Source organism: Emydura macquarii, unplaced genomic scaffold (assembly GCF_026122565.2).
Source record: "Emydura macquarii macquarii isolate MOO-44397 ecotype Brisbane River unplaced genomic scaffold, CSIRO-AGI_Emac_v2 contig_1692, whole genome shotgun sequence".
Lineage (NCBI taxonomy): Eukaryota > Metazoa > Chordata > Testudines > Chelidae > Emydura > Emydura macquarii.
In genome coordinates, this window is record NW_027131829.1 from 1,466,121 (window position 1) to 1,572,423 (window position 106,303).

General features: G+C 59.0%; 2 protein-coding genes and 1 long non-coding RNA gene across 5 annotated transcripts; 2 read left to right on the forward strand and 1 right to left on the reverse strand.

The window, feature by feature from the left end:
- Positions 1-5,094: 5,094 nt before the first annotated feature.
- Positions 5,095-55,855, reverse strand: PLCD3 (phospholipase C delta 3). Its single transcript, XM_067556248.1, has 16 exons — positions 55,750-55,855; positions 31,555-31,716; positions 28,651-28,879; positions 27,280-27,409; positions 21,964-22,189; positions 18,322-18,523; positions 16,747-16,891; positions 16,292-16,444; positions 15,951-16,079; positions 13,962-13,997; positions 13,038-13,197; positions 11,646-11,762; positions 10,642-10,817; positions 10,074-10,206; positions 8,682-8,831; positions 5,095-8,055 (listed from the first exon to the last, which is right to left on the reverse strand). Exons 1-16 carry the CDS (start codon positions 55,853-55,855, stop codon positions 7,967-7,969), a joined length of 2,343 nt encoding a protein of 780 aa, XP_067412349.1. The 3' UTR covers positions 5,095-7,966.
- LOC137158477 (uncharacterized) lies at positions 21,998-23,469 on the forward strand. The gene is made up of 2 exons (XR_010921430.1): positions 21,998-22,307; positions 23,419-23,469. It is a non-coding gene; the product is annotated as an uncharacterized lncRNA (long non-coding RNA).
- Positions 55,856-75,445: 19,590 nt separating the features above from the next.
- On the forward strand, positions 75,446-94,858 carry ACBD4 (acyl-CoA binding domain containing 4). Of its 3 annotated transcripts, XM_067556249.1 has the most exons (10): positions 75,446-75,676; positions 75,840-75,934; positions 77,524-77,644; positions 77,735-77,819; positions 78,267-78,387; positions 85,059-85,154; positions 87,321-87,421; positions 88,653-88,824; positions 91,629-91,816; positions 93,623-94,695. In XM_067556249.1, the coding sequence occupies exons 1-10, from the start codon at positions 75,669-75,671 to the stop codon at positions 93,731-93,733; spliced, it is 1,098 nt and encodes a 365-aa protein (XP_067412350.1). In that variant the 5' UTR covers positions 75,446-75,668; the 3' UTR covers positions 93,734-94,695. The 3 variants fall into 3 exon arrangements, with proteins under 3 accessions (XP_067412350.1, XP_067412351.1, XP_067412352.1); XM_067556250.1 differs by lacking the exon at positions 91,629-91,816 and having other exon boundaries at positions 93,623-94,858; XM_067556251.1 differs by lacking the exons at positions 88,653-88,824; positions 91,629-91,816 and having other exon boundaries at positions 93,623-94,858.
- The last annotated feature ends 11,445 nt before the right edge of the window (positions 94,859-106,303 follow it).

A 106,303-nucleotide genomic window follows, 5' to 3' on the forward strand; every position in this document is an offset into this window, starting at 1 on the left:
CTTGGGGGCTCTGGGGTTCCCCATGGTTGCACCTTTTGAGGGCTCTGAACTTTGACAGTCCCTTCAAGGCTCATTTTTCTTCATGCCTTTTGTTTTGGTTTCTAAAGTGGCTGGTGGAACGATCAGAGCATCCCCGATGACTGGTCCCCCACTGGCTGTCAGCCATCTGCTCTCGTAGGTTTTATCCCGGCCAGCCCTCGGCAGCCCCTCCTGCACCCAGCGTGCAGTGTCTTGTTTGACTGGAGCTCTCCAAACTAGAGTGTCACCTTACTGAGCAGGGTGGGGCATTGACCCCTGGAAGAAGTTACCCAGGGTGTTGCAGGGACCCTGTCTGTATGTCTGGGAGCCAGAACACCCGCTGCAGAAAGACACCAAGTTTGAGTTATCTCACCGAGTCTGTTACTGGGGGTTGGAGATCACCTGTAGCGCGGGGCCTGGGGCCAGTGCAGACCAGCCTGAAGGTTTCTGTGCAGCGATGAAGGGATTCCTGCTGTGCAAAGCTAAGGACAACATCGTCCTTACTCACTAGGACACCATGGGATGGATACGAGCATCCAGCACCACTCTGCCCCCGGGGGAAATGTTCTGCCTACAACGCTCCAACCCAGTGCTGCCCACGGGAGAAGCTTCGCGCCCGGTGTCAGCTGGCAGGAAGACCTGAGCCAGGACACGCCTGCTGGGATGGAACGGGAAATGCTCCTCCATTTGAAGGGGAGGAGGATTGCGTGAGGCTTGCTGGCTGGATTGCATTGGGGAATTGCGTCAGAGCGGCACCAGCCCGTGCCAAGCACTTCTCCGGTCTCAGCCGCTGTTCGCTCTGTCTGCGCCGCCTGCGTTCCATTTGAAACCCCCCTCCCGAGAACGGCGTATCAGCGCTGGCCCCTCAGGCGCACAGCAGCTAGATTGTCCCACGGCAGAGCCGTGAGACGTAGCAGTTGGCTCTTTCCATCACTCGACAAGTCCCATCTAGCCCAAGAGAGGAACCTGAGTGTTTGTGCTTGCTGCCCTGGGAGGGGCCTGGCTTCGTGAGCCAGGGAGCAGCCAAGGACCCAGTCACTGCGTCTCTCGTTGGGCCAGGGGGTTAGGGGAATAATTCCTTAGACTCTTGTTGTATTGACCCTCCAGGGCTGAACTGTTCTCCCTTGTATTGCTGCCGGGGCTCTAGGGTGCGGCTGACAATCGAAATGTGCAGGGCTTTATTTAGATCCGTTTTAGATAGGGCTGGTGCAGAATGTCCCCAGACGTGTTTAAAATATCTCTCTGGCCAGCTCCTCTTTAGCTGTCGAGTAATGTGGGGCCTGTGGACATCTGATCACTGCTCTCTGCCACCTGCTGATAACCGCTTTGTGCTGCTTTGGCCAGACGGAGATTTAAACTTCCCCAAGGGGTTTCCAAAGCCCCGGGTGTGACTGGCTGTCAGTGGCAGGGCGTCAGAAAGGCTGAACTCTGTGGCCAATGGACTCGGAGGGTTTTTTCCAGTTGCCGTGGAAGGAGGCTATAAAAATGCTTTTGGAAGCTGCATGTTCTCCTCCTCCCCTGGCTGAGGCCTCCAAGGCCAGCATGGGGACCTAGCTACACGGCTCCCGCTGGCCAAGGCCTGCAATCTGACTGATGGTGGTAGGGAACCCGGCTTGTGACACCTCAAAGAGGCCTGACAGTGAGGGGGAGCAGTCAGGCCCTGTGGGGGGCTCAGGTTAGCCCCCACAATCCCTGGTCAGGTGTGAAATCAGTAGGCGGTTGAAGGTCACTGTCCATCCCCTAGACTGATTTGAAAGCTCTGCCTACATGGACAGCTGCATGTCTCTGGACCTCACACTCCTGTCCCCTCCCTCACCTAAATTAGAGCTGGTCCAAACTTCTGTGCCTCTTTCTTGATCCCTTCAACCCTTCCCTGAGCACACGGACAAGTTACACGCTGAGCAGCTCAGCGGCATCCGTCGCAGGTCGCTGGATTCCCAGTAGGGTGCCCTGCGAACAAACTCCAGTCCCGGGGCCTTTCCCAGGCCAGGGAACAAGTAACAGGAGGGGTTGGAGATTCCCAGAGCCACCCAGAAGGGACTAAAGCTCTGGCTGCACTCCCAGCTTACAGCTGCACCAGTGTAGCGCTGCCAGTGCGGATGCTCTAAGCAGACAGGAGCGAGCTCTCCCCTCGACACCCGCCTTCCCGCGTGTGGGTGGAAGAAGCTCTCCCGCTGGCAGCCTGGTGCACAGAGGGGCTCAGCGCTCGGGTGGCTTATTCACAGCCCTGAGCAACATCACTCATCCCAACCCAAGCTGTCTTGTGTACAGGGCCTTAGTCACACCCTGGGCTTTAAGAATGGTCCCTGCCCCTCTCTGGTGACCTGCTTCTACGCTGGCGGGCTGAGAACAGCCAGGAGTGTGGGGCGGGTCCTAACTTCACGTGGAGTTGGCAGTGACCTTTGTGTGCTGGGCCTGGTCTTGCTTCCATCACAAGAAGCTCCCCGGGCCTGCAAGGGGAAGGAGGGGTGTGCGTGTGGGCTGAGCGTGGAGGAGGAGAGAAGAGAGTGGCTGGGGTTTGGTACTGTGCCTGGTTGTTGGCATATTGGGCTGCATTAGGAGGGGCATTGCTAGATTTGATAGGTCACGGGGATTATTCCGGTGGTGGCAGATGACTACCCAATACAAAAAGGATGTGGACAAGTTGGAGAGAGTCCAGCGGAGGGCAACCAAAATGATTAGGGGGCTGGAGCACAGGACTTATGCTGAGGGAACTGGGCTTGTTTATCTGCATATTGCAAAGAAAGTAGCAGCTGAACACAGGCCCCTGCTGCTGGGCTGGTGGGGGAGGGGAGAGTCCTGCTTTGAGGGGATCCTTTTCTACACTAGACTGAGTGTGGAGGAGAGAGAGCGAGCTGTTCTTGTGGAAGGGGCATCCCAGCCCTTCCCTTGACGTGCAGATTATAGGTCAGGTCTGTCCCCATCCAGGCTGCCGAGGGAGCTCCTGTGTCAGCCTCTCGCCAGCCGAGTGCAGGATTCTCACTCGTGCTCAGTGAAGGCCCGTGTGCTGTCCCTCCCCTCCTCGTACCACCTCCCCGGCCCCGCGGGGAGAGCTGGGCACCGTGCCAGACTCTTCACGGCCGGCCCTGCTCATGATTGAAAATGTCCTCCCCCCTCCCCCCCCCGGCGTCACTGCCTGGACTCGCTCTGCGGCAGGGCCCTGCCCCAAGCCTCCAACCCACAGCTGCTGAGGGGTGGGGGCAGGAGAATGGCCTGTGGCCCAGCGTGAGTCGGTCAGCAATCCTCGGGGGGTGCGAAGGAGTGGGGGACAGGAGTTCTGTCAGCAGCAGGGCGGGGAGCCCCTCTAATCTGGCTCTTGAGGGCTGTGCCCTGGTGGTGCTCCTGGCACAATGACAGCCTGACGGACAGCCCCCATTGCAAGAGACATCCCACCCCCCACCCAGCCGCAGCATGGCCCGGAGTCTCTGCTACCCCCCCGTGCGGGAGAAGCTGGGGGCCAGCCATCTGGGAAGGCAGGGCTGCCTGCGAGCTGGGGTGGGAGAAGGGGCTGCGGGCAGCCTGGCTGGGTGAAGCTGAGGCCTTGCTGGCTCGTGCCCAGTACTGTCCCCTGGTGCTTTTCACGTGAGCAGGGAGCTGAGCCCAGCTCGCTACGTCTCCTTCACTCGCCCGTCCCTTTTGCCTTGCGCCCGGGGCAGGCTGGGGGGAGGGGAGAGACGGGCGGCTGCCACGCTCCCTTTGAAGAACGCTGATGGCTCCCGCAGCTGCAGCGGTGCTGCGGGAACAGAGGTCACTTCATAGCTGCAGGCCAGGAACAAGCCCAGCTCCGCAGCAAAGGGAGCGCAAAGCCCCGGTCCGTCGGTCCCAGGTTGTGCGGGCGCCTGCACTGCATGGACACACCAGAATAGCAGGTGCCCACCCTCGTCCGCACCAGGCATGCTCTGGGTCTTGACACCTGCCTGGTGCACCTGGTCGTTAACCTGCAGCAGCTGCCGTGCCAGGGCGCACTGTCTGTCTGTCTGTCTGTCTGCCGAGGCCAGTCTTCTCCAAGCATAGGAGGCCGACAGCCTCGCCACAGCCCAGGACCGTGACTCACAGCGCAGGGGGAGGGGAGCCGGCAGGCACAGCTGCTTGTAAAACTGCACCCGCGGGCCGGGGCCCCAGCCAGAGCCGCCCGAGGTGCTACGCGGCCCGAGAGCTGGCTGGAGAATGGACGATTTTTCCACAGCGAGGTTTGGCTTCGGCAGAAAAGACTCAAACCCGGGAACGTTTAGCCTCGGAAATGCTGCTGCAGCAGCTCCTGGGCGCTATGGTTTGGTGCGTCCGGTTCCTGTTCTCCAGGGCCCAGGCTCCAGCCCTCCGGGCCCCACAGTCTTCGCTGGGGTGAGGCAGGGACTCAGGGCAGGCCTGTGGCTGTGCTGCTGTCTGGGAGGTGGGGGTGCAGCTGGGGCAGGACAAGGCCAGGCCCCCGCAGTGACAGCGCACGAGCGCTAGGGGCTGGACGGACAGAGACTGGACGGCATGTTTCATGGACAACCCCGCGGTCCAGCGAAAGCCCCGTCTCAGGGGGCCGTAGCTGCCCTCCGGCGCCAGGCACTGTCCCACAGGACGCATCCCACACGCCAGCGCCCAACACCCCCCCAGGCCAGCTGGCAACTGGCACCTATTGGCCGGAGGGGGCGACAGCTGCTCCAAGGGGAGCCGGGCCTGGCCGCGGAGCCCCCATAGGTCAGTGGCACTGGTCAGGCCTTGGCTATTACAGCCGGTGAAATATTCGCCCTGGTCCTGCTGTGATTTTAGCTCCTATCACGTGGACGCCTGCCTCGTGCTGCTAAGTACTTGCTGCTGTGACTCTGCTCCTATGAGTCTTAACCATTAACCTGAGCTGGAGCCATCCTTGTTAAACCTCTGTCAGTTCCCCTCCCGGCCCCGGCTCTCAAGCAGTGGTGGAGGCGCAGGTCCCCCACCCCCTTAGTAGCGGATGCATAGCCAGCAGGGTGAGGCGTGCTTGGCCCTGCTCCAGGTGGCTTAGCAGCGCCTGACCCTTTGCTGACGGAGGCCCTGGCCCGGCGGCAGTGACAGCAGGCGGGGTCTGGGAAAATAGACTTTAATGATTGCTTTACAATATATTACACAGGGCACCTGTCACCCCACCCACCCCAGGCTGCTGCGCCGGAGCTCCGGCCCTGCAGCCACGCGGCCAAAGGGCTTCTTCGAGCCCAGCCTCTTCGCTCACAGCATAGGGGCCACTAAAGGGTTAACAGGGAAGTGCCGGGGGGAGGGGAGAGGCTGGGGCACTGTCAGGGCAATGAGGGGCACTCTCTGCTCCGCACAGCACCTTGTCTTGGGGGCCGGGGCCCCCGGCAGCCTGGCCCCGGCCAGAGGCAACAGGGCGCGAGCGGCTCAGCCAAGGGGCCTTGGTGTTTGGCGGCCATCGAGGGGCCCCCGGCAGGTGGAAAACATGGAGCGCGAGGGAGTCGGGGCCCTGCGCTGAGCTGCGGGAACGGGTGCTGGGGGGCTCAGCCCTGGCTCGCAGTCAGGCCCCTTTGAGGCAGCCCACGCTGGGCCCACTACGCATGCCTGCCGACGAGTGGCCTGAGCGCGATGCCTCTGGCTGTAGAGAACCGGGCAGCGAGGCCCAGCCCAGGAAGCAGAGGCGTGACCCCCCCTGCGTCTAGTTGGGGTGTTAACTCTGAAGCCTATGGGGAATATTCACAGGGCAGCTTTGTGCCCCAGTTCACTCCTGAGCAAAGGCCGAGATGGCAGTGCCAGGTAGGCAGCTCTGCCAGTGGCATCGGCCCCCCACCGCCACCCACACACTGCATGGCTTTGTTTGGGCCCCACCTATACTCGTGTTACCCTTACACACACACACACTGCATGGCTTTGTTTGGGCCCCACATACACTGGTGTTACCCTTACACACACACACTGCATGGCTTTGTTTAGGCCCCACATGCGTGCAGCCCACAGCTCCGCATGGAGCCATCCATCCCACAGACACTCGTGTTTCAAAGGGATTTTTTCAAGCGCCAGCCAGCCAGGCGGCTTCCCGCTAATAACCCGGACTATGGCTCCTGCGGGCCAAGCCCCCGAGGCTGGGACTGGCCAAAGGGCCCAACTCCCATGGCAGTGGGCACTGAGTGCACTCCCAGGGCCCACGGGAAGCCCAGCCCCAGGGCCTGGCGGCACTGCAGGTTGCACTGCTATGCTATTGCTATAGCTGTGGGCCACATCCCACATTGGAGCCAGGGCGCGCCAGCGCTGTGGTTACATCGCCCCCCCCCTCGAGAGGCAGCGGCTGAGTCTCCGGAAGAATGCTTCCATCCACGGCGACTAGGGTGGCTTCACTCGCTCCCCGGTGTGTTTTTCCATCCCTGGGCGCTGGGGCTCTCCATTGCAAGTGTAGCCCAGGGCTTCGTGTTGAATGACCCACATGGCCGGCTCCTCGCTGCCCCCAACGGCTCTGCCCAAACATCCCTGAGCCGGCAGCTCCCCCAGCCCCCCACTTCTGAGCACCCCGCGCTGCTCTAGCAACTGCCATGCTGCAGCCAAGGGCCCCAGCTGCTCTGCTAGCCCCCACCATGCTGCATGCCAGAGGCTTCCAAGAATGGTATAAACCAAGGACTCCCGGCCTGGGCCAGACTCCTGCCTCCCCTCTGCTAGTCAGGCTCCCTTCTCCCATTTAGCAGTACAGGAAGGGCAGGGTAGCCACACACCCCTTAGTACAAACTACCTCACGCAACACTGCATCAAGATGCAATCGGAGGGCATGTTTCTTCCTGACCCCCAAGATGAGCTCAGGGTGTGCCCTGAAGCATGGGGATTGATGGGCCCGATCACATTACATGGGAGCTTGGCACTGGCTTCTCTTCCAGCCCAGCGTACAGTAACAGCCCTACCACATTAGCAGCTGGCCTGCCCCATGCACCTGAGCAGCCCTGCATGGGCAAAAGCGCCCCCCCCAGGGTCTTTCCCCCAGGGCTCCGGCTGGTGCATAGGGCCTGGTTATAGCAGCCTGGGTGGGGGGAGTGATTCTAGGGCAGTGGGCCCATGAGCCTCCGGACGAGGGTGACCAGACAGCACGTGTGAAAAATCGGGATGGGGTGGGGGGGCCATAGGCACCTCTATAAGTCAAAGGCCTGACTCTCGGGACTGTCCCTGTGAACTCTGGATGTCTAGTCACCCTCCCCTGCAGCTGCTCCCTTCCGAATTGACCCTGCCTGCTGCCAGCAGGACAACGGCTGGGTGACTCCAGCTCAGCGCTGGGCACAGACCCTCCGGGGCCCCGTGCTGGTGGCTGTCCGGACCCATCCGGGGGAGCCCCAGGCCTCGCGCTGCGCCCACCTATTGCCGGGCCTCCTGGCTGCTGGCTCCCCCTCGCTGTGTTTGAGTATCGGGTGTTGGGGCTGGCGAGTGTGTATCCCATCAATGCGTGTGTGTTTGGGGGGGGGGGGTGTAGCCCCAGAGCGAGTGTGTGTGCACGTGCGATGCACGAGGGCAGCCGGCAGTGTGTAGCCCACCACCGCTGAATAAATGGCATCACTAGCTGGCAAAACCACTCCACCCGGCCATTCGCCTGCTTCACCACTGCCCCTGCTGTCGGGCTGCGCTGCCAGGGGCCTGGCCAGTCCCAGCCCCTTCCTGAGGCCTGTTGTCTGCAGCGCTCGGGTGCCAGAGGCAGGGGCTGGAGTCCTGGAGGTGTTTAACCCCAGCCCAGTTACTCCAGTGGGATCCAGACCAAGCCAGTCTCTGCCGCAGTAGCAGCAGCTCGAAGGCCCTGCGCACGACAGAGCTGAAACGGCCCAGGGGAGCCCCCCCTCCCCGCCCAGCCCCCAGCGTAGGTCTGGCATGGCTGGGCGGAGACGCCATGCCCCCAGCTGAGGAGGTTAACGTTAGACCAGCTCCTTGCGGGTCCTGCCCCAGCCCCCCAGGTGCTGATCTCGCCCCCCCGGCTGCTGCTCGGCAGCTGCTCCTCATTCCCGGGCTCTCACATCTTCCTGGATTTAACGTGCACAAAGAGAGTGGCCGGCGAGAGGGACGCCCCGTCCTTGGAGAGCAGGTGGATATGGCGATACCCTGGCAAGAGAGGGAGGGAGCAGGTGAGGCGGGAAAGCAAACTGCTCCTGCCCCTTCGGCCCCATAACCGTCCTTCAGAGCGCAGCCTCGCCCGGCCCCTTTCCTCCAACCGCGCTGCATGCCGCTAAGGAACCTCGGTACCTGCTGCTGAAATGCAGCCAGCTCTGGGGTGGAGCGGGGCAGCTGTTTAGCAGCCCACAGCCACTCTGCACATTGAGCGTGGGAAGGAAAGCTGTCACCCTGGCTGGCCCTGGAGGGCAGGCAGCGTGCGCGAGCTCCCCTCCCAGGGAAGCCAAGTAGAGCTGAGTGCCAGCCAGCACTGGAGGGGGAAAGCCAGGTCGGGTCCCCTTGGCCCGAAGGAGGGTGGCTACCCCAAAGGAAGCCGGCCACCGTTCTCTGCTCTCCCTGGCAGCTTCCGGAGAGGGGACTGTGCGGTCCAGGGGACTGCAGGACAACCGTGGATACGTCGCTCGGGGACTGATGCCACAGGGGCAGCCCTGCTGAGCTGCGGGGTCCCCTCCATTTCCCCGCTGGAGCCTAAGGAGCCCCCGCCCCCTCTCACGGCCCCTCGCTGCAGCTCCCACATCTCCAGGGCAGAGGACTCTGCCACCCAGCCAGGCACCCACCTTCCCTCAGGCTGGGGAAGGGCAGGGTGAACTGCCCCACGAAGTCGTTGCTGGAGGTGGTGTCGTAATCTTCCACCACGAAGCGCACCAGGGCCAGCTCCGGCACCCGCAGCTGGAAGCTCAGCGTCTCCTCCCAGCACGGATTGAACCCTGCAGGGGCGGAGAACGGGCAGGGTCACGGACTGGGGCCACCTGCCCCGTGCCCCACCCAACACGCACCCCCCACCTGAGAGGGGCAGGCAGGCGTCTTTCCTGGGCGGCCCCGGGTGCCCGCGCTGGCTCGCAGCTGCTCTGGCCCCCTCCAGCAACAAGGTCACATGCAGCATCTGCTCCTGGCCCCGCACTACCAGACTGCTCCCTGCGTCCGCAGCAGGTCCCGCTTCGCACTCTGGGGGTCTCAGGCGCTTTTCAGGGGAGCTGCTCTGGCTGCCAGGCCAGGCTCTGATCTAAGCCCGCTGGAAGGGGAGCATGCTCAATCCCCGGGGGTGATTTTTTACACCCCAAAACAGGAGGATTTCCAGCCCTTCTCTCCTCCTCTCTGGCTGCTCCTCTCAGATAAACGTCCAGGCCTGTCTGGAACCATGCCAGGCTCCTGGCCTCCCTGGTGTCTTGTGGCAGGGAGTCTCACAGGCTAACCAGGCATGATTTTCATTTCTCAGAGGCGTGATCTCCGGATCATTAACCAGCCTGGGACGGGGAGGCTGTGAACTACCTGACACCGCCCCTTCAAAGGGACAGTCATCTTTTATTGGCCAGCGAGGCTCCTTCCTACCCTGGGGGGGGAGGGTCGCTTGCCCCCAGGCCTGAGGTTCCCGTGAGTGCTGGGCACCCAGTGACGGACCGCACCATGCAGGGTAACCCGGGAGTGCTGGGCTCAGGGAGGTGCGGCGGGCGTTGAGCCCTGCACTGTAGCCGTGGCCACGATGGAGCTTTTGGCTAATTTCTGCTCCCACCCCCGGCTGCAACCATTGACTCAGTGACGAGCGGCAGCCTGGGGACTGAAACCCACCCGCTGCCCCTGCCTTGGGCCTAGAGATCCCCCCGGGCAGTGGGGAGAGGGGACCGGCACTGACAAACAGCCACCTCTGGGGAGAAACACAGCAGCTGTCTAGCACACCCTGCCCCAGGGAGAGGTGCTCTGCCCATCTCAGACTGCAGGGGCGCTGTGGAGTCCAGCGCTAACAGGGCGGTTCTGATCCCAGCTGGAGAGGCCCAGCCCGAGTCCCTCCTGCCCAGGGGATGGATGCCACAGAGCTGCTGGGGGCGCGGACGAGCGGAGAGGCTCCCCCGCCGTCCCGGCAGGTCTCCCAGCCGCTGGAGGACGAGCCCTGTCCCCGCTTAGCTCAGCAGGTGCCCAGGATGCCACGCAGGGCGGGGGCCATGGCCACTCACCGTTGTTGAGCTTGTAGGCGGTCTGTTTCCTGCTGCAGTCGGCGGGGACGCCGTGGATCTCCACGCGCACGAAGGGGTCCACGATGGAGCTTTTCTTCTCGTTCAGTTTGGGCAGCTGCTGGGCCGTGATCACCTGGGGGGAGGCCGGGTTAGAGCGGGGGAGGGACGGGAGCCCAGGGGCCACCGGGGGGGTAGGGGGGGACAGTGGTCCCCTTGCTTGGCAGCAGCTTTGGTTCCAGATGCACCATCACCCTCCCACCCATGAGCCACTGGGGAAGCAGGAACGGGGCAGGATCAATGCTGAGCTGGGCGTGGGGAATGGGAACAGCACGGAGCCTGCCAGCCTCACAGCCCCTTCCCCAGAGCCGCTCCCCTCCCCCCACGCTCCTCGCACACCCACCCCCAGCCGTGCAGCACACCCATCTAGGAACCCCCGCTGCACACACCTGGCACCCCCCATTGAACTGGAGTGCCCCCCCATGCACAAGCACCCTCCCACCGGCAGACACCCCCTGCACGCGTGCACACCCCCGCCCCGCACGCCCACACAGGCCCCGTCCCGCTGCACCTTGATCTGCAGCTGGGTGGTTCTGGGGCCAGGCCCGCGGCCGCGCTCAGGGTCGAAGGAGCCGCGGCGGCTCCGCAGGAAGCTGGGTTTCAGCACGTAGCCGCAGCCCCCGTTCACCAGGAAGCGCCCGTGGTTCAGATCCATCTCCCAGCCGGGCGTCTGGAAGTTGAGAGCCACTTTGGAACCAAACAGAGAGAGCGGGCAGGTTTAGACGGGCAGGGCAGGGCAGCCGGCGTGTACGGGGGGGGCCTGGCGGTGCCAGGGCAGGGCAGGGCAGGGGGAGCCGGGTACTGGCCATGGAGACATGAGGCCATTCTCACCAGGATCCCCACGAGGGACGGGCACAGCCTGCCGCCACCTGGCCTCCGCGAGGGAGCGGCTGCTGCGGCTCGTGGCAGGGCCCCATGTCGGTGCCCACAGCCCAGGCTCCAGCCCCAGCAGCTCTCCCGTGCGTCCCCTCTTGCGGCCAGAGGGCTGGCCCCTGCGCCCGTGGCATGCCAGCACTGCGAGGTGGCATGGAGCGGGAGCCTGGTCCTGCCCCACTTGTCCACACTGCAGGCAGACTGGGCACCTCTGGCCAGTCACAGGGTCGCACCCAGCCTAGGCCCTCAGGGACAGTGGCCAGGAAGGGTCCCTAAGACCCAGCACGTGGTGCCCTTCCCTTAACATCCCTCCCCGACTCCTGCGGCGCGTCCCCCTGCCCCACACTAACGTGGGGCTGGGAATAGGGCAGAGACTCCCTAGAGCTTGGATCTCAATGTCCCGCCCAGGTGGAAGGCATCGCTCTGCAGTCCCGTTCGGGCCCACCTCTGGTAATGATCTCTATGGCCTTTCTGGAGCCTCCCCTATCTTTGTGTCCAGCAAACAGGAGGCCTGCACCATTATGCCCGTGCTACAGGTGGGGAAACTGAGGCAGGGTGGGGTGGGACTGGCCCAAGGCTGCACAGTGGCAAAGCCACGGTCACCTCCATGGCAGGCTTCAGTCCCCGCTGCCACCTTCTCACCTAGCTGGCAGCCGGCGTTCCACATCTCCTGGGGGTTGTAGTTGGAGGAGTTCATCTTCAGCCCCAGGGGGTAGATGCGGCTCAGCTGCCGGGCATTGTACCGGACCAGGCCGTTCCCTGCAGCAGGGGAAAGCAGTTGCCTGTTAGCGGTGCCGAAAGCGCAGGGCAGCTCCTCCCTGGGCCCCCGGAGCTGGGCGAAGTGAGTCCCCATCGCCCAGCTGGGGCTGCTGGACGGGTCAAGCAACTGGTGATCTTGGGAGGCCAACAAGACACCTACGAGTGTCTGAGATTGTGCAGCTTAGAGCAGCTGCTCCATGGGGCAGGGACCGTCTGGGTCCTGTGTTTGTACAGCACCTGGCACTTGTGTCCGGGGGCTCCGCAGCGCTACCACAACACAAAGGCTGATTCACAATCCGAGGGGTCTGGTGTCAGGAACTGCTGGGCCCTCGCTCGCCGGAAACCTTTCCCGTGTCTCCAGCGGGGCCCCAAACTCACAAACTTTTGGAGCCTCTTGGCTGCTGGCTACAGGGCTGGGCCAGCCCCGTGCCCCAGGAGGGGTCTCTGCAGGGTCCCCTCCCCCAGCACAACACACGGAGCCGAGGGAAGAGAAGAGCCCCCCAAGTCATGCCCAGCGGGGAGCAGAGTCCCACTGCAGCAGGTCGGCCCAGGCTCAGACACGGAGCAGGACGCTTGCCGGGTCCAGGGGGTCCCAGGCCAAGGCAGCCAGGGCCCATCTGAGCCAGGTCGTCCCGATCGAGTCCCTGATCTCCTGCTTCACCTCAGACGGACCTAGTGCCACCTGGACCTGCAGCCCAGCCCCAGAGCCCAGCCTGGCCCGGGCAGGGCACCAAGAGTGCTCAGTCCAGCCCCGTGTGACCCGCTGCTCTGCCACCAGCCCAGCCCAGCCATCCTGCAGAGCCCCAGCCCTCCTCCGGCCTGCGCCCTGCCCCTGCCCCCTTACTGCGGCCAAGCACCCACTGACCGGCCGGAGTCCGGCTGAGACCTGACGACCCCCGTCTGTGCGTCTGCCCCCTGCACACCTCACCCGCAGTGCTGTGCCGGCATCTCCGGCGCCTGGGGCCGAGCCTTCAGCTACGCGCCCTCCCCCAGGCTCATGCGCCCCCCCTCGCACAGGGCAGGAGGGGTCCCAGTGCTGCCCCCCAGCTGCCCCAGGGGGGTCTGTATCTGCGGGGGGGGGTTGTGAGGCTTGGGGGGGTGCAAATACAGGCTTGGCTCCGCCATCCCCCCCTCCCAGCACTTACCTCCCGCGCGGCGCCCGCCTGTCCTGCTCCAGCCCCAGCCTGGGGGTGGGGGGACCAGGCCGGCCCTTCACAGCACACAAGGGGGGGCACTGAGGGGCGCCCTCGCCCCCCTTGGTACGCCCCTGCTTACCCGACTCCTTGATGAGCTTCCTGGCCTTCCTCTCGCTGAAGGATGACATCTGGCAGGGCTGCTGGCTCTGCAGCGCCTGCTCCAGGCTCTGGAAGGGGACGGCCTGGCAGTACACCACCAGGTCAGAGAGCTCCTGGGCGATCTGCGCGGCGTCCTTCACCTGCCGGCAGCACACACACAGCCATGGGGTCCCTGCTGCCCTGCTCCCCCGGGCATGCAGCGCGGCCCCCCCCCCACTGCCTGGGGGCAGCGCTGAGCTGGGACCTTCCCCCCCCTCCCCACCAAGGTGCAGAATTTGCCTGGCTGAGCCCCCTCCTCTGTCCTGAACTTGCCCACGTGGCAAGGGGCTGGTGCTGTATCTGTCCCCCCCCCCACCCAACACCCCCACTGCTGTGACCAGCCCCTGCCCTGCAGATGCCGGGCACCCCAACTCCCACTGGTGTCCAGGCAAACGCAAGGTGCTGCGCACCTCCCAGGATCGGGCCCACCCAGAGAAACCCCGGTGAGCAGCCGGCATGGCCCTCGCCATCAGGCGATGGGCGCAGAGCAGTGCTGGCATTCACCAGGCCCTGTGACCCATGGCAACAGCACACGGAGGACTGAGGCCTGCTAGTTGTGGGTCTCTTGGGCAAGGGGGAGGCGGGGGGGGGACTCATCTAGGATTCAGTAGCCCTCAGTCCTGAGAGACGCCAGCTCGGCTGACCATGGGGTCCAGCCACCCGGCCAGGACGGCAACAGAGCATAGACACAACGCTCCCTCAGCCCTAAGACTCGCCAAGCCCCACCCCAAGCCGGCTCGGGGGCAGCCCCATGCAGACGTGAAGTGGGGTGCAAGAAGGGATGGGGTCGGTCCTACAGCCACCCCCACGGACAGCACGTCCCCGCCCCAGCTCCGCCCGGACTCCACCTGCCGGGAACGCTCACCTGCAGCGGCCTGATCTCCTGCAGTGAAAGGGACGACTGGAAGAGAACAGAAAGTGTCGTTTCAGGAGTGGGGGGAGCAGAAACCAGCGGTCTCAGCCCCTGTCCGGGGCCGTGCGATGACACCGGCCCTGGGACGCCCTCCGCCTGCGTCTGGAGGCAATTCCAGCTGCAGGCCCTGTTAGCCAAGTCCATGGGCCCTGAACCCGGCTCCATGAGCTCTCCACTCCCCAGCCAGCCCGCGCTGCAGCCACCCCCTTTACGGCCCATCTCCAGACAGCAGCCACCACCACCACCCCCCGCCGACCGTGCAAACCTGGCAGCCACGTACCACACTCAGCAACAGGAAGCAAAGGATGCTGCATCCAGAGGATACAGCAGGAGCGGCTCAGCTCAGGGGACTGCGAAGTATGGCCTGGCCAGGACATGAGCACGCCCAGCTGGAAACGCCAGGCCCCTCTAACGGCGCCAAGCAGCTGGCGCTGGGTTTTCTGGCTGATCCGTAAGGCGGCACCTCCAGCAGCACAGGGCCCCAGCACGTGCCCAAGGCATTGCGCTAGCAGGGGCCACCTACCACCACTGCCCGGGGGATGTGGGGCCAGCCCAAAGCCACAGGAACAAACGTGAGTCACCGGCATTGCTCCCTGCAGACAGCAAATCCAACCGCCAGCAGGGCAGAGCCGCCGGAGGGGGGGGGAGGTTCTTCCTTCGCTACTCGGAGGGTTTTACAAAGAGCAGGAAGTTGGATCCTGCACCAGCCCAGGAGCCGGACCCCCTGCGACAGGTGGAGACGTACAGCTGGGCGAGGCTGGCCCAGGAGGCTCTTCCAGACCAGCTGTTCATGCACAGAGCTGGCCGGGACGGAGCAGTTCACAGCCACCCGGGTCGTCAGGCCTGAGGTTTCCACCAGAGCGAATTTCCAACAGAAAATGCCCTTTCCACAAACCTGAAATTCTCTACAGGAAAAGTTTTCATTTTGCCAAAAAAAAAAACCCCAAAAGTGTTTCCATCAGCGAAAGGGAAACGTGGCTGCACTGCCTGCCAGATGGGACGTGGCAGCGTCACGTTCTCCAGCCGAACATGGAACTGACAAGAGCCATCCAGGCAAGCTGCCAGCGGCTGCGTGCCCAGCGCTCTGCCTCTCCGGCAGCCCGGCTGGGGGAAGGCCGGGAAGCTGAGGCCTGGCCTACGGTACAAGTCATGCTGGCAGAGCAGTGTCAGCTCGCAGTGTGCGAAAAGCACCCCCCACGGACACAGCTACGCCGGGAAAACCCGCAGCGCAGACGCCGCTCTGCTGAGAGAAGAGAGCTAACGTCAGGCACGGAGGTGGTGTTACTTCGCCGGCAGAGCCCCTCCGCCCAGCCCATGCCGGGTCTGCACCAGCGGAGCTGTGCCAGCACAGGCTCTGTAGTGTGGATGTGCTCTGAGAACCGGGGCAGCCCCTGGACAGCTCCTGGCAAATTCACGTTCTGCCAGCAGGGAAGCGTCTGATTGACAAGGGCTGGTTCTCCTGAAAGGGAATTTGTCTGGAAATCCCGCCTGTGGGGAAGGGGCAGCTAGCCCAGAGGAGGTGCGGAGCAGGGATAATCCCCCGTGGCCCCAGGGCTCAGGCCACAGGGCAGGGATCAGTTTTTTGGGAGCCTCTGACTTTCCCAGGTTAGAGTGAGGGGCGGGCGGCAGAACCCCGCCGAGCGCCGTCTCCTGTCGCAGTGCATGGCCGGGGCCAGGGAGCAGGCGGGCCTCTGCCGCCAGCTGCATGCAACCTGCTCTGCGCCCTTTCCACGGCGGCTTTGAGATCTCAGGGCTGCCGGCCCCTCCCCTCCCCTCCCATCCCCTCCCCGGGGTCCCGTCCCGCTGAGCTGGGCTCCGCTGTGGCTGCTGCTCCGATCTCCATGGCAACAGGATCTGCCACACTTGGGGGCCCGCCACGCGTTCTGGGACCCTGCTGTGCCCCCCAGTCCCATGAGGGGCTGGCCCATGTCCCCCCCTTACCCTCCTGCTGTCTCTCTGCAGCGCTCTCTCCTCCTCCTCCTCCTCCTCGGAGAGGAAGCTCATGTTCTCGGGGTCACACTCCAGGTCCAGCAGCTTCTTCCCTTTCACCAGAATCTTCCCCTTCAGTTGCTGCATGAGGGGAAAGCCCAGGTCAAAGCTCTACTGAGGAGAGCCCCAGCCTGCCCAGCCCCCTTCCCCCCCCCCCCCCCCAAGGTGCCCAGGGGATGCAGAGAGGCAGCCCCAGAGCCCAGGGATGTCCGAGTGCCGGGTCCCCACAGGAGTCCGTGGGAATGCTGCCGGGGATCCCTCCCCCTCCGGCGGGAATTACCAGAGTCCCTTACCTCTGGGGACGGGAGCTCCTGGGGGACCTGTCCATCCAGCGGCTGGGTCAGCAGCATGTCCCCCAAGATGGCCTTCATATGCCGAGCCATGGTTGCCTGCTGCTCCAGCCCGCAGTGATTCTCCAGGGACAGGATCACGGGGTACGAGGAGTGCTGGGGAGACGGGGTGGCGGGTCAGGGACAGCGCCACGTGGGACTGGGCCCCGCACCCTTCCCAGGCAGGCCAGCCTAGTCCACAGACCGACACCAGCGCACTGCTACGGGCTGAGCTCCTGATCCCACCAGCCCGGCTCTGGCCCTTCTGATGCCAGGCACAAAACTCACTGATTCAGCTCCGCGGCTGGTGGGGACCCGCTGGGGACGGGGGGATAAGAAGCACATGGGTGCAAACTCCAGCCCCCTTCCGCTACGGCAGAGCTGGGCCCATGGCCCTCTGCCAGGCCGGGGTGGCTCACCTTGAAGGCATAGTCCCGGATGCTCTCGATGACGTCCCTGAAGAGGATCTTGGAGGTCAGGGTGTGGCCGTGGTAGATGACGGGCTCACCGTTGGAGCCCTCCCAGCAGTCCAGCTCCACGCAGCGGCAGCCCTTCATGAACGCCCTGCGGGGAAGGCATGGGTCAGCCATGGGGCGGGCACAGCAAATTGCCACCTCCTGCCCTTAGTACGAGTCCCGAGGTGCCAGCACGGACGGCCCCTGGCCTGGCCCCCGCCCTGCAGTCAAGATGCTCAGCCAGAGAACGACGCACCGCAGGGGCAGTGCAGCGCTGGCGGAGGCGCCGGGGCCCGGACCTGCTGTACACTGCGGGGAGCCTGGGGCAGGACACAGCTTGGAACGGAGTCTGCACAGGGCCCAGGTCAATAGGTCCACAAATGGCTCCAACCCAGCAGCAGAAAGGCAATGACAGAGGCAAGGTGCGAGGGGACTGGCTTGGTTCAGGCTGGGTGGGGAGATGGGACCGGACCAGGAGCTTTAGGAGCCTATGGCAGGTGCAGGACTATTCTGCTGACTCACCCTGCCAGCCAGATCAGGTGGGTCTCATTTAGCTCCAGCCAAATAAGGGAGAGCTAGAGGGAGGGTCTGCCGGAGAAAGAGCTGGCTCAGGAAGGAGCGCAGGCCTGCGGTTGTGAGAGCACAGCCCTGCTTCGGGGTTTGTCTTGGGGTAAGAACAAAGGCAAACCCCGGCACGGGGAGGACAGATCTTGTAGCTCAGCGTAGAGCTCGGCCATTACCAGAAGATGAGAGTAGGGTCACATTGGAGCATGTCAGGGAGGGAAGCCCAGGTGGAGTGGGAGAATGAGACACCGTTATCCTGTGGAACTCATTGACGCAGGATGTTAATGGAGTAAATCACTTTGTGCCAAACCCTCGTCCCCCAATTCCTAGGCTGGGTGCAGGAGGGATACAGGGGGGGCGAGGGAGCCCTCCCCCTTGTGCCCAAAATCTTCTAGCAGCTGCTCCTGCAGCCTCAGGGTTGCAGCCCCTGTTGCACTGCTCCCCTCCATTGGAGGTTTGGCTGGGGTATCCACAACCCAAGATCCACCAGCCCCATCCCTGAGACACCTGCGGGTGGAGGCCCCACAGAGCTGTGCTCTATGACAAGCCTCTTATTATGCTGCATTCAGGACACGGGCCCCGTAGACCCCGAAACCAACAGAGAAAAATGTCTGCAGCAAGCGCCAATTGCTAAGATGAAAGTAACAAGGCTTCTTAGCCCTCATGCTTCAGGGCCCAGGCTGCTGGCTGGCTGTGGTCAGGCAGGGATCCCTGCCAATGAATAATATCATGGGGCAGTCAGAGATTTGTCCCTTCTGCAGACGCACACAGCGTGGTCGCTGGCCACCAACACCGCTCTGCTTCAGCAGGGCCCTGCCCGTGCTCTAGGCCACCTCTCTGCCGTGGCGAAGATGGTTTCTCCTGCCTCGCTCCCTCCCTTCCAGTATGGGGGAGAAATGAACCAAATTCACCCCCTCGCTGGCCCAAACCCCTCCAGGTGGGGCTCAGACCCCCTGCCCTTTCCAGCCCCCTCACCTGATGTAGGCCTCCGTGCTGCTGGCCCCTCCGATCTGATTGTCGGTGAGGTAGGTGTTGTGGGAGGAGGAGATGAAGTAATGGCTGAGGGGCTGGCTCATGTCCTGGTAGACCTGGGTGTGCTCCTGTTTCAGGATGTCCCCATCCGCAGACAGCAGGTACATCGTGAACCCGTCCAGCATCATGAAGTCGCGCTGTTTGGCTGCAGGGACCACATTTCCAGGGGCTCTTTGAAAGGCTCCTTCCCAGATTTTGTGCCTGGTGTCTGTGCCCAGGGCACCGTGCCCATCGGGGGAACGCCAGGCTGCAGCCTCCGCTCAATCTCCCCCCTCCCATGGAAGCCGCAGGGGTTAGCCAGCCTAGTGGTTAGAGTCTGGGATCCCCGATTCTCCCCCCGCCTGTGGCAGGGATTTTGGGTGTTAAAGCAGGGGGCAGGAACCCTGGGCCCCGTGCCCAGCCCCAGGAGGGGTGTGGTCTGTACTGGCTAAGACTTGGCACTAGGTCCTCTGGCTCTGCTGCTGTCTCACTGTGTGGCCTGGGACACCTCCCCTCCCTCTCCCCCACTTTGTGCCTCAGTTTCCCCTCTCACACACACTCTGGTGCCATGTCCCTCCCACGGGGAGTAGACCAAGAAGCAGTGAAAAGGTTGAGGAAGCAGGTGAATTTTACAGAGCTCCTGGGGTTGAGATCAGGCACCGGGTGTCAGCCGCAAATTCCCACAGGCAGGCCTGGGCTGAGAGCATGCTCTGCTCCGAGATGATCTGTCATGGAGCCCTCAATTTGTCCTGCCGTCTGTGAGTTTCTAGTGCCCCAATCAGCATCTAATCCAAGGAGAATCAGCCCCAGTGTCTTCTGCCCCAGCCTGCGCGGGTGTCTCCAGAGGAGATCTCGAGTTAGCAGCAGGGGGAGCCACTGGAGAATTTTACAAAGCTAGGCTGAGATTTTCTGAAGTGACAGTGAAAGGGAATCAGCCAGCCGCCCCCTCGGCAGCCCCCCCGGGGACTTCACCACCACCGGCTCAGTCCACTTTCTTTCTTTCGTTTTCCTTCTTGCTCATGCACTGTGCGGGATACAATTGTTACAAGGCAATCACCCGCTGCAGTGCCAGACGCGCAGCTCTGAGTTAGCCAAGCTGGCTGGGTCCCCGGGAGGGAGGTCCCAGGGCATTCAGGGGTCAGAGCTGAGCCTCAGTTAGGACAGGAAGTGCGGCAGGCACAGGAGCAGGGAAGGAAGTAGAGAGGCTCGGTCAGGGAATGCTGGAGTGGGGCTAATCCTGAGATTACCACAGCCAAGCACTGCCAAACCACATGCAAATCTCAGCTGATCTCCCGCACCCAGGTGGTGACACTGATGTGGCTCCGCTGACCACAAAGGGGAGTTACTCCTGATTTACCCCCCTTGTAAACTACAGCACAGCTGGGCCTCCTGAAACCTCCCTGGGTTCTAGCCCTGTAATGGTCTGAACCTGGGGCTGGCCCCAGCTGTCTAATGGGCTGCAGCAAAACCCTGGGGCTAAACTCGCCTGGGCTCTGGGGAGGGTTAGATCAGGATCTACAATCTGCCTCAGCCCCAGTGCAACAGTGCTCCTAACGTGGAGAGAAAACCCCTCCAGCACGTCAGGCCCCCAGCACCCGGCCAGGCCAGCCGCCTCACCGCAAACCAACAGCGGAGAAGGCAAAACTAGGATGAGCTGCAGCCTGCATCGGTGCAGTGGGACTGGAATCTCAGGGCCCCTGAGATGCTAGGACTTGTCCCAGAACAAAGCTTTTCTCCAGTTCTCTGCTTTTATGAGCGCTGCTGCACTGGAACCGGGGCTGGGATGCAAAGTCTGGATCTGGATCTGGATCCGAACCTCCTCGGAGTCCAGGGATGCTCAGACCCAGGGTTTTGCTGCAGCCTGTTTACACAGTTGCAAAAATCAGCTAGTCATAGGGTAGAGCTGGTGGCTGACATGGTGCAGACAAGGCCCGAGAAGGCGGTGTCAGCCCAAGCATTCCCAGACTCTGCCCAGCCGGTACCCCATCCCCTCTGGGAGAACTGCTCCCAGCCTGGAAAAGTCCAGCTGCCTCTGGGCCCAGCTTCCAGCCCCGCTCTCAGCCCCAGCCAGTCTGGATCATCCGGAGAAGCAGCCAAAAGTGGGTGCTCCTGTCCCCCCAGCCCACGAGCATCACGCCCTGCGAGCGCCTCAGTCACAGGCTAAGGCCAGAGGGGCCGCCAGATCCTCTGCTCTGAGCTGTAGGGCACAGGCCAGCGGCCCCCCACAATCCCCCCCCCACTGAAATAAGACAGTCAAGTGAACTGGCAGGTGGGACAGGCAGAGACCAGGAGGGACCGAGGGGCACCAGGGCCTGAGGGGAGATGACGAAGTGAAACACACCCGGAGAATCCTGGCCAGTGACCCGCACCCCCGCTGCAGGGGGAGGAGAAACCCCCCAGCTCCTCTCTGCAGTCGCACATCACGCTCCTCAAGGCTCCCCGAGCTGGCTTTGACCCAGATGGGACTCACGGCTTGGCCGGTGCAGCCAGAGTTCAGGGGGTTCGCGCGGGGCCAGCCTAGCTGGACCAGCTGGATTCACTGCGGACAGAGGGACCCAGCCCGGAGGCTCAGGCTGTTCTGTGTGTTGGGCCGATCGGTGCCGAAGAGAAAGCAGGGGCGAGGGGCGTCGTGATGCTGCTGGGTGGTCCTGGTACCGGTGCTGCAGCCTACGACCCGCCCCGCCTGGGAGGGAGCTCCCCTGTGGCCCCACACCCTTCAAGCCAGGCCTGATTTCTGCAGCCAGAGAGCCAGGCAAGCCTCTTGCCCCAGCTGGGGTCAGCCCCATTGCACCCACGGTGCAGGCCAGCCAGGGTGCAGAGCACCTTCCATGGGAACTTCTCCAGGCACTTTGTATAATTCATTAACCCTCCCCACGCCCCCACAGAGCAGCTGGTGTTATTCCTGTTGACAGACGGGGAAACTGAGGCACAGAGCGAGGACCTGACTTGTCCAAGGTCTTGCAGTGAGTCAGTGGCAGAGCCAGGGACAGAACCCAGGTGTCCTGACTCCCAGCGCGCTAGACACTGTCCCGGTCTGTCTGGGGCTGGAGAAAGGTGGTAAGCAGCTGCACTAGGAGGCAGAAGAACCTGCTGACACTGAAGCTTATACGTGCACGGAAGGAAGCGCCGCTGGTTTAAAACTGGCCTTCGTTAAACGGGCAGCAACAGGGTTTGGTCCCGCCCTGAGAGCCAGGAGCGGCTCCACTCTGCACCTCCAGGAGCCCCGGCATCGCACTGCTGGGAATCCTCGCGGAGACCTGCCATGCCAAGAGCACTTTCCTGTGTGAGCTGAGTTTGTCAAGTCTCAGCCCAGTTTCTACTGGGAGATGCAGCCAGGTCACAAGACCCAACCACCGTAATGGTCCCAGGACCAAGGATTGAAGGGGCCACAGAGACTGTATCGCCCCCATCCCCGCCCAGCTTCCTCTTTGCGGGGCAGGGGCAGGAGTGAGGAGAATGGCCAGCTAGCTAGACAGGCGCTGGAGGGAGCCAGGCATTGCTGCTGCTGGAGGGACCCTGCGTTGCGGTCCAGGGGCTGGCGCCCAGGCTGTTCTCTGACCGCGGGTGGGGCTGGGGTGCCCTGCGTGGCTCTCAGGGGGCCCCTACCTTTCTCGCTGAGCTCATAGGTCTGGATGATCCTGTGAGCGTGCGCCAGGCCGGCCTCCTCGCCCTGGTCCTGCAGGAACTCCACCAGCTCCTCGGCCGACAGCACGCAGTCCTCCCCCGAGTAGCGGTGGAACAGCTCCTCCAGCTCCGGCCGCTTCATCAGCAGGGTGCAGAACGCCTCGATCTCGTGCTCCTCCAGCCGGTCGTTGCTGGACTTATCGCACTCCTGGGGGCGAGAGAGTCCAGGCTGAGACCCAGCCAGCCCCGGCCCCATCCTGAGGGCACCGAGTCTGGGGCGTTCCCGTGGGGAGGAGGAATGGGCCGTGACTTCGTCCACCATTAGGGTCAGGCAATGGGGATCGAAGCAGGGCCTGCCCGAGGGAAGGGCTGGGGCTGTACCAGACTCGGCCTCCGTGGAGTGGGGGCAGGTAACCCACACTGACGGGTGCGTGGCAGAGGAGCCGGGTGGGTCTCGGCTGTCCATGGCCCCCTCCCGTAGCACCTGAGCACTCAGTCACACAGCCTGGGGACCCACAGCGCCGATGGGAAACCGAGGCACAGTGAGGCTACCCGACTGCGCACGGTCATGCAGAGCAGGGCCTCGAACCCATGGGTCCCAGGCTAGCGCCCTAACCACTGGGCCCTCCTTCCTCAGCCTGGCTGCCGGCAACGCTGGAGTTGCAGCTGGCGCCTTGTCAGCAGCCGGGCCTTGAATGGCCACAGAGCCTGCCCTGCCCTCCTCCCCGGGGACACCTCGCGGGCTGCTGGGGGGGGGGTCTGTCCTCCTGCTGCCAGGGCATCCCTGCCCTGCTGCTACACGGGCCCCCGGGCTGCCACTCGGGTCCCTCTCACCCGCACCGTGGGCCTGACCCAGCGCCTGGCATGTTCTTCTACTGACGTCAGCGGGCACGGGCCCTACATTCACTCACTCCAGGGGGCAGGGGACAGCCCCGGTGCCTGCAGTAGGGAGGGGTCGCAGACCCACAGCACTGGGCCCTGCTGCTGTTCCCCAGTAGCGAGGGAAGCCGGCCCAGCGTCATACTGACAGTGACGTGCCCAGAGCCGCCGGGACCCCGGCTGGAATAACATGGGGGCTGCAGGGCAGAACTGGAGGGGCAGAGGGGGCTGTGGGTCGGGCAGGGCTGAGGGGCACTGGGAGGGGGGAGGGGGCTGTGGGTCGGGCAGGGCTGAGGGGCACTGGCAGGGCTTGGGAGGGGGCTACAGTGAGGTACATCGGCACAGCTGTCTGAGGACGCTGCCCACGCCCGCCTAACCCGCGCTAGCACCGCGCAACGACGAGCCAAGGCTGCACCCAGCAGCTGCCAGCCACTCCCTGGTTAACTCCTGGGCCTGACATTTCCACAGTGGCCAGGAATGCGCCGGGGTGGGGGGGGGGGGAAGGTGCTTTGCTTCCTTGCTGTTCAGTTTCTGCAGCGAGTTGTCTTGTCTTTGCAGCCAAAGGGAAGGTCCTGGCTGGACAAGCAGGGCCGGGAGGGGCAGAAATAACCTCACACGTTGTGGTGGGCAAGGCACCTCGCCAGGAACTGCAGCCACCCCAGGGATGCGGGCGACCCCGTCTTACCGACCTGCCAGCTGCCAGAGCAGGCATGGCACTGAGAATGCCAGGACAGGCCCTGTAACCAGTCTCAGGCGTTCGCTAGGAAAGCGCCTCATCTGCTGCTCAGTGCTGGGAGCCAGGACGCCTGGGTTCTCTTCCTGACCCCAGGAGGAGACGGGCTGAGTGCTCAAAGCAGCGGTATTAGGATGCCCTACAGATGCGGGAACTTGGAGGAAGTGACTGTCCCCAGGCTATGCAGTGAGTCAGTGGCAGAGGACCAGGTCGGGACTGTCCATGCTGGCGTTGGCACCAAGCAGGTGGGTTTCCAGCCTGGCACTTGGCCCCTCTGTGACCTTTGGCAAAGTGCTCAGCCCCTCGCAGCTCGCCTGCCCCCGCTGCTACATTGGGAGCCAGGCTCGGATTTCGGGGCACCACAGTGCCTGGGGCGAGGCTCCTCTCGGCTCTAGGGCCTGACCCGCCGTGCTGCACCCCCGGGCCAGCCGGGCGTGAACCCTGATGTGCCTGAGCCCAATGCTGCAGGGGCCAGGAAGGTGCCGCAGCGCTGGCGCCTGGAGCTGCACAAGTCCCCCCGGGGAACCTGCCCGGCTAGTCCGTGCAGAGAGGCCCAGAGCCAGCTGTCCCGACAGCCCGGGCCACGGAGCGGAGAGCAAACCCGCGGGGTGGGAGGCGCTAACTTTAGCCGGCCTGACAGACGGGCTTTGGGAGCCCCAGGGATGGCAGGGCCCACACACAGTGCAGGGGTGCAGCAAGGGGACCTGGCAGAGCCCCGCTGCGAAATGGGGACGTGATACTGGCCCTTCCCCCTGGCTAAATCGGGGGCTGAGGGGCATGAGAAGGGATGCACCAGCAGTGTTGTTGATCTCCAGCACTGCCAGGTTTGTTCCCCGGCTGGCGATTGTATTCCTAACTGAGATTAGGATGAGTGAAAGCAGCTGACTCTGCGTGTTGCTGTTGTGGGTGGGTGCCAGAGAAGAGCTGCGGGGAGACTCTGGATTCAGACCCCTGCCGTCCCTGAGCTCCTGCAAGCTGACACAAGCTGACGTTTTGCTCGTTTGACCAGCTCCCGCAGAGCACGCTGTGCGATCCATTTCCAAACCAGCATCTCCCTGGCTGTGCCTGGCCCCCAGCCAGCCCAGGGCGCGCAAATTAAATGGCCTAGGAGAGAAGTCAACTGAGGCCACAGCATCTGGTGCTGCGAGACTCACACACGGCACATCTACACGGCAATTAAATACCCGCGGCTCGCCCGCGACAGCCGAGTCAGGCTTGGCTACGGGGCTGTTTAATTACCGTGTAGACATTCAGGCTGGGGCTGAAGCCCCAGCTCTGGGACCCCACAGAGGAGAGGGTCCCAGAACCCAGGATCCGGCCCAAGCCCAAACATCTGCGCTGCAGTTAAACAGCCCGGCAGCCCGCGAGCTGACTCAGCCGACCTGGCCCAGCCGCGGATGTTTATTGCCATGTAGACAGAGTCCCAGTGTCCCAAGCAAACTGAGGCCGGGCTGGTCACTGAAGAAAATGCAGATACTGCAGCAAGCAGGGCAGGCGCCTGACGCCCAGCCCAGCTCCTCGGAGGTATTCGGGCACCAGACGCCCACGGGTTTGAACTGAAATTTGGCGCCTCGCTGAGAGTCCGGGTCAAGCGCAGCGTGCTCTCAGCAGAGCCGCCAGGTCTCGGCTGGGGCTCGGGGCCCTGTGCTGCACCTTGCCAATCAAATCCAGGTCCTGACCCTCTGATCACCTCGCAGCTCCGGTGCCCGGGCCAGACGCCACATTCCCCCAGCACTGCCGGTGCACTCGTGTGTGTTGCTGTACGCGGCTAGACTGTTGCCATGTTCCACCTCAGAGGTGGCTGCACCAGTGCACTGTGGTGCTTGGACTCAGGTCTCTCCCACTTGTATTGCAGGACCCAACCTGGCCCTGGTGCCATCCGTCTCCATCGCTTGTGACAGGCCTTGGGGTGTTGTGGTTGAAAGGAGCATCCGCAGCCCCGTTGGTCAGTGGGACAGTTGTGCTGCTCTGGGTGAGGCAATGTGGCCTAATGGCCACAGCACAGGACTTTTACGGGGAGATTTCGATAGACCAGGAAAAGGGCCAGAGACGGCTTGACAGTGTGTTACTATCAGCAGGCACAACCTGGCAGCCTTCTGCAGGCCTGTGCCACCCTGGCATGACTGACCCAGAGGGGAGGGGAGCCTCTCGCTCAACCTTTGCCTGCCCCCGTCCCGTGCTGGGATCTGTGTCTCAGGAAAAGCCCAATACACTTATTAACGCAGGCCTCTGGGAGATGTTTGCCCAGGCCTCGAGATACGCAGATTCTGTCGGACCCACATCTAGTTAATGAAGTGCTCTGGTGACCTGCGGTCTAGCTTTGAAACGTTTGCCCTCTTTCCCGACGGGTCATTGTCTACCAACAAGGACAAATGGGGGCAGAGGCTTGGACGCTTTGGGGTCTCTTCTTGGACACAGCTTCTGGATCCTCTAATGACAGCTGGGAGATCAGGCCAAGCGAAAAGCCGTTCCCACTTGACAGCCGCCCCAGACGTCGGGAATTATTGAGGGTTGGGGTGTTTTGCTAACCTGGTGTGGACGTGTGTGTGTGCTTGAGCCTAAGTAAAGCACAGCGTTGTAGTAAGCGCACTTTCGTGTTACACTGTCTCTACCAGTCCAGCTAGCGGCTGGAGGCCGTGTCTCCAGCTGGCTTATTCCCGACACCACCTCGCACAACGTAACATTACCACGAGCTTTGGGTTGGCAGAGCCCCGGGTTACAGACTGGGCACCCTGGGTCCTGACAGTGGCTCAGCGTGTGGCCTTGGAGAACACCTCACACCTCTGTGCCTCAGTTTCCCCATCTGTAAAATGGGGCAGGCTGCTCCAGACACACAGACACCAGAGTCCTTCTGAGCTCAGGACAGAAGGCTAACACGAGGCACTCTGGAGAAGCCACCTCCCCTGGGTAACACGGGGGTAATAAAGAGCCAGCTAGATCCTAGCACCGGACACACACACGCAGCTGCAGGTTGGAGCTTCCCAGCATGAATTCCAGGGTTGGGCGGGTGACCCCAGGAGAAAGGTCTGGGCTTTCAGGCCCCTCCCTTCTCCTTGGCTTTATCTGTGATTCCAAGGAGCAGGGCTCTGTCCCTGGCCTGCCTCTCTCCCCACGCCCCCATCCCTCTCTCTGACTTCTGGTTGCTCCTGAGCCCTCCTTGGCATGGCTGAGCCCCTAATCTGAGCCAGATGTCCCTGGCTCTGCAGGGTGGGGGTGGGAACGTAACTGTGTTGGAACAAGCTGCTGTATTCCATCCACCCCTGTAGGCCGACAGGCTGCTGGGGTGGGGGGAAACAGGGGAGGGTCCTGGCTGGCTGGAGCCTGTGCCGAAGGCTCCCTGGGGTGTGCTGAGTCTGACAGTTCTCTGCCAGTGGGATCGGAGGCCCTCCCCACTTGGCTTTGCTGGGCTCAGGATCTTGCTGTGGGTGCCTGGAAAGTGTATCCACATCCTACCCAGGGACCTCGCTCCCAGATAATTAACTAGTTCAGCAGCAGCCCCTCCCGCAGACGGGGGAAGTTTGGACCCGAGTCAGAACTCTGCAGCCTGGCCCGTGCAGCCCCTGTCACGCTGGGTCCCATGCATCAGAGGCACAGGCTGGTGCCGCCCCCTCTGTGCCCCCCTCCCACCAGAGACACGGCGGGCGAGGGCAGAGGACAAGGGGCACAGAGGGCGGGCGGGTGGGTACCTTGAAGAGCTGGTAGGCGTAGATGTCATTCATGTCGATATTGATCATCTTCAGCATGTCCTTGATCTCCTTGAAGGACATTTTGTTGTCCTTGTTCTTGTCGGCTTGGTGCAGGATGTCATGGATCCAGATGCACCGGATGTAAGGAAAGAACGGGGGGGAGAGACTCCCGGTGCCCCCTCCCACAGACACATCACTGGGCCAGCCTATGCCCAGACGCCAGGCCTGCCCGGGTGCCGTCATGAACTGATGGGTGTGATGAGTTCTCCCCAGTCTTGGCCTGCGATGTGGCCTTGTTCTGCTCTAGGGGCCTGAACCAAAGATCCTGCAGCCAGTGAAAATGGCAAAGGCTTTGAGCAGGCTCTAAGCAACCAGGGATGGACTAGAGCAGACCCTGGCTTCCCTGCTCTGCCCCCCCAGCAGATGTCCCCCTCCCACTTCCCCCCAGCCCCCGCGGAGCTGCCTGAGGGTGATGGCTCTATCATCCTCCTGTCCTTTCACACAGCAGCCAGTGCCCAAATGTAGTTCTTACACCCAAATCTACAGCCTCCGTTATCTGCATGAGCCCCCGGGGAAAATCGCTTGCAGGTGGGGAAGCACTAGCCTGGCCAGCCCCAGCGTCAGGAGCTGTACAAAAAGAGATCCCCTGGGAGCAGGGATTTGTATAGGTTCTACTGACCCTTTGTTCTCACTCCATGCCAGGGATCAGTGTTTGCACAGGGGGCCTGTCCTCACCCCATCTATAGACAGGGGCGTGAGGTGCGGAGAGGGGATGTGCCTTACACTAGGGCCCAGCCCAGCCGGGAACAGATTCCAGCCCCCTGGCTCCCAGCTGATCTGCCGCACCCAGCTGCTTCCCCATATGTCCCTAGAGCTTTGAGAGCCACAAGCGGGCAGGGGTAAGCAGGAGAACATGGGCTTGTGGGCCAGGCACTGGGCTGGGAGTCAGGGAGCCCGGGTCCAGTCCCAGCTGGCCAGAGTGAGCATCGCCTTGCGTGCTCGGCCAAGATCTGCACAGTTACAGCAAGGCTGTGGGGCAGGGCCGGAGGGTCCCAGTGCACCCTGCCCTGCGCACTTAGCCTAGGCCACCTGTTTCCACTCCAGGAGGTGGGGCCAGGCTGGGCTCGACTGCAGGGTCAGTTACAGACCGGGAGCCCCAACGCTGCAGAAAAGGGGATTTCCGTCCGGGCACTCAAGGCCATTTACACTGGTGTAACCTCGCTGGTCTGGGGTCACACCTGGTTTGCCTGGGGTACGCGCGAGGAGACAGGCCCTGGATCTCCCAAACCTGACACCCCCCTCCATCACCCAGCCCCGTGCGCGCCTGCGGCACAGAGGAGCGGAGATCCCGCCAGGCGATGGAAAGGATATTGATCAAGCTTCTCCCGCTGGCTCATGGCTTCCACCTTGGCCATCAGCTTGTGCAGCCCCCGGACCCACCTCTGCGCCTCCTCCTCGCTCTGGGCAGCCAGGTCCAGGTTCTTCCGCCGGCCCCTGAAGACGATGGTGAAGCACTGCCTCTCGGGGAAGGCGCCGCCGTACTTGCGGAGGCCCTCGGACTGGTAGCCCTCGCGCACGCCCTCGATGTGCATGATGGAGACTGCGCCGGACAAGAGACAGGGACGGGTCGTGGTCACAGAGTCCTGCGCTGTCCCGGGGTCGCTCGCGTCCAGGCTTTGGCCTCTCTTTCCTGCCTTACGGGACCTTCGTCTCCCCCTAGGCGCCTGCGGCCAGCCCTCCAGAACCAGCACACGGGCCAGCGGGCTCCAGCCACTGGCAGGGCCCAAGCGAGCACCACAGAGCAGTTTAACCCAGCGATCAAAGAAATCTGCTGCTGGCCCCCCCAGCCCCCACTCCATGGAGACACTTGAGGGGCTGGGGGGGAGAGGAAGGGATCCCCCAATACATGCACAAATGACTAGCCTGCCCTGGCTCCCCTTCCCCCCCCATTATCTTGGGCTTGGTCCACGTGTTCGTGCCAGCCAGTGTGGATAAAAAAAAGAACACCGCCCTTCCCCCATTCCTCTGCCAAAGACCCCCGTCCCGTTCGGCGGGCAGGCAGGCGGCAGGCGCTGGCTCCACACTGTTTGGAAGCCAAACCTGGCCAGACCCAGCCCTTTCGCTCTGACGTCTGGGGCTGGTTTCACCACCGAGCTTGTGCTCTGCTCTGCAGCACCTGCCATCCGCGGCGTGTCCCCCAGGCAGGGACGTCCCTGCTCGCTCAGGGCTGTCGAAAGCGGAGCTGTGCCCCTGCGAGCTGGGACTGAGCTACGAGCAGTGCAGCCGGGCTGGCACGAGCGGCAGGAGGGGTGAGGGCTCTGACTCCATGCCAGGGTCCTGGAGAGGATCGTGCCAGGGCAGCTACCCCTCACACCCAGCTCCAGGGCAGACGTCCTGTCACCTGCGCAGCAAACGTCAGAGCTACGGGCAGCATTTCCCACAGGGCTCGGTGCCACGGCCAGCTCATGGCACCGGGCACAGGCTGGGAGCTGAGCAGTTCACTAACGGCCTGCGAGGTGCTGGGCTGTTCAGTACATTCCAGGGGCAGGGGCCTTAAGAGGCTGCCCCCCCCCCGCCCTCCTCCACAGACAGCTGCGCTGGAGGACGTAATCCTAGCTGCCGCCATGACATTTGCTGGGGATCTTGTGAAATGTGCCACTCCCCCTGCCTGTCCTCTGCAGACTATCCCTAGGGAGCCCTGGTGCTGTGAGGTGCTCAGCGCCCCCCGCTCCCCGGCACTTTACAGGATCTGGCCCTAAGACTCGGCCCGCTGGGTGCTGAGCTCTTGTGAAATGTCGGCCCGGCTCGTGGGTGCTGAGTCAGGAGCTGAGTCAGCAGGTGGATGCTGTGCTGCAGGCTCTGACTTCGCCCTGTGCCCATTTGCACAGCAGGGAGGAGCCGTGGCAGGCTGCGTGTGACGGGCCCTGAGCCAGGCTCTGTGGCGAGCTCCTAGCTTTAATCAGTAATGGATCTGGCCTGTTTTGCTGTGTTCGTTCTGGCTGCCTTAACACCAGAAGATGTAGGCGAAGTGGAGGGAATTCAGCAAACCAAAGAGCCAGAGAGACACTCAAAAGACCCAACGGGGAGTCTGCACACACGGCTCTGGCTGTATAACTTTGCGCACCGGGCACAGTCCCACTGGGACACCTCGGGCTGCAGCTGTGAGCGAAGGGAAGCACACGCAGAGACATGGGCAGGACAGGCCCACCTGACTGAGCAAGGATGGAAAGAGGTGTCATAACCAGCGGCACAGGTGGGAAGGGATAAGTACCGTGGGGAGAGGGGAATTCTTTAGAGTAACTGACCTGTGGCCAGCAGCTGCTGGACTTGAGCCGTGGAGATTGACTCAACCGCCCCAGAAAGCAGCTTCGAGCAGGGAGATCACAGGCTGGAGCCTAACGCGCCAGGGAAAGGGAGGCCAGGACTGCAAGGGCTCAGCACCCAACATGCCCCTTGGGGAAATGGAGCCCAGGGTGAGCGAAGCAGCGTGGGACGCTCTGCAGGGAAGAGCCTGGGAGCAGGGAACTGGCTGACACAGAGGGTATGTTTTACTCTCTGACGTCTATCGTGCTAATCCCAGGCCAGACAGAGCCAGTGCATGCGTAGAGTTTGCTGTCTCAGCTGAGACGCTGGCACCAGCTGCTGCAGTGAAGCATGAGAGCAGCGTCTAGGGGCCCCAACCCCGGGATCGGGTTCACCCAGAAATCAAAGCCAATGGCTTCAAAGGAGGGCTGGGAGGGTTCCTGAGCAGAGAGATGGGACTACCTGGCTGGAAGGTGAAGGATGAAAATGCATCTTGGCCAACCTGTTAACTGGGCCTGCTGTCCTGCGAGGGCACAGGACAGGAGCATGGAGCTGAGAACCCTGCTCCGCTCAGCACCCTGGAAGCCGTGCAGCTGGATTTTACCAGGATCTAGGTTTGGGCCAGCTGAGTCCTGTGCTTGGGTGAGTCAATCTGGATTCCACGTTCTGTGCTGGGGTTCTAGGCTCTGGGTGGGCTGGGGTTTTATGTTTTCGTTTCTGGCCTAGGGTTCTATGGTATGTGCGGGTTCCACATAATGCATTGGGTGAAGTGGGTTCTAGGCCTGTGGTGGGAGGGGTTCTTGGTTGTGTTGGAGGCTGGGTGGGTTCTAGATTGGGAAGTGCTCTAGGTTACATGCTGGGGGATCTAGTTTCTGTGCTGGAGGAAGATTGGGTTCTAGGTTCTGAACTGGGATCTGGGTTTTTTGTTTGCAGGAACATTTGTGACCCTGAGCCTCGGGCACTGGGACTTACAGATCTGCTTGGAACGAGCCCGCTGAAAGCGGCTCTCAAACCAGATGGCCATGCCATCCTCCTGCAAGCGGTAGAGCCGCTCCTTCTGCCGCCTGTGGGACTTGATCTTCCAGAGAAGGGAGCCCCTCAGCATCACCTTGACGTCTTCATCGTCTGTCAGACCTGCAGGGAGCAAAGGAGAAGAGCCTGTCAAGCCCCCCAAAGCAACCACTTCTTCAGCAAAGCGTCTGAGGAGCTTCACTCTGCAAGTAGCCAGCTGGCTTGCTTGCCCGGTGCCTGAGGTTTGCCGGCTGACCTGGGCCCTGTGAGGAAGGAGCACGAGGGGATCTGTTCGCTGCACAGCCAGCGCTCTCTCTGTCCTGCGTCGCTGGGAACCTATGGCCCTAACCAACGAACACAACAGACTCCAGCTAAACGGCACGGGCAGCATCCACTGCAGAATGCGGGACCGCCCGTTCCATCCAACCCAGGTGCCGACAGCTGGGTTCAAGGCACTTCTCTAACCGCAGTAGAGTTGGGTCTCACACCCCGCGTAGGATGCAGCCGCTAAATGGTGGTACGATCACACACACACACACACACACACACACACACAATGTCCACAGCTGCGCACTCACACACACGTGGACTACTAGAAGGTCTCACAACGGTATCTGGCATCACACCATGGAACCTGGCCAGGGTTTGTTACAGAGATGGCAACACACACCCAGCGATCGGGCGGCACTAGCCCAGGAAGCTCCATGTGTTGCTGACCGTAGGGGTCCTAGTGACATCCTTGTAGGAGAAACGTGAACCTGAGGCTGGGCTGTGGCTTTGTTAAGAGTTTGTTGCCCTTCGATAGCACCTTTCAGGCCAGGACCTCGCAGCACTTCATAAACATTAAGGATTTTAGTCTCATACCACCCCTGTGCGGCAGGTCACTATTACTATCCCCGTGTTATCTGTGGGGAAACTGAGGCCTAGAGGGGGGCAGTGACTTGCTCAAAGCCACCCAGCATGTCAGTGGCAGAGCCAGAAATAGAACCAGGCATCCTGACTTCCAGCCCCCATTGCTATAACTACTAGACCCCACTTCCCTCCCAGAACCAAGAATGGAGCCTGGGAGTCCAGATTCCCAGTCCTTCTGCTCTAACCCTCCAGTCCCCACTCCCCTCCCAGAGCTGGAAATGGACCCAGGTGTCCTGATTCCTAGGACCCCTGCTCTAACCTCAGTCCCTCCCTCCCTCCAATACTTCGGGCCAAAGTCACTGATGCCGAAGGCCTTGCTAACACCAGCATGTTGCAGCCAGCGGCACGGCCTCAGGTGTGACTGTAAACCGATGCGTGCACACTCAAGGAGGCTCTCCCAGTGGCATGTAAGTCACTTGGGAAGAGGTTTAAGTTAAACCAAAAGAAGAGCAGCATAGGCATCGCCCGAGCGGGCCAGCCCCGAGGTCCATGTGGCCAGCACCAGATGCTTCAGAGGAAGATGCGAGAGCCCCGGAGCAGAAGACGGAGGATAACCTGCCCCCACAGCAGATCCTCCTGGTCTCGAGCAGAGACTGGCTTAAACCCCGAAGCATGAGGGTCAATAACCCTGCCAGGAGCTCTGCTAGCAATACTTAGCATAACTCAGGATTTCCTTGGATCCATAGAAATGTCCAACCCTCTTTTGAATCTTGCTACGTTCTTGGCATCAGGGGCGTCTGTGGCAGTGAGTTCCACAGGCTGATTAACTGCTGTGTGACAAAGCGTTCCCATCTCTCACTGGTAGGAGCTGGATTGTGTCCGAATCTGTTTCCGGCAGAGCTTTGTGCCTTGCGAGACAGCCAGGAGTGCGTCTCCTCTCCGAGCTGGAAGGAGGCTGCGGTGTATCCAAGCACGGACGCTGGCCAGGATGCTCTGTGTTGGGACGTGATGTAAGGCATCTGAGGAATGACCGATGGGGCCAATGCAGCTACTCAAAACAAATATCCAGCGGGAGGAAGGTGGGTGGATTCCAGGCCCCCGCTGGCGATCGGCAGGGAGCACGCCGCACGGCGCTACCCTCGCAAGATTATCCGAGCAGCTGCCATTCTGAGATCACAGCACGGTAAGCGTAGCCTGCCGAGGCCTCCACAACAGGGCTGGGTGGAAGCCACTATAGAAACACGCAGCCCACCGTGGCAAAACTGGCTAGTGATTTTGGGTCCTCAATAGTTGGAGCTCAACATGGGGCACCTCAGTTGTCAGGGTGGCTGGAGCTGGGGGTGCTGAGCACCTCTGGAAAACAGGACCAAGGGCACCCAACGTCAGTGGCTACTTCCACTGTGTCAGCCTAAGTGTTTCTGTAGCACCATCAACCCAGGCTCTCAAGGCCCTGCACCAACAGTAAGAAATAAGCTTCAAAGCACCCCCGTGAAGCAGCATGAAAATCATTTTACAGATGGGGAAACTGAGGCACGAAGCAGGGCAGTGAATTGCACCAGGTCACTGCCAGAATCTTCGTCCCCTGATTCCTCGGCCTGTACCATGACCACCAGGCCAAATCGCTAGCGGGGTGATATAAAGCAACCTGGGCACCCCAGTGCCCCTGCTGGTGAGAGGGGAGCGATCCCTGGCAGGAGGGCAGAGCGTGCTAGCTGCCGGCTCTCCTCCCAGATCCTTGGGTGGACAATTCAGGGCCGACTTTCCAGCCGAGCTCTCTTGGCCTGTGTGCAAGTCCTGTCGCTGTTTCCTGCTGACAGCAAACTCAGCGCTGGGGGGTGACCGGGATTCCCATCTCTCCAGGATCTGTCTCACTCGATTCCAACTGCCCTCTGCAGCGGGGTGTTGGCAAACTTGAATGGCCGAGCCAGCGGCTGTGTCTCAGGCCAGCTGGGGAAGACGTCCCCATTTCATTCAGCCCCGTTGCCAGAGTTGGTTCCTGCCCGCTCCTCCGAACAGCCGGGAGCTGGGCAGCATTCGAATTTGTGCGCCTGCTTCTTTAAAGCAAACGGGAACATTCCTGCAAAGTTCACGGTGCATGCAGGGGCTCCACCTCTGCTCAGCATCCCCCTCTGCCCGGGTGCTCAAGGGCAGAGCTGTAGAACGGCTGCTTGGGAGGCGGAGGGGAAAGCTGTGTGTTTGTTTTGGCCCTTCTTGTGAGCAGATCTGTAGTACAACTGTCAGGCCAGAGCCACACCCGTGCAGCCTACAGCCCACATCCACCTCTTAGACCTTCCCAGATCTCCTGGGGAGAGACCCCGAGATGCACTGCACCATGCGAGGAAAAACACCCAGGCTCCTCCGTCTTCAGCACCAGCAGCCCAGATTCTCCCCTCACGCACGGATTCAAACACATCTGGGCAGGGCAGGAGCCACGGACAGCACCGTTGGGCTGGACTGTTCAGAGATTCCTAGACTGTCGGGCCAGAAGGGACCATTGCAATCTCCCCGTCTGAGCTGCTGCCTAGCACAGGTCGGAGAACCTCCCCCAGGGGTTCCTGCATCCAGCCCAGAACGTCTGGGTGAGCGACAGCGCATCTTTGAGAAAGAGACGTCCCATTCGGAGTTACAGTTGCCGAGATGCCACCGCATCCCACAGCTGAAACGGCTGAGCCAAGAAAACTGAGCTGAGTGGAACCGGGCCGGACTCTGCCAGCTCCCGTTACACAGTTCGCTGAGCAACACGGGAGGGGTGTTAGCAGCACAGGCCAGTGGACGATGCTGCAGGCTGGGAGTCAGGAGACGTAGATCCACTCTTGGCTCTGGCAATGACGCGTCTGATCCTTGGGCATGTCACTTAGGCCAAAAGTGGCCACTCGTTTGAGCGCTTCAGTTTGCAGGTACCCAATCCGCCACCGTAAAGGCTTCCAAAACCCCCGACACTTGAAAGCAGAGACGTCTGAAAACTGCAGCTTTAACACTTCTGTTCCCCGCCCCCACCCCTTCGTTGGTTTGCGCTCTCTGGACACACAGTGCTGCGTGTGAGAATTCATGCCAAGCCCTTCAGTCTCCTTGGCATCGTGTAGTTTACACTCTCGGTCCCATTCAACCTCAATCCTGTCTTGAGCAAGTATCAATTTTGCAAGCAAAGCACTGACTGGGCGGACAGCTGTGCGGGTTTCTAAATGTAAATACAGCCCACGCTGGACTACAGCTGTAAATATCCTGCCTGCCCCTGACCAATCCGCTCCCCGCAGAGCAGCCACTCGTCATTTCAGAGCCAACAAACCACAGCAAGGGCTATGCACTTCTGGCCAGGGTTTGCCCTGAACCTTCGTCTAGCGGCAGCTCCCTTGACTGTCCAGTGCCAACCTGCAATCTTCCCGGGGTGGGTCTCAGTAAAACGGGCCACTTGTTCCTAGCACTATCGCAGGGAGGTTTAGAACGGGAGCTAATAAAAGAGAAGGAAGGTATGTTAGAGTGGGGGAGTAGGAGCTAGGACTCCTGGGTTCTATTCCTGTGTCGGTCACTGAATGCGCTTGGGCAAGTGGTGTAGGGCCACATTTCCCAGGGCTCAGCACTCACAGTTGAGGGCCTGGTTTTTCAAGGAGATCAGCACCCCTCAGTTCAAACTGGAATCAGGACATCGACCTCTCTGTGCATCCCTGCAGTGGGCAGAGGACAGTGGCCTCCCACGGGGGCTGGAAAGCTGGTTGGTAAGCACTTGGCCACCCACAGCTGAAGGATGCTAGTGAAGTTCAAAGCGCTGTTACATTCAACTAGGGAACCCCTGGGGCAGCTGATTCCCAAGGTCACTGCATAGCACGGGTCCATCCAAGTCAGAGCTGGGGACTTGCAGTGTGTCTTCCACCCCAAATACAGGGTCTGGGTCCCAGGGGAAAAGGGCAGGATCTCAGCATCCGAGCGATACTGACCCTGAAGCCTAAAACTCAGCGGTGAGCATATCTGACATGCCAGGCTGCTCTTGGCTACTCCACACTCAGCAGGCGAGACAAATGCTGGCTCTGAGTGGAATCTCTGAAGGAGGGGATCTTACAGTAAATGAGATGTAATCACAACCAGTACATCGAATTACAGGCTGTGTCCAAGCCCCCCAGAGCTGCAGGAGACGCAATAGCATCCAGCTATAATCTGATCTGCAACTCATCACCAGGCAATGGCCTGTTTTAGGACATAAACTCAGCCAGGGATTTATTCTGACCTATTCAATGCTCCAGCACACAGGCATGGAGCTAATGAGGCACTCGTTTTAAGCCCCACATTTAATTCTCCTATACATTTTTTTAAAAAGACCTACAAAAGTGGCTATAGATTTTATCTGGGAGGAGGGAGAGTTTTGTCTGGGATCTGCAAAGCATCCAAGGTGGGTAGGGAATTTCACTGGGATTCGAGCACCAAACCCCCTTGGGCTCCTCTGTGATTCCCAGTCTTAAACCTTCTACCAGGGAGGGTGACCCACATCTGGAGGGCTCTCTGCCACAGGAAGTGAAACTGACTAAAACCAATGGCAGCCTGTCTATGCTGAGTGAAAGCAAGAGGTAAACAGGCCCCACCCATGGGGAGAAGTAAATCAGGTTCTGCAGTTCCTCCCAGCCGCAGTAACCTCGGGTGCTGCTAGTGACACAGGGCCAGGACGTGGCTTGGAACAGATGATTTTTCTCTTGCCGGTGGGGCTGATTCTCCTCTGACGCAGGCGAAAGGGGGAGTCGCTGCAGTAGAGTTACCCAGGGGTAACGCTGGGGGAAGGGAGGGGAGTATCAGGCCGTGTCTCAAACTCATCAGACTCTATGGAAATTAAAGGGCCATGGAAAATCCCTCCACTCGCTTGTCAGGGACCTAGCCAGAAATGGGGTGTCAATTCGGTTTCCATCTCCTCTTGCACATGATTTCTCACACATGGACTGGAAACATAAACGAATCTCCCCTCGGGCCTAAAGTTGCCCAGACTGCAGAGTAACTTGTCACGCGCCAAGGTTCCAACGCCTTTTGATGGATGAGTGGAGTGATCAGAAAGGCGCTGGCACGGCTCCCCCCTCCCCCCCCCCACACACCCCTGCATTGCCCATCACACTCGGCAAGGCCCACCCTGCTGGCCTCTGGAATGAAAGCAAGCGTGAGACTGACTCACTCCAGCAAAAACACTTCCACTCACTTCCAGGGCTCAAGCTCCCCGTGGGGAAATCCGTCAGCGTCCAGATTCCCGGCCTCTGCAGACGCTGGGACTGCCTGAAGTCAGCTACAGGGAAAACGATCCAGTGACGAAGAAAGAAAGCTTTACTGAATCTGTGATTGGTAACGTGGAGCAAACGCCTGCCGTGCCTGACCCCCTAGAATCTTGTTTCAAGCCGCCCGCTGGACACATCTGGTGGAAGCAGCTTGACCACCCAGGTGCAGGCCCTGCTCCCCTCCCCAGCCCACGAAAACCGCACTGCTCTCCATGTCTAGAGAAGGGAAACACGGCACCTCTGGCCAGTGCTGGACTCCTCTCCGTGATCGCAGCTCCTAGCTTCAGTCCAGGACTCAGCCCTGGAGGTCTGAGCTCTCTCTGCCTCTGACTCACCGGAGCTCTGAGCTCGCCTTCTGGCCCCCTGGCCAGGATTGTGTGCTCCACATCGATTCACATCACTCCGACGGCACAGCCCCCGGCCTTGTCTACTCAGCCAGCTCCTCTTTGTGTCCACAGAGCATCATTCTCCTCTCTTACCATCCGCCTCTTCTCCTGGGAGAAGCCATGCAGTGAAGCAGACCTGCCCCGCTGAACCCCTGTTCCACCCCGTGCTTTCCTAGCACACTAGACAGCCTGACAAAATTTTAAACCACAGCAAGACTCAGACTGGAAACTCACGAGCCAAGCGCAATTCCCAGCTTTGCTTCCGAGCCAGGCCCTGACTGACCCCAATACTGGGCCTGCTAGCGCTCCCTCTCCCAGGGCTACCACAGCACTTTACAAACACACTTTAACCAGCCCTCATGCCTCTCCTGGGAGGCAAGTCATTATTAGCCGCATTTCATAGATGGGGAAACTGAGGCACAGAGCGGCACAGTGACTTGCACAAGGACACAGAGCGGCAGAAGCAGAGCCAGGAACAGAACCCAGCAGTCCTGATATTCAGGCCTGTGCTTCCATGCATCACCCACCCCTCTGCCGCTGCCACCGCGGAAAGCTCCTGTGCTCACGGACACTTACAAAAGTGCTTCCACTCAAACTCCGTTCTTCCCGGAGCGTGGGCGGCTTGTGGCGCTGGCTCAGCCAGGGCCTGCAGCGCTCCGCAGCATTTGGCACTGTCAACAAATGGAAACTGCCAGAGGCTGCCAACGCCATCCCCGTGACTCCCACGGGGGCCAGGCAGCTCCTTGCAGATTTCACACCCAGGTGAGGGCTCAGGACCTCCTCCCCCACTGCAGAGGGGCCCTGTCTCTCCCTCCCCCCGGGACACGGGGCAGATCACTTTACTCTTTTGGCCCCCATCACCGATCTGCAAAACAGGAAGAATATCCAGCTCCTGGCAATGCCTGAACTGCCAGTCCGGCGGCATTAGTCACGAGTCTGCAGTGCCTGAAATCCTCAGCAGAAAGGGGCCAGCCAAGGGCAAAGGATTATTCTGATGCTTGCAGGCTTTGAAGGGTTAATTTAGGAGGCCAGCACCAGCCCGGTACTCAGACTATTTCCCCGCTTTTTCAGCTGCCCTGCACGCTGCCGGGCTGTGAGAGCCCCGTGGCTCTCCCGGTCCATGGCTCTGGCACACTCATCACCCATGGGCACAGCCCGGCCACCCTCACTCACCCCACCTTGTGCTCCTCTTCCCGTCTAAGAGGGGCTGGTCACTCCTGTGCTGGGCATCCGCCCGCCTGGACAGAGCACGCACGGAGCCCAAAGCCGGCTCCTTCCCGCCCGCGCTGGCTGCAGGGGGAGTTCTGGCAAACCAAGAGCGGCAGGGTTTGGCTCGCTGGCCCCACCAGAGCTCTGCCACGCTGACCCCAGCCCGAGAGGGGAGATGAAGGGTGGGCCACCCCGAGGCCTGGTGTCTAGGCCTTCTACTGGGGACTGGCCTGGCTTGTGCCGCTGGGCTTTTGGGCTCTGCCCCCTGCTTTCCCTGTCCTCTCCTCCATCACTCTCACTGGCCATAAACACTCAGCACCTCCGGTCTAAACACTGGCCGTGGTGTTGATCCTGCACATTCTTCAGCCAGCAGCTCCACGACCGGCCGGCTCCTTCCTTCCTTCCTTCCCCAGCTCCCAGCTCCGTTTCCTCCCGCCTGCCCCACCAGCCTCCCTTTGCAAGGAATTTGCTCTTTGCCTTCATGAGGATATTACTGGGCTGGCATCTTATGTAAGGGCTCGCCTCTGATCCAGATTGCTCCTGGCAGCTCTGCCTCAGCCCTGCTGAATGTTCTCAAGGGAAGTTTTATCCCCTTGGGAACAGATGCAAAAAATGCTCATTGAGGGAGAAATAGCAAAGCAAATCAGCACTGTCGAGGCAAGGGACCTCCAGCGACCGTGCTGGGTGAAGGGTTGCAAACGGCTGCCTAAATTCCCTGCACCTGATTCCAGCCCACGGGTCCAAACAGCTTGGAAGCCAGCACACTTCTGCAGCAGCTCAGGCTCACCAGGATTCAGGGGGTGACAGAAGTGGAGCTGCTATGGGAGAATCTAAAACCACTGCTCAGTCCCACCTCGTTATAAACAGCTCCCCACCCAGATAAGGACATCTCGGTACACACTGAAAGACAATGGGGTAGCTGTTAGCTTCGGAGATCCCATATCTTGTCTCTGTCATCTTGTTTTGCAATGCCGGGACACACCAAGCCAAAGGTCTGCAAACACAGCCTGCAAACATGGGGACACTTGAGAGCAAGAGGACGAAGTCAGAGCCAGGGGATTTGGAGGGGCTAAAGGAATGGGGCCTTCCCAGCCCCCATGATGGGAAGCGTCAGGGAAAGCAGGCAGGTTTCTTGAGCTGAAGAGGTTTTCTCTGAAAACGGATACATTGCTGTCAGCACGCTCAGTCCCCTGGAGGAAACAGAACTGCAGGGTGGGCGCCTAGCTGGGAGCCGTTGAGGTGATCAAACATGGGGCTGCAGGCCAGCCCCTGGCCTGAGAGGCGGAGAAGCATGTGGAGACCCAGAGGGAGGCACTGGAGAGCTCTGCAGAGGTGCAGCTTGCCTGGGGACTGTGACCCAGGGCTCATGTAGACAGAGGGGACTGACAATGGCGTAACGGCATCGATGCAGCTGGCCAGGCACAGCCCCTGCTGTAGACACACTGCACCCTGCATTACAGGCCTGGCAGGACATCAAACCCTAGGATAGGGAGAAACTGACTAGCCGGCTTCACCCAGCAGGGCCAGACTCTCAAAGGCATCGAGGCACCCGAGATGCACGAAGGCGCCTGCTGGGGCTTTTAAAGGCAAGTTACACGACTAGCCGGTTTCGGTCCTTTGGCAAACCCGCTAGGCAGCTCCCTGCATCTTCAGGTTCCTCAGCCCTTTGCAAACCTGGCCCTGGCTGCAGCAGGCTACCTCCCTTGTAGTCTGTTCCCAAACCCTTCTAGCCAATCAGAGAACAGCTGGACCATTAACCCTTCCACTACTGGACTGAACAGTAATACTGCGCAAAGTAAATACCGAACACGAGCACGGTGGAGAGCTGGTGGGTAGAGGATGGTACGTGGAGCCGGCACTCCTGCGTTTTAACTCTGACAGCCATCAGCAAGTCATTTCTCCACTCTGTGCCTTGGTTTCCCCATGGAGATGACAACACTGGCCACTATTCACTCAGCGTATTAATAACAGGGAGGCATCTATTTAAATCATTATTATAGAACCATCCAGAGATCCCCATGATGCTGGGGTCTAGATGTACACATACAAAGAGCTTACAATCAAATTAGACCAGACAGACACGGGGTGTTGGGGGAAGTGACTCACCCAAGGTCACATGAGAACTCAGTAGCAGAGTCAAGAATAGAACCCACATCTCTTGAGAGGCAGGCCAGTGCGCTACCCAATACACCATACTGCCCTCATAGCTGCCTTGCCCGGGATCATTGTCTCCGGCCCAGCAGAGTGGAAGGCAGGCCGTTACATGCAGGAGCTCCAGATCAGTGGTTCTCACCCCTGGGGGTACACAAATGTCTCCCAGGGGTACATCAACTCCTTTAGATATTTGCCTAGTTTACAACAGCTACATAAAAAGCACCAGCGAAGTCAGTACAAACGAACATTTCACACAGACAATGACCTGTTTATACGGCTCCGGGTACCACAGGCTGACATGTAAGTACAATATTTACATTCCAAGTGATGTATTTTTGAATCCTCTGGTAAAGATGAGAAGGTCAGCGACTGTCCAGTAACAGTGCGCTGTGACACGTTTGTATTTTCATGGCTGATTTTGTAAGCAAGTGGTTTTTAAGTGAGGTGAAACTTGGGGCAGGCAAGCCTCCTAGAAGGGATACAGTCGTCTGGAGCGGTTGAGAGCCGCTGCTCTCCACAGCATGTGCCCAGGCTGAGGGCTGGGGGAGGCTTGACACTTTCTGCCCAGTCTGCAAAAACACCAAACTTCCAGCAATATGCTGGGGCCGATGCATCATCGGAACCCGGGGCCAGGTCAAATGCAGAGCTCACGGGAACAAGGAGAAGTTCCTGGGACCCCATGTAAGGATTGCCCGACCCTCCAGCCGGGGCTGGTTCTGCAGAAGATCTCTGTTTGTTTCCCTTTTCACATCATCCCTTCCTCCCGTTTTACACTGGAGCGCACGCAGACTCACAGTCGCACGCCCTCTCACACACGCAAGGCCTGGTTCCATCCCCTGGGCCTGGCACCTGGTAGGCGAGGTGCTGCCACGGGCAGGGCCGAGCAGAATTCTCAGTTGGCCCTTCCCCATTCAAAGAACGTACACAGGCAAAAGTGGGCACACCGGCCTGCACGTTGGGCCACCCAGGTTCTATGCTCAGCTTTGCCACTGAACGGCTGTGTGACCTTGGCCATGCCACATCCCCCTCCGTCATGGGCACCAGCTTCGTGTAATATTTGGTGGTGCCCATACTGGGTCCTGGCCAGGGCGCTGGGCCCATGTCACGTGGGAGAGGGGCAGGGGGAAGGGGTAGGGCTGAGAGGGGGGAGCAGCCACCGTGTCGCACTGCTTGGCGTCAGGGCTGGCGCCGGAGCGGCTCCTGGCCAGCTGCTGAGTGTGTCGGGTGAGAGGGAGGGAGGCTGAGCCACGCTGGGGGCCGCTGCGCTCTGCCCCTCCACAGCCAAGTGCCACGGGAGGCTCCGTGGCCAGCCCCTAGCACCACACAGAGGCCCACCACCCTCAAGGTTGGTGGAGCCCATATAACCACGGGCCCATATAACTCGCTGCCTATGTCCTCTGGACCTCTCTCCTGCTGGGTCTGTGGGGCAGGGCCCATCTCTCACGCTATGCACGGCTGCTGCCTGGCACAAGGGGGCCCGATCTCAGCGGGGCCGCTGGGCGTTACGGCAGTAACAGGGCGGTGTGGGTCAGGCGGGTGGCTACTGATCTCGCATCACAGCCCAAGCCAGAAGCTCCCTCCTTGCTTCCCTGCTCTCTGCCGGGAGAAGCTGCCCAGGAAAAAGACCCCACACGGAATTGTCCACAACCAGCCAGTCGGCTCAGTCTTTCCTTCTCCTCCCTGCGCCCGGCCTGGGTGGGGGTTTGAGGCACCACTGGGAGCCTCTGAGTAATGCAGGAAATGGAGGTGAGTCACTGGGCCTGCTGTCCAAACTGTTTCTCTTGCTGAGAACGGCAGTTTAGATTAGGCAGAAAAATGGTGTTGGCCCGTCTGTCCCTGGCCAGAAATTGTTATCTATCCCAGGTGGGGAAGGGGAACGAAGCCAGGCAGAGGGGAGCAGAGACACCGCTGCAGAGGTTACATGGGGACACGGCCCCGGGAGGTAATGCCAGGGCTAAGATAGTGTGAAATTCACAAAGCCAGTCCGGCTCTCTGCTTGTGAGTGTGGGGCTTTGCTCACAGTGGGTCTCTCTAGCACACAACCTTTCCTTGCTGCCAGGCAGCTCGTAAGCACACCCTGGACTCAGGCCGCTTTATAACTTTTCCAGGTGTTCTCCAAAAAATACGTCCGTTATTGACCCTTAATTCTTGCATTTGCTGGTCTCTCTGAAACAAGGGTCCCACGCCATTTTAAAGGGACATTCGGTGCAAAGCCACATGGTCGGTTTCTTTCCCTCTGTTCCCAACAGCAGAGATTAATCATTTTTTAAAGCTCTAGTTAACTTTCTGCTGATTTAGCCATTTGTTTGCACCCTCCGCCCCGCACTGCCCTGATTGAGACAATGGAAATCCACAAAGTTCATTTCCATTTTGTTTCTGGTCCTGGGACTCAGGAGACCTGGGTTCAATTTCTGACTCAACCACTGACGTGCTGTGTCCCCCTGGCTGAGTCGCTTAATCTATATTGTGCCTTAGTTCCTCTTCTGTACAACGGGGATAAGATTCCCCCAGCTCACAGAGGGGTTGTGCGGGTAAATCCATGAATAGTCGTGAGGCTCAGGCACTCTGCTGATGATTGCCAGAGAACTGTACGGACAGCAAGCCTCAGCTGCAGAGCGGAAGCATGGCCTAGTGGTTAGGGCATTCAGGGGGGTGCATTGGAAACCCAGACTTCAATTCCCTGCTCTTCCTTGGGCAAGTCTCTTAGCCTCCCTGTGCCTCAGTTTCCCTCCTGCACAATGAGGACAAGAACCCTGCGCTGCCTCCCAGAGGCGTGTGGGTAAACACATTAAAAACCTACGATACCAGACTGGCTCAGAGTGTGGCGGTGTGCCATTCCCGCAGGGGAACGCTGATTTCTTTCTTTAAAATGTCCCACCCTGGAAAGTAAAAACCATTATCAATCACAGGAATCCCTTGGGCAAGCCTCATGGCCCGCTGCCTTCTGCCTGTCGTGTCTATGCAGGCTGTACGGTCATAGGGCATGGCGTGGCTCTCAGCCGGCAAGGAGCTGCGTCCCACTGAAGGCAGTTGGAGCTGCAGGGGGGCTGAGCACCCCTGAATATCAGCCCTAGGGGGGCTCGACTTCAGAAAGGGCTCGGGGCCACATTGCTAAGTGCGGCGCATCCGCCGGCAGGGTCAGATTCTCCCGAGAGCCCACGCTGAGGGCTCTGGGGAATCCAGCCCTCTGGGTCTCACGCCGGGGACCTCAAAAACCGGAGGCACCAAAAGCAAGTAGCTGCTTACGACAGGACAGGGCTCGGTGGCTTGCCCAAGGCCCCAGCAAGTCTGCGCCAGGCCATCTCAGCGGCAGTGCCCGTGAGCTTCTGCAGGGATGGGCCGGAACCCGCTCCGGGCCGGCTGATGCCACCGCGCCGCCCCCCCGGCAGCTGCAGTCAGGCTGCCTGCATTGCCCCTCGACGGGGGGAGAGGAACACCACAGGCTGGCCACCCCCCAAGGTGGAACTGACAGCTTCCTTGGTGCCCCCGCTTGCTCCAGCACCCCGTGGGAGCCCAAGAGTTGCAGGAAGCATCTGTGCTGCAAGGCGGACTCCCCAGCCAGCCGTAGGGACGGACCCGCCTCTCGGCTCGTCTTGGACTGCCAGCCCCGGCTCCGATCCTCGCCTTCTGCCCTGGGACTCCAGCGCTGATCTCGCCCTGCTGGCGGCACTTGGGCTCTGACACCCGGCTTCGAGCCCTGGCTCCTGCACTGAGACTCCAGCTACCGCTTCTGAGCCTGGTTCTGGAGCTTGGGCCCTGAGTCCGGCTTTGCCCCGGAGCTTCAGCACTTGAACCTGACACTGGCCACCGACGCCGGCTTTGCCCCCTGAGCCCCGGCTCCATTCCTGCCCCCTGCCATCAGTACTAGAACCCTGACCCCCGGCCCACAGCCAGGCTACTGCTCAGACTCCAGCCCCAGCTCTGAGCCCCGGCCTACGTCCCTGGGCTCTAGCCCTGGCCTGCCCACCCTGGCCTGGCCGTGACAGTGCCCATCGTAAGTGTGTACATGTGAGGCAGTCATGCCTAGCGGTCACAGCAGGTCTGGCACCACCCAGGCAGGGACAGCCCCGAGGCAGTACAGGCAGCGAGCAGGGATCAGAGTCAGCGCTACAGGCCAGAGGGGGTTACCGGGCTGGAAACAGGCCCAGAGACAACAGCAGGCTGGGGTGGCAGACTGGAGGGGGAGGGTGGGTGCAGGAAAGCAAGGTGCAGTGTTGCCCAGCCAACTTCCCCCTGAGCCGTGGGCCAATCAGAAGGCTGCAGGGTGCTAATCTGGACCCGAAGGGCGGTTCTTCCTGTACCCTCGGCTGGCCCAGGCCCTGCACAGCTGGCTTCTCAGCCCAGGAATCCTTTGAGTGCATCCAGGCTTTGCCTGACAGGGGATCAGTGGCTCCACTGGCCCTGGTCCTACAGCCCAAAGCTAGGGAGATTCAGCCTGCGTCTGTCCCACCCCACTGTAAAAACTGCCCTGCCACCCCGCGAGGAGAACTGCGCCAGCCGCCCCCAGGCTGACAAACATCCCTTGACTCCGGATGAACATAGCTCTGAGCACAACGGGAAGTGACTGTGCTGTTATAACAAGGCAGTCATTAGGATCATCCAGTCCACGGGCAGCGCCAGGCTGCAATTATCCATGCTGCGTCCCGTGCAGAGTCTGTTTCAATTAGCTGTCAGTGTGCGGCGTACAGAGCACATGCCCATGGCCCCTGCCTGGGCGGATGCGAGTTACGTAAGAGGCTGTCGTCCCAGCGTTACATCACGTCTCTGGCCCGTGGCATGCCGGGCCCCCAGGGGTAATAACAGCAAGATCTCTTCTGGGCTCAGGCATAATCAGCATTGTTGGTATGTGCCCAAGCTGGCCTGTCACTCCGGCACCCGTGTCACACCAGCGTGGGAAGGAAGGGGAAGGTTCCCTCCACACAGGCTGGCTGCGAAGGATTTAGTCCAGACTGGGCTGATCTCACACACAGCTCTGAGCCAGGGGCCAGCAATCAGCACTGCCGGGACTGGGTTCTTGGGACCAATCCCGCTTCCACAAAAACCAGTGTTAAAACTCCTATTGACTTCAGTGGGATGTGAGTGGTCCCAAAGGAACAGGGGGCTACTCTGCATTTTGCCAGCATCTCCTCTTGGATGGGATTTCTATTAACCCCTTCCTTACCAGTGCTCTGTATTCCTCCTCGGGCGCCACAGGGCAGCATCCTGCCATGTGCCAGTGTCAGAGAATCCCAGAAGACTGGGGTTGGAATGGACCTCAGGAGGTATCTAGTCTAACCCCCTGTTCAAAGCAGGACTAACCTCAGCTAAACCATCCCAGCCAGGGTTTTGTCAAGCCGCAGCTTAAAAACCTCTAAAGATGGAGATTTCACCACCTCCATAGGTAACCCATTCCAGTGCTTCACCACCCGCCTAGGGAAAAAGCTTTTCCTAATATCCAACCTAGACCTCCCCCACTGCAACTTGAGACCATTGCTCCTTGTTCTGTCATCTGCCACCACTGAGAACAGCCTAGCTCCATCCTCCCTGGAACCCCCTTTCAGGTAGTTAAAGGCTGCTATCAAATCCCCCCTCACTCTTCTCTTCTGCAGACTAAACAAGCCTAGTTCCCTCAGCCTCTCCTCATAAGTCTTGTGCTCCAGCCCCCTCATCATTTTTGTTGCTCTCCGCTGGACTCTCTCCAACTTCTCCACATCCTTGTTGTAGTGGGGGGCCCAAAACTGGACCCAATACTCCAAATGCGGCCTCACCAGAATAGAGGGGAATAATCACTTCCTGCAATCTGCTGGCAATGCTCCTACTAATGCAGCCTAGTATGTTATTAGCCTTTTGGCATCCAGGACACACTGCTGACTCATATCCAGCTTCTTATCCACTGTAAACCCCAGGTCCTTTTCCGCAGAACTGCTGCCTAGCCTGTTGGTCCCCAGTCTGTAGCTGTGTATGGGATTCTTCCTTCCTAAGTACAGGACTCTGCACTTGTCCTTGTTGAACCTCATCAGATTTCTTTTGGCCCAATCCTCCAATTTGTCTAGGTCACTCAGTATCCTATCCCTATCTTCCGGCGTATCTACCACTCCCCCAGCTTAGTGTCATCTGCAAACTTGCTGAGGGTGCAATCTACCCCATACTCCAGATCATTACTGAAGATGTTGAACAAAACCGGCCCCAGGACCGACCTTTGGGCATGCCCCTTGATACCAGCTGCCAAATAGACATCGAGCCATTGATCACTACCCGTTGAGCCCGATGATCTAGCCAGCTCTCTATCCATTTTGTAGTCCATTCATCCAACCCACACTTCTGTCACTTGCTGGTAAGATACTGTGGGATGCTGTATGAAAAGCTTTGCTAAAGTCAAGGTATATCACGTCCCATCACTACAGACCAGCTGCACATAGCAGAGCAGCAGGTGTGTTTGCTGCCCTTGTATAACCTGGTACGCAGGTAGGCAGGGCAGGAGCGGGGCCCAATATGGCTGGTTCTGATCCTGGCTCCACCACTGAGTTGCTGGGTGACTTAGGCACCGAGCAGGACAGGCTGCAGCCCACGTCCCTAAGCAGGGGTGATGCTCCCCACATGCCTCCGGGGGCTGTGAGGTGAATGCACAGACCTTCGTAAAACACTGCAAGAGCCTCAGACGAGAAGCGTTACAGGCAAAGTGTTCCCGCTAGTGCATCCCTCTAATGCGCACAGCCCCCCGCCCCTCGGGGGAGGGGGGGTTCTCTCCCCAGCGAGCGACCCTCCATGACAGCGTAACCTCCAACTGTACTCCCTGCCCAGCCTGTGGCTGTGACCAGACGGCAAAGGTGAAAACTCAGGACAGGGGTGGGGGGCGAGAGGCGCCTGTAGAAGACAAAGCCCTGGATATCGGGACTGTCCCTATAAAATCAGGACATCTGGTCACCCTAGTCAGCACCACTCCTGCAGCGAGTCAACCGTGCTCTGTCTAGCCACGTGCAGCCCCCTTTCTCCCGGCTGCATGGCACATGAGCCCCAGCACCCCGGGGGAGGGTTTCTGTGAAGGGAATCAGGGCCAGTGGCACGCTGCCATAGACACTGGTTTGGGCTACCCGTGTTTTGACTGTTAGGGCCAAATGAGCCCGGTGCCCAGATCCGTTAGCCAGGGAGCTTCCCAGAGCGGACCCATGCACAGAAGCAAGGACAGAGCCAGTCCTGCCACGTGCCTACTGCCACAGCAGGTTAGGCAGGCCTGTGATTAAACCCAGAGCTGGGACGTTCCTTCCTGGCCGCTCATGACCCTCCCAGGGGGAGGAATTCCTTCCTTCTTCTCAGCCTGGCGTGGGTGTGTACACACCTTGGGTAATGCGCTGGGCTACTCCCTTCCCTGGCGCAGCCCCCATGCACTCACCCAGTTACATCAGAGACTGCTTCAGCCCAACGTGCCCTCCCCGTTTTCCCCCGGCATAAAACAGAGTTCTCTCTTCCCTTGCACAGAGCCGTCTGGCCAGGCACACACGGCCATGAACGCACACACAGACTCACGGACACACGCACACCTGCACCATTACCACAAGTGCAGGCTCCAGCACGAAGCAGTCCCTCTGCAAGCTGCCTGTGTGCTAATGTGCAGAGTATATTCAGCGGCTGGGTGCGGAGTGCATCCTGCCCAGAACAATAATATTTCTCTTGCCAAATGACTTTCTAGGGCATGAGCCGAAGCCTGGCCGGCCACACACACCTCCTGCTGCTGAGAGAGTTCCCAGACACACCCAGAGCCTCTCAGAGGTCACCCCGGGTGCAAACCAGGGCTGCCTTTGGCTTGTCTCGGGAGCAAACATACAGCAGGGGGGTCTGATGCTGCAGAGTCTTCCAGTGCCCTCCCCTCCAACAGGCTTCAGTCTGACGGGGGGGTCTCCGGAGGGCTGGACAAGGAACAAGAGTTCCAGCTCACAAAAACCGTTAAGGTTTCAACATTTGTTTTCCTGCGGCACTGGAATGAAATCGAGACCCTGCAGGAACCAGAGCGAGCCGCCCTGGCGTAGCCACGGTTCAGCACCCTGCTCGGCCTGCTTCCGAGCAAGGGCTCACACCTGGCTCTTCCCCGCCGCATGCTTCTACTGCAAGACACATTTCTGTTAGCCAAGGCTGCAGCAGGCTCATCAATCTGAAGGGGACCGAGGCACAGCTAGAGGGGGAGCGAGCGCTCTCCGGGTAAGCAGGTGTTACATTTAGTTTTGAAAAGAAAGGATACCACCAGAGACCGCTTAAATACAAAGGGTACATCCAGGAATGCTAGCCGGCGAACAGCCACAAGTCCCCTGAACACTTTGGTTCAAGGGCATCGCTTGGACATGGAGACTTTGAATGAGACCATTCTCATGAAGTCTGGCCCCCTTGAAATCAGGATCTCACCCGAATACATACCGGAGAATTTATCCCACTTCACTAAAATGCAGCCACCTCTGGGGTGGAAAGAAGCAGGTGTTGAATGGCACAGCATGAACTTTGCAGCCGCATGGAAGAAGTAGAAAGCTATACCCCGCTGAGACGGCGGAGGGAATTTAGGGAGGACGAATGCAGTTACCCAGGTTGGGATTTGGCTAGGACATTAGGGTCACGGAGATGCAGGCACATTAAAAATGTTTGGGGTGGGGGGATCAGGAGTGAAAATGCATGAGCTTTCAGTTAGCTTGGAGGAGACGTGATTCAGATAGCACAACGGGCAGACGCACTGCCGCAGCCATGCCCACGGGGGTTTCGGGGTCACAGAGTGCCGAAGGATCTTTAATAACTGCAAGGAGGGGGGACCTCAGTGTCATGTCTCACTTGACGGAGAGCTCTCCTGGCCGGGCAGCACAGATCAGGGGCACAGCGCCAGCTGGGACAGGGCCGCCCATGGACTCGCCCCTCCACGCCCTGCAGCACTGGAAGGTCTCCCATGTGCTACTGGCCTGACCCTGCTCTGCTCCTGGGAGGCTGACCCCTACCCCATGGGCAAACCCTACACCTGGCATTGCTTTGGGCGATGCTGATACAGGGGTCGGCATGTCCAGCTCTGATATCAATCCAGACCATGCCCTTCGCTGGCTCGGAGAGCACACAAAGCTCCAAGCAGCCCCTCTCCCCATGGAGAGCAGGTACCCAGCCACTCACCTCGCAGGGGTGCAGACAGGCCAGGGTTGTACGACTGCCACTTTGCTAGCACCAATACCCCAGGTTCCAGGGGGAATGGGGGATGGGCAGAAGGGGGACCCTATATCCAGGAACTCAGACAAAATCCTGCTCCGCTGAGTCCCTTGGATCCTCCCTAATGACTCCCGCAGCAAGCCTGGCCCATGCAGCAGGCAGGGGAGCCCTCCCTGGGAAGGGCAGCGTGCTGCTGTGGATGGCTGGCCGGGACGCTGCAGCGTCGGCAGGTCAGGTCCACGTGCTTAGCCCACGGGAGCGAGCTGGGCAGGAGGGGAGCTCGGACACGAAGGCGACTGATCCCTGCCAGGCCCCGCAGCCGAGACGGACGGGCAGCAGCCACACAGCCATGCCTCGTGCCTGCCAGCTCTGTCTGCTTGGCCGGCAAGCCCAGCCCTTCCGCCACCTGGCCCCTCAGAGCCACATTCAGGCCGGGCAGCCACGTGCGCTTGGGTGCCGGTCTCACATGCGCCAGCCCTGGCCGACCACAGAGTGGCGGCTAACGGCGGGATTTCCCATTTCAGTTGCAGTTACAGAATCAGATCTCAGCGACACAGGAGTCACTCTGGAGTCAGTGCAGTTACTCCGGGTTTACACCAGTTAAGGCGCAGCGGAATCTGGCCAGCGGTTAGAAAGCCGACGCTGTTGCAATGGCCCCTTCCTGCTCCCTGTCTCTGCTCTCAGAGGGAGCTGGAGTCGCCTCTGCCCTTCGGCACAGTTGCACACAGGCCACAGCGCTTCTCAGCCGAGCGCTCAGCCCGGCCCGGTGCAAGCCACACAGTGCAAGCCTTATGTGGCTTGGAGAAGACACAGATTTAGGGCCAGCTTCTCCACTGCCCAGCACGGCACTGGGTGTCGCCATTTACACCAGTGCCAAGGGGAGGGGAAACGCTGCTAACTGGGAATGGGAGCGATTTGCACCCCTTCGCCCTGGCGGGAATGACTGCACGAGGCGCAGGACGACAGCAGCAGGAACCTGAGAGGTAACGAACTGGGACCCTTCCCCCCTTGTTACGGGCTCCCTCCATCTGCACGGTCACTCTTCCCTCCTCCCGTGCAGCCGGGACCCATCCAGAATCCTCCTCCCAACAGCGAGCTGGGAAGGGCAGAGTGGGCATGACCGACATGCCGGGACGCCGGCCTGCCCCTACCTAACCAGCACCTGTCTGCTTTTCCAGAGGCAAAACTGAGTTTTAATCCACGACACCTCAGGTTGGAAGGCAACAGTGAAAATGGCAAACTGGTTCCTGACAGATCTCTGGGGCTCTGACACACGTGGCTGCGAATTGGGGGGGAGTGCACCCAGAAAACAGAAGCAATGAATTTGCTGAGTCTCAGCTCTACGCCAAGTGGTTAGGTGGCTGCATTGTAAATCCCCAGCAAGGAGGCAGTTCTGGGGCAGCTCGAGCAGAGAAGCCACTGACGGAATGGGCCAGGGACACTGAATGTCCATCTGTCTGTCTGTCTCCAGACATTCCCACTCATCACTAGCTGTCCGATGCCTGAGGGGGTCCCTGCAGCTCAGCCTGGGCAGGGGGACTCGCCCTGGATGTGCCTGCTCTGTGGCTAGAGGATTTGCCCCTGGAGGTGTCAATCCAGCACCAATCTCTCACACACACACGTCTCTCTCCCATCCTTCAAAGCCCAGCCAGGGCAGCCTGCGGCCCTTGTCGAGTCCCAGCCCCGCTGCCAAGCTGGGCAAAAGCAGAGGACGAGGGGAGAAAATCTGATCAAGCTGTGCACATCCAAAGATGACACATTTATCCCACCCGGGCCCATTTGTGGGGCAGGGAGGTTAAATCCCTTTTGCAGCACATACCCGAGGGACACACTGCAATTCAGTCACATGAGCCATTTGGGAGATTATTTCTGTCCCTCCCCTTGCTCCGTTCCTTCAGATTATGTGTGCCCGCCACGGGAAATTGAAATGAAAGCCTCCTGGCTGCAGCTGGGAGGAAGCTCTGATTATCCAGGAGACAGGAGGACGTTCACCCTACCTAACTGTTGCCAAAATCAGACAGTGCCCAGACTCCATCGGATGCTGCCTTCCCCCCACGGATAATCCTCTCCCAGCCTCCAGGATTACAAAGTCTGGGCTGCCACTCATTCGGCACAGACAGCCCCCGGGCTCACTCGCTCGCTGTTACATAAGCTGGGTGTTTAATTTACAGGCATCAGGGCCACATGGCTCCCAGAAGTCTCCTCAAAGGTAAAAGGGCAGGAGGAGCTCTCTCAATGCGAGGGCGAGATCCACAAAGGTCCATGGGTGCTGCAACACCTAACCCTAGGCGCCATGCCGCCACGCGGGGCCCTGAGCGAGGTGCCCTGGCTCTCCGTCCAGTGCCTGGGGAAAGTCAGGGACCCACAGGAGTCAGCACGCTGAGCAGGGGGCCTCTGAAGCGAATCAGGAGTGAAATGCGGAGCAAAGGGGCAGTGGTATGGGGGTGCTTGACTGCCGGGCCAGAATCCCTCCACTTGGCATCCTGGAGTGTGACCCCTCTTCTGGAGTCAGGTCAGCCTAGCTGCATCGCTCAGGGGTGTAAAAACGTCACCCCTCCAGATCAGGCCCCAAAGGCCGGTGCAGACACCACTGGGCTACTGTCTCTTGAGGGGGTGGATTAACCAGAGCGATGGAAAACCCTTCTGCCTCTGCAGCAAGTGTCTACACGGGGCACTGCAGCTGCAGAGCGGCGGGGCCCTCGCTGTGTCTCTGGAGCCGACACAAGCCCTGTAACTAGCTAACTAGTCACGTTCCCACCGCTCTGGGCAGCGCCCTCACCCCCCAGGCTACCGAGTCAGGCTCTCTGGCCTAAGGAACAGTTTATTATTTATACAAAGTGAAACTACTCCAACAGGAGAAACTGAGGCAGGCCTGCCCCAGAGCAGCCTGATGGTTGGGGCCTTCCCCAGGGAGGGATCAGGGCCTGCTCCAGAACAGCGACGTGAATCTGGGTCTCCGGTGCCCCGGGTGGGAGCGTTAACCAGCAGGACACATGCACATTTCCAGCCTGCTGGCCCCACGTTGTCTTTTGTGCCAGGTCTGAGGCGCCCCCTGAAAGCACCGACGGGACCGGGCCCCAGCAGCGAGCGAGGCAGGAGAAGGCCTGGTTTGAGAATCCCGCCGTGGGGCTGCTCGTTAGCTGTGGGGCAGTCAGCGGACACTTCCGTGCCGGTGGGGCTAGCTGCCAGCGGAGGGGTGGCTTTGAGAAGGTCAGTGGGGCCTAAGGTGTTGACTGAGGTGCTTACAGAGGCAGTGAGGTGCCTACATTCCTGTGTGAGGCGCTGCTGCCTGCCTTGTTTACAGACACACTGGGCAGGGCCAGGCCTGGCTCAGCTGCTGGGCTTTTCCCTGGATGAAAGCTGGATGGTGCCTAACATCTCCTCCATGGCAACTGTCAGAGTAACCCCTTCACAGCTGCACCTCAGTCAGCTGCACTTCTACTAGGAGAGCCGCTCGGGGAACACAATGCTAGCAGGTGTGGGACAACCCTCTCTCTGCATGCCTGCCGTGCTTTCATCTGACTGTCTCAGAGAGCTTCAAACCGGATTATGGAATACCGATTATCAAGCCAGCTCTGAAGAACTGCATTGTGTTTACACGGGTCATTGGAGTGCACATGAGCTAAAGTTAGTGACATGTCATGCCGCGGTGCGGACAAACCCTTACAGACATTCACGGCTCCTCCAGGCATGTAAGTACAGCACAGCATTATGGTCACCTAAAGGAGTCTTGTGGCCGATGCACCGAATGGGGAGGCAGGAGATGTGGGTTTTAGTTCTGGCCCTGCATGACTCATTTCCCCTTTCTGTGCCTGTTTCCCCATCTGCAAAACAGGAATATTGGTATTCTCCTGCCTCTCCAGGGTTTATGACGCTTAACTCACTCAAGCTGGTGAAATGCTTTGAGATTCTCAGATGAAGGCAGCTGTCGCAGTGTGGAGTATTAGCTTACAAATGGGTAAACTGAGGCACAGAGAGAGTTCCCCCCCAGGATCACACTCAGTTGTAACCTGAACGCAGGAGCTAGGCTGGGTTGGGTGTAATAAACGCTGCTACTTTTGCTCTTACACAGCGCTGCACATCTCCACACACTACAAACAATACAGGCGAAGGATCATTATCCCTTATTTGCTGCAGCCTCTCCGCTCCCCCACATCCCCGGGGTATCCCAACCAACCCAGGCCGGTACCCAGGACCTGGGGCAGGGCTGGCCATGCAGCCTGCCTTCGGGCAGATTGAGTGGGAGCCAGCAGCACCCGGGAGTGCGATGGGAGACGCCAGCGGGTCCTGTGCCCTGGCCGAAGGCAGCACCTGGCTGATGATCCCCACAGCTGGTCCTCCGTGGGGAGTCAGGTGGGGGGTAAAGCGAAGAAAGGGCAGGAACACTGCGCCGCTGGGAAAGGGCAGGAACACTGCCACAACCGCAGGCTGGGGCCAGCCAAGATTCACCCGGCTCCAGCCTGCCAGCGCGCCCCACCCCGGGCAGCCCTCACCCACCCGACCAGCTCTCCGCGCCCTCTGCCCCCCGGCCCGTTTGTCCTTGCCCCGCACCCCTGGCCAGCGCTGGAGGGAGGCGCTCAGCCCCCGGGGGGAGCTCCACGGACACGGCGGGGGGATTCCTAAAGCCAAGCGCCCGGCCCGCGGGCAGCTCTTACCCCGCGGGCGCTGGGGTCTCAGTCCGTAAACAAGCACGGCCAGTGGCAGGGCCACCGCCCCCCGTGCCTTGGCTCGGGTCCCGGGCCGGGCGGGCGGGGGGTGCCGGGCCGGGCGAGGGGGTCCCAGGGTGGAAGAGCGGGTCCCGTGCCGGGACAGGGGGGCAGGGTGGAGGTGCCGGGACGAAGGGGGGGTCCTGGTGCGGGCGGGTGGGTGCGGGGGCCGGGAGGGGTGGGGATGCCGGGACGAAGGATGGGTCCCGGGGTGGAAGAGGGGTCCCGGGCCGGGCGGGGGTCCCGGGACAAAGGGGGTCCCGAGATGGAAGAGCGGGTCCCGGGCCGGGTGGGGGGGGGGAGTCCCGGGACAAGGGGAGTCCCGGGATGGAAAAGGGTCCCGGGCCGGGCCGGGCGGGGGGATGGGGGTGTCCCGGGCCGGGCGGGGGGAGTCCCGGGACAAGGGGGGTCCCGGGCCGGGCGGGGAGGGGGGGGGGGCCCCGGGCCGGTAGCACCTACCCATTTTCTTGAAGGCTCTGCCCAGGCGCCGGGTGCCGCCGACGTCCTGCGGGGCGAGCTGCGGCGGCGGCTCCGGGCGGGATTTCTTCCTCCGGCCGCAGATCATGTTGTCCGGGCGCAGGCGGAGCCCGCCGTGGGCTCGGGGCGCGGCTGTCCGAGCCGGCGGAGCGAGCCCGGCCCCGGCCGTGACCGTGACCGTGACGGAGCGGGCGCCCGGCGCGGGCAGGCGCAGCGCAGGACTGGCTCGGGAGTCACATTTCAGGGCACGGCGGGCGAGCGGCTATGAACCGCCGGGGGGGGCCGGAGGCTCCTCCCACGAGCTGGCCCGGCCACGGCACCAGCTGGCACCGCCGGCGTCCGGACCGCCTCTGCCTGCCGCGCCCGGCCAGCGCCCCGGGCCAGCCGCTCGGAGATAGCCGCCGGGAGCCCGGAGCCGCTGGAAACGGGCACTGCCCGGGGATGGCCCGAGGGGTTTTGCTGCCCCGGACGGAGAACAGGGCCTGGTACCCACCGACCAGCTGAGCAACAGCAAGAGAAACCCACAACCCTGTGGGGTGACCCCCGAAGTTGGCATTCAGGGCACCCACCCTGATCACCTACCCCTACGGCTGGCTGTGTCCTACCAGTGCCAGGTCCCGGCCAGTCTGCTTCAGCCGGCCTTATTCCCCCCAGACCCCGCCTATATGAAAACTAGGGCGAGCACAGGCAGGCAACCTAATTAACCGCTGTGTAACCAAGGCCCCCTATACTCCGCAGCAATGTTAATGTATTGCATCCCCTTGAAACACCCTCCATCCCCACCCCCACTGCAAAAACCCACCGGCAGCTGTGAGTCTCAGAACCCAAACTAACTGAGGGGCTGGCAGGCTTGCACTGGGAGGGTAACATAGCCCTGTGTTCCCACTGGGGCTGGACCCAGCCTCATCCAGTTTCAGAGCCTGGGCTCCAGCCCAAGTGGGAATAGCTCCGCTGCTATTTTTAGCCCGTCAGCCCAAGTCAGTTGACCTGGACCCTGAGACTCACTGCCACTGGGGTTTTTGCAGTGGAGATGTGCCCTGGACACACACCCAGGGCTGGGCCTCAGATCGGAAAGTGCTCAGTGACAGGGCTTGTTTCCAGCAGTCACAAGGTGTTTTTCACTGTGTTCTCCAGGCAGCCCAGCTCTGTGGGCTTGGCCGTCACCGTGTCATCTGGGCAGCCTGGCTCAGAATCTCCTTCCCCTTGTGTGTCGGGAAACAGGGAGAATGTCACCAGTTTCAGGGACTGAGAAAGGCAAACGGGGAGGAAGGCTCCAGCTGGCAAGAGGGGAGGGCGAGTGGCACAGTGTGGCAGCGCCTGTTTCCCAGACTGAAGCAATGACTCTTCTACAGCTATAGACTGGGGACCGTCGGGCTAGGCAGCAGTTCTGCAGAAAAGGACCTGGGGTTACAGTGGATAAGAAGCTGGATATGAGTCAGCAGTGTGCCCTGGTTGCCAAGAAGGCTAATAATATATTGGGCTGCATTGGTAGGAGCATTGCCAGCAGATTGAGGGAAGTGATTATTCCCCTCTATTCGGCACTGGTGAGGCCGCATGTGGAGTATTTGTCCAGTTTTGGGCCCCCCACTACAAAAAGGATGTGGACAAGTTGGAGAGAGTCCAGCGGAGGACAACAAAAATGATGAGGGGGCTGGAGCACAGGATTTATGAGGAGAGGCTGAGGGAACTAGGCTTGTTTAGTCTGCAAAAGAGAAGAGTGAGGGGGATTTGATAGCGGCCTTTAACTACCTGAAAGGGGGTTCCAGGGAGGATGGGGCTAGGCTGTTCTCAGTGGTGGCAGATGACAGAACAAGGAGCAATGGTCTCAAGTTGCAGTGGGGAAGGTTAGGTTGGATATTAGGAAAAAGTTTTTCCCTAGGAGGGTGGTGAAGCACTGGAATGGGTTACCTAGGGAGGTGGTGGAATCTCCATCCTTAGAGGTTTTTAAGCTGCGGCTTGACAAAGGCCTGGCTGGGATGGGTTAGTTGGGGTTGGTCCTGCTTTGAGCAGGGAGTGGGACTAGATGAGCTCCTCAGGTCCCTTCCAACTCTAATATTCTGTGATTCAATGATTCTAAGATGTGGGGGTTGTGGTGGATAACTGAACACAAGCTGCCAGTGGCATGCTGTGGCCAAAAGAGCTAAAGCGATCCTGGGATGCATAAACGGGACTCTCAAGTAGGAGTAGAAAAATTATTTTACCTCTGTATTTGGCACCGGGGTGACTGCTGCTGGAATCCTGGGCCCAGTTCTGGTGTCCACAACTCAAGAAGGATGTTGACAAATTGCAGAGGGTTCAGAGAAGAGCAGCAGAATTATTAAATGATTAGAAAACCTGCCTTGTAGTGCTAGACTCAACACGCTCATTCTGTTTAGCTTAACCAAGAGAAGGTGACGTGGTGATTTGATCACAGTCTATGTAAATATCTACCCGGGGAACAAATATTTAATAATGGGGTAATGACAGTGGGGCTAGTTAACCATTGAAACAATTTACCAAGGATTGTGGCAGATTCTTCACCACAGACAATTTTAAAATCAAGATGGAATGTTTTTCTGAAAGCTCTGCTCTAGGAATTACTGGGGGGAAGTTTTCTGGCCTGAGTGATACAGAAGGTCTGACCTGATGGTCCCTTCTGGCCTTGAAATCAATGAAACTATGAAGTGCTCATCTTAGCTCTCTGGGCCTTGGCTGCTGCTCTACTCCCTAGGCAGAGTAGCTAGATTGAGTCCAGCCTCCAGCCCTGATCCCTGCTGCCTGGCTCCATGGCCCTGCCCAGGGAGTCTGCACTGTAATCAGTGAACTCCCCCTTGTGGGGAAAGCTGGAGAGCAAGAGGCAACTGCAGACAGGTCCTGCTGGGGCTGGGAGGCAGGAAATAAAATGCTTTGCACTTGGATGTAACAAAAACACTGAATTCCTGGTAACTTGGAAAAATGCCAAATTCCACAGGCCGCTGGGTGAGATGAAGGGGCCATCCACCCTTCTCCAAACCACTGACAGAGGCTCACGCAACATTCTTACAGGTGAGGCAGAGCACGATTGTATTCAAAGCACTGACATCTGCATCCACCAAATTCACAGGGCCCTGTTTATATCCTCGTACCTGGAGTCACACGAGAGTCGGGGAAGTGTCCAGAACAGAGTCCTGGAGTCCTGATTCCCCTGCTCTAAGCACTATGCTGCAAGACTGTAAAAGAATAAGATTTAACTTCATGGTGTAATGCTGTTAACTCAGTGCAAACACAGTCCCACGTCTGTGGCCCTCAGAGGCGGCTAGCTGAACTGGCTTTCATTTTTCCCTCCGGCAGTTCAGATCTTAGCCCGCCTGCTCCAAGAAGCCGTTATCCTGACCTCCTTGACTACAGTCTCTGTTCCATGCACAGACACAACATGACCCTGCTCGTTTACACATGGGTCTAGGAACGCAGGGATTTCTGTACCAGATCAGATTGGCCCCACACCCCGCTGGGCGTCCAGTCAGTGCTTGATCTGACATTCTTGAATAGCTTTGTTAATGGTCTGGAACAGGGAGTCAAAAGCAAGCAAGGAGCAGCCCTGGTAACTGGGCAGGGCTGAGTGCATGCCCATGGACACAAGGAAGGCAGTTGGTCTTGCAGCTAGGTGTGACTCGGACATGCCCAGGCATGTACGTTACACCTGTGTCTGACCATGCTCTTGCTCTTTCACCGAAGGGGATCATGTGGGGTCTCTACCAAAGGCTAAGAACCAGCTGGTTCCCATGATTATTGGGAGAGGTTTGTATGGGAACCAGTTTTAGAGTTATGCACTATGTAGAATACTGGGTTCTAAAACGATGGGAGGTGAAACACGTCACCTACAGCAGGGAGGGTCTCACAGCTGACTCACGGCGGCGTTACAGCGTCTTCACAAAAGGCTGCAGGAATCCTTTGTAATGGAAGGTGTTTGGCAACCTAAAAGAGGGGCCGCTGCCAGCTCCCTGTGTGTAAGTCAGGCTGCACTGGTGCAGCTAGAAGGGTTTGGGCTAAGTGACGTGAATAGCAACGTTTAGGCCCGGCTGATGACACCCGATAGATGTTAGCACCAAACCCTGCGAGGAACTAGTGAGGGGCAGGTGCAAAGGGGAGTAACAAGGAGGCCTGGCATGGAACACAGGCTGCGAGGCAGGGCCAGTGAGGCAGGTTAGATTGTAAGCCCCCATGGCTGGACCCTTGTGCTGTCTCCTCCTGGGTTACCTGTGGTCACGTAGCATGCCCTATGCCCCCACCACCACCTTCCGCCCCTGACGGGCCCCTTCCCACCCTTCTGCCCCAGCTCCCTTGCTGCATGGTGCATGGCACTGCAGGGGTGTATGGGGTGAGGGGGGCAGGAGAAGCAAACCACTAGGTGTCCCTGTGGAATAGCCCTGCCTTGGCAAGGAGAGTGACTGGACTAGCACAGCTTCTCTGGCAGTGCCAGAAGGGGCTGACCTGGCCCCTGGGCAACGGCGCGATCCCAGGGGCTGGCAGAAGGCTCATGTCCGGGAATACGTCCAGATGGTGAGGCGCACACTGGGATCCCACGACACACACAGAGCTCCCGGGGGGGGACCAGCTTCGGTCCTTTATCCTCTGCTTCCAGCCCTAGCAAACGCCAGGGCCTGAAGGAGGAATGCTGGCGTTCCCGACCCTGCAGCAGGGCAGGGCTCAGAGCCAACCCTGGAGTGGGTCTTGATACCCCCCTTAGACAGCCTACAGGTCGACGGTCGCTCACGCAGCAGCACTGCCATCCGTGGCCATTCCCGCCCCAGCCAGTGAGCACAGCCAGGGCTGGAGCAGGACTGGGGAACCTGCAGCCCTCTGGAATTTCAGCCCTGCCGGGGTTGAGGGAGCCCCCTTTAATGGGCTGCCTTCTCCTCGCCCCCTCTTCCCTCCGCTGTCACAGGAAGCAGCACCTGGGCTGGGCGGGGGCAGAAAGGGGGGAAACGCTGCGGGTGCTGCAGCCGGAGGGTGCGGGCGTGGGGCTGGAGGGAACAGAGCTGATAACGAGGATGTTGGGTGGGGAGATGCGGGAAGCCCTGCACCGTCAGGCAGCCGGAGAGCTCATACCGCCGGGCCAGGACCCCCTTGGTGTACAGCTCTGGGAGCGCCCGGCACAGGGGGTAAAGAGGGGGGAAGCTGGGGGTCCAGCAATCAAGACAGACCAAAACCACAATAGAACCTTTTCAAAAAACCTCCTGAGTTTTTTAGGGTCTGACTCGTGATTGTTGAACCTTTGGGGCTGGCGACGCCGCTGCCGGGAGGGAGACGCCTGCTCCCGGTGCGATGGCGGCACGGCCATCAGCAAGCGCGAGAGGCGACGGCTGGGCCCCTGCGCTGCAGCAGAGCCTGTGGGCCGCTCCGTGGGGCGGGCGTGCCACGCTGGGAGCCACCACTGCTCTGCCGTCAATCCCGGGGAGTGCGTGGACGCGTGGGAGCTTCCGCAGCTCAGCGAATTGCTGCTGCCATGGAGGTCAGTGCCTTTGTCACGTGTGGCCGCGTGCCCGTGCGTGCCCGCAGTCCCGTGTCACTGCGGGCCCCCCAGGACAGATGGGAAAACAGCGGAAAAGGCTCAGGCAGAGAAGGGTGCGGCTACCCTCTTTGGAGTGGCTGGAAAGCTGTGGGACACCAGCCCCCCCATACCACCAGTCCCCTCCCCCCCGGTAGCAGGCTGCCATGGCCTGGCTGCAGGGGCGAATGGCGCATCAGCCGCTTGGCCCTATGGACTGTTCCCCCAGGGAGCAATCTGAGGCATGGCTCATGTCACAGGACCGTGTCCTAGGCAAGCAGGTGGGAGAGGCCCTGGCCTCAGTCCTAAAATAGACCAGCTCCCGTTCAGCGGCAGGCAGAGTTTCCCTCACCCAGCCCAGTGTGCTCCTTTGTTCTCCCAGCAGGGCTGCTCCACACGCAGACTGGCCCCACAGCACCCAAAGGTGCCAGTTAAACCCACATGGCCATCGCATGGAGAGCTGCCCATGGAGACCGGGAGGCCTCCTCCAGCGTCACCCCCACGGAGACCCAGAAACACTAGCCATGCCCCGCCACTCAGCCCTCAAGGGAGCCACCTGCACCCGCTTCTGACCTCTCCCTGCCGTCGACCCTTAGGTCCATCCCAGCCCCCATGTGGCATGTGCAGTAGTTACCAGACAGCCACGTGACCACGCAGCCAACAAGGAACGTTGGTGCCAAGCCGGGGGGAAAAAAGACACCTTAAATCTGCCCACTGGGAACCGGCAAGACAATTCAAAAGCCAACCAGGCTGGCTGAAAACCTGCTTCTGAGCAGGAAGAGCAGGACACATCTGTGACACACTGCACCCCATGTACACCCTTATGGGGTGATTGTGTAGCATTCAAGGTCACCCCTGTGCTGTAACTGTGCATTGTTCAATGCAAAGTATGTCATGGACGGGGTTTCTGAAACGCCCACGACATGCTGACCGTTGTTGTTATAGTGGTATGTTTCCTGCAATGCCGTGTGTGCGGCTAGTAAGCTCGGCTGTCTAACACTCCCAGAAACATGCCTCGCATTGTTTGGAGCAGAGCGAGGCGAACTCTGAAAGCAGCAGAGAGTCAGTACCCACCTCACTAAGGCAGGCATAAAACAACCCTGCTCTGCCAGGAACAACGGACTGGCCTGAGCATCTGATAAGGTGATGCTCATTTGACCTCAAGTGCAGGAAACCCTGCTGGACATGGCCGATCACCTGACCCCAGGGGGTGGCGAAGGATCAGGTTAAAGGTAGTGACATTTTGGTCTCTAGAGCTCTCTCTTGCAATCCATCTACCAGACAACATCAAGACTGCCCATGAGAGCCTGGTTGGGGGCCACCAACCAGCCTGTGGTGAGAACCATCTAACGACTGTCAGGCTACTGAAGAGTTAAGTTTAGTTTAGGATGCAATTTGTTATTTCTTCCTGATCAAATCTGACCTATACTCTTCTGTCTTCTAATCATGTAAAATATTTCTGGGCTTAATAAATGTATTTGTTTGTTTTATCTAAAGCAGTGCTTGTGGTTTGGGTGTGTGTAGCGACTTTGGGTGTGTGACAGAGCCAGTGCATAGCAATGTCTTTGATAAATTGACTAACCAATGAGCTTGCAGAGTCCAGTGGGCAGCACTGAGCTCTGTAAAATGGCAGTTCCTAGAGTTGCATCTGGGACTGGGATGATTGGTAGGGGGAGATCACACCATTGCATAATCCCATGAGTGTCTGTCCAGAAGCGCTCATTCACTAAGTCGGGGACCACTTGCTTGCAGGTGGCTGTGTGTGGGCTGACCGAGGAGTGGGGGTTCACACAGCATGGCAAGTGCAAGATGGGCCCCAGCAGTGGGGTGATTGGGGTGACACAGAAATATATCAGTCCAGATTGCAGAGGGTAACATCACAACATCATGCCCACAGACTTTGAGCACGGAGCGCAGGGGAGATGCCCAAGGATTTTCATGGAGGTGCGGGGTATGGATTTTAAACGATGTTGTAATTGCTAAAATTATATTAGTATGTTTTCTCCTTTCATTATTACAAGGAGTATTAGAAAGTAAATACTAAAAAGAAGCATCTGGATTTTGACAATAGAAGCTTGTTTGTTTTTCCCTTTAAAAAAAATCAGGTATAAATACTGCCCTGAAGTTAGCCAATTGATGCAACAGTTATTTCAGGGCTCAACCCCCCATGTCCCCAGGCTAGGAGCACTCAGCTGTGTCTGAAGTTCAGGAGAGACAGATGTGGTTACAAGTTTGGTGGTTGCACCCAGTAAGTGTAAGTGTATTTTATCACTCTGGTAGCAAAGCCACCTGCCCTTTAAAGAGCCAGAATAACAGCGTTAAGGGAAGTGGAGTGGCTTGTGCCTGTGCTAGACGAACAACTGACCTATCTGAAGAAAGATGGGCAGTGGGATGGGTTGATTTTTAAAAACTCACTGACAGAATTTGCATCAAATCACCATGAATCCTCCGGGAAGGCGTGGCCTCCAAAATCTCCACTCTGCCGAATCCCCTTCCCTCCCTTTGGTGTAAGGGGCTTGGCGGGGGTGTGTGTGTGTGTGTGTGTGTGTGTGTGGGGTTGGTTTTCATGCCCATCATCTGGGAGGTGAAAAAGTGAGGCCAGCTGCTTTGGGCTGGTTCCCAGTTGTCGTCTCCTGCCAGGCAGCAGCAACTCCGGCCAAGTTCAGTCTCACAGGGGACTCTTATCCACCCCCAGGATCTAGGAACATAGCAGTAAAGCCTCTGCCCAGTTCTCCAGGGAATTCCTTCCCCCTTCCCAGGCACAGGGGATCTCCCTCCTCTTCCCCCATAGGGGACAGAAAGGTTTAGTATGGGAAATAAAATGATCAAACCAGACAGTGACAGGGAGGTAGGAACCTCTTGATCCAGGTCGTTGCATCCCCTGGCTGCACGCTCCTCCCCCTAATCCACTCAGCCTCAGTGGGGATTAAATCTGCCTGCCAAACAGATCTGTGGCTGCTCTGACCTGCAGCCGTTCAAGCTGGGCTCATAGAGTCACCCTCGTCCACGACTGCCACGGGGCTGGACCTGCAGAACCACGCCGGTGTGCGCCAGCCCCATACAGGGTGGAAAACCCAGAGCAAAGCAGGAGCCCTTAACAGAGACCTCACTTGCTCCACAGACCTCTTTAGTCCCACTTGTTGCATCTGAATTCCCTGTCCAAGCAGAGCCCAGGGTGACCCACTTTCCCCACTGTCATGGCTGGGCCATGGACAACAGTAGTACAAGGGGCCTACCGTCAAGCAAACGTTGGCGCTGCCCCCTGACCTGTCAGGCCCCACCTACCTGTCACATTAAGATCCACCCCCTGGGGTATTACTTCCGGGTCAAGATGGTCACCTGACCAGAAGCAAGGGAGTGCCATGTGACCCCTCTAAGAACTCCTTCCTCCTCCAATCGTGGTGGGTTTCACCCCTGTAGAACCAACCCCGAGAGTGGATTTGACCAATCGGGAGAAATTCCAGGGCACAGTGACTCATCCAGAAGTGGGTCATGTGACCCCCTCTAAGAACTCCTCCCACCACCTCCACCAATCTGGGCAGGTTTCATTCCTGTAGCACCTCCTTGAGAGCAGACTGACCAATCGGGGGGCAGGATCCAGGAAGGGGTGACTCACCCGCAAGAGGGCCTTCTGAGAACTCCCCCCACTGCCTTCTACCCACTGGAGTGGGTTTCACCCTGCTTAGACAGTCCCAGAAGGGAAATGTGTACCAATCAGAGTAGGTGTAGCGCGGGGCTCTAGGTCAGAAACCACCCCCACGCTCTGGAGTGTGACGGTTGGCCACACCGCCCCCAAAAGTCCCAGCGCTGCGTAGAAGAGTCCATCTCGTTTCAAGAATACGGGTTGTGAACGTGTGTGTTTTCAGTCACAGTTTTCTCAGGGCTTGGTCTAACACTGAGGAACTGGAATTGTGTCTGCACTGTTGCTTTTTACCTGAGACGTTTGTTTTATCATTGGGTTTGACGTATCTGAGCTTTGGGCAGTCCTGATGCTTCATCTGCTCTCTTCTTCTGTTTTGTGTTGGTGGTGTTAAAGGTTTCAGAGCAAATTCCTGGTGTGACACACTGCACCCCATGTACACCCTTATGGTGTGATTGTGTATCATTCGTGTTCACCCTTACAGTGTAACTGACTGTTTAATGCAAAGTATGTCATGGATGGTGTTTTTGGGATGCTCATGAAATGCTGAACATTGTTGTCACAGTAGTATGTTTCTTGCAACATCACATGTATGGTTATGAAGCTCTGTTATGTAATATTCCCAAATACGTGGCTCACATGTTTTAAGGCAGATCCAAGCAAACACTAAAAGCAGAGAGGTGGTTCACGTCTCACTAAGGCATGCATAAAACCCTAACCCTAACCCTAACTCTTCTAGGAAAAATGGACTAACCCAAGCACCTGATAAGGTGATGCTCATTGACTCAGGACATGGAGAAGACCATGCAGGAATACTGTTGGTCACCTGACCCTGAAGGGGTGGGGGTGAGGCCCCTCCGAGGGCAGCAAATGTTGATAAGGAGGGACATTTTGCTCTCTCTCTCACAGCCCAGCTACAAATAACATCAAGCAGCCACTGAAGCATTGGCCACAGGGCAGAACCTGGTTGAAGGCCAACAAACCAGTGCATGGTGAGAACTATCTAAGATTGTAAAGCTACTAAAAGTGTTACGTTTAGTTTAGAATTCTATTTGCCTTTTGCTTATTTTTGATTAAATCTGGCCTGCCTTCCTCTGGCTTATAATCACTTAAAATCTGTCTGTATTTAATAAACTTCTGTGTTTGTTTTATCTAAAGCAGTGCATGTGGTGTGGGTATGTGCAGAGACTTCATTTAAACTGACAGAGCTGGTGCATAGCAATTTCTTTGATAAATTGACTAATCAATGAGCTTGCAGAGTCCAGTGGGCAGCACTGAACACTCTAAAACAGAAGTCCCTAGGATTGCACCTGGGACTGGGGGTGTTTGCTGGGGGTCATTCTATTGCATAATCCCATGAGTGGCTGGCCAGACGCACTCACTCACTAAATTAAGGGCCGCTTGCTTTCAGAAGGCTGTGCGTGGGCTGACCCAGGAGTGGGTGGTTCACACAGCGCTCCAAGAGTGAGGGTCTCTCACCTTTTGACAGTATTGGGGAGCAGACAACATTGTTATAAAATGCATGGAACAGTCTTTAAACTTTTAAAAACAAAATACTCATTGCGGGGTTTTTTCCTATTTAAAGTCGGAGCTTTAAAAAAAATCCATTTCAGGCTGTACAACAAACACAGGTTTTGGTTTATTTCCACCACGCATGTTTCTCCAAAACCTAGACATTTTAATACAAGCAACTGGTTCCACCATTCACCCAAAAAACAAAGTGTGCAATAAATTACTTTTTAAATCCCCCACCATAACTAGGTCTTGCATCTAGCCTTAAATCACCAACGGCAATTTAAACATTAAAGCCAACTTTTTAAACCATTTTAAAAACACACATGCATTTAAAAGCCAATTGCAGATATTTATCTTCCACCACAGGGTATAGAGATGCAGGCACATGGCTATTCTGTTTTACTTTGTGTGTATTTGGGCTTTTGGGTTAAAGAACATGCACAATTTTAGTTAGTATTATTCCCCAAATGCATCAAACCCCTGTACAACCTGTTGAATACTTGTTTGGTTTTTTTAAATTTATTAAACAGTATTAAACAGAACTCATGGGGGACTTCAATCACCCTGACATCTGCTGGTAGAGCAACACAGCAGAGCACAGACAATCCAGGAAATTTTTGGAGAGTGTTGGGGACAACTTCCTGGTGCAAGTGCTGGAACAACCAGCTAGGGGCCGTGCTCCTCTTGACCTGCTGCTCACAAACTGGGAAGATTTGGCAGGGGAGGTAGAAGTGGGTGGCAACCTGAGCAGCCGTGGCCATGAGATGATCGACTTCAGGATCCTGACAAAAGGAAGAAAGGAGAACAGCAGGATACGGACCATGGACTTCAGAAAAGCAGACTTTGACTCCCTCAGGGAGCTGATGGGCAGGATCCCCTGGGAGGCTAATATGAGGGGAAAGGAGTCCAGGAGAGCTGGCTGTATTTTAAAGAAACCTTATTGAGGGCACAGAAACAAATCATCCCGATGTGCAGAAAGAATAGCAAATATGGCAGCGCCCAGCTTGGCTTAATAGAGAAATCTTCGGTGCACTTAAACTCAAAAAGGAAGCTTACAAGAAGTGGGAGCTTGGACAGATGACCAGGGAGGGGTATAAAAATGCTGCTCGAACGTGCAGGAGTGAAATCAAGAAGGCCAAAGCACAATTGGAGTTGTGGCTAACAAGGGATGTGAAAGGGAACAAGAAGGGTTTCTACAGGTATGTTAGCAACGAAAAAGATTGGGAAAGTGTGGGCCCCTTACAGAATAGGGGAGGCAACCTAGTGACATGATGTGGAGAAAGCTGAGGTACTCAATGCTTTTTTTTGCCTCTGTCTTCACAGACAAGGTCAGCTCCCAGACTGCTGCACTGGGCAGCATAGTATGGGGAGGAAGTGAGCAACCTCAGTGGTGGAAGAACAGGTTCAGGACTATTAAGAAAGGCTGGACATGCACAAGTCCATGGGGCCGGATGCAACGCGTCTGAGGGTGCTGAGGGAGTTGGCTGATGTGATTGCAGAGCCCTTGGCTATTATCTTTGAAAACTCGTGGCAATTGGGGGAGGTCCTGGATGACTGGAAAAAGGCAAATCTGGTGCCCATCTTCAAAAATGGGAAGGAGGAGGATCCGGGGAACTACAGACTGGACAACCTCACCTCAATCCTGGAAAAACTGTGAAGCAGTTCCTCAAGGAATCCATTTTGAGGGAAGAGAGGAAGGTGATCAGGAACAGTCAGCACGGATTCACCAAGGGCAAGTCATGCCTGACCAACCTGATTGCCTTCTATGAAGAGGTGACTGGCTCTGTGGATGTGGGGAAAGCAGTGGACGTGATATACCTTGACTTTAGCAAAGCTTTTGATACAGTCTCCCGCAGTATTCTTGCCAGCAATTTAAAGAAGTATGGGTTGGATGAATGGACTATAAAATGGATAGAGAGCTGGCTAGATCATAGGGCTCAACGGGTAGTGATCAATGGTTCAATGTCTAGTTGGCAGCCGGTCACAAGCAGAGTGCCCCAGGGGTCTGTCCTGGGGCCAGTTTTGTTCAACATCTTCATTAATGATCTGGGGGATGGGGTGGATTGCATCCTCAGCAAATTCGTGGATGACACTAAACTGGGGGAAGTGGTAGATATGCTGTCAGGTAGGGATAGGATACAGAGTAACCCAGACAAATTTGAGAATTGGGACAAAAGAAATCTGATGAGGTTGAACAAGGACAAGGGCAGATCATGAACTTAGGACAGAAGAATCCCATCCACAGCTACAGACTGGGGACCGACAGGCTAGGCAGCAGTTCTGCAGAAAAGGACCTGGGGTAACAGTGGATATGAAGCTGGATATGAGTCAGCAGTGTGCCCTTATTGCCAAGGAAGCTAATAGCATATTGGGCTGCATTCGTAGGAGCATTGCCAGCGGATCGCGGGAAGTGATTATTCCCCTCTATTCGGCATTGGTGAGGCTGCATTTAGAGTATTGTGTCCAGTTTTGGGCCCCCCCACTACAGGGAGGATGTGGACAAGTTGGAGAGAGTCCAGTGGAGGGCAACAAAAATTATTAGGGGGCTGGAGCACGAGACTTATGAGGAGAGGCTGAGGGAACTAGGGTTGTTTAGTCTGCAGAAGAGAAGAATGAGGGGGGATTTGATAGCAGCCTTTAACTACCTGAAATGGGGTTCCAGGGAGGATGGGGCTAGGCTGTTCTCAGTGGTGGCAGATGACAGAACAAGGAGCAATGGTCTCAAGTTGCAGTGGGGGAGGTCTAGGTTGGATATTAGGAAAAACCTTTTCCCTAGGCGGGTGGCGAAGCACTGGAATGTGTTACCTAGGGAGGTGGTGGAGTCTCCGTCCTTATAGGTTTTAAAGGCCCGGCTTGACAAAGGCCTGGCTGGGATGATTTAGTTGAGGTTGGTCCTGCTTTGAGCAGGGGGTTGGACTAGATACCTCCTGATCTTCTATGATTCTAAGACCATGGAGAAGACACTATTGTTTACCCCAGCTTTTGAGTAGAAGTTCAGCAAGAACTCTCTCTACTCTAAAGGGCCACATACCCCCTTGCAATGTCCTTTCTCACTAAGAGAAGGCCGGTGTGGTGTATAGGAATTTGGTTGGAACTCTTTAAATAGTTTGGGAGCCTCCCAGTCTTCCACTGCAGAAGCCACCAGACCCTAACAGAGCAGCAATGTGTCTCTGTAGCTAGGCCTTGTATGTCTCATGTAGTTAGTAAACTTGGCTATACAGAGCCTGACTGTGTCCCTGGGATTTGCTCGTGCTCCTAATGCTGGGTGGGGGCAAACACAGAGCACCACTCCCAGGGGAGCAGTGACATCTTCGCCTTTCAAGCCTTCCGACTCTGGGCTCCATTTCATAGTCTCCATTTCAGGCTGAGGATGCTGGGGGTGCAGGGGAAAGCACACGCGTCTCTGCTGTAGTTAGTGGATGAAACTGAACACAAAAGCAACCTCCGGTTCCCACTCTGTAAGCTTGGATTTACAGATTCAAAATGGAGGGCGCCGTTCAGGCCAGCTTTTCACATGCTCAGCTCCCAGAGGTGGAATCTAATTTTCAAGAGTTCAGCACCCGCAGTGCAGATCTCTGGAAACCTGGCCCTTTGACACAACAGTGTCTCGCTAAAGCTAAAATATTAAATCATTGACCCACAGGATTTAGATTTGCACTGCCTGGGGCAGGGCCTGTCTTTGTGCTCTGTGATTGTACAGTGCCTAGCGCAATGGGGTCCTGCTCCGTGATGGGAGTCCTGGGCGCTACTGTAATAAAAATAATAACTAATAACAATCCTTCAGAAAGTGGATTGAAATCTGACAAAGATTTGCTCATTGCATTCGTGGAACAATGCTGCAGACGACAGATAAACGTTCAATATAGCGACTGCAATCACCAGAAGAAGCACAGATGTTATACTAATGAGAAATGATCAAAAGGCAGAATCAGGATAGGCAGCAAACATTCTTCCTAATATCAATTCTTCCTCAAATAGCACCCAAAGTCACAGCCTGGCTGAAACAGCCCTGAAATGTTGCCATATCCCATTGTTGAACTAAATGATTTGGAAGAGTCCATGGAAAGCAGTTAGCATTCCATGCTGTTTATATCACGGCAACACGGTGACGTGGCTGGGTGACTCATTTCAGAGGGGGCTGTGCAGACGCTGGCAAGAGGACTAGCAGGATTTGGGGCATTTGGCTAGAATTTGTGCTCGTTTTCCAGCTAACTAAGCACAGTAGGACAGATTTCCAGTGAACTCCACATTGACACCGATCCCAAGCGTTCCAAAATCATTAGTTAGGCCCCAAAATAGTGGCAAGAGTTTTAAACAATAATCAGGGCCGGGTTTTTTGCGTCTGCCTTCTGGTTTTTTAACGTTTTGTCACATGGAGGACACGGATTCAAGTTGTTCTCTGCAGCCATGTCGGCTTGAAACATACCGATTTGGGGGGGGTTTAAATTAAAGCTGAGTCTCACAAAACAACATAACTCCAGGAACTGGGGCTTGAACTCCAATACCAAATGTTGTGAGAGTCGCATTAAAACTGGGCTGCGTTCTTTGGAAAATCTGGTCCTAAGGATCAGGATATTGGCTGGGTCATATCACAGGAAGCAGCAGCTCCGTGAGGCTGCACGTAACAGTAACCAAAGTCGATATCGAGGCTGTTCAGCCATCTCACAGCTGCCTGCGTCATCAGCGGTAGCGAGGTGTTGCACGCCACCCTCCAGTCTTCTAGGTGTGCGCTCCTGCAGCACACGCCTGCCCGCCTGCGTGGCTGCCCCGCCGACCCACCGTGACGATTGGGCTAAGGCAGGCTCGCGTGACCCTTTGGAGCAGCACACCGCGCCGCTCCCGGCCCCAAAGCAGGACCCTGCGGCGGCCGCTCCCCCCTTCCGGCCCCACCCCTCTGCCACATGGCAAGTGGGGGCCGGGAGGCTGGGGGCTGGGTCGACGTGCCACTGGTCCTGGCCAGGAGCCACGTGGCAGCCGCTGCCCCCACCCCCAGCCAGGGCACCCATGGGTGCACGTGGGGATGTCAGCGGGGGCCGGCTCCTCAGAGGAGGGCCTGGCCGGTGCCCCCCCAGGTACGCCACTGCCGCAGCAGGGGGTGGAGGGGGAGAGCAGGAAACTGGCCCATAGCCCCCCGCCCCCTCCCCGTGCAGCTACTGCTGCCTAACACCCTGGCCTGGGCACTGGGCCCATGGCGTGTGGGAGAGGGGAGGGGGAAGCGTTGGCACCCCCCTTCCGAAAGGTTGCTGATCCCTGAGCTAAGCCAAACAACTGCATTGCGTCAGCCTCTCTGGCCGTTCCCAAGGGAGCCTAGTCCAGGGTCTGCGTCCCAGGCTGCGAAGAGGTGGTTGTAAATTAAGGCTTCTGAAAGCCTGTCGCTCAATCCCAGAGTTGCTGCCACTCTGTGAGGACACGGCCGTCAGTCCTGGCATGCTGTAGTTCCGCCAAGACTGGCACTGGGCCGGGAGCACGGCACGTAACATCTGGTTATTTGCAGCTCTTGGAACAATTGTCAGCTTTGTGTGTATAGGGAGGTTTCCAATCCCCCTCCCCCCCCCGCAAGCCCTCCATGCAGTGTTACGGGTGCGGGCATCTCGTCGAAGTTTGGGGGGAGCTACGTGCACTGACACACCTACATTAGATGTTAACGTGTGGCTAAGGCAACCAGTGATGCTATGGGCGGCTGTGTTCAGCTTCCAACCAACTTCTGTCCCAAACAGCTGCATGCTATTCCACGGGCGCAAATAGCGAGTTCCCCAGGAGGATCCTTCTGGATCCAGGCAGTGCAGGAGGTGATCTTCTTCTTTATGTGTTCTCAGTGGGACCAGTATGTTAGACCTGGTCCAGTCTGACTCCTAAATAAGGCACAGCTGGCTGGAAAGGGAGTGGACAACCCGCACCAGAAACTGTAAGGGATTGAATGGCCAGGCAATGCTCAGAGGGAAGGTTGTGGCCACCATCCCAAACTCACTTAACGTAAGTCTCCACCGATGGAGACACATGGACAGAGCCATCATGTTCTGGCCGAGTGACCCTTTGATATTGTTAGATCGTTCCCCAGATCAAGACAGAGGTTGTCTGCACATGTGTACGGAGCAGCCTGAGCTGCTGGCCGTTGGCAGTACACATGGGTCTGCGGTCAGCGCCATGCAGGAGGGAATTCCTTCCCCTGGGACCCAGCCCCCACAGCGCACGATTGTTATTCCGGCACCTTTCCTGCAGGGTCTCATTAGCCCTCGGAAAGTCAGTGTCATTCCCCTTTCCACAGAAGTGAGGCACAGCGACTGGAAGGGAGCTGCCCTCCGTCACCCAGCAGGTCTGCGGCAGAGCCGGGAATGGAACCCAGGAGTCCAGGAGCTCAGTCCGTTGCTGCCCTGCATCTTCTGCAGCCATTTACGCCAGAGCAACGTGGGCGTCAAACGCCAGAGGAACGGGAACGGTTTGCCCCCACTGTGCACTGATGCACGTGACAAGACGAGGTGCCCAGCCCTGTGCTTTAACTGCAAGGCCATTTAATATGCACTGACAATTGGCCAGGAAACCTGGGTCCCTGCCCACACTTCTTCACAGCGGGTCCCGGGATCTGCATGTTACAGCTCATCTCAAAGCCACCCCAGCTACGCTGGCTGCAGCACCCCAAGATACCAGCGCAGGGATGCTGCCACCCATCCGTAGGGTTCCCAGGTATCCAGGTTTCCTGGACATTGCCTCTTTTTTGAGTCTCCATCCCCTGTCCGGGCAGATTTTTCAATTAACAGGCAACGTCCGGGATTTTTGCAGAGCAGATGCTGTAGCTCAGAAAGCGCGCCTATTGGCCTGCTTCCGGATTGGTTCCTTCCCTGCATCTGCAGCTGATTGGTCACGGATGCCAGATCCCACCCACCCAGGCCCCAGTTCCCAGCCCTGGGGAGGGGGTCCCTCAGGCAGGTGCTGACTGACAGCTGTTGCTGTGTCCTGGGCTTGCACCAGCCACTGTGACCAAGAGCAACACTGCCCCCCACCTCCGGTGAGTACCCCACTGCAGGTCCCCCTCTGGCACCCCCAACTGGACCCCCTCCAGATCCCTCTGCCCCCCCAGTGCCTCCCCCACAAGTGTCCTCCTTTTGGGAACCTGAAATATGGCAATATCCTGGTATTTCTAGGACTGCTGGGAACTGGAGGAGCCCTGCGTTTTCTGAGGGCTGACGGTGGCTCTGTTTGGTGATGCTGCGTAGCGATGGGCTGGCATCGCGATGTGACGATGACCCAGCTGCTGTCTTGGCAGGTGCCACGGAAATGCAAACCAGGCCACGGTGCAGGAAGAGGAAGCGACAGTTCTGCCCAGGTGTGAATTCTTCAGATGGTCGTTACCAGTGCGTGCCAGACCAGGCCTCGGTGCTAGGAGCTCTCCTTGGGGAGGGTCTGTCTCTCTTAGAATCTGGGGGGCATTTCAGTGTCTGCGGGGAAGCATTCCAGACCAGCCGGCCAGTCTGCCTACGACCCACAGGAGACAGTGCACTGAGTCACTGCACACAGGGAGCTGCTGCTCCTTTGGTTCAGTCCATTCTAGTAACTAGCAGCCAGGTGGGGAGAGGTCTCCCGCCCACGCACCCTTTCTCTGGACCAAGGAGCCCAAGATTCCTTCCCCAACTGAGGCTTCACCTTGGAGACTGTCAAAGAGCCACGACCCAGAGCTGCCAACCTTGCATTTTATTTTTTACTGACCATCTGAAGTGGATTTTTTTTACTGACACTAAACTTTTTACTGACCTCACTACAAATACCAGAAACAATACAGTAACGGCACAAACGTGTGTGCTCACTCGCGATGCTCTGTACACAGGAACTGGGAATTATGCAATTGTTTTAGCTGCAGTTCATCGATCAGTCAGGTTCTTTGGGTGTGTGCAATAACAGAAAACAGGAAATCGATGCAGTCATGATCGGGGCAGTTTTATGACACAAGAAGTGATTCTGAATGACGACAATCAATGTCAAAACACAGAATGTTTTATTTCTACCTAATTTTATGGACATTTTCATTTATTTACGGCTTTGCAGTGTTCAAATTGTACATTTTTTTACTGACTGTCCGTACATTTACAGACATTTGGCAACCCTGCCATGTCCTCAAATTACATCCACCAAACATAACCCCTCAGACCAGAGCACATCCCACGGTCACTCCGTTGTGACTCTGTTCTCCCACTGCTTGCTCCGTCCCTCTGCCACAGCCCTTCGCTGTGTTACCTGGTCCAGCCTGTAAACTTCCTGTACCAGGGGCCTGCCCTTTGTCCGTGCAGTGTACTCTGCAATCTCTCCTGCGCTTGCCCACACGGGCTGCATAAAACATCCTTACCCCTGCTGCATCAGCACCAAACCCTAGTGTACTAACATGGGGCCCATGCAAACACCCAGCCAGGGGAGAGCTGTAGGCCATGTCGGTAGGAAGCCCAGCCACTGTTTTGCATAGATCCCTGCCACACTGGAACCTCGCCTCCATCCCGCCTAACAAATCAGCCCAGAACCATCTCTTCCCAGCGTCCCCAATGCAACAGCCACGAGCTGCGAATGTCTAGCATTCTCCTGCAGGGGACACCCCTGCGCAAGGTTGGCCGTCGGCGGGTCATCCCTCCCCCTGCAGGGGGCGCTGTTACATCAGCATTCCGCTGCTGGACGTTCCTCGCCTGTCTGAAAGAGCGGGCGTTCTCCGCAGAGAGCGCTGATTGGCTGCGGCTTATTTGCATAACTTTTAAAGGTTGATGTTGATGGGTCGAAGTGGGATGGGCGAATGTAAGGCTTGCCGCTATTGGTTAGGACGCTCACCGTAGTCTCCGCGTATCACAGCCTCGGCGCCGGCCCGGAAAGGAGGGAGGGGTCGCGGGGGATCAGCTGTGCGGAGCCTCGGCGGGGCGAGCCGGGTCCGGCCGGGCCGGGCTGGGCTAAGAGGATCCGGATCCTGATCCGGATCAGGGGTCGCGGTGTGGGGGGGCCGGGCTGGGCTCGGGGGGAGCTGGGCAGGGGCAGCGCGGTGCGGGCTGGGGGCAGTGCTCGGGGGGCGCCCCGGGGCTGGGGCGGGGGCCGTGCTCGGGCCGGGCCGTGCATCCCACCGGCAGCCCCGGCCGTGCCCCGCACAGAGCAGCCCCTGGGCAGCCGGGCCGGGCCGGGCCGTGCAGACCCCGCTGCCCTCTGGCCGGGGGCAGGCGGGGCACTGGTGAACTGCGCGGTTCCTGCCCGGACGAGCCGTGAGCCCAGTGCAGACCCATGGCCAGGTGTGTGGCGAGTGCTGGCCCCTGGGCCCTAGCCCCACAGCGCCCTGAGAGCCCGTGTGCCCGGCGCCCAGCTCTGCAGCACCAGGGGAGGCTGGCCCGGAGGCGCTGCCGGGGTGCCTCTGGCGGCGCCCCTGGCTAACGTGGGGTCGTGCTTCTCTCTCAGGTCCCGTGAGCGGCTGGGGATGGAGCCCGAGGAGCCGGACTACCAGCAGCAGTTCCAGGCGGCTGTCAGCGTCATTCAGGGCCTGCCTAAGAACGGTGAGTGCAGCGCAGAGCGCCTTTGCCGGCTGGGTCTCCATGTAGCCGGGGCTGAGGCGGGGTCACTTGGGATGTTTTCGAGTGGACCTGGCCAAAGCCTGAGTAGGTGTCCAGCACGGACCAGTCCTGTGTTGGCCCCAGGAGACAGACTAGATGGGAACTGATGGATGTCTCCTCCTCCGCGCCGGGTCACGTCACAAAATGCCCTTACGATAGGCACGGACTGGTCTTGTTGGCAGCCTCTGTAGAGAGGCCGAGAAGTGAAAGGCCACTGAACTTGCTGCCTCCTGCCAATAGATCCAGCTGCCCCTGGACCGAGGCAGGGGCAGGCTGAGGGGCAGGGGCAGGCTGAGGGGCACTGTGTTGCTGCTGCCCGGGGTCTATCAGCTTGTGGCCTGTCTGTGCTCAGACCCTGCGGTGCTGGGTGGTGTAAGCTAACTAGGGCTCTAGTGCTTGGCAAAACACAGGTTAATTCCCAGATAGGCTGGTGCTGCAGCGCTGTCTCTAGTAAAAGGGTGGAGAAAATGGTGTTTCTCAGTTAAACTGTGTGATGTTGACACGGTGCCACTTCACAGCCAGGTTTCTGACTGTAGCCAGGCTTTGGTGTCCTGTCTTGGCAAATCAGAATTCCACTGGCAATTACACCAGGGAGGATAAGAGCAACAGCTTGTTAATCCTAATGCTTCAGGCCACACACTGATTACCGGTGGAGGGTCAGGAAGGAATCTCCCCTTTGAAGGGCATTGCGCAGTTAGTTGCCTTTGTGGAGCAGAGGGGACTGCTCCTTTTCCAGGAGCATCTTGTCTTGGCTTCTGTTGGAGGCAGGAGACCGGAGTAGATGGACTTTTCATCTGTTTTGTAATGGCAGTTCCTATGGGCCTGATCTTCAAAGGTGCAGAGCACTTGCACTTCCCATAGACTTCAGGAGCTGCATGGGCTTAGCAGCTGTGAAAATCAGGCATTTATTTATGTGCCTGTCTCTGGGTCTCCCCGCCCCCTAGCTGGAAAATCTTGGCCACGATGCTTTAGGCCGTGTGACATTTCAGCTTGCACTTAAGAAGAAATTGTGACTCTTTGAGCAGCCTCAGGTTCCTGGCATCTGCCCTTCTTTGGTTCTCTCCCTGCTTTAATAGCACCTTATGTTAGATGGGGCTTCTCACCCCAAAACACGGACACAATTTCACCCGTCACTGAAACACAGCTGCCTCTGGGGTGGAACAGCTATTTAATAGTGCACAGCAACACCCCACATCCTCCAAAGTTCCCAGCTAAAACTGCAGGAGGTGTTTTAGGGAGGCAGAATGTAAGTGAGTTGAAACGGGGCCAGGACTGTGGTTAACACCCTGACTTGTGGGCCCTTCAGTGACCCAATGGTCACCTGAGCGCCACGCCTCCTGTGACGGGCAGCGCTCCAGCAGCCCAGGGTCAGCTAGCGCCACACTGGGGCCTGGGCTCAGCGCTGGTTAGTGGGCAGAGTCCCACCTGCTGAGTCACAGCCTAAGGATGCCCGTGGCAGCAGTGGTGGAGAAGTGGCTGGCCTGTTGTTGAGTCCCTCTGCTCCTGCTCTGATGGCTTTGCGTGTGCTTCAGGGTCCTACCACCCCTCCTACGAGGTGATGCTCCGGTTCTACAGCCACTACAAGCAAGCGACAGTGGGCAGCTGCAACATCCCCCGGCCTGGGTTCTGGGATCCCATCGGCCGGTATAAGTGGTAAGGCTGACACAAGAACTGCTCGGCATCAGTGCTGTGACTTGCCGCTTTGTTCGTGCGGTGTCGGCAATGAACCCTTCTGGTTGGCAGGGATGCGTGGAACAGGCTGGGGAAGATGTCCAAGGAGGAGGCCATGGCAGCGTACATCTCGGAGATGAAGAAGATAGCCCAGAAGGTACAGATCTCCCTGCTGTGTGCGACTCCTGTGGCCGCTCAGCTCACTCACCATGTGCCTTGAGTCACCCCGAAAGTGGGACCCTTGGCATCGGCCCTGACGGCGTGCCGGCCGCGGGGCGCACGCTGGCAGCTGTGGGGCTCTGACTAAGGCGGGCTGGGTTTCGAGTAGTAAGAGGGTGGGGCCTGAAGGCGCTGGCGGAGCTGGGTGAGGAGGGGGCCCCAGGTTGGGATAACAGGGAACGCTGACCAGCAGGAGAGAGGCGCCCTGTCAGAGCTGGGGGGAGGCTTTCAGAGCCCGCTTGCTACAGCCCCCTCACCGTAGGTAGCTCGTTGGTCCCTCCCTTTCCTGGAGCTGCACTCTGTCCCGCGGTGTGATGACCGTTCCTGAGCGCGGGATCCTCCGTCTTCCGCCGTGGCTGCGTAAGAGCTGTTGGGTTCTCTCCAGGTCATTGACACGATGCCCCTGGGGGAGACGTCTGAGGACATGTTTGGGTTCTTCGAACCTCTCTACGAGGTGATACACGATATGCCCAGGCCCCCTGAGTCCTTCTTCAAGAAGAAGGCTGGTAAGCCTGGGGCGTTGGAGCATTGGGAGGGTGTCTGGGCCGGGGTGGAATGGGCAGAGTAGCAGCCTGGGGGTCAGGACTCCTGGCTTCGATTCTCTGCTCTGCCACTACCTTGCTGTGAGGGCTTGGACAAGTTGCTGCACTTCTTTGTGCCTCAGTTTCCCCCCATCCAATAATACTTCCTTCTCCTGGTTCTCGCATGCCCCAGCCCATGAGGGAAACGGCCCATCTCTTCCGGCTCCCTGGCCATCCATTGCAGGTACTGATCTGGCCCTCATCACCGTAGTATATGAGTGCCTCAAAACCCCCCCTGAGGTGGGCACAAAGAGGCACAAAGAGGCTAAGTGTCTGCCCAGGGGCACACAGGGAGTCTGTGACAGAGCAGGGAATTGAACCTGGTTCCTGAGTCCACCACTCTAACCACTGGGCCAGCCTGTCTCTTCCTGTCCGCCTTGACTCTGCGATTGAGCGCCCTTGTGGGCAGCGCAGCCTGGGCCCAGTGGCATCCAGCAAGCTGGCGTGGCCCAGCAGAAACAGCTGGCAGCTGCATGGGTTTGAATAGTAGAGGCTGAGCCCCTCACCACCCCACTGACTTTTGGGAAGTGTGGGGGCTGAGATTACAGGGGTGCAATGGTGTTCTGACTATAGGCTCCGCCCACCTTCCTCTGCCCCACCCCTTCCCCTCTCCCTGGGGCAGGACACTGAGGGCACACCCCTTACAGCTCAGCTGTTCAGTGTGTTTGACATCCTGCCTGCTGGGGAGACTCAGCTGACCTCCCTTCGGCAGAGCCGGGGTCGTGTGGTGAAATCTGGGAACCCAGCGTTAATGGAGACGTCCCCTCTGGCCTTTAAACGCCAGCTGGCCACTCGTTTCCTCGCCAGGAGAATTCAGACCAGGGTCATTCAAGCTGCCCCCAGCTGCTCTGTTCTGAAGGCAACTCCTGCTCTGCCACGCAGGTGGGTCTGGCCGTGGCTCCTGGCCAGCTGGCAGAGCCGCTCTCTGAGCGGCGATCTGCCCTTTGCACTCAGGAGCAGTGCCCCAGCTCTGATCAATGTCTGTTTGGCTGCCGCCACCGCTCCCAGTCGCTGGTGGGTCAGTGAAATCCCGTGGGGTAGGTTCCCCAGGGAGCAGCAGGAGAGCAGCTTTGAAAACAAGAATCCTGCTAAGAACTGGTCCATCCGGCTCTGTGTCCTGTCTCTGTCCGGCCAGCACCACCTGCTTCTTTGGGCGGTGCAAGAACCCCCTAGTGGAGAATGATGGGATGCCGGGCTGGAGGGGTGGTTCCCTGGCCCAGGCACTGAGTGACTGGGTTAGGCCCTGCAGCAGGACGGCCTGTATCTCGGGGCTGGTCTCGAACTCGTGTCTGTGCTGAATCCCCTTCTGAAGCTGTGGAGGACAGACACGTGCTGTCTCCAGAACACAAATGCAGAGCCTAAGCCAGCAGCCATTGCCTGTCCATTCATGACCGCGTGGTGTCCCCCTGTAAACCCGCACTCCTGGCTCTGACTGGGAATGGGACAGCTTGGCTAACTGAAAACACAAGGGCAGGCTCTAGTCTTGGGCTTGATCCAGAGCATGAGGAGGCAGCTGCTTAACTCCTGATTTAAATCACCTGATTTTTTTTAATGTTGATTTAAATTGGGATGAGGGTTTGTTATGAGGATTCTGAAAGTTTGCCCTGTCGCAGGGCGAGGTGTGAAATGGACGAGCTCCGTTCCCAAGGCAGCTTTTTGGAGATGTCAGGATTGGCAGGGTTTGCTCTTTGAAATCTACGAAACTGCTGTAGACAAAAAGCAAAATCTCCAAAAGACAGGTCCCAGTCCTGCAAACACGGAAGCAGACGTGTAACTTCACTTACCCGCCCAGCTGCACTGTGGTCGATGAAGTGAAGCACCTCATAAATGTGTCCAGCATCGAGGCAAAATCGTATTTTTATTAAAAACTCTTCTGAGAGGCAGAAACTGTGTCAGCCTCAGAACAGAACGGCTTCGAGTGTTAACACTGAAAAGTCTGATCCGCAATCTGAATTCAGTAACACAGTTAGTGTCGGCTTTGGTTTATACACCCACAAGCCAACATTTTCAAACTCCGGCGCCCGAGTGAGGCGCACACAGGCCTTTCCAAAGTGCGCACCGGGGTGACTTAGACTGGTGGCTCCAAACCGCAAGTCCTGACGGAGGAGACGAGCCTGGCTGAAGCATTTCAGCTTTCTTGGCTTGTAGAAGTTCAGTGTATTGGAGGGAGGTGTTTGCTTCTCAGCCTTGGGTCTGCGTTCGTGGTATTCTCACAGTACGGCTCTTAACGAGGCCCTGGGCTTGACTCTTGCAGCCTAGATAAGCATGTTAGGGGTGTGTGTGAGGGCCGTCGGGGAGCGCTGCCTAGTGGTTAAAGCTCAGGCTGGTGATGTGCAGGGGGTTTGTTGATGGGGAGCCTGGGCCCTTCCACTCCCCCAGCTCCGACCCAGGGCCCTTTGAGGGTAACAGTGCTTTGACAGCCAGCAGCCCTCCCGGGGCCACTCCCTGCACTTGTCCCAAGGCTGCCGTCTGAGGTAAGGCAGCGTGAGGACAGCTGCCACTCCTGGGCCAGCTCAGTTCAAGGCTTTCCCCTGCTGGGGTAGACCCAGCAAAACTCAAGGGGATCAATCCAGCCCAGAGCTCGTAGGAGAGGGCAGCGCGTCCCTCTCAGGCTGGGTCTGTGGGAGAGATTCTGCCTTCCCTCCGCGCGTCTCTGGAGCTGTCCGTAGCAGATCTGATCTGCCCCCAGATGAGCCGCTCTCACCTGCCTTTTAGCTTCTTCTCCTGTGGGTGCAGTTGCTACAGGTGTGGCAGGGCGGGGCTGGCACAGCCCAGCATAGTGCGTGATCCTATGGTGGCTCTGTGTGGGGTTTACACCCCATCCGAGTGTGAAACAAAAACGCGCCTGAAATCGGCAATTCTACTACCAGGAAACCAACCTTTAAAAAAACATAGAATTGTAGGAATGGAAGGCACCCCGAGAGGTCTTCTGGTCCGGGCCCCTATACTCAAGGCAGGACCAAGCATTGTCGATTCCAGACCATCCCTGACGGGGGTTTGTCTAACCTGCTCTTAAAAATCTCCAGTGATGGAGATTCCGCAGCCTCCCTAGCACTTCCTTCCAGTGCTGAACCACCCGGACAGTCAGGAGGTTTTTCCTAATGTCCAACTTAAACCACCCTTGCTGCAGTTCAAGCCCATTGCTTCTTGTCCTGTCAGTGGATAAGAACAATTTATCACCCTCCGTTTTCTAACCACTGTTTACATACGTGAAGACTGTTAGCATGTCCCCCTGCCCCCCTCCGTCTTCTCTTCTCCAGACTAAATAAACCTGGGCTTTTTCGATCTTTCCTCACAGGACATGTTTTCTAGACCTTTCATCATTTTTATTGCTCTTCTCTGGTCTATCTCCAATTTGTCCACCTCTTTCCTGAAATGTGGCACCCAGAACTGGACACAATATGCCCGTGGAGGCCTGATCAGTGCGGAGCAGAGTGACAGAATTACTTCTTGAACAACACCCACTGTAGCAACGTAAGGCTATAAAATGGCAGGAAGTCTAGAACTAGCAACAGGTACATTCAATGTGTTTAGATTTAACAAATGAACTTCTAAGAAGATGTATCCACCCTGCAAACTGTTCATGTTCCAAAGAGCAAAGCTTTTATAAAACCAAAGCTACGTTTTCACAGTTAACTGTCTTAAAAATTCATGGGCTCAGAGTTGTTTACCAAAAACTTCCCCTAAAGGGTCAGAAATCCAGACACTTGAACAAGAAGAAGCTGCGAGTGACACTGGAGCAGAGGTGATTTTCTCTCTCTATTTGGCACTGCTGGCATCTTGTTTCCAGTGTGGTGTCCACAATTCAATAAGGATGTTGATCAATGGTGGAGGGTTTACAGACGAGCCAAGAGAATGATCAGAGGGTTAGAAACCTGCCCAGTGGTGATAGGCTTAACAAAGAGCAGGGTTAAGGGGTGACGATTACAGTCTAGTACCTACGTGCAACGGGCGCGTCAGTCTAGCAGAGAAAGGTGTAACATGCTCCGGTGGCTGGAAGTGGCAGCTTGGCCAATTCCAATTTGTCAATGAGGCGTAACTGAAGGTAATTAAGCATTAAAACAACTTACGCAGAGTTCACCTGTGGCGATCTTTACAGCGAAGTTGGCTCTTTTTCTAAAAGCTCTGCTGTAGGAATTGTTTCGGGGCAGGTCTCTGGCCCGGGCTATCTGGGAGTCAGGGTAGATGGTCACAATCCTCCCCTCGGACCTTGGAATCTGTGAAACTGCCTCCTGTGATCCCCGTTGGCCAAGCTGAGCCACGCACGGAGTAAGACAAAGCGCGTCGCTCGCCGGTCACGAGGCAGCCGGTGACTCCGGGATGGCTCTGTGTGAGGTGCTCTGCTCAAGGCAACTGAACGAGGCGATTCCAGAAAGTGCTGAGGACCTGCTGGCTGACAATCCTACTTCTCCTTGGGGTCTCAAAGTGGCCACCCAAAACCAGACACCCCCTCCCCCCAGCCCATCACTAACCACGTTTCATACCCTAGGCCGTGCAGCGCGAGAGACAAACTGGCTTTGTAGCGCTCTGTCCCTGTCAATAACCTCAGCTGCGTAGCTGAAGCGGAGAAATGCCCGTCTCCAGCCCACAGCATCCAGGATTAGCAGAGAGGAACTTGGTGAAAGGACAGCCCTATGGCCAGCAGGGTGCAGCTTCTTGTCAGGGAAGCAACTAGGTAACACCAGCGCCTCCCCTGCAGCAGCGCCCCCACCCCCTGTGCCAGCAGATGGGCGGCACAGACAGGCTTCCCGCCCGGTAGCCCTGTGGGAGCGGCTGCAGCCAGGGGCGAGTGCGCCAGGCCCACTCTGACCCAGCACTGCCTGTCTCGGGGGCGTTTGCTGTGTTCAGTTCCTAGCCCCCTCCTGGGCGCAGCACGGCCCTTGGCCTGCCAAGGGCAGTCACGCTGTCATTGCTGGGGGCTGCTCCACCCACAGCGCCCGCCTCCCTCGCTCTGTTTGTTGTGACCCTGGGGGGGTGCAGCAAAGACCCTTCCTGTCCCTGGTGGGCCCTCGTGGGGCCCTCAGCCCCCCTAAGCCACTCGCGTTCTGGGTCCCGGGGGGGCTCTGCAGCGCTTGGAGGGAGGGGGCCTGCATGCCTGTGGGAGCACGTTGGACACTGGGTGCCAGGCGCAGTCTCTGTGAGCCGCTTACCCAGATCCCGGGTCCCTGGCGCTAACCCCATGCGGGCGGCGTCCCACCAGGCCCCCGATCTGTGCCCGTGTGGGACCTGCAGCCGCTCGGTTAAGGAAGGATCGAATGGCTGGCAATGCAGGCTGCACAGAGACCCTCACAGCCAAGCAGCCAGGCTCCTCCAGGGCTGGGTGCAGCCTGGACAGGGTGTCAGCCAGGCTGGGTCTGCTCCTTTCGGTGGAGCTGCCATCCTGGCTCCAGCTGCTCTGGGAGGCGCTGCCCCTTGTGCCTGGCCCCGCCTGGCCCACAGGGCTTGCTGAAAGTGGGGGTCTAGGCCACAGCGTGGCAGCCAGCCCGTGTCTGCTTGGCTTGTGCCCAGAGCCCATCCTCTCAGGTCACCTTGCCCAGTGCCCCAGGCTTCCTCCTGCCAAGGGCTTTCGGCTGGAATCACCCACGCCAGGCTGGGATTTGTCCCATGGCGGCTGAGATCCCAGAGCAAAGACACCTGCCTCCTCCCCTCACACGCTGCCTGGCCCTGGGGCACATCAGCCCGTCCAGTGCCCGACTCAAGCCGCTCGGTCTCTTCAGCGTAACAACGGTTTGATGATGGCCTCTGAATACCTGCGGGGACGGACACATTTGACAACAGCAGGATCTTCAGTCTAGCAGACAAAGACCTGACGAGACCCGGGGACAGCAGGTGAAGCTAAATAAAGTCAGAACAGATCTAAGGTTTTTAAGGATGAGGGTGACGAGCCGTCGGCGCAGCCCACGCAGGGCCGGGGACGAGTCACCGGCGCTGGCAGTTTTGACGTTGAGCTTGGCTGTGCTCCTGACAGGAGTCATGTCGGGGGTTTTCTGGCCTGGGCCATGCAGGAGGGCGACAAGGTGATCTCAGTGATCTCGGCCTTGGCATGGACTGCCAACAGAGGGCCCGGCTCAGGCTGTGGGGCGTAGGGCCTGATGTGTTTGCCAGCTGTTTTCAGCCCTTCACCCTCCTTCCCCCTGCAGCTTGCCTGGCCCTTGAGAGGGGGCAGGGGTGTGGTCTGCACGCTTGTCCTGGGGGTGCCGAGGTTTGCTCTCCCCCGCCGGTCTCAGGGAGGGCGTCTGGGCGCAGGGATGCTGCTCTTGCAGGGGTGTGTGGGCCCAGTGGGGGGCGTTTCCATGGGCAGCCAGAGAAGAGCCCAGGTGTGTAAATGGTGAGGAGGTGGGAACGTTTCCATCCGGCTGGGCTGAGGCAATGTGCCAGTGCAGCTGACGGGAAGACGCTCCTCCCCAGGGTTGGGTCCGGGCTCCTGGGGGGGATGTTGGGTGGGTGGCCGGTGCCTGAGTGGGGCTTGGAAGCACTGAGTGATGCTGTGGGCTTTGTCGGGATCGGGGGCGCGGGGTTGATGCTTGGGAATCTCAGCCCTCGACCTGTCTGCCGGGATGCTAACGGGTCAGTCTGACTGCTCCCTTTCTGTGCAGGCAAGCAGCAGAGGGCTGGCCAAGCACAGGGACCAGCGGAGAACTGCCTGGGGGACCCTGCATCTGGGGAGCAGAAACAAGAGGGGCAAATGCTCGGTGAGTCTTCTCGGTGCCTCCGGGGTGCAGAGTGTGAAGAGTTAGTGGGATGGAGCCAGCTGCTGCAGAGAACGGGGCTGCAGGAAGGGTTGCCCTCGGGAACGAGCCAACCCCACCGTGGTGCTTGGGGTTGCTGTGCAGAGGGCGAGACCCTCGTCTGGATGCAATGTAAAACCCAGGCACCGCTCGCCTGTGCCTGTGCCAGACCCTGTGGCAGATGCGTGGGCTCCTGTGTCCTGCCAGCGTGTCAGGTGTGTAATGGCACGCTGCCTGCCCAGAGCCCCCGGAGACGTTGTGAACCTGTCGCCCTAGAGGCGGCTGGTCCTTCCCGCGTACCGGATGTGAAGTGGCCTGGATGGGGAGCCGCTGTCAATAGTGCGCCATAAGGAAATGCTGGAGGCTGCTGGGGCCTGGTCTACGCAGTGCTGGTGTGCACACTGCAGTCCCCCCCGCCCACAGAACCACCCTGTGTTTTCGACCTGGACAAGAGGTGCCGGGCTTTCGGTGGCTCAGTCAGGGCGACGCAGTGTCAGTACAGACGCTGGGTCCCCTCGCGTGGGTGGCGGGGTTGTCATTCTTGTCAATTTCACCGCTCCAGCAGGTGGTGAGAGTCCAAGCCTGGTCTGTTGGGCTCTTGCTCTGGGCTGGGGCAGGGGCAGCCTTGTCAGTTACAGGGCTGAGCCGTGAAATTGACCTGGCTGCCCCTTCCCCTGGAGAGCAGGGAAGGGAGAATCCCTGGGCCGCTTCCCCGGGTCCTGGAAGGGAAAGGGGAGGGGAGAAGTCCCTGCTGGCTTCCTCAGGCTCCTAGCTGGGACCAGGGAGTCGGGGGCGGGGAGAAGCCCACAGGGAGCCCGGGAACTTAGAGACGGGGCTCTCAGCTCCCCACACTGCCCCTTAGGTGGGTGGAAGTGCTTCTGGTGGGGACGCACTGCAGGGACCCAAGGAGAGCAGGGTGGACGTCAGCCGCTGCTGTAATTACAGCGGGGCTGTAAATCGACCTATGTCAGGTCGACTTATTTTTTAGGTGTAGACAAGGCTAAGAGAGAAGGCCTCCCGCGTCCGTATAGATGTGGAGTGCGAGCCCAGCGGGACAGTGGGCCCAGCGCACGCTCTGCAGGAGGCAGCAAATGGCTCCTTTAATAATTCCTTCCCCAAGGTGAAGGGGGCGTGAATGGGTTAAATCAGGTTTCATTCCTGCAAATCACAACTGGGGTGTTACTGTGAGAAGAACCAACCCAGCATCCTGGCTTCGGCAAGGGCACAGGGGCTGCAGCCCAGGGTGTGGTGGGGGTGGGCAGGGGTCGTGGGGTGGCTGGCATGGGCGGTGAGGCCTGCACCCCCAGGCGAGGTGGGGGTGGGCAGGGGTCAGGGGGTGGCTGGCATGGGGGGGGGGGGAGGAGGAGGCCTGCACCCCCAGGCGAGGTGGGGGGGGCAGGGGTCGGGGGTGGCTGGCTGCGTTCTTGTCTGGGATGATTGTTTTGGAGGCAGGAATTCTGTCGTGTCCTTGTTACGTGTTAGGGTGTGCGAGGCCATGTGTGTCTAGCGCCGGATAAACGCAGCGTGTGGCACTGGTAACTCCTGGGGAGCTGGGCTTTCTCTTGGCTGCGAGTCGCATACGGTGGCGTTTTCTCCCATCCAGGAAGCTTCACAACAGGCCCATGAAGGATCAGCCCCCACCCATGTGCAGCTCTATCCAGGGCCGGGACATTCTAGTCACTCATCCTCAGCAGTGTCTGAGGGGGGCCAGGGCCCGGCTCTGTGATAGAGCAGACAGAGCAAGGGCATGACTGAGAGCCTGGCTTCCTGGCTCTGCTACTGACTCCATGACCTTGGGCAAGTCCCTTCTCCTTCCAGTTCCCCAGCGTCCCCGTCTGTACAGTGAGGTGAGCTGCGAGGCTGTGGGTTAGCCAAGTGCATTGAGATCCCTAGAGGAAAGGTACGTGGGGAGGATTGAACCTCCCAGGTGCACCTGGTGGCCTTTGCTTCCTGCGCACAGATCTTTGGCCTTCCCGAATCTGCTGTAGCCCTGCGTCTGGCTCACAAAAGACACTGAAAATCCCTCCACTCGACATCCTGTACTGCTGTGAGCCCACTGCCTTCCTGGTGCCCACCCAGAGATCCTGTCCCTCCCTCCCGCCCCGCTGAGCCATGCGTCTCTTGTTCCAGGCGGCGGGCTGGGCCGGGCTGATGACACTCTCGAGAGCACCCAGGTGACCAGTGACTCGGAAAGCGAAGTGTACAGCGACACCCTGGAGCAGATAGAGCAGGTACCGTCGCTCACGGTGCGAGCCGACCGGGGCCCAGGGCCAGACGCCTTCGTGGTCCTGTGCCAAGAGATCGTGCCTCCCGCACAGACATTCCCCTGCTCCGCTCAGCACGGTGCCCTGGTTCCACACCCGCTCACTGCTGTGCCAGGCCTGGATCTCCAGCACCCTGCCCTGCTCTGCCTCTGCTCAGCAGGGTCTGAGTTCCCCTCGCTGCTTCCGGCTGTGCACCAGGCAGGGCCGCCAGCTCCCGTCACGTGCATGGGATCGGGGGGGGAAAGGCTCTTCAGGCCCTGCACCATGCTTGGGGGTAGTGGGAGGAGAGCCCCAGTCCATCCGCTCCTACTCCCCCCACATCATCAGTATCACTTTGCGAACCCCCATGGAGAGGGGCAGGGGCGGGGAACGGCTCTGTGGGTGGCGCTTGGTCCGGTTTCATTTGCCCTAGTTGTATCGGGGGAGGCGGTGCGGCTGCGGGAATGATGCCAGTCAAAGCACAGTGGCTCTGGCCCAGGTGTCTGTGTGTGGTTCTGTACTGCAGACAAGCTGGGCTGGGCCCGGGACACCTCAGTGCATCTCATGCTGCGTTTTTTGCTCATGCTTTTGCTGGTCACCTCCAGCCCAGCCGCAGGCAGCAGGATAATCCAGGGGTTACCCGAGGGCTGGGGCGGGGAGCTCACGCCAAGCTCCCGGCTGTCCGGTACAGCGCAGCGCGTCTCATTTCCCACCTGCTCATGCTGCTGCGAGGTGGATGCGGAGTGTGGGATCCGCCCTGCTCCGGGTGTAAACTGCCAGCCAACGTGCTGTCTTTGGGGGTGGAAGTGTGGCTGGGGGGAGAGGACACGGACTGTTCCTGGCGCTGCTGCAGGCTTGCTGAGATGCTGTGACCAAGTGACTTCTCTTGGCTGTGGAAGGGGGGTGGTGGAGAAGGCAGATCGTTATTTCGAAGTGGGCATTATCTCCACGTTACAGATGGGGAAGCTGAGGCACAGAGCGGGGGAGGGGCTCATCCCAGTGGGTCGTTGGTAGAGCTGGGAATGGAACCCGGGAGCCCTGACTCCCAGTCCCCTGCTCTAACCGCTGGGCTGCTGGCTTCTCCCGCCAGGGCCTATTTACACTGAGCACCTGCTGGCCGCGTCCCCTCTGCACCCCACTCGCGCCGGCTGGATGCCGCGTTCCCCGGCGCTTGGGAGGGGTCTCGCCGCAACTCTGGCTGCCCTTTCCCCTGACGCAGGCTGGGCAGCGTGTGGCCGGGCCGAGCCTTTCCCCGAGCAGTTCTCGCACCGCCAGCTGGGATGCTGACGTCAGGCGTGAGGCCCCAGCTCCGGCCACCTCTGGGGAGGGAGCGCTGGGCGAAGGCGGAGGACTGGACGGGAGGAGCCCCAGACCCCTCAGCACCCAGAGAGGTGAGTGCGGCACCCCGGCTGGGTAGCACCGTGGGGCGTTGGCGCCTGTGCCCAGCAGCCTCCCCAAGTTCTGGGGCTTGTGGCTGCCCCTCAGCCAGGCCCCGACTAGACCCGGCCGGTGAGTGCGATTCCCGCCGTGCTGTGTGGGGCACGTTTCCGTCACGTGACCAGTGCAGCCTTGGCGCTGTGCACGGGCGGTGACGTGTTCGCACCCCCGGGTGGCGGGCGTGACGTGCAGATGGCTGCACCGGTGCATGCTGTGGGTGTGATCAGGGGGCTGCAGGGCAGGTCCCTGGCTGTGCGCGAGCTGCACCCAGGATGCAGACTGGGCCCGTGGGCTGGGACGCTCCCCGCTGAGGCATGGCTCCTGTGGAGCTTCTGGAGCAGGTCTCTTCCCAGCAGCCCGAGTCCAGGATGCTGCTGCCTTTGTCTGGCCGCCCAGCCCCGGAGGGGGTGTCTGGAACCGGGCCTGGTTCAGGCAACCCAAGTGAACACAGGCCGTCCGCCCGGAGACAGTGCCTGCAGTAATGACCCCTGCCAGTGCTGCTCCCGCCTGACATTTCAACGTGTTCCTGGACACTAATGGGTTAAGTCTTGCAGAACCCTGCCGAGCTGGGTCGGTATCGCTATCCTTCTCATGCAGAGGGGGAAACTGAGGCACGGAGAAGGGATATTATGTGCCCAAAGTCCTAGTGAGTCTGTGGCTAAGCAGGGGCTGGAACCTAGGTCTCCTGGCACACAGCCCTGCGCCTGCCCCCCAGGGCCATTCTCCTCCCTTCCCCGAGTGCTTCTCTCACTCTCGTACCACCGAGGTCCGGCTCCAGCCCGGTTGCAGCGGTGGGAAGTGGCTGATGTTAGCCCCGGACCCGTGGACAAGCCCGTCCTCTCGCAATGAGCCCCCCAGGCTCCAGCGTGCTCCCAAACCAGGCAGCCCTCGGCCTGGCCAGACCGCCAGGTGCTCAGTTCCCTTTGTCGGGAAAGCTGCTCGCTGCTGCTGGACTTACAGGCGGGGCTGGAGGGAGCCTGGGCGTTTCCGGACACAGATGGTACGGCCAGAAGGGACCGTTGGGGTCGCCTGGTGCCACCTGGCCAGAGGCTCCCCAGGGTTTCTGCATCCAGCCCAGTCACTCAAGCGGAGCGAGCACACGTCTGCTGGCAAGAGCCATCAGATCTTGAGTCCAGCACGTCCCGTGCCCTCGATCTTCATGTGCCCCAGCTGCCACCCCTGCGCTGAGCTCCGAGCCGGTCCCTGCGTAACGCAGCTCAGCGATGGGGCTGAGGAGGAAAGCGATGCTCCGCGCGTGATCCTGCTCTGGAGCAAAGGGCCCCGTCGGCTTTCGATCTCTGGCGAGGGTGGTTCTTCCCCCAGCTCCGACCTGGAAGGGCGGGCGCTGGCTTCCTGCCTGCTGGAAGCAGAACCCGTCTGCACTTGTCACTAGGTTAATGTTCCTTCAGCCCTGTCCCGGGCTGCTTCACCTGGAGCGGTTAATATGTAACCTCTCCGGATAAGGCCACTCCAGGGCTGAGTCGGTGCAGAGCGGCCCCTGAGCTGGGCCTGCTCCTTCCCCAGCTGGAGAACGGGGCTCCAGCCCCGGGCCCGGTGCTGCCAGCAGGAACCAGGGGGTGCTGGCCTGCGGTCTTTGCAAAGCCCTCTCTGCAGAGTCCAGCCAACTGCCATGAACCTCACTGTGCCTCGGGGGCGAGCCGGCTTCACTGGCACGTGTCATTTGGAGCGCTCCCCCCGTCTGCTCCCCTCCCCCGCAGCACACCCGCTGCCCCAGAATGCCGCTGGGTCACGGTGCTGGGAGCGCCACGCAGATGTGGGCGGCTGGCTCCATCCGTGCGGCTGACTCTCCCCGGAGATCGCAGGGCGGCGGGGTTCAGGCAGCAGCCGGGCTGCCCGGCAGGTCTCTGCTCGTCTCCCCTAGTCCTGAGGCTCGGGGCCTGGTCCCAGCTGGGGCTCGGGGCCGGCTGGCGGTTTGCAACAAGAGCCGGAGGAGCATTGCCAGCCTGTCCCCGTCACGGTTTGCTCCCCGTAGCAGGTACTGACGGGTTCTCTTTGGTGCCTGGCACAATTTGCTGCCTTCCTCAGTGGTGCAGGGGCAGCAGACCGGGACCGGGAGCAGTTTCCGGCACTGCCCCTGCAGGATTCCTCAGGGTCCGTGCACGGCAGTCGCTGCACCCGGGCTCTGCACGTCAGCAGGTCACCGGCGCAATGCAGGCTGCAGCACAGGCCCGGCCTGGCCCTGGGCTCCGTCCTTGGCTCGCTAGCCCACACTGCGCCTGCGCGGCTGGGCTGTCTCCCACGCCCGCCGGCTGCCCGCTAGCTCCGGTCAGGTGGCCCGTTCGCAGTGTTTGCTGTGTAGACAGACGCCGGGCTGGTGTGCTGAGCACAGGGGGCCTGTCAGGGGCAGAGTCCAGCTCTCCCGGGCCGGGGCCAGGGCAATCTGCTGGCCGATGGCCTGCTAGCCCAGGGGATGGATGCCCTGTGCTTCCCCAGCAACAGAGCGGTGCCTGCTTTGGAGAAGGGATAGGCTGGGGGCTGGGGAGCGGACAGAGCTGTGCTATCATCCGCCACCCTCCAGCACAGCATGTCCTCCCCACTGAAGGTCCCGGCCCAGACTCCACAGGGGAAGAGGCAGGTGCCTGGTGGGGGTTTAGCCCCGGCCCCGCACTCCTGTGCTGGGCCTGCAGCGTCCCTGGATTGCAAACCCTTTGGGGCAGCTGCATAGGTCGACTAGTTCAGTGCTGCTGTCCTCTGATCTGTCCCTCGGGCATCCTTGTCTGTCCTTCCTGCCCCACAGAACCACAGGCTGCCCCGAGAGCAGGGGCACTCAGGGGCTGTCCTGACGCTGACCATGGGGGACCGGCAAGCGCAGGGCTCCGGCCAGAGCTGGGCGTGCAGCTGGTCGGGACGGTCCGTGCCCTGCAGGACAACATGCAGAGCGTCATGAAGCGGCTAAGCCGTCTGGAAACGCTGACCCCTGCGCAGGTACGTCCCGGCACCGCGCTCAGGCCACAGGCAGGTCCCCGAGGTGGCGGTGTCCAAGCAAGACGCCCCTGTGCACACCCAGACACTGGCTAAGATGGGGGTGGGGAGCGATGGTCACTGGCGGACCCCGTGGCTTCCCCGCAGTAAGGTGCGATCCCGGGGTCAGGACTCCGGCGCAGGCTGTGGAGATGGACTTGGAAAAGGGCCTCGCTCTACCCATTGCCCGGGAAGCTCAGGGCCAGGCTGCCGTAGGGCCTGTGCCTTGCGCACGGCAGGCGGAATGGACCCCACCGGCTGGAGCCTAGAACGCGCATGGCGCTGCCTGTGGGAGTTTAGCTCGTGCAGGGCTTGTGGCGAGCAGCGGGATAACCGCAGTACTGAGACTTCCCTCTGACACCGACGCACCGGGTGGCCCTGGGCAAGTCCCTTCCGCTCTGTGGAAAGGGGAGAGTGACGGGCCTTCCCGTGAGGCGTGGAGGCTGGAAAGGTCTCTCGTGCCCTGCGACGACATGAGAACGGTGCTGTGCTGGTGTGATGAGCGGTGGGGGGGCAGAGCAAGGAGACGCTGCCCTAGGTAGGGATTCGGGGTGCATGGTAGGGAGCCCCGTAAGCCGGTGGGGATGCCATTGTGCACCCGGAGGGTGCGTGCAGTGACAGTAGCGGAGCTGTTCCGACAGTAGCGGAGCTGTTCCATCATCACCGCGCCCAGCTTCGCAGCCTCTCGCGCCAGCACCACCGTTAGCAAGGAGCCACCGCCGGGACCGGCCAGCCTGGCTGGCACTGATCTGAGCCTGGGTCCGGCTTTCAGGGGTACGAGCCTGGGCCCGGCCCTCGCCACCCGCTGGCCCCCCTTGCTGCGCAGGTACAGGTGTGCTCGGAGTAGGCGCAGCTCCAGGATCCTGGGAAGTGCAGCAAGGGGGAGAGGGCGGAAGGGGCTGTCTGGGGCAGACGGCCTGGGAGGGGCTGTCCCAGTGAGCTCAGGGAGAAGACCAAGGACTCCAGGAGGAAGAAGTGGGGAGGGTTCGGAAAGGAGGGGCTGCTCCCTGGGCTTCTGCAGCCTGCAAGGGTGAGTCGATCAGCCCCAGCGGCTGGCAAAGCAGAGTCTAGGAGCCAGACCCTGCATCCACCCACAGCCAACTCGGGTCCAGCCTAGCCCTGCTCTGTGCCCATCCCAGGCCTCTCCCTCCAGCCAGCTGCTGCCCAGGGCAATGGGCACGTCAGCAAACCAGGCCAGGTGTCTAGGGCAGGGCCAGCTGGGCGCTTAAAGCAGCAGCTGAGACCCAGGAAAGCAGGTTCTGTTCCCTGCTTGGCCACAGGCTCCACGTGTGGCCTGGGGTGAGTCTCTGTCGGGGTCTGAGGCCCGGCGGGGCCCCTTCCTCCTCGGAGTAATAGCTGTGTGAGCAGGGGGCCCTCAGTACGGCCCTTCGTGTTTCTGTGAATGGGGGGATCCTCCCCCTTCCCTCCGGAGGGAGCTGTGACGATAAATCCGTCCCGTGTGAGGTGCTCGCCGGTGACAATAAATCCAGGGCCCCCAGTGGAAAACTTGGGCCTTAACACCGTGTCTCAGGTTCTCCCCTGGGGAGATGGTGACACTGTTCCTCGGGGAGGGGATCTGCGGAGCGTTACTGAGTTAGAGACGCTGATGGTTATTAATGCTAATGGCAGCAAACCACACTGCAAAAAGCAGCAGCCCCACGCTCTCCGTCACACCCGGGCTGGGCCCCGCATCTGCAAACACCAGAGCCCCCCAGGGATCAAGGGCCGCTAACACTGCCCCGCCACCCTGCGCTTGTCTTCTCTCTGCAGAAGCCATCCCGCTGGCCCCTGGCGGTCTCTGCTCGCACCCTGCTGTTCCTCATTGCCTGGCCTTTCGTGGTCCAGTGGCTGCTGCAGCGTTTCCAACGCAGGAAGAGGTGATGGTTCTGTGCCTGAATGTGCAGTGCTGAGCGGAAACCCCAGCCGTGGCAGGAAAGCGCCAAGTCGCTGGAGCTTGCGGTCGGGACTCAGCACCCAGCAGACCCACAGCTCTGCAATGGGTAATTCAAGTGATTCTACCCCCGGCGAGCTGGGACTGGAGAACAATCAAAGCAGTGCTCTCGGGGGGAGAAACGGGCTGCCCCCCAGGTGCCAGGGCCAGCTTCTCTGAAGGACAAACCTGGCCAGAAGTGTGGCAAGGAGAGACCGGATACAGCCCTTACTCTGCAAGCTGAGAGCCATCAGCTCGGTTGGCAGGACCCCAGCCCGTGTCTGACCCAACCACGTTTTCCTCTGTGACACCTTTCACTTGGTGAGGGCTGGGGGCACTCTGGGGTGAGCTGACAGCAGGCTCCTCTGGGTCTCTCCCCACTCACGCACGCTCAGGTTAGCTTCTTCTCTACAGTGGGGGCAAATGAAACGGCCCCATTAAAGACAACCAGTTTTTCCATTGGCTGGTCATGTCTTCAGCTGTCAGGCGGATGTGAAGCGCGGCAGCCGCCTGCAAGGGAAACTGGTCCCCAGCTGGGAGGCCTTCACCATAGAGGGGTCGGATGGGGCAGGGGGTCAGGGGCTATCCTGGGAGCCCTGGGTTCGAATCCCTGCACTGCCACAGACTCCCTGTGTGACCCGGCAAGTCACTTAGGCCCAGATCCTCGAAAGTATTTAGGTGCCTAACTCCCATGGCTTTCAGGGGACCTACGAGGAGATGGGCCTTGGTCTCTCTCTGCCTCCATCCCTCAGCTGGACAGTGGGTAATGGCCTGGCGCCCTACAGCGGTGTCGTGGGGAGGAAGACGTTGGACGGGTCGTGAGGTGCTCGGCTCAGCAGGTCTCGGCTAAGGGCTGCGGATCAGCGGGCATGCGGGAAGCACCGCTTGCAGTGAGGGCTGCCTCATGCGTTTTGCACAGAAGCCCCTGTTCTCGGTCGCTTTTCGCTTTGCCGGACTGTAACCCTGCCGGGGGGGCGGCTGCCTCCGTTCCTGTTGAAATGGTTCAGCCGTTTGTGAGAATGAGATGGGGGGGGGAATCGGTTTCACCCTGGTACAAATGAAAAGTCTTAATCTTGTCACTGTGTAGTTGAGAAGTTCTCGTGGCCCTGGACTTTGGAACTGGGACTTGGCACCTGCCAAATTCCAGGCATGTGTCGTGGCTTTTCCCACGGAAATTCACCCCCGTTTGGCCGAGTTAGAAGCCTGTGAAAAGCCGCACTTTTCAGAACGGAGAGCAGGGAGCCTGCCCCACCTGTGTGCTCACAGCTCCCTGCTGGGCCCACGCCCCATGGAGGAGAAGGCCGAAGAAGCTTGACTCAAGTGCAGGGTGGTGAGGAATGGGGAGAGGTGAGGGGACGAGATGGGATAGGAGTCTGGGGATGCAGAGGGGGCAGGAGCCAGGCACTGGGTTGGATGGGTTGGGGTAGGAGTGGGGAGAGAGGGGCAGGAGCTGGCAGGGGTGTTAGCAGCAATGGGGGAAGGCAGAAGCCATGGGGTGGGGGGCAGAGGACGGGGATATGGGCAGGAGCTGGCAGTGGTTGGACGGGGCAGGGGTAAGATGGGGAGGGGGCTGTAGGGCCTAGCGCACCCTCCCCTCCGGAGCCTGGACAGAGAATCACGCCGGTGTCCCAGCATTCCTCTGCCGCCAGCAGCTGGCTGCGGAAGTCACTGGCAACTGTGTCTCCATCCCCGCTGGGGGCTGGGCCACATGAAGATAACAGCCTTCTACCGCTACCGGTCACTGTGTCAGCGTGAGAGGCAGAGGCCAGTGCCGTGGTTCTAGAGATCCTGACCCTGCGGAGGAGCAGCTGGGGGACAGGCAGGGCGTCTCTCTGGTGCCCCAGCGTTGTGTTTTCGTGTCTTCAGCCGTCCGTGTTTTACAAGCTCAGGAAGCCGCACAGGCAGGCCCTGCGAGAAGACTGTGGCGGTTGCAGAGCAAACCCGCAGCCCTTCGGAAACCCCTGGGACCTCGGAGGCAAATCCAGCGGCTGCAGCCCGCGGGGGTGAGGGTGCCTCAGTCGGGAACCCCGCTTCTTGCTCGTGGCCGCGCTGCCCCGGCTGGGGATGCAGTGACACGGGAGCGGCTGGACGTAGGCTCTGGAGAAGCTCGTGCCAGGGTCTGTGGGGGGCGCTGGATGCTGGACTACAGCCCCTCCCACCCCCCACCCTCCCGCTGACACACCAGCCATGGATGGTCCGGCGGAGGCGTGCGGAGCTGTACGAGCGTCACCATAGAACAGGTAACCCCCTGCCCCGCTCTCCCAGCACGTCCAGCGCAGGTCGCGCTCTTTGCCCCCATGCCAAGGTCTGGGGCGGGGCTCCTCGGCCTCCTCCCCTTGTGTGCGGAGCCGCTGGCCATGAGCCCTGCCCAGCTCGCTGCCCGCCCGGTCACTATCCTCCTGGGAGCCAGCCAGCCGGGGCAGCTCGGCCCCTCACTCCCTGGAGCTTGGGGCCAAGGCCCAGGGCTGCCCCCATGCCTGTCCCTTCGAGGGGGGCTGGGCAGGGTAGTTGGGGGAGGACCCAGCGCTGTTGCAGGGAGGAGGGGGGGTCTCAGTCCCTTGCCCCCTGGCCAGGTGCCCACACAAGATGCTCGACAGCTGGCCCCGTGCTGGTCCCTGGAGCTGGGGCTGGAGCAGTTACAGGGGCTGGCGGGGACGGTGGGGGGCAGGGGCGGATGCTGGCCCTGCGGTGGGGCAAACAGCTCTCATGGCTGGCAGTGCTGCTGATTGGCACCTGGCCGGAGAGCGGGGGGGGGGGGGGGGGGCAGCAACGGCAACGCCCTTGCTGTGCCCTCCTCGGCCCCCCAGGGCAGGGGCAGTGCCAGCCGGGCAGGCAGCTCCCTGCACGCAGCCAGTTGTGTCTAGTGCTGGGGCCTTTCAGAGCCCCCCACTGGGGGAGGAATCATGACGGGGTTTAGGGAGCCCAGCACCTGCCTGGGATCCCCCCGGTAAGAGCTGCCCCCGCCCACGCTCACCCGCCATCTCGTCCCATTGACACCGGGACTGAACCGCTCTAGCAGGACAGGGCCACTGGGGGGCGCCACCCATTGCCTGGACGATGGGGTGTCGTCCCCCCCCCCCCCCGGCTGTGCATGCTGCTGCAGGGTGTCTCTGCGCCTGCGAAGCCGCACCTCGCCGGGGAGGTGCCACGAAGGATTTGGGGGGAAGCGTGGCAGCCCCGGGGTGGGCCAGCTGGGAAGCGCCAGCTGGGGGGGGGGTCTCCAGTGCTCTGAGCACAGGCTTGGGAGCCAGCAAACCCCGCCCTCAAAGCCCAGCTGTGACGCCGAACCTTATAAGGCCCCAGGCGAGTCATTCCCCTGCCTCAGTTTCCCCCGCTGGAAAACGTGGGGGATCCTGCCCCGCTTGCTCCGCCTGCCAGCCAGCCCCGCGTCAGCCTGCCAGCGCCAAAGAGCAAATGAGCGTCCGCTTCCCACCCCCAGCCTGGCTCCGGGCCCTGTCCATTCACAACGGTCCCCGGCCCTGCTACAGCTGCTTCCCCTGCTGCGGCTGGAGCCGGGGGGTGGGGGAGACAAACGGCTGCGGGGATTCCCTAGTGCTGCTTCCTGCACGGGGGCCTAGGCCCTGGCGCTGCCTTGGCCAGCCGCCCACAGCGGCCGGCTGGGGTGGGTGCCAGGGCTCTGCCAGGCAGCGGGGCCATCTCCTGCCCTCTCCAGCATGGCCTCCGTGTTGCTGAGTCCCTGCTCCCAGCCTGCAAGTCCCAGCACGACCCAGCTGGGCGAGGAAGCAGCCAGCTCTGCATCCAGCAGCGAAGCGCTTCCTCTGGGCCGGCGCCTGCCCTCTGCTCCCCATGCGGGTTCAAAGGCCCAGAGGCTGGCGAGGACTGCCACGAGGGCCAGGAGCTCAGCGAGCCAGCCGGGCTGTAGGTTCAGGGCTGCTTCCGGCCCCTGCTGCTGGGTTTGCGGGAGGTGGCGAGATCCAGAAGGGGGGGGGGCTAGTCCCACGGGCGGGATCCCCCCAGGAGATCCACCTGTATTTGCCAGGCTGGGGGGCAGTCAGTGGGGCAGCGAGGGAGCCTGCTGGCCCTGTTGGTATCATTTCACAGCCCACATGCAGGCCCTGGCGCGCGCAGTGGCTTCTGGTCCCGTGGAGTCTCACTCCTGCGGGCAGCCGTGCCGTCTCGAAGTGAAAGCCATGCAGTCTGCACCTCCCAGCCTGGAGGGCCTTGGCCCAGACCCACACGAGCTGGGTGCCCTGCGCCAGGGCTGGCAGCTCCCGGACTGCCCTGCCCTCTGGCAGTGAGCTCACAGGGGGAGACAGCTGATACCCCAATCTTTCCGTCAGTGCCAGTGTAGGATGGATTCAGCCCCACAGCCTCTAGGGAAAGGCTCCTCCGGAGACCTCGGGCTGCCCAGCCCCCTTCAGTCAGCCCCATCTGTAAAGCAGGACAACATTCACCTGCCAGGGTGCCGGGTAGCTTCACTCATGATTGTAAAGCAGCCTGAGACTGTGGCATGGCCCCCCCACCTCCCAGGAACCCAGCCCCCCACCGCCTGTCTCACATGCAAGGCGTATTTCTGTGACCTGCCGTCTCTGACAGTGAGCAGCCTGTGGGCGTGATGTCTGTAGTATAAAAAAATAAAATCTGAAACAAGACACTCTCCCGCACACACGTCTCTGCTGGGGAGAGGAGAGAGCAAACGTGTGCCCGACATGAGTCACGCGCCCAGGGCGCTGCCAGCTCCCGGAAATCAGGCCCTTAGAGCCCGATCCTGCAAGCCGCACCACGGGTTCTCCTGGGCCCCAGTGGGATGGTCACGTGCTGAGGCCTAGTCTGCAGTCCATTGGGTTTGCCAGCAGAGCCCCACACACACCGTCTCAGTGTCACGTCAGCCCCCCTAGTCCTCACGCCCGTGCTCAGGCGAATTCAGCGCACTGGGGGTGCCGAATAGTCCTTATTGCACCAGCCAACGCACGGTTCTGCTGCAGTAAAACTTGCATCTACACTAAGGCTTTTGCCAATATAAAAATGTCATCAAATCATTACAGCCCTAAGTGCCAGGCCTGGACCGGCCACATGGACGTGTGGTGGTGGCCTGAGAAGGGCAGGGCTGGGCCTGGACAGGCCAGCTGGAAACTGGGAAAAGATAACAAGGGGACGCAGCAAGAGATGTGACGCCCTGCCAGTAATTAACACTGCGGGAGCAAGGCTGGCGGGTGGGAGAGCTGCAGTTCTGATTGGCTCTCGGGAGGCTCCACCCGCCAAAACTGGCAGGCGGGAGCACCACCGTTCTGATTGGTTCTAGGGAGGCTCCACCCACCAAAGCTGGCGGGTGGGAGGGCTCCAGTTCTGATTGGCTCTAGGGAGGCTCTGCCTGCACTCTGGTGGCTGGATGACCACATTACAGGCCTGCTAACCTCGGCCGACATCGGGATTTGCTGATTCACCCAGCGAGCCACTGGCCCTTGGCAGGCACCGTCCCCACAGGCCCTTGCTTTGGCTGGGAATGACGTGGGAGGGTCTGAGCGAAGCCTGGGCCAACGGTGGAGAGGCTGCTACCCAAGGGCAGGGGTAGAATTCAGACCACGCTGGCAGGTGCCTGGAGCGGGGCTGGGATGCAGAGCGCTCCCCTTAGGCCGTTCAGCTGCGAGGTAACTCCACGGGCTCGATTGCAGTGACCCCAGCTGCTGCGCCAGGCAGAGCACCGCTCAGATAACCCCCAGGCTCCTAAGTGCAGCAAGCGTCTCCCCGCTCAGCCTGACCATGCATGCTGGATTGTAAACACCCCCACCCATGGGGCAGCGGGGAGAGGGTGGGCACCACATGCCAAGGGCAGTGGAAGCTGAAGAAGCTCTTGCCTGCAGCAGCTCCAAGCAGGGCTGGCCCAGACTCCTGTGCACCCAGCGGGGCCTCGTATCTTAGGGGCACTTTGGGGGAAGCAGAGTGTGGTGGGAGCACCCCTCTGCTGCCCTGGCTACAATGCGGCTGCGGTCGGATGTCGCCCGGCTGTTACAGTCCTGCCGGGGAGACTGACAGGTGACAGCTGCCGGCAGCTGAAGACGTGACTGTGTCCGCCCCAAGTCTGGGCTGTGATTGGTGCAGGACCCAAGGGGGCCGTGGGAGGGGCAGAGGTGGCTTTGTGGGGCCCTGATTTTGGGTGGTGTCTGGGGACCAATTCTGCCACTGGCATAACTTAAAGCAACCTCCGGATGGCTCTGGCTGACGCCTGGCTGCCTGGCCTCAAAGGGGCACGGGGCAGGAACCGTCTGAGTACAGAGCTGCTCCAGCCACATGCCCCAAGCTGGGGCTGGCAAGTGGGAATCGGATCTGCCACGCTGAGCCAGTATCACGGCCCCCTGGTGCCCACAGAACAGTGCAAAGGGGCATGGGGCAGGGCTCACTGGGGCCTCAGCCCTCTTTGACCGTTTGGATGCAAACTGCGCCGGCCCTGCCAGCGGGCAGGCCTGGGTATACATGGCGAGCTCAGGCCTTCCAGCCCTACCGGGAGGCTGTGATTTGCCACACAGTTGTTGCTATTTAGAGCATTTACCAGCAGGAAAGCTGGGGTTGGGGGTGTGTGTGTGTGTGTGTGTGTGCGTGTGCGCGCATGAAGTGGAGAGACACAGGGACTGGAATTTCCTGCCCCGAGAAAATGTGGCATTTCTGGAAAATTGTCATTTCGGCAGGGGCACGGGAGACAGCCAAAAAATTCTGTTTCAGAAGAACCAAAAGAGAATTTTTTTTGAAATTTTCTGGTCTCCCACCCCCGGCTCCTTGGCCGCTCACCAGGCCCCTGCCGGCCGCGCACACACGTGCTGTGCGGCTGGACAGGCAAGGCTGGAGCTCAGCGATGTGCTGCGGACAGAGTTGGCCAGGGTCAGCCACATCCCGGGTGTGAGGCCCTTGAGGTAGGCCTGAGTTGAAGCTGGTGCCCAGGCTATGGGCCAGCGTGACAGGCAAGGGGGGGGGAGTGTTCAGGGACTGAGAAAGGAGGGCGCCCGAAGGTTTTTTTTGGGGGGGGGGGGAGCAGAAAGGCTCAGTTTCAGCCATGTTGCGCTTGAGCTGATGATGCAGCGTCCACGAGGCGATGTCAGAGCGACAGGCCGAGATCTGCGCGTGGCCAGGAGCCAGGTCTGGAGCAGCGAGGTCGAAAAGGGGCTGCGCCGTCAGCACCCTGGAAAGCTGGAGGGGGGGCCCGAGGCGGATCCTCTGAAGCACTGGTTCTCAACCAGGGGACACGTGTCCTGGGGCTGCGCGGATGTCTGCAGCGGGCACAGCAACGCCAACTCAGCCTCGTTTTACAAGCGGCTGCACAAAAAGCACCAGCGAAGTCAGTACAAACGACCATGCCACGCAGTCAATGGGCTGGTTACACGGCTCTGGGCACCGCACACTGCCATGGAAGGGCACTAGGGATGGTCCAGCTGATTTATTTTATAATTCTATGGTAACAATGAGAAAGCCAGCAGTGGCCAGCGGCGCGCTGTGACTCATTTGTATTTTTATGTCTGATTTTGTAAGCAAATAATTTTTCAGTGAGGTGAAACTTGGCGGTATGCAAGACAAACCAGCCTCCTGGAAGGGGTACAGGGGTCTGGGATGGTTGAGAGCCGCTGCTCTGAAGGCCTGGTTAGAGCGAGAGGAGATGGCAGAGTCACAAAGCCAAGGGGCAGGGGAGACAAGATTTCTGTGTTTAAAGCGGTTTTGTTACTGTGTGTCTCCCATGCACCGCACCCTCCCGCTCAGCAGCAGCAGGGTTTGAACCCCTGGACTCTCCCCTTCCTAGCTTAGGCCCCGTATTAGTCGAGCTCCAAGAGTGGCTGCCGGCACCGGAGAAGGACTGGACATGCACTTTCACAGGAGCTACACAATTATTTATTAATCAGCACTAGGGTATGGCTGCTCTCAGGGATCCTGGATGTTCTCTCTGGCTCTGGGAGAGGTGCATGGGTTATTGCTGTGGTGCTGGCTGAAATCTGAGTGGCCATTTATAACATTATTAACACCGGTATGGCAAAATTGCCATGAGCCATACAAGCTACGCCATGTCACGCATCATGGGAAAGGTTACGATTTGTTACGTATGATCCTATCATCGATAACATGTGTATCGTCTTTGCAGTATAAGTGATGGATCTGTGTGATGGATCTGCATCGAAAACGTGTGCTGTGCTACTGGGTGACCCTGCCCAGCCTGCTTGATGGCTCATTGGGGCAATCAGCTATACAAGGAGCCCAGGGAGAGAAGCCAGGGGCTAGGCCTACGGTCAGCAGGATATGCACTGCAGGGACATGCATGTGGTCAGGGGCCTGCATGTGCTTTTCCCTGCCCATGCGCTGTTTGTGTTTGGAACAAGCCACACGGCAGAGATTTAAGTTGGGGTTGGCCCTGCTTTGAGCAGGGGGTGGGACTAGACGACCTCCTGGGGGTCCCTTCCAACCTTCATCTTCTATGATTCTATGAAGGCAGCTTCACCGTCTCCATTTTGTCTTCATTCCTGCTTCTTACCTTTGATCACCTACTCTATAACTGAAGCTTTGAACAAAGAACTGGCCGACCCTTCCAGGTACTGGATGTGCTCCAGAGGAACTGCACAAGCCTGCAAACACCACAATTCTGCTAAGAATCTGATCTCTGTGGACTTTGGAGTCATTTGTATGTATCTGATTGCTTTGATCATTTAACGTCTCTCTTCTTGTTTGTTTCTGTTCTTTTATAATAAACCTTTAGTGTTAGATACTAAAGGATTGGCTGGGAGCCTGGGATTTTGGTTAAGATCCAAACTAATATGGATCTAGTAATGTGGCTGACCCTTTGGGGGGGCTGGAGAACATATTATACAATGAGCAAAGTTTTAAATAACTTCTCACTTTACTGGACCTAGTGGCTGTTTAGGAGCCAGAGACTGAAATGCAGTAAAGGGGGCTGTGTAACTTCTTGTTTTAGCTTCTTGATAACCAGTGGGGGGGATCAGGAGCACTTTTTGTGACTGGTTGGTAAATGTAACTTCAGTGTTAACCACCAGTTTGGGAGAATCTGCTCTCCTTTTTGCAGTCTGCCCTGACCTTGGCATTTTCAGGTGGGCTGCCCTAAGTACATACGGGTCACAATGCACTTTCACAGGGGGCTATACAATTATTTATTAATCAGCAATGGAGTATGGGTGATCAGGGACCCTGGCTCTGGGAGGGGAGTGTGGTTTATAGTGCTTAGAGATTGTACCAGTTTTGGTTTGCTTGTCCTTTTGCGGGACTGTACAATGCAATGGATAAGGCTGAGGTTTCTCATGTTAGAGACCTGGCTTCCAGGCAGGCTTGCACTGACCTTCAGAAGCTCTCTGCTAACTGATATATACCAGCATGAGGGCAGCTCTCTCCTCGCTAGGTGTGAAGGGGGCTAGTTAATTTCATTGGAACATGGCAACTCTTAGAAGAAGGGAGATTCAAACTGTTAGGGCGTGTCTACACTTAACACTGACAGCGGCACAGCTGTATCAGTACAGCTGTAAAAGCGCTTGTGTGGCTCTCCCGCCGACATCATAAAACCCCCAAAGGCACGGTGGTGGCTATGTCAGCGGGAGACGGGCTTTTTCCACACCCCTGCGTGACAAATGCTTTGCCAGCATCAGTGCTAGTGTAGACGAGGCGTTAGTCATCTCCTGCCCAGCTCAGGGCCCTGTCCCCTAGGCTACAGAGCTCTTCGGCAAGGCAGCCCTCACCCCAGAAGCAAGTGACAGCATTCATGCCAACGCAGCCATCTCCTGGAATTAGCATTCGGCACGTTTTCCATTAGGGGTAAAAGGTTATAAAATGCTCACGAGACAAACACGTCTGTGCCTGACGGACGCTCCAGGGGCAGCCACGAGGAGCAGTTATGTGGCCAAAGGGCAGCTCTGTGGGCATGTGAGATTCTTTTAGAAGGGGCACAAAGAAAAGTGAAACACTCCATTGAGAGGAAAATCACCAAAGGGGAGGCGGTTTGAACCCGTCTTTCTTCTGTCTCTGTTCATTTCTCCTCCAACTAACACGCACAGTTCAAACCGTGTCCCAGGCGAGGGTCTGCTTTGCGGGTTGCCATTTCACTGAGACTTTTACTGAATAAAAGGGTAATGCTCCTGTTGAACTTGAACTCTGTAACACGCTCAGAACTATGGCACAGGCTCCACCATGCTACAAGCTCCCTGGCAAAGTGTGCGCCAGGTTCCACTGGCGACGCTGGACAACAGCGAGGACGGAGACTGCCTGGTTATTGCTCCTTTAGCGCCAATGGAAAAGGTCTGTGTTCTTCTAAATCCTGCCCTAACAACACAGGAATTCACAGCCCTGTGGTCCATCTACCTCAGTACCCTGTCTCTGACAGTCACCAACATTGGCACTGCAGAGTAAGTTGCCAGAACCCCACAGTTAGCAGACGTGGGCTAATCTGCCCCCCACAATGAGTCTCATCCTAGTGATTTAAAGTCTGAAGCATGAGGCTTTTGCCCTTCCAAAATCCCTTTTTGTTATCATTAACTCTGGATAGTCTTGTCTCCACATAAATGGCCAACTCCTCTTTGAGTCTTGTTAAGTTCATGGTCTCAATGACTTCTTGTGGCAGTGAGTTCCACAGGCTAATTGCACGTTGTGTGAAAAAGTATTTCCTTGAATAAGTTTTGACTATGTCCCCTTTCCGTGTACTATGACACAGGGAAAACAGAGTTTCTTGAGCTCCTTTCTCTGTAATATTCTCTCTCTCTCCTCCTATAAAAGGTTTTTCACGCCTCTAATCCATCTCATTAGCCTTCTCTAAACCCCCACTAATTCTGCAGTGTTCGTTTGGAGCTGGGAGAGCCTAATACTGCACACAGTATCCAGAGGAGGCTGTCCCTTTGCGATACACAGCAGCTTCAGAATATTCTCCATGTTATTCACCACCCCATTCCTAATGCTTCCTAACATTCTTTGCTTTTTTAACCACAGCAAACGTCTCCACTGACCTGTCCATAGTGGGTCCAGGTCTCTTTCCTGAGTTGATGCAATAAACGTAGGACCCTGTGAGGTCTAGTGGCCTGCTAGGCAAGGCTGACAACTTCCTAACAAGGGTCTCGCCTGCCACTCTTTGAGTCCTAATCCCTTTAGGATCCCTTGACACGGGGGTGAGGCCAGCTCCGGGAGAACAGGGGGTTAAAAAGCTAGCTCCTAAGCTCCCAGAGGAGCTAGCAACCAGGGGAGTTTTGCGGGGAAGTTTACAGCGGACATGTGAGAGCCAGATACACCTAACAAACGTTCTCTAAACTAAGGTCACTAACAACCCCCCTCCCTCCCCAGAACAAAGAACAAACCAACAAACCCTGCACGAGTAAAAAGAGGCTGCAGGCAGAAATCCAGCAGCAGAGTGGGGGCTGGCCATCTTATTGCCCTGAATGCAGTATGTATGATGACCTGCCTTGCGGGCAGGCGGCGTATGTGTGCGTTCGGTGCCAGCAGCTCCTGGCCCCCAGAGGCTGAGTACAGGCTCTTGAGGTCAGAGTGACTGAACTGCAGGAGCTAAGGGAGTCAGATAGGACACAGACAGGACTTTCTGGGTCACAGTAGAGCGGTCCCAGCCCCACCCTGACAGCCTCTGTGCTGTTAAGGAGGATGAAAGTCTTGGAGAAGGAGAACATCAAGCTGGCGCGGAGGGAAATGATCCCATGATAGGGATCCTCATTCCAGATGATGTCAGGGTCTCCTCTCACACTGAGGACACCCCTCTGGGGCAGGAGACCCCAGTTATTAGGAAGAGACAGGTTATAGTGATGGGGGATTTGATGATTAGAAATATAGATAGCTGGGTTTGCGATGACTGGGGAAACCACGTGGTGAATTGCCTGCCAGGTGCTAAGGTTGGGGACCTCTTGAGACACCTGGACAGATGTATGTGCAGTGCTGGGGAGGAACTGGTGGTCATGGTACCAGGAACATAGGGAACGGTAGGAGAGAGGTCCTGGAGGCCAAATCTAGGTTCCCAGGTAAGAGAATGAAGTCCAGGCTCCATGGTAGTATTCCAGTTTCATGCACAGGGCCAGTTAGACCGGCAGAACGGCAGGGTCTCAATGCACCAATGAGATGGCGGTGTTTGAAGGAGGGATTTAGGTTTATAGGAACTGGGGGGACCTTATGGGAAAGAAGGAGCCTATACAGGAAGGATGGGCTCCACCTAAACCAAAACGGAACCAGACTGCTGGCCTGTAGAATTAAAAAGGTCATAGAGGAGTTTTTAAACTAAGGGCTGGGGGAAAGCTGACATGGCAGAGCACACGGTTTGAACAGAGACATCCCTTAGGGGATGGATTATGAAAGGGGACATCCTATGTCCTAGTAAAGAGGGGAGGATAGACGTTGATAACATACAAGTAGGATCTGAAGCGAAACAGTCAAACGAAATAATCCCTTTCAGTTACATCACATGGAGGCAGACAACTAAATATTGACACGTTTTATAAGCACTTGTACACACATACTAGAAGTCTAAATACTAAGATGGGTGAACTTGAGTGCCTGGTATTAAACAAGGGTATTGAAATAACAGGCATCGCGGAAAC

Bases quoted from the DNA above. Each gene is read 5' to 3' on its own strand.
- PLCD3 (XM_067556248.1), bottom strand. From the start codon at position 55,855: ATGATCTGCGGCCGGAGGAAGAAATCCCGCCCGGAGCCGCCGCCGCAG. The intron at 22,190-27,279 runs GTACCCACCCGC...TCTCGCCCCCAG, and splicing joins ACGCCTACCAGCTCTTCAAG to GAGTGCGATAAGTCCAGCAA. The intron at 16,080-16,291 runs GTAAGGGACTCT...CCCCTCATGCAG, and splicing joins AGGAGCTCCCGTCCCCAGAG to CAACTGAAGGGGAAGATTCT.
- ACBD4 (XM_067556249.1), top strand. The intron at 77,820-78,266 runs GTACAGATCTCC...GGTTCTCTCCAG, and splicing joins TGAAGAAGATAGCCCAGAAG to GTCATTGACACGATGCCCCT. The intron at 88,825-91,628 runs GTGAGTGCGGCA...CCTGCCCCACAG, and splicing joins ACCCCTCAGCACCCAGAGAG to AACCACAGGCTGCCCCGAGA.